The 132,598-nt window shown below is 41.2% G+C and overlaps 1 protein-coding gene across 1 annotated transcript; it reads left to right on the forward strand.

Annotated features, from left to right (window-relative positions):
- Positions 1 to 38,703: 38,703 nt before the first annotated feature.
- LOC128661478 (serine/threonine-protein kinase 31-like) lies at positions 38,704 to 121,236 on the forward strand. The gene is made up of 4 exons (XM_053715727.1): positions 38,704 to 38,805; positions 82,492 to 82,617; positions 105,621 to 105,746; positions 121,216 to 121,236. The coding sequence occupies exons 1-4, from the start codon at positions 38,728 to 38,730 to the stop codon at positions 121,234 to 121,236; spliced, it is 351 nt and encodes a 116-aa protein (XP_053571702.1). The 5' UTR covers positions 38,704 to 38,727.
- The last annotated feature ends 11,362 nt before the right edge of the window (positions 121,237 to 132,598 follow it).

Consider the following 132,598-nt stretch of genomic DNA (forward strand, 5'->3'; position numbering starts at 1 on the left):
TTGAAAGAAAAAGTCTCTGTGTGGATCTAGATTGAAATCTGTCTGTAATATTAGCATGGCTGCATGCTATGCAGTTATGGAAGTGTCACTTATAATGTCCCTTTATTAAGAGCCAACTACTACCTGACTTAGTTTCTTTTCTTAGGTAATATGGTAGCGCCCAGTCTTCTATTGTGTGTCCCTTCCTTGAGATAAAGTTTAATCCTTCCTTAACAATATCCTTAAGACTATCTTCTCCTGTTAAAACTGGTAGATGTTTGTTTAAGATTTTGCAAATTTGCCCAAATTGTGGGCTGTAGTTGGTAATGAACTTTGGTTTCGCCTGATCAAAGTTAACATTCTGTTGTCTACATTTGGGTTGCAGCATTTGTGTTCTATCTAATCTACTGACTTCCAGAAAGGCTCTGTTAACCACTTTATGGGAATACCCTCTTTCAAAGAGTTGTGTTTTCAATATGTCTGACTCACTTAAAAAATTCTCATTTGATGAACAATTTCTTTTCAGCCTTATGAACTGTCCTTTGGCCACTCCAAAACCTGTATGTTTGGGGTGGCAGGACTTTGCATGTAGGATGTTATTCGATGCAATTGGTTTCCTATAAAGTGTAGTCGTGATTGAATGACTAATAGGATCTCCTAGCAGATAGACATCTAGATAAGGCATTGTTGTTTGTTCAAAGTTGTATGTAAACTGTAAGTTGACACTGTTGTGATTAAGATAGGCCACAAAACTTTCCATTTCACCTTTGGTTCCCAACCAGACAAACAGATCATCTATGTAGCGTTTATATGATCTTATTAGATGCTTAAAGGGATTTTGTTCTCCAAAGATGTGGGTCCTTTCCCACCAGCCCACAAAAATGTTAGCATAGGCTGTGGCAAATTTTGCTCCCATGGCGGTCCCACGTCTTTGGAGAAAGAAGGAATCGCCAAACTTAAAGTAATTATGGCCAAGAAGAAATTCTAAAGCCTTCATAATAAAGTTTTTTAGTTTGGTGTCATAATTAGTGTACATATCCAAAGATAAAGAAACTGCCTCTAACCCAGAGGAATGGGGGATACAAGAATAGAGACCCACTACATCTAAAGTGAGCCAGGAGCAATCAGCATCCCAGGTCACTTTATGCAAACTTGTCAATAAATGGGTTGTATCTTTTAGATAGGATGGCATTTGGTGGACAATGGGCTGCTGGGGGGACTCAATCCAACCCGACATCTTTTCAAAGAGGGAACCTATCCCTGAAACGATAGGTCTTCTCTTCACCTCCTCCAAGGATTTGTGTACCTTGGGGAGGTGATGGAATATGGGAATGACCGGAAATTCCACAAATAGATAGTCAAACGTGTCTCTGTCAATTGCCCCCTCCTGCAGGCCATCGTCCAGCAAATCCAAGAACTGTAGTTTAAACAAATTTGTGGGATCTCTAGGGAGGGCCAGGTAAACCCCATCATCTGTTATTTGTCTCAATGCTTCTCCTATATAAGCCTCCCTTTCCAACACCACAATGCTGCCCCCCTTATCTGCCGCGTTAATGACTATGTCATCTCGTTTAGCGAGTGCATCTAATGTCTGTTTCTGGGATTTACTCAGATTTAGGGGGGCAGCATTGTGGTATTTGGAAAGGGTCTGTATATCTTCCTCTACCCAACGACGAAAGGCCTCTAAAAAGGGGCCCCTATCCTTGGTAGGGTAGAAGACTGAGCGTGGTTTAAAGCCACCATGAGTGGTTTTTAGAAAACCTCTCTGGGTATGTGATTCAAGATTTAAATTGTGAAGGGTAAGGTAATCACAGGCTTCATCAAAATCCATGATGTCCATAATAGGACTAATCTCATTCGTACCCTCACAAACATCCATACATGCTGAATTATCAGCAGAGGGCCCGTCTGGTTCCTGGCCCCAGAAAAATTTCCTCAAAGTGAGGTCTCTGACCAAACGATTAAGGTCTATGATTGTCTCAAACACATTAAAGTTTGAACTGGGTACAAAACCCAGACCCAGGCCCAAAACCGACTCTTCCTCAGCATTAAGAGTGGACTTGGAGAGATTTATAATTTTTAAATTAGGTACTTGTTGTATTGCCCTCTGCCCCTGCGGCCCCTTTGATTTTTTCCTCGGCCTCTTCCTCCTCCCCCTTCTGTTTCCATCCCCACCTGTTCTAAAGGGTGTTGGATGGATTGGGTATATGTCTTTAAACAAGATTTTGTTTGTACATTCATTATGGGAGTATCACTCTCATTATCACTAAGAAATTTTCTTTGTCTATTATCTGAATTGTCTTGTGATTCATCTCTGTGTTTAGCATTTCTAGTTAGTACTGGTTCAGATCTAGTGGGGATAGTGTCCCCTCTTCTGCGTGTTTTTGTTCTTTTGTTTAGGTTTAACAACTTGTTCTTCCTCATCCGATTGGTCACTTGAACCACTTCTAGAGGAATAACCAGACTGTTCTAAGTCAGTGCCTTCTGAATCACTGAAGGTGACTTTTTCTCTTTGCTACCATGTTTTTGTTTGTTGCTACCCCACCTTCTCTTGTTCCTAGTGTTTCTAGTGTTTGTGTGCCAGATGTACACTTTATTATTGAGGTAATCCCTCATTATCACGATTAAATTTACGGAGCTTAAAGTTGTCAAGCTCCAATCTGAATTTGTCAACACTTTCCTTTAATAACTTATCCAGATTATTATATTTGGGATGATCCACAAACTCATTTAACTTAGACTGTACGCCAGCTACATCCTCTCTAATTTTAGTCAACTGCATATCTTTATGTTTAATAATAAGACCCATCAATACTTTGGAGCACTCTGAGAGTGCTGCGTTCCATTCATTAATAAAGTCATAATCTTCTACTTGGAAGGCAGGAAACTTATTCAGGCATAAGCCTCTAGGTATGAGTTCAAGCAAAAGATATTTCTCTAGGGCTCTCTTATCCCACCAGATGCTGTATTCCTTGATAAGAGTGCGCTCCATCAATAAAAAAAATATCACTAATATTGAAAGTCTCCTGCTGTCTTATGAAAGTGTCCTCCAAAGTCAGTCTATTGGTGTCCATGTCAGATAATAATTGAAGTGAAAAAAAAACTCATCTTTTAACCCCTTGAGTGATTAGAGATGTGTTCTACAATGTCCCAAGAGTATATGTTGCAGTCCTTAGACGTCCAAGAAATTATCACAGTGCTATATATTGCCCAAAGCCGATTCCATACAGAAAAATATACACAAATTAGTATCAGAAACAAGAAATCCTCTGTCAATGGACTCAAGGCTGTGGCAAATATGTGTCAGAAGTACTCGAGCAGATAACATGTGAGAACTATTGTATTTTATAGGTAGTGCATCTTAGCGGTATTAAAACGAGCCGACACTTAATTCAGTGAACAAGCTTATTCAACAGTTTTTCTCACCAAGTGATGATTCATCCGGGTCCAGGCCAGTCTGCTGTAGCTCTTCTGTGTCTCCTCAACAACCGTGTGCACTCCTATTAGCATCCAGCTACGACCCCTTCTCCAAGGGCACCACTCATGCGGCTCTGAACGCTGCGTTGTGTGCCTCCTAGCACGCTTTAGCTCCGTCTGCTCCTCATGACGTATGCACTGTGCGCAACCACGGACCCGGTTTTGTATCCACTCTCCTGGGGCTCCAGCCGGAATCAGCACAAGTATTGAAGAAAAAGAAAAAGATCCAGCGAGCCACTTTGAAAAACAATGTGGTAAGTTTAATAAATAAAAAGCAACAACACATACAAAAATGCACTCAAAAAGCTGTGGGGTTCAAATAAAAAAGAGAAATAAAAGGATATGCCATTACTCCACAGTTTGGCCAGTCGGTCTTACGCGTTTTGGCTGGTAGATAGCCTTATTGATAGACCATAATGGGCATCCGGTTTGCACCCTTAAATAGTCTGGTCAGATCAAGGTGAAAGGGTGCACAGCTGGGGAGTAATGCATACTTAATTTAAACAGGTATGGCATGATAATGACAACAATGTTATTTCATCTAACTATCAATCCTAATCTAAGACCTTTAACTAATGTGATATATAGCAGTTATAATAGAAATTAGTTTGCTAATTCATACAGATTCTAAGATATTGAGGTTGATCAGGATCCAGAGAAATCCCTGCATTTTGTTTATATTACACTATACAGTGAAGAAATATCATTATACACTAAATAGTGAAGAATAGAATTATAACAATTTACAGGCTGTAAATATTTTATAAATATTTTGTTTAAGATCTATCGAAGTACAAGGAAAATTTTGCTATTTGATTACACTATACAGTGAATAAATAATAATACACACTAAGTTGTGAAGAATAACATGAACATTTTTTTGGCATATTCAGTAATCATTTCACTATGTGAGAGGAAGGCACGGTCTGCAATCTTTTTTAAGGTTATACCCCCTATTAATTATAACGCCAGTGATTTATGATATCACCTATTGCATTGAAACCCTTTGGACTCCTCGTTTGCAAAGTGAATATCCAGAATGCTTCTCTGTGTAATAATCTATGCAATCTGTCACCTCCTCTAGGGGTCTGTGGAATACTCTAGATGAAAATTTAGCCAAGAGACACATGTTTTGCATTGTAACTTGTAAAATTCATTTTTGAATCACAACTTGTGTTTAAATCTCAAACATTAAATATATGCCTTAGACTGTATTAAATGTCTATCTATGGATTTGGGGAAATGCAATTCAGATTTTAAAGGAGTAAATAACAATTGTAATCCATTTTAAAATAAATTTATATTTAATAATAATATTTTTTTTTTCTGTCTTCTATACATCTAAAGGACAAATTGGGATACATATGCTGAGTTAATAAATAGCAATACAGTCAATTTAAAATGTCCATTGTTAGTAACCTATTATTTTTATTTTTTTCAGGCATTTAACAAATATACATGTAGTCGTCCCATAAATTGTGTAATATGTTTTACACAATCAGAAAGAGGTGTACTGTATGTGTAATATGCTGTGTTTTTATATGAATATAAGGAAATAATCAAATACAACCTTAAATAGATTTTAAGAAAATATGATGTTAGAAAGAATACTGATGTTTCATATTAAAATAATCAGGAAAAATGACAGAATATAATCCATGTATATTAAAATATGACCAGACAGGTTTATTAATATAAAGAAATAGTGTTTTTTATAAACATTTTATAGATTAGACAATGGAACTGATGTAACAATATTTGAATGAGCTTGTTTGTCTCTGTCTGCTGCCCCCGATGGCCTAAATCCAATATTACAGCCAAAAGGCATTTGAAATTTCCCAGTAGCCAATACGAGAAAAGAGCGTACCCAAATCTATTTAATGTTTAAGAAATTAGGAGGAGTCTTGTCTCAGACAAAAGCTCCCTGCACAGCGAGAGAAGAGATCTTGGTGGATAAATTTTGGTTGGTAACTATTGCAATCCTGCTAGCTGCCTTTTTGCTTATAAGAGAGACGAGTGTGCGAACACAGTTTTCTGTAAGACAAATATGTTGGGACACTCTTTTAGGATAAGAGACTTTCAAGATTAATTCTCTTACAAATGTACATAATTCCTCTAAGACATATGACGATAGACATATTTGGATATTAACTGAATTCTCAAACTGGTGACCTAATAAAGTATAAGAAATTGTTAAGTATATAATTTGATATTTTAAAGCAAATGCATTCATTATTGCTACAGTAAAATTGCAGTTAATAGATTTAAAAGAGCCCTTAGTATTCTATGCTTGTGTTTCATAGTCTTGTGTAGTCTTAACTAGTCATTGCTAAATAATTTATTTATTAGACAGGGTTTTATACTCCAGATTAATAAATCAGTTATTATAGTGAACTCTTTCAGAACTGTACACAAACTGGTTATTGTGAGTATATCCTTGGTAGTTATTAATTAAGCATAGTAAGTGGGTAATCCATATTGAACATTGAACTAGTGTTATTGGTTAATAACAGAAGATTCTGGTATCTCATTGTGATATTTTAATGCAACTCTGACTTGGGAGATTATTGTGAATAAGTTGATTTTTATGATCTCTGTATAGCATATTATAACAGTTTAAACTTATTTAGTTTGATTCATATCTGGTTTTCTATAAACATAATTCAATGTGCCTATACATTTTAACTAATATAAAGAATTTATGAATTTACATTCATTTTATTGTTTTGTATATGCATTCTATTGTGGGTTGTTTTAAAGAATAATTATTAAATATACTGTATTATAACCCGACCATATACTGACAGTACTAGTTCAATCTTTTCATTTAGCAGAATCTCACACAAAACAACTAGTGTGGTTTCTTCAAAAACATGGTTAGAGGATCAATTTACAAAAGAGTTTCTTGATTTCTCAGACAAAGGTCAGCTTTTTAGGTTTCCAGATAGATTCAGTGTCCATGACTCTTTCTCTGACAGACAAGAGACAAATGAAGTTAGTTTTAGCTTGTCTAAACCTTCAGTCACTACCATTCCCTTCAGTGGCTATGTGCATGAAAGTTTTAGGTCTCATAACTGCAGCATCGGACGTGATCCCCTTTGCTCATTTTCATATGAGGTCTCTACAGCTTTGCATGTTACACCAATGGTGCAGGGATTATACTCAGATATCACAACTGATATACTTAAATCCCAACACTCAACTTTCTCTGACTTGGTAGTTAGACCATCACCTCATTATTCAAGGGGCCTCATTTGTTCGTCCTATCTGGACTGTGATCACAACAGATGCAAGTCTTACAGGTTGGGGAGCTGTCTGGGGGTCTCTGACAGCACAAGGAGTTTGGAATCCTCGAAAAGCAAGGTTACCAATCAATATCTAAGAACTCTGTGCTATTTTCAGAGCTCTTCAGGCTTGGCCTCTATTAAAGAGAGAACCATATATTCGGTTTCAAACAGACAATTTCACAACGTTGGCATATGTCAATCATCAAGGGGGGGGGGGGACTTGCAGTCCTCTAGCAATGAAACAGTGTCTCTAATACTTTCTTGGGCGGAATTCAACTCTTGTCTATTTACTGTGATTTATATACTAGGTGTAGACAATTGGGAAGCGGTATATCTCAGCCGTCAGATTCTACATCCGGTGAGTGGTCTCTCCATCCATATGTGTTCTATCAGATTGTGCAGATGTGGGGTTTTCCAGACATAGATCTGAAGGCCTCTCACCTAAACAAGAAACTTTCCCGATACCTCTCCAGGTCCAGGGATCCTGAGGTGAAATTGATGGCTGATCTAGCAGTTCCATGGTTTTACCAACCTGCTTACATTTTTCCACCTCTGGTTCTTTTCCCAAGAGTGATCTCAAAGATCATAATTGAACAATCTTATGTGTTTCTGATAGCACCAGCATGGCCTCACAGGTTCTGGCATGCGGACCTTGTCCGGCTGTTCAGTTTCCATCCGGATCTCAAATCTCTAAATTTGAAGGCATGAAAATTAAACGCTTAGTCATAGAGGTTTCTCTGACTGTGATTAACACTATGATACAGGCTCATAAGCCTGTTTTAAGGAAAATATATCACAAGGTTTGGAAAACCTATATTTCATGGTGTTTCACTTATGATTATTCTTAGCATTCTTTAAGAATTCATAGGATACTACAGTTTCTTCAGGATGGTTTGAATAAAGACTTGTCTGCCAATACTTTGAAATGTCAAATCTCTGCTTTTTCTGTTTTATTTCACAGAAAAATTGCTAATCTTCCTGATTTTCACTGTTTTGTACAGGCTTTGATTTGTATCAAACCTGTTATTATATTTGCATAAATATTTTTTTTTTTTCATAAATAAAAAAAAACTGACGAGGCCCAAAGGAGGCCGAAACAATCGTTTGGGGTTGTCATGTTCCTTGTTCAGAGGAGAATTGCCTGGTATTTCGGGGCTGGACCGACCATGTCGGCGGGATCAGACTGATATACTACTGGAAAGTTTTCCTCTGTGAAAAGCACAATTGGGCAGAAAGAAGCTACTAACAGGTGGCAACTGGGCCATAGAACAAGCTATTGATGCTGCTGTTCGTTCCTGGCAGACTGCTTCTCATTCTGTTTTGCATATGTAAATATGACCCCGGGGATAGTCTCCCTAAGGGTGATGGGGGAAACCAGACATGGACTCCTTGCCCAATATGCTTAGAGGGATGTCAGTATATTTATAAAAAATCTCAGCAGTATTCTCCAAACAATGTGTGAGTATATGGCAGGGAATATATTTAACAATCTTTCTTTAGACTGAACCCACAATCAATATACTTCTACTAAGACAACGAAATTAATATAAATATCTGAATTATTTATTATTAGTAAATAACTATGAACATGTTGATACATAAATATTTGTGATAATTAGAATATGAGTCGACACTATATGCGTTTAAAACTGTTCAAATAGGCTATGCAACATTCATAAAAATCTTACTTATTCACAGTAAAAGTTCACCCTGTTAGTACAATGAGATTTTAAGATCTTTAACAGCTAAATACCCAAGCAATACAATTCTAACAGCACTAATTTAAACAATAGGACAGTCTATACTTTTTTACCAAGCTCATAAAAGTTTACCTTTAAAGCTAGCCTGATTTACAATATCCTTTCATTCAAAATTAACACAAGGAGACTAAAATATCACAGCTACTAATCTCCAGCAATACAATTCTAATTAGGGTACTAAAGTACATATATTCTTACAGTGGACAAATGCTTTAAATGAATTCCTTAGCATACAAAAATAAACTTTTAACACTACACAGGCTTATGAAATACTAACTTGAAATACAAACTGCTTCTTTAAATCTGCTTAACTACAATTTGACTATGATATTATCAATAACCTTTGTTTAAAATATTAAAGTTCGAAATCATACATCACCAGTCTGAACCAAATTGTAATTCAATATTTTCCAAATATCTTAGATCTCCTCATTTGAAGGAAAAGTTATTTTGCATAGATCAGGGTTAGTATTTCAGCTCCTTGCTTGAATGACTGTGTCCCAAGTATGCTCGCCAGTTATCAGTCACCAGGGTAAGCAATCACCAAAAACTGTCCTCTCTTACATTTAACCTTCCTGTTTTATAATCATTAGAGATCTGGTTTGGTTACGCCCACACGGAAACCTTGTCTCGGATTGACCCTTTGTGATTTCATTTTTAAAACAGCCAAAAAGCCTTCTGGCTGTAGTTCTCGCATTGCAACACCGGGGGGGAGCGTGATAATACATACAGATTCATTTGAACATTTCTAACAGAAAATATTTCTTTAAAATGGGTAATAACTGTCATAATTTCCTTACATTATTAAGTTATATGTATTGTATTATATCACATTTTTTATTCTGATCAATTTGATATGAAACACAGTATGTCCTTAACATTATTATATTAAAGCAATTTAATACTGCTAATTATTTTGAAACTAGTGGCATTTAATATCTGTTATACATGCATTTACACATGTTTCCCATTTTACAATTTCTGCATATATGACTTGATGCCTGCAAAAGAAATGGAAACAATTGTTAGAAATGATTTAAGCATTTATATGTCTATTTGCAACATTATTAATGTAGTTAGTATTCAATACAACAATTATTTAATATGTGTTTCAGTTCAACATATATATACATATATGGGTTATTTGAATTATTTCAAACATACTTGAAACAAGTATTGTTCCCTTTGCAAAAAGGTATTTATTTTTATCTGTGTTACACAGGGGTTGTAAATGTTAATTCTTCAACCCACACTGCTCTCAGTAATTTTAAGTTTACTCCATAGCATTTGTCTTTGCTGGCTAAGGTCTTCACTGCCCCACCCACCTAGCATGGTTTATTTGCATTTGAAATGCACAGAGTTACTTTCTCACAAGATATGTCGCCTGAGTCAGACTCTTAGGCACATTGTGAGGGTAATAGATTGTATCTCACATTCCCAGGCAATCACACATATGGTTTCCTGCAATTGTTGTTAAATTCTAATTAAACAAAATGCTCTATTGTTCTCACTTGTATGCCCTTTTAACTTTTGCATCCTGAGTGGGGGAGAACTAAACATGATTGAAGTCAGCACTTTTGAATGAAATGAATTGTTTTCTACTGACCAGCCAAAAATCTGATTAAATATATATATTTATTAACCTTGAAATATATGATTAATATATATATATATATATCAGTTATGTGCAGTCACTAGAGGCAGGTGAGGCAGTGCTTTACCTTTCATATGGGCAAAAATATATATTTTTTTATTGGCTTTAAAAAAAAATTGTATTTTTTTTTCCCCAGCATTTTTTTTCACAGCTAGATGTTGTGCAATGGAGAGGCACAAGCAGGTCTGCCCACCATTACACAACATACTGCGCCATCTACTGGATGACAGTGGTTAAGATCATTGCATGGCCCATAAGTGCTTTATTTGAGGCAGTCCTATTTGGGCTGAACCAATCCATCGAGAGGCATTAGTAAGTGGAACATAGGGTTGGGGCTGGATGTTAAATCATATAAAACAAAACAAAAACGGAAAAAAACAACTTTCATATATTTTGTTGCTGTCCTGTGAACCTGCTAGCTTTGCTAAAGTGAAAAAGAGAGTTCTGTTCTTCCCCTCTAAGTGCAGTGGAATGTGCCACTGTCACTTCCTGAATCCTTACAGAGCAGGAAAAGAGGCACAGAGAGCAGTGTTTCACCCACATCTTATTAAAGTAAGATTTTACTGAAAGGGATTCTGTTAGTGTAAATGATAATTTAATGAATGTGGTTTAGTGTTTTTTTTTACTCTTTTACAGCAAAGGATTGTTTTTGTATTTTGTTTACTCAAACTTTACACCCGCTAACTTAGCAGCTTGCCTCTGTACTTCACACTAAATTATAGACTAATTTTCTGAACTCTCTGTAGCTCTTCTGTTTTATTACTTTAAAATGCAGTGGTCCCCCCCCCCCCCCCCTTGTGTGTGTGTGTGTCTCTCTCTCTATCCATCTCTCTCCTTATGTGTTGTTATCTCCCATGGTCTTTTTCTCTCTCTGTCTCTCTTCCTCCCCCTCTGACTCTCATCCTTTATGTAATGAAAGAATCTATAAGCATAATTTGCAGCATTAAAGTAAAAAGTATGTTTTAAACATATTTTAATGGGCATGGATTTCTAGATCTCATAATCAGAGCAAGCATTGTGTTATCTGGCAAGAGTTTCTGTTACAATCCTTTTAGACTAAAATCAGATGTTTACTAAGTTGACCAGTTTTCCAAGACACCATTTAAAGGGACATGAAACCCATATGCAAATTTAAATAACTTTCCAATTTACATCTAATATCTAATTTTCTTCATTCTTTTGATGTCCTTTGTTGAAAATCATATCTAAATATGCTCAGTAGCTGCTGATTGGTGGCTGCACATAGATACCTCATGTGATTGGCTCACCCATGTGCATTGCTATTTCTTCAACAAAGGATATCTAAAGAATGAAGGCGTATCCTAGCCACTGCCTCACCAACCTCTGACGTCACTGCACGTCACTTATATATATATATATATATATATATATACCTTACATATACCTTGACATAAATCCCCCTTCCAATTTTAAATAGATGTAGGACACATGTATTTAAATTGGCTCAAAGTCAATGGTATTTGGTGAGGATGTTGATTGTAGGCATTATAGACAGTCTCTCATGCAGAGAGTCCGTCAATTTTGAGCCTTCATGTTTATCAGTTAGGCATCTTTCAACTACAGTATGTCTTTAGTGCATTTGGGGATATGACACTTCATTCTCCCTCTATGACTTGTAGTTGGGACCTGGGATGACATGCCCGCAATTGATTGATATGGACCCATTTTTCTATGAAACTTTCATTTTTGGGGATCCGTATTTTATAGGCCACTGGCGATATTTTGTCAGTAATGACAAAAGGACCTTTCCATGAGGGAAGACATTTCTTCTCCCTAACCTGATCTCTTCCAAAGTTATAAAGATAAACGTTATCATTTATTTCGTATTCCTTTTTGGACGTTTTGGGATCATAATAGGTTTTTGTGGCAGTTGCGGCTCTTTCTAAATTCCTTTGAGCAAATGCAAAGGCATATTGCAGGTGCTTTCTAAGGTTCTCCACATATTGATGTGTATTGGCAGCGTTTATCAGGTTTTGGTCTGATGTACGGTACAGCAGATGCTGAGATAGAACCATTCTTCTACCAGTCATCAGTTCAAAAGGTGACATCTTGGTAGCACTACTTGGAGTTGCTCTTAATGCCATTAGGACTAGAGGTAGTTTTACATCCCAATCTTTACCCGTTTCACTTACAAACTTTTTGAGGATTTTAACAATGGACTGGTTGTAACGCTCTACACCACCACTTTAGGCAGCTCTATAAGCAATATGGAGCTTTCTTTTAACCCCTAGTATTTTCCACATTTTTGTCATCGGGTTCCCCGATCTGACTCGATTCTTTGGGGCAAACCAAATCTGGAAAATACGTGGTTGATGAGCAATGCTACGCAAGTTTCAGCACTATTGTTAGTTGCACTGATGCACTCTACCCATTTAGTGAACAGTCATGTCACTGTTAACCTGCATTTGTTACCTCTTGATGACCTTGTTACTGGACCAATAAAATCAATTTGTATACCTGACCATGGCATTACCATCCCCCTTTTCTGCAGTGGCGCTCTATGCGTTGGCGCAGTGGGTTGGAACTGTGGACAGATTAGACACCCTTGACAGTAGGTTTGAACATCTTTCAACATGTGTGGCCAAAAGGCGTAATCATGCAATATTTCATACGTGAGTTTGGCACCACGATGACCAGATGTGGGTACTACCCATTGCTGTATGCCAGTTTTGGAGGTTCTAATTAACAAACCATCCTGTAACTTGAATTGTGTTCTGGATTTCATTAAGATTCTAAGATCGTCTTTGCCAATAAAATCATCTTTTGAGATGGGGTTGCTTTCAGGTTCTTCTATGTGTTTATAGAAGATGCCTACAATGGGGTCTTCTTTTTGACTAGTGATCAGGTCCTCACTAGGAGAATCCTGACTCCATTGTACCAGGTTAGGCTCATTCTGTTGTTTGGCCTGGTTTCTGGTAATGGCTTCTACCTGAATTGCACCCATTAAGTGGTCAATATTAAGGAGTTCTCCAGTTATGGCTCCTTGTTTGGCTAATGAATCCACAAGATCATTGCCTTCCTTATCCGGACCTAGAACCCTGGAATAACCCTTGGTCTTTTTCCAGTGTATGGTTAAATCATTGGACACCACCAGATTATCAATCTCGCAGAACAACTTGCCATGCTTGACTGGTTTGTTATTGCTTTTCTGCATGTCATTTCTTTTCCAAGTTGGCAGGTATTCAACAAAACTGTCACGCACATAATTTGAGTCAGTTATGATCACAAATCCATGAATACCATGTTCAATAGCCATTTCAATGGTTTTTAGAATAGCAGTTAGTTCTGCAACTTGACTGGATCTTGGTCCAATGTTGAAACCTACAGATATATTTGGGAATCCATTTGCCCAAGTTATACCAATGCCAGCGACTAATCTGCGCTCATTATCAATAGTGGCATGGTAAGAACAACCATCAACATACACCCAAGGTAATGTTTGACAATTGTCCTCATTGTACATTTTATATGGGGAAAGCAATTGTTCCTCCAGAAAATTATCTTCTGATAATTCTTCCCCAGGATCTCTAGCAGTACAGTCGTGGAGCTCAGCAAGCCCCTGTGCGACTGGATTCTTTTTATTCTGCTTGTAGCAAATTTCTAATGGCCAGCCTTGTAAGGAAAGAGTCCACGCTGTTATGCGGCTATTTGACAAATTCCCATCTCTTATTCTCTCACTTTACAAATATAGCAAAGGCTGGTGGGCCATTTCTACAATAATTTTCTCACCCTGTATATAGCTGCGGAAATTTTGTAGAGCCCATACAGTAGATAAGAGGGCTTTTTCGCAATCGCTAAACTTTATTTCTACTGGGGATAGATTTTTGCTCGCATAAGCAATGGCTTTGTTTAAATTGTCATGCTTTTGGTATAAAACAGCACTCATGCTTACATCTGTGTACCCTGTTTCTAAGTAGAAAGGTTTACCACCTTCAGGGTATGCTAAGCAAGATGCTTGTGTGAGTTTTCTCTTCAGCTCTTTGATGGCTGTCTCTTGAGACTCACTCCAGTGCCATTTCACATCCCTCTTTAGAAGAAGTAGTAGTGGTTTAGCTAACTCTGCATAATTATCAATGAATTTGCGAGAATAATTTGTCATACCCAGGAATGATCTCAATTCCTTTAAGTTAGTTGGGTTTTTAGAATTTACTATAGCTTCAACCTTTTTCTTCTGAGGATTTAGCCCTTCAAAAGTAGCTTCATGTCCCAAGAAGTTTAAACGAGTGCGGCACCATTGAGCTTTTTGTAGGTATAATTTGACACCTGCCATTTTAAGTTGGCTGATGACGTGTTTAAGCTCTGCAATGTGTTTTTCAAAGTCTGTGCTTTTGATTAAAACATCATCAACATAAGATAAGATCCCCCTTTCCAGTGCATCAGACATAGCCTTATGCATGAATACAGCAAATTCATGTCCAGAATTTATGTATCCAAATGGAAGTCTCTGGAATGCTTATTGGACCTTTTGGAAAGAAAATGCCAGCTTATATTGGTCCTCTTCATGTACCTTTATGGTCCAATATCCCTGTGTACAATCAATGGCAGTGAATATCTTGGATCCTTGCATCTGTGCTAGGCATTGGTCAATATATGGCACAGGCCAGCCAGACATGTACACTCGTTTGTTTAGCTGCCATAAGTCAGCACAAAAAAACGCCATTGCCCATTGGGCTTAAGGACACCTAAAATAAGATTGTTGTAAGAGCTGTGCACCTGCCTGATGATACCTCTTTCTTCCAAGTTCCTTATGATTTCTGCAAGAGAATCATATGAGGCTAAAGGAAGTCTGTATTGTTTAACAAAGACAGGTGGTGCATTGGGATCTGTTTGTATCCTTGCAATGTGCAAGTCTGTAGTACCACAGTCGTAAGAATCCCTAGCGAAAATATCCTTGTACTCCAACAGGAGTTCTCGCAGCAGTTGGCGTTCATCATCGCTGGAACAGCCATTAGATAAGGATATTTGCTCTTCGACTATTTGTTGAAATCCTGGATGGAAATGTGCATGGAAGTGATCGGGTTGATGGTAGCGGCAATGGACATAGTTCCTTTTGCGCGCATTCATCTAAGACCATTACAACTGTGCATGCTCAGTCAGTGGAATGGGGACTATACAGACTTGTCTCCGAAGATACAAGTAAATCAGAGGACCAGAGACTCACTCCGTTGGTGGCTGTCCCTGGACAACCTGTCACAAGGGATGACATTCCGCAGACCAGAGTGGGTCATTGTCACGACCGACGCCAGTCTGATGGGCTGGGGCGCGGTCTGGGGATCCCTGAAAGCTCAGGGTCTTTGGTCTCGGGAAGAATCTCTTCTACCGATAAATATTCTGGAACTGAGACCGATATTCAATGCTCTCAAGGCTTGGCCTCAGCTAGCGAGGGCCAAGTTCATACGGTTTCAATCAGACAACATGACAACTGTTGCGTACATCAACCATCAGGGGGGAACAAGGAGTTCCCTAGCGATGGAAGAAGTGACCAAAATCATTCTATGGGCGGAGTCTCACTCCTGCCACCTGTCTGCTATCCACATCCCAGGAGTGGAAAATTGGGAAGCGGATTTTCTGAGTCGTCAGACATTGCATCCGGGGGAGTGGGAACTCCATCCGGAAATCTTTGCCCAAGTCACTCAGCTGTGGGGCATTCCAGACATGGATCTGATGGCCTCTCGTCAGAACTTCAAAGTTCCTTGCTACGGGTCCAGATCCAGGGATCCCAAGGCGGCTCTAGTGGATGCACTAGTAGCACCTTGGACCTTCAAACTAGCTTATGTGTTCCCGCCGTTTCCTCTCATCCCCAGGCTGGTAGCCAGGATCAATCAGGAGAGGGCGTCGGTGATCTTGATAGCTCCTGCGTGGCCACGCAGGACTTGGTATGCAGATCTGGTGAATATGTCATCGGCTCCACCTTGGAAGCTACCTTTGAGACGAGACCTTCTTGTTCAGGGTCCGTTCGAACATCCGAATCTGGTTTCACTCCAGCTGACTGCTTGGAGATTGAACGCTTGATTTTATCGAAGCGAGGGTTCTCAGATTCTGTTATCGATACTCTTGTTCAGGCCAGAAAGCCTGTAACTAGAAAGATTTACCACAAAATTTGGAAAAAATATATCTGTTGGTGTGAATCTAAAGGATTCCCTTGGGACAAGGTTAAGATTCCTAGGATTCTATCCTTCCTTCAAGAAGGATTGGAAAAGGGATTATCTGCAAGTTCCCTGAAGGGACAGATTTCTGCCTTGTCGGTGTTACTTCACAAAAAACTGGCTGCTGTGCCAGATGTTCAAGCCTTTGTTCAGGCTCTGGTTAGAATTAAGCCTGTTTACAAACCTTTGACTCCTCCTTGGAGTCTCAATTTAGTTCTTTCAGTTCTTCAGGGGGTTCCGTTTGAACCCTTGCATTCCGTTGATATTAAGTTATTATCTTGGAAAGTTTTGTTTTTAGTTGCAATTTCTTCTGCCAGAAGAGTTTCAGAATTATCTGCTCTGCAGTGTTCTCCTCCTTATCTGGTGTTCCATGCAGATAAGGTGGTTTTACGTACTAAACCTGGTTTTCTTCCAAAAGTTGTTTCTAACAAAAACATTAACCAGGAGATTATCGTACCTTCTCTGTGTCCGAAACCAGTTTCAAAGAAGGAACGTTTGTTGCACAATTTGGATGTTGTTCGCGCTCTAAAATTCTATTTGGATGCTACAAAGGATTTTAGACAAACATCTTCCTTGTTTGTTGTTTATTCCGGTAAAAGGAGAGGTCAAAAAGCAACTTCTACCTCTCTCTCTTTTTGGATTAAAAGCATCATCAGATTGGCTTACGAGACTGCCGGACGGCAGCCTCCCGAAAGAATCACAGCTCATTCCACTAGGGCTGTGGCTTCCACTTGGGCCTTCAAGAACGAGGCTTCTGTTGATCAGATATGTAGGGCAGCGACTTGGTCTTCACTGCACACTTTTACCAAATTTTACAAGTTTGATACTTTTGCTTCTTCTGAGGCTATTTTTGGGAGAAAGGTTTTGCAAGCCGTGGTGCCTTCCATTTAGGTGACCTGATTTGCTCCCTCCCTTCATCCGTGTCCTAAAGCTTTGGTATTGGTTCCCACAAGTAAGGATGACGCCGTGGACCGGACACACCTATGTTGGAGAAAACAGAATTTATGTTTACCTGATAAATTACTTTCTCCAACGGTGTGTCCGGTCCACGGCCCGCCCTGGTTTTTTTAATCAGGTCTGATAATTTATTTTCTTTAACTACAGTCACCACGGTACCATATGGTTTCTCCTATGCAAATATTCCTCCTTAACGTCGGTCGAATGACTGGGGTAGGCGGAGCCTAGGAGGGATCATGTGACCAGCTTTGCTGGGCTCTTTGCCATTTCCTGTTGGGGAAGAGAATATCCCACAAGTAAGGATGACGCCGTGGACCGGACACACCGTTGGAGAAAGTAATTTATCAGGTAAACATAAATTCTGTTTTTACTTAATTATTCTTCAATCAAAAGTTTGTTATTTTAAATGGCACCGGAGTGTGCTGTTTTTCTATCTCAGGCAGTATTTGGAAGAAGAAACTGCCTGCGGTTTTTTTCTATGATCTTAGCAGGCGTAACTAAGATCCACTGGCTGTTCTCGACATTCTGAGGAGTGGGGTAACTTCAGAAAATGGGAATAGCATGCGGGGTCCCCCGCAAATGAGGTATATGCAGTACAATATTTTCTGGGAATGGAATTGACTAAGAAAACACTGCTGTTACCCGTATGATGTAAGTACAGCCTTAAATGCAGTAGTAGTGACTGGTATCAGGCTGATAAATGTATGCACAGTAGAGTTATTTTCTAGGGACTAGAATTTGACTGAGAAAATACTGTTAATACTGAAATAATGCTTAAGCCTTATCTGCAGTGGAAGCGACTGGTAGCAGGCTTAGTGATAACTTTGCATGACATTAAAAAAGTTTGTTTTTAAAACGTTTACTGGCATGTTATTCGTTTTGTGAGGTACTTTGGTGATAAATCCTTTTGGGCATGATTTTTTTCCACATGGCTAACGTATATTTCTGCATAGAAACCGTTATATCAGGTCTCCCACTGTTGTAAATGAGTGGGAGGGGCCTTTTTTAGCGCCTTGTTGCGCAGTTAAAATTCTAGCACAGTCTTCCTGCTTCTTCTTCCTTGATCCAGGACGTCTCTAGAGAGCTCAGGGGTCTTCAAAATTCGTTTTTGAGGGAGGTAATCAGTCACAGCAGACCTGTGACAGTGTGTTTGACTGTGATAAAAGCGTTAAATCTTAATTTGATATCCGTTTTTGGGTACTGAGGGGTTAATCATCCTTTTGCTAATGGGTGCAATCCTCTGCTAATTAATACATTTAAAGAATTGTTGACTATAACTGAATTAGTTCTTTGTTATTCAACTGTGTTTTTAAAAGCGCTGCAGCGTTTTTTATATTGCTTGTAAACTTATTGAAAGTAATTTCCAAGCTTGCTAGCTTCATTGCTAGTCTGTTTAAACATGTCTGATACAGAGGAATCTGCTTGTTCATTATGTTTAAAAGCCGATGTGGAGCCCAATAGAAATATGTGTACCAATTGTATTGATATTACTTTGAATAAAAGTCAATCTGTACCGATAAAGAAATTATCACCAGACAACGAGGGGGAAGTTATGCTGTCTAACTCTCCTCACGTGTCTGTACCTTCGTCTCCCGCTCGGGAGGTGCGTGAGATTGAGGCGCCAAGTACATCAAGGCCCTTACAAATCACTTTACATGATATGGCTAATGTTATGAAATAAGTATTATACAATATGCCCGAGTTAAGAGGCAAGCGCGACAGCTCTGGGTTAAGGACAGAGCGCGCCGATGACACGAGAGCCATGTCTGATACTGCGTCACAATTTGCAGAACATGAGGACAGAGAGCTTCATTCTGTGGGTGACGGTTCTGATTCGGGGAGACCGGATTCAGAAATTTCAAATTTTAAATTTAAGCTTGAGAACCTCCGCGTGTTGCTAGGGGAGGTGTTAGCGGCTCTGAATGATTGTGACACGGTGGCAATCCCCGAGAAATTATGTAGGCTGGATAAATACTATGCGGTACCGGTGTGTACTGACGTTTTTCCTATACCAAAGAGTCTTACAGAGATTATTAGCAAGGAGTGGGATAGACCCGGTGTGCCTTTTTCCCCTCCTCCGATATTTAGAAAAATGTTCCCTATAGACGCCACCACACGAGACTTATGGCAGACGGTCCCTAAGGTGGAGGGAGCAGTTTCTACTTTAGCCATGCGTACCACTATCCCGGTGGAGGATAGCTGTGCTTTCTCAGATCCAATGGATAAAAAATTAGAGGGTTACCTTAAGAAAATGTTTGTTCAACAAGGTTTTATATTACAGCCTCTTGCATGCATTGCGCCTGTCACTGCTGCAGCGGGATTCTGGTTTGAGTCTCTGGAAGAGGCGATTCGCACAGCACCATTGGATGAGTCTTTGAGCAAGCTTAGAACCCTTAAGCTGGCTAATGCGTTTGTTTCAGATGCCGTAGTGCATTTAACCAAACTTACGGCTAAGAATTCCGGATTCGCCATACAGGCTCGCAGAGCGCTATGGCTTAAATCCTGGTCAGCAGATGTAACTTCTAAGTCTAAACTACTGAACATTCCTTTCAAAGGGCAGACCTTATTCGGGCCCGGCTTGAAGGAAATTATTGCTGACATTACTGGAGGTAAGGGCCACACCCTTCCTCAGGACAGGGCCAAATCAAAGGCCAAACAGTCTAATTTCCGTGTCTTTCGTAATTTCAAGGCAGGAGCAGCATCAACTTCCTCCGCTCCAAAACAGGAAGGAACTACTGCTTGTTACAGACAGGGTTGGAAAGGCAACCAGTCATGGAACAAGGGCAAGCAGGCCAGAAAGCCTACTTCCGCCCCTAAGACAGCATGAAGACAGGGCCCCCTTTCCGGAGACGGATCTAGTGGGGGGCAGACTTTCTCTCTTCGCCCAGGCTTGGGCAAGAGATGTACAGGATCCCTGGACGTTGGAGATTATATCTCAGGGATACCTTCTGGATTTCAAAACTTCTCCTCCACAAGGGAGGTTTCATCTGTCAAGGTTATCAACAAACTTAGTAAAGAAAGAGGCATTTCTACAATGTGTACAAGACCTCTTAGTGATGAGAGTGATCCACCCAGTTCCGCGAACGGAACAGGGGCAAGGGTTTTATTCAAATCTGTTTGTGGTTCCCAAAAAAAAAGGAAACTTCAGACCAATCTTAGACTTAAAAATCTTAAACAAATTCCTAAGGGTTCCATCGTTCAAGATGGAAACCATTCGGACCATCCTACCCATGATCCAAGAGGGTCAATATATGACCACAGTGGACTTAAAGGATGCCTACCTTCACATACCGATTCATAAATGTTCTCAGGGATAACTTCTTGTCACAATTAATAGAGGAGCCAACTAGGAGTAAAGCTATATTGGATTTAGTGCTATCAAACAATACAGATATAATATCAAACATAGAAGTTAAAGAACATTTGGGTAACAGTGATCATAACATGGTCACATTTGAAATTTCTTTTCATATGCAGTGTTTTAAAGGCTTAACTAAGACTTTTAATTTCAAGAAAGCAAAATTCAACGATTTAAGGAAATCATTAAATAATATAAATTGGGACAATGTATTTTCTAATAAAAATACAGAGGATAAATGGATAATATTTAAAAATTTGTTAAATAAATATACATATCAATACATACCATATGGTTATAAAAATAAAAATAAAAAAAATAAGCCGTTATGGCTAAATAAAAATGTGTTAAAAGAAATTAGGAAAAAACGTAGGGCATTTAAATTATTAAAAGAAAATAGTACAGACTCAGCATACAATATTTATAAGGAATGTAACAAAGCATGCAAAAAAGCAATCAAATTAGCCAAAATTGAAAATGTAAAATTAATTGCCAAGGATTCTAAGTCTAACCCTAAAAGGTTCTTTAAGTACATAAATAGCAAAAAATCTAAGAAGGATAATATAGGTACATTAAAATGTGTGGAGGGTAGCATGATAAATAATGACAGGGAAAAGGCTGAGGTACTAAACCAGTTTTTTTCTTCAGTATACACAAGAGAGGAACCATTGAATGATACTTTGGAACAGAATAGAACATGCCAGTCCATACCACTAACTGGGTTTTGTTTAGAGGATATCAGGAAAAAACTAAAAAATATTAAGGTAAATAAAACTCCAGGCCCAGATGGAATACACCCAAGGGTGTTAAGTGAACTTAGCACTGTTATAGACAAACCTCTACTCTTAATTTTTCAAGACTCATTATCCTCAGGCATGGTACCCCAGGATTGGCGTAAAGCTGATGTGGTGCCACTCTTCAAAAAGGGAAGCAGGGATGATCCAGGAAGCTATAGACCAGTTAGTCTGACATCAATAGTGGGGAAGATATTTGAAGGGATTATAAGGGATTATATTGATGAGCATATTCGTGTAAACAAGATTATGAGTTCTAATCAGCATGGCTTTAGGAGAAATAGATCATGTCAAACTAATCTAATTAGATTCTACGAGGAAGTAAGTAAAAATATAGATAAAGGGGAATCAGTTGATGTGATATACTTAGATTTTGCAAAGGCATTTGATACAGTGCCACATGAGAGATTAATGCACAAAATTAAGGGACTGGGGATAGCTGAAAATGTTAGCTCATGGATAAATAACTGGATAAAAGATAGGGAGCAACGAGTAGCAGTAAATGGATCATACTCAGATTGGACAAAGGTAATCAGTGGTGTCCCCCAGGGATCAGTACTGGGCCCTGTTCTTTTTAATATTTTTATAAATGACTTGGAGCAAGGATTAAATAGCGACATCTCTATTTTTGCAGATGATACTAAGTTAAGTAAGGTCATTAGGTCAGAGCAGGATGAACTCTCTTTGCAAAGGGATTTGCTTAAATTAGAACTATGGGCAAGTGAATGGAAAATGAGATTTAATACGGAAAAATGTAAGGTTCTACATTTTGGAAGTAAAAATAAGCAGGCTATGTATTTTTTAAATGGGACAAGACTTAGCCAAACACAGGAGGAAAGGGATTTGGGAGTAGTAATAGATAACAAGCTAAAGATGAGTGCACAATGCAGAGCAGCGGCTTCAAAGGCTAATAAGATACTAGCATGTATTAAAAGAGGCATTGATTCAAGGGAGGAAAGCATAATTCTGTCATTATATAAAGCCCTGGTAAGACCTCACCTTGAGTTTGGAGTGCAGTTCTGGGGACCGATTGCAAAAAAGATATTGCAGAACTAGAAAAAGTTCAGAGAAGGGCCACAAAGCTAATAAGGGGATTGGAGAAATTAACCTATGAGGAGAGGCTAGCCAAACTGGGTCTGTTCTCTTTAGAAAAAAGGCGCTTGAGAGGTGACATGATTACTTTATATAAATATATTCAAGGCCCATATACAGAGATGGCAGAAGCTCTTTTTATTCCAAGAAAATTGGTTCTGACAAGAGGTCATAATTTAAGGTTGGAGGAAAGGAGATTTAATCTCCTGCAACGGAAACGTTTTTTCACTGTAAGAGCAATAAAATTGTGGAACTCATTACCAAAGGAGGTAGTGAATGCCAATACCATAGATACATTTAAAAACAGTCTGGATACATTTCTGTATATAAACAAAATTCATGGATATGATTGCTAGTATTAAATGGGTCACATTTTAATGGGGTTATTTAAGCTTAACTGGAGCTTTTTGTAAGTATTTTAGATTTGTATAGGTTGAACTCGATGGACTTCAGTCTTTTTTCAACCTTATCTACTATGTTACTATGTTACAAAGATCATTATCGGTACCTAAGGTTTGCCTTTCTAGACAGGCAATACCAGTTTGTAGTTCTTCCCTTCGGGTTAGCTACGGCCCAGAGAATTTTTACAAAGGTTCTGGGCTCACTTCTGGCGGTACTAAGACCACGAGGCATAGCGGTGGCTCCGTACCTAGACGACATTCTGATACAAGCATCAAGTTTTCAAAATGCAAAGTCTCATACAGAGGTAGTTCTAGCATTTCTGAGGTTGCATGGGTGGAAAGTGAACGTGGAAAAGAGTTCTCTGTTACCACTCACAAGGGTCCCTTTTCTAGGGACTCTTATAGATTCTGTAGAGATGAAGATTTACCTGACGGAGTCCAGGTTATCAAAGATTCTCAATGCTTGCCGTGTCCTTCACTCCATTCCAAGCCCATCAGTAGCTCAGTGCATGGAAGTAATCGGCTTAATGGTCGCGGCAATGGACATAGTGCCATTTGCGCGCCTACATCTCAGACCGCTGCAACTATGCATGCTAAGTCAATGGAACGGGGATTACTCAGATCTGTCCCCTTTGCTAAATCTGGACCAGGAGACCAGAGATTCTCTTCTCTGGTGGTTGTCACGGGTTCATCTGTCCAAAGGAATGACTTTTTGCAGACCAGATTGGACGATTGTAACAACAGATGCCAGCCTACTAGGCTGGGGAGCAGTCTGGAACTCCCTGAAGGCTCAGGGATCGTGGACTCAGGAGGAGAAACTCCTCCCGATAAACATTCTAGAATTAAGAGCAATATTTAATGCTCTTCTAGCTTGGCCTCAGTTAGCAAAACTGAGGTTCATCAGATTTCAGTCGGACAACATCACAACTGTGGCTTACATCAATCATCAAGGGGGAACCAGGAGTTCCCTAGCGATGTTGGAAGTCTCGAAGATAATTCGCTGGGCAGAGTCTCACTCTTGTCACCTGTCAGCGATCTACATCCCAGGTGTGGAGAACTGGGAGGCGGATTTTCTAAGTCGCCAGACTTTTCATCCGGGGGAGTGGGAACTTCACCCGGAGGTATTTGCTCAACTGATTCGTCGTTGGGGCAAACCGGATCTGGATCTCATGGCATCTCGCCAGAACGCCAAGCTTCCTTGTTACGGATCCAGGTCCAGGGACCCGGGAGCGGTGCTGGTAGATGCACTAGCAGCCCCTTGGGTTTTCAACATAGCTTATGTGTTTCCACCTTTTCCGTTGCTACCTCGACTGATTGCCAGGATCAAACAGGAGAGAGCATCGGTGATTCTGATAGCGCCTGCGTGGCCACGCAGGACCTGGTATGCAGACCTAGTGGACATGTTGTCCTGTCCACCATGGTCTCTACCTCTGAGGCAGGACCTTCTAATTCAGGGTCCTTTCAACCATCCAAACCTAATTTCTCTGAGGCTGACTGCTTGGAAATTGAACGCTTGATTCTATCAAAGCGTGGGTTTTCGGATTCGGTTATTGATACATTAATACAGGCTCGGAAACCTGTTACCAGAAAAATTTACCACAAGATATGGCGTAAATATTTATATTGGTGTGAATCCAAGAGTTACTCATGGAGTAAGGTTAGGATTCCTAGGATATTGTCCTTTCTACAAGAGGGTTTAGAAAAGGGCTTATCCGCTAGTTCACTAAAGGGACATATTTCTGCTCTGTCTATTCTTTTACACAAGCGTCTGGCAGAGAATCCAGACGTCCAGGCTTTTTGTCAGGCTTTGGCTAGGATTAAGCCTGTGTTTAAAGCTGTTGCTCCTCCGTGGAGCTTAAACTTGGTTCTTAAAGTTCTTCAGGGTGTTCCGTTTGAACCCCTTCATTCCATTGATATTAAGCTTTTATCTTGGAAAGTTCTGTTTTTGATGGCTATTTCCTCGGCTCGAAGAGTCTCTGAGTTATCTGCCTTACATTGTGATTCTCCTTATCTGACAAGGTAGTCCTGCGTACTAAACCAGGGTTTTTACCTAAGGTTGTTTCTAACAGGAATATCAATCAAGAGATTGTTGTTCCATCATTATGTCCTAATCCTCCTTCAAAGAAGGAACGTCTTTTGCATAATCTAGACGTGGTCCGTGCTCTGAAGTTCTACTTACAGGCAACTAAAGATTTTCGGCAAACTTCTTCTCTGTTTGTCGTTTACTCTGGACAGAGGAGAGGTCAAAAGGCTTCGGCTACCTCTCTCTCTTTTTGGCTTCGTAGCATAGTACGTTTAGCATATGAGACTGCTGGGCAGCAGCCTCCTGAAAGAATTACAGCTCATTCCACTAGAGCTGTGGCTTCCACCTGGGCCTTTAAGAATGAGGCCTCTGTTGAACAGATTTGCAAGGCTGCAACTTGGTCTTTACTTCATACCTTTTAAAAATTTTACAAATTTGACACTTTTGCTTCTTCGGAGGCTGTTTTTGGGAGAAAGGTTCTACAGGCAGTGGTTCCTTCTGTTTAATGTTCCTGCCTTGTTCCTCCCATCATCCGTGTACTTTAGCTTTGGTATTGGTATCCCATAAGTAATGGATGACCCGTGGACTGAACACACTTAACAAGAGAAAACATAATTTATGCTTACCTGATAAATTTATTTATCGTGTAGTGTGTTCAGTCCACGGCCCGCCCTGTCTTTTTTGAGGCAGGTTCTAAATTTTAAATTATAACTCCAGTCACCACTGCACCCTATAGTTTATCCTTTCTCGTCTTGTTTCGGTCGAATGACTGGATATGACATGTGAGGGGAGGAGCTATATAGCAGCTCTGCTTGGGTGATCCTCTTGCAACTTCCTGTTGGGAAGGAGAATATATCCCATAAGTAATGGATGACCCGTGGACTGAACACACTACAAGAGAAATAAATTTATCAGGTAAGCATAAATTATGTTTTTTATGAATTTTGAAATATGAAAAATTAATAATTTTGACTAATTTTGAAATATGAAAAATTAATATTTTTATGAATTTTGAAATATGAAAAATTAATATTTTTATGAATTTTGAAATATGAAAAATTCATATTTTTATGAATTTTGAAATATAAAAAATCAATATTTTTATAAATTTTTCAAAAATTAATTTTTAATATTTCAAAAATTTATTTTTAATATTTCAAAATATTAATATCAATCTTGAACATGAAAGTTAATATTTCAATTTTCAAAAAAAAAATCTATATTCTCAAAATTTCAATTCGAAATATGAACATTTTTCTCTCTTCTAATATAATTTTTATTTACCACAAATATACTATATCAAAATGATAATTATTTATAATATCTCATGCAAGTGCCTCCAAATAATATGTCAGTATATTTATAAAAATTTTAGCAGTATTCTCCAAACAATGTGTGAGTATATGGCAGGGAATATATTTAACAATCTTTCTTTAAACTGAAACCACAATCAATATACTTCTACTAAGAGAACAAAATTTATATAAATATCTGAATTATTTATTATTAGTAAATAACTATGAACATGTTGATACATAAATATTTGTGAGAATTAGAATATGAGTCGACACTATATGCGTTTAAAACCGTTCAAATAGGCTATGCAACATTCATAAAAATCTATCTTATTCACAGTAAAAGTTCACCCTGTTAGTACAATGAGATTTTAAGATCTTTAACAGCTAAATACCCAAGCAATACAATTCTAATAGAGCTAATTTAAACAATAGGACAGTCTATACTTTTTTACCAAGCTCATAAAAGTTTACCTTTAAAGCTAGCCTGATTTACAATATCCTTTCATTCAAAATTAACACAATGAGACTAAAATATCACAGCTACTAATCTCCAGCAATACAATTCTAATTAGGGTACTAAAGTACATATATTCTTGCAGTGGACAAATGCTTTAAATGAATTATTTAGCATACAAAAATAAACTTTTAACACTACACAGGCTTATGAAATACTAACTTGAAATACAAACTGCTTCTTTAAATCTGCTTAACTACAATTTGACTATGATATTATCAATAACCTTTGTTTAAAATATTAAAGTTCGAAATCATACATCACCAGTCTGAACCAAATTGTAATTCAATATTTTCCAAATATCTTAGATCTCCTCATTTGAAGGAAAAGTTATTTTGCATAGATCAGGGTTAGTATTTCAGCTCCTTGCTTGAATGACTGTGTCCCAAGTATACTCGCCAGTTATCAGTCACCAGGGTAAGCAATCACCAAAAACTGCCCTCTCTTACATTTAACCTTCCTGTTTTATAATCATTAGAGATCTGGTTTGGTTACGCCCACACGGAAACCTTGTCTCGGATTGACCCTTTGTGATTTCATTTTTTAAACAGCCAAAAAGCCTTCTGGCTGTAGTTCTCGCATTGCAACACCGGGGGGCAGCGTGGTAATACATACAGATTCATTTGAACATTTCTAACAGAAAATATTTCTTTAAAATGCGTAATAACTGTCATAATTTCCTTACATTATTAAGTTATATGTTTATATGTATTGTGTTATATCACATTTTTTTATTCTGATCAATTTGATATGAAACACAGTATGCCCTTAACATTATTATATTAAAGCAATTTAATACTGCTAATTATTTTGAAACTAGTGGCATTTAATATCTGTTATACATGCATTTACACGTTTCCTGTTTTACAATTTCTGCATATATGACTTGATGCCTGCAAAAGAAATGGAAACAATTGTTAGAAATTATTTAAGCATTTATATGTCTATTTGCAACATTATTAATGTAGTTAGTATTCAATACAACAATTATTTATTTAATATAATGTGTTTCAGTTCAACACATATATATATATATATATATATATATATATATATATATATATATATATATATATATATATATATATATATACATATATGGGTTATTTGAATTATTTCAAACATACTTGAAACTAGTATTGTTCCCTTTGCAAAAATGTATTTATTTTTATCTGTGTTACACGGGGGTTGTAAATGTTAATTCTTCAACCCACACTGCTCTCAGTAATTTTAAGTTTACACCATAGCATTTGTCTTTGCTGGCTAAGGTCTTCACTGCCCCACCCACCTAGCATGGTTTATTTGCATTTGAAATGCACAGAGTTACTTTCTCACACAATATGTCACCTGAGTCAGACTCTTAGGCACATTGTGAGGGGTAATAGATTTTATTTCACATTCCCAGGCAATCACACATATGGTTTCCTGCAATTGTTGTTAAATTTCAATTAAACCAAATGCTCTATTGTTCTCACTTGTGTGCCCTTTTAACTTTTGCATCCTGAGTGGGGGAGAACTAAACATGATTGAAGTCAGCCCTTCTGAATGAAATGAATCATTTTCTACTGACCTGCCAAATATCTGATTAAATATATATATTTATTAACCTTGAGATATATGATTAAAATATATATATTTATTTACCTTACATATACCTTGACAGGGATATGGCTGCACCTCACTGACTAGGCCCAAAGGAGGCCGAAACGATCGTCTGGGTTGTCATGTTCCTTGTTCAGAGGAGAATTGCCTGGTATTTCGGGGCTCGACTGACCATGTCGGCGGGATCAGACTGATATACTACTGGAAAGTTTTCCTCTGTGAAAAGCACAATTGGGCAGAAAGAAGCTACTACGAAGTGGCAACTGGGCCATAGAACAAGCTATTGATGCTGCTGTTCGTTCCTGGCAGACTGCCTCTCATTCTGTTTTGCATATGTAAATATGACCCCTGGGATAGTCTCCCTAAGGGTGATGGGGGAAACCAGATGTGGACTCCTTGCCCAATGTGTTTAGAGAGATAGGGCTGCACCTCACTGACGAGGCCCAAAGGAGGCCGAATCGATCGTCTGGGGTTGTCATGTTCCTTGTTCAGAGGAGAATTGCCAGGTATTTTGGGGCTGGACTGACCATGTCGGCGGGATCAGACTCGTATACTACTGGAAAGTTTTCCTCTGTGAAAAAGCACAATTGGGCAGAAAGAAGCTACTACCAGGTGGCAACCGGGCCATAGAACAAGCTATTGATGCTGCTTGTTCGTTCCTGGCAGACTGCTTCTCATTCTGTTCTGTTATTATATTTGTCTCTCCTCCTTGGAGTCTAAATTTAGTATTAAAGAATTTGCAGGCTCCTTCTTTTGAGCCTATGCATTATTTGGACATTAAACTACTTTCTTGGTAAGTGTTATTTCTCTTGGCTATCACGTCTGCTAGAAGAGTTTCTGAATTGTATGCTCTCTTGCAAGTCTCCTTATCTGATTTTCCATCAAGACAAAGCTGTTTTGCGGACTTAGTTTAATTTTTTTACCTAAAGTTGTGAATTCTAACAACATCAATAGGCACATTATTGTTCCTTCCCTGTGTTCCTAATCCTTAGAATACTCTTGAAAGGTCTCTACATTCTTTGGATGTGGATAGAGCTTTGGAATATTTTGTTGAGGCTACTAAAGATTTCAGAAAGACTTCTAGTCTATTTTTATTTTTTTCTGGTTCCAGAAAAGGTCAGAAAGCCTCTGCCTTTTCTTTGGTATCTTGGTTGAAACTTCTGATTCACAAAGCTTATTTAGAGGCGGGGCAGTATCCGCCTTAATGGGACATTAAACGCTAAATACATGCTAGATAGAATGATGCATTCAAAGAAAAGATTAGTCCATGACTAACATGTATTTTTTAAAGTTTCATTAGTTGTTTAAAAAGTGACAAAATAAGTGTAATGTTTTAGTGTCTATAAAACACTGGGAGCTGCCATGTTGTAACTTGTGTTACCTTCTTTGCTGTGGCCAATTAGAGACAGTTATAAATAGGTCACTAGAGTGTGCAGCCAATGGTTGTGCTGGATTTTACAGTGTTCTGCACTTCCATTTCTAACAGGAACTGAAAAGCTCACAATTTCAGAATGGAATTACAGGCAAAGAGGACAAAGTAAATAATGAAAGTATATTGCAGAGTTTTATATATACAATTATCATTTTATATTACCATCTCAAAGTGTTTAATGTCCCTTTAAAGAATAACAGCTCATTCTACAAGATCAGTTGCCACATCTTGGGTTTTCAAGGATGAAGCTTCAGTTTATCAAATCTGCAAAGCAGCCACTTGGTCTTCTTTGCTTACATTTACTAAATTTTACCATTTTGATGCTTTTGCTTCTTCGGAAGCAACTTTTGTCAGAAGGGTTTTTCAGGCAGCTTTCTCAGTTTGATTCTAGTGCCTATGAATTAAGTTTTATGATTTTTTTCAGAAAACTTAATTATTTTTTTTTAGTTTTAATTTCTCAGCGGAAATAGCTGTTTTTATTTTATCCCTCCCTCTATAGTTACTCATGGACTGTCACATCTTGGGTATTATATCCCATCAGTAGCTAGCTTGTGGACTCTCTCCTATATGAAAGAAAACATAAATTATGTAAGAACTTACCTGATAAATTAATTTATTTCATGATGGTGAGAGTCCACAAGACCCACCCATTTTTTCTGGGGTTATGATTTTTTGTATTAAGCACATTATTTATCCTGTTTCTCTTTTAGCTTTTACTCCTAATATACCTTACTAACTTGGCTATACGTTAAAATGAGGTATAATTGAGTTGGGAGGTGTATTTATAGACATTTTAGGCTTGGGAAACTTTGCCCCCTTCTGGTAGGAATGTATATTCCATCAGTAACTAGCTTGTAGACTCTCGCCACCATGAAATAAATGAATTTATCAGGTAAGTTCTTACATAAATTATGTTATCCTTTACCTACTGCTAGACTAGAATTATGGGATAATGTAAAGAGAATGGGCTAAGCCAGATAGTCCTTTTAATCCTTCTATATGGTTTAAGAAAATGTATCATTTACTGGCTTTTCTCATTGAGTCTTGTGAAAGTGTTACCAAAGTGGATGGGGGCCATTTCCACTCTAGCTATACAAATTCCTTTAGAAGATAGAACTTCCTTTAAAGACCCTTTTAGACAAGTAGTTTGAATCCTTCCTTAGAAGGGCCTTTCTACATACTGGTTGTATTCTCAGACCAAATATTTATGTTGCTGATGTAGCTGCTGCTTCTACTGACTAGTTGTACAGTCTTTCACAGCTGTTTTCTGATGACCCTGTTAGTTCTAATCTATTAGGTTTGTTTCAGAGTGCAAATTATTTTATTTGTCATGCTTTGTTTGATATTATGAAAATCAATGTCAAAAGCATGTCTTTAGCTATTCTTACCAGGAGGGCCCTGTGGCTTAAATCTTGGAATGCTTATATGGTGTCTAAATCTAGATTATTCTATCTTTCTTTTCAAGGAAAGACATTTTTTTAGGTCTAACTTAGATTCTATTATTTCTACTATAAATGGTTTGATAGGAGCTTTACTTCCTCAAGACAGCAAGTCTAAAGGAAAATCTAAAGCTCCTAATCATGTTTGTTCCTTCCGTCAAATAAATAACAGAAAACCAACTCCTCTATTCAAAAGCAAGACTCCTCCGGTTCTGGCTGGAGACCTAACACTAATTGGAACAAGTCCAAACAGGGTAAGAAATCTGTTCCCTCCTCCAAAACTGCATGAAGGTGTGGCCCCTGACCCAGTTCTCCTGGTAGGGGACAAATTATTTCAGGAGGCTTGGGTTCAATCTGTCCCACATCCCTGCGTTCAGAATATTTTTTCTCAGGGATATCAAATTGGTTTCAGAACAAGGCCTCCCAGATGAAGGTTTATTTCTCCAACATAGGTGTGTCCGGTCCACGGCGTCATCCTTACTTGTGGGATATTCTCTTCCCCAACAGGAAATGGCAAAGAGCCCAGCAAAGCTGGTCACATGATCCCTCCTAGGCTCCGCCTACCCCAGTCATTCTCTTTGCCGTTGTACAGGCAACATCTCCACGGAGATGGCTTAGAGTTTTGTTTTTGGCTGCAATTTCTTCCGCTAGAAGAGTTTCAGAATTATCTGCTCTGCAGTGTTCTCCTCCTTATCTGGTGTTCCATGCAGATAAGGTGGTTTTACGTACTAAACCTGGTTTTCTTCCAAAAGTTGTTTCTAACAAAAACATTAACCAGGAGATAGTCGTGCCTTCTTTGGGTCCGAAACCAGTTTCGAAGAAGGAACGTTTGTTGCACAATTTGGATGTTGTTCGCGCTCTAAAATTCTATTTAGATGCTACAAAGGATTTTAGACAAACATCTTCCTTGTTTGTTGTTTATTCTGGTAACAGGAGAGGTCAAAAAGCAACTTCTACCTCTCTCTCTTTTTGGATTAAAAGCATCATCAGATTGGCTTACGAGACTGCCGGACGGCAGCCTCCTGAAAGAATCACAGCTCATTCCACTAGGGCTGTGGCTTCCACATGGGCCTTCAAGAACGAGGCTTCTGTTGATCAGATATGTAGGGCAGCGACTTGGTCTTCACTGCACACTTTTACCAAATTTTACAAGTTTGATACTTTGCTTCTTCTGAGGCTATTTTTTGGGAGAAAGGTTTTGCAAGCCGTGGTGCCTTCCATTTAGGTGACCTGATTTGCTCCCTCCCTTCATCCGTGTCCTAAAGCTTTGGTATTGGTTCCCACAAGTAAGGATGACGCCGTGGACCGGACACACCTATGTTGGAGAAAACAGAATTTATGTTTACCTGATAAATTACTTTCTCCAACGGTGTGTCCGGTCCACGGCCCGCACTGGTTTTTTTAATCAGGTCTGATGATTTATTTTCTTTAACTACAGTCACCACGGTATCATATGGTTTCTCCTATGCAAATATTCCTCCTTAACGTCGGTCGAATGACTGGGGTAGGCGGAGCCTAGGAGGGATCATGTGACCAGCTTTGCTGGGCTCTTTGCCATTTCCTGTTGGGGAAGAGAATATCCCACAAGTAAGGATGACGCCGTGGACCGGACACACCGTTGGAGAAAGTAATTTATCAGGTAAACATAAATTCTGTTTTTGTCCAATGTCCCAAGAAATGCCGTAGAAACGCAATCTTTTCTTCAATCCGTCTCAGATCTGGAAGATATGGGATTGATCCAGTTAATTTGCAGGAATAGTGGATGGGATTTTATTTAAATCTCTTCATTGTTCTAAAGAATTTAGGATCTGAAAACTCTAAACAAGTTCAGAATGGAAACTATAAGGACTATTCTGCCTTTTGTTCAGCAAGGTCAGTTTAATGTCAACAATCGATTTAAAGAATGCTTACCTTCTTAATCCAATTCACTCAGAACATCACCAGTTTCTGAGGTTTACCTTTATGGACAAGCATTATCGGTTTGTTGCTCGTCCATTTGGTCTAGCTACAGCTCCAAGAATATTTACCAAGTTCTGGGTGCCCTTTTTTCTGTAATCAGAGCTCCGGGTATTGCAGTATTTCCTTACCTGGATGGTATCTTAGTACTAGCTCAGTCGTTTCCTTTAGCAGAATTTCACACAAAACAACTATTGTTGTTTCTTCAAAGACATGGTTGGTTTGATTCCTCCGACAAAGGTTACTTTCCTTTCCAAATAGATTCAGTGTCCATGAGTCTTTTCCTCACAGAGCAGAGATGAATAAACATGTCTGAACCTTCAGTCTTTTTCCTTTCCTTCAGTAGCTCTGATTGCAAATTCAGATGCAATTCCATTTGCTCGATTTAACATGACGCCTCTTTATCTTTTATATGCTGTGTCAATGGAGCAGGGATTATACCCAGCTATCTCATTATTCTTGGATTCTAGCACACACCCGTCTCTGGCTTGGTGGCTTAATCATCAGTTTATTATTCAGGGGCTTCACAAATGCAAGTCTTTTAGGTTGGGGAGCTGTTTGAGGGGTTCTGACAGCACAGGGGGTTTGGGATACTCTGGAGATGAGGTTGCCAAAAAATATTCTTGTGCAATCTTCAGGGCCCTTCAAGCTTGGCTATTATTGAAAAGTGAGTCTTATCTCTGTTTCCAGACAGACAATGTTACAGCAGTAGCTTATGTCAACCATTGGGGGGTGGGACTTATAGTGGAGGTGTCTCAAATTATCTCTTTGGCAGAAGACTACTATTGCCTAATCTCTGTGATTCACATCCCAGGAGTGAACATTAGGGAAGCAAACTTATTGGTCAGTCTCTAAATCCAGAGGAGTGGTGTCTTCATCAGGATTGTTCTATTAGATTGTGGATCTTTGGGTCATACCATAAATAATTTTGATGGCCTTTCATTTGTACAACAAACTTTGCGAGTTCCAGGTATCCTCAGGCTGAGGTCGTGGATGCTCTAGTAGTTCCTTGGTTATTCCAGCCTGCCTATCTTTCATCCTCTGGTTCTTCTTTCCATCCTCTGGTTCTTCTTTCCAGAGTGATTTCCAAGATAAAACTTGAGAAGTCATTTGTAAATCCTGATTGCCCCAGCATGTCCATGCAGAACATGTTTCTATTGTCCAGTTGCCCTCCTTGGCCTCTTTCTCTGTGGTCAGACCTATTTCAAGGTCCTTTCTTCCATCCAGATCTTAAGACTCTAAGCTTGATGGCATGGAAATTGAATGCTTAGTTCTGAGACATAGAGGTTTCTCAGATTCTGTGATTGACACACTGATTCAGGCTGATAAACCTGTTTCTAGGAAGATTTACCAAATAGTTTGAAAAACGTACATGTGTTGGTGCATATACCATCATTTTTCCTGGCATTCTTTTAGAATCCCTAGGATTCTTCAGTTTCTGCAGGATGGTTTGGATAAGGGTTTATCTGCCAGCTCCCTGAAAGGGCAAATTTATTGTTCTTTCAGTTTTGTTTCACAAGAAAATTGCTAGTCTTCCTGATGTTCATTGTTTTGTTCAAGATTTGATCTGAATCAGACCTGTTATCAAGCCTTTTTCTCCACTTTGGAGTCTTAACCTAGTGTTAAGGGTTTTGCAGGCTCCTCCTTTTGAGCCTATGCATACGTTGAACATTAAACTTCTTTCATGGAAAGTGTTGTTTCTTTTGTCCATCTCTTCTGCTAGAAGAGTTTCTAAATTGTCTGCTATCTCTTGTGCTGTCTCTATTTGGCAGACCACATTTAATTTTTTGCCTAACGTTGTTTCCTCACATAACTTAAGTAGGGAACTTGTTGTCCCATCTTTGTGTCCTGATCCTAAGAATGCTTCTGAAAGATCTTTGCATTTTCTGGATTTTGTTATGGCTTTGAAGTATCATGTTGATGCTTCTAAGGATTTCAGACAAACCTCTAGTCGGTTTATTCTTTTTCCTTGGCCTAGGAAAGGTCAGAAGGCCTCTGCTATTTGTTTGGCCTCTTGGTTGAAACTTTTAATTCACAAAGCTTATTTGAAGGCAGGTCAACCTCCACCATTCAACGGCTCTTTCTACTAGGTCAATTGACACTTCTTGATCTTTCAAGAATGTAGTTTCAGTTGATTAAATTTGCAAGGCAGCCACTTGGTTTTCTTTGCATATCTGTACTAAATTTTACCATTTTTATGTTTTTACTTCTTCTGAAGCAGCCTATGGTAAAAAGTTCTTCAGGCAGTTGTCTTAGTTTAATGATTATGCTTGTATTTTTTTAGTTCTTAGGGTTGAGGATTTATTTTCTCAGTGAAAAAACTATTCATTGACTTCCACAGCTGAATTGTGGACTCTCACCACCTATATAAAAAAAAGGTTAATGTATGCTTACCTGATAAATTAATTTCTTTCATGGTGGTGGTGAGAGTCCAAATGCTCTCACACATTGTTTTTTGGAGGTTGATTTGTTTTGAGCACATCCTTTGTTTTTCTTTTTTTGACTCATCCTTTTTACTCCACTTGCGTAGCTGTACGTTAGACTAAGGTATGTTTGAGGTTGGAGGGGTTTTATAGAGCTCTTGGAGTTTGGGAAACTTTGCTGCCTCCTGGTATTGAAGTAATTCCCATTTGTAATGCATTGTGGACTCTTATCACCATAAAAAAAATTAATTTATCAGGTAAGCATAAATGATTATCAGGTAGATTACAAGTTATGCGTGCTATAGGGAATTTAACGAACCCAACAAAAGTTGTGTTATTTAACCCTCTATAGCGCAGCCATTACAAGTTTCAAAACAGCCGCCTTGTGCGTGCAATATGGTTGCGTTGAGCTCCATACCCCACACAATACAAGCAATGTTTTGACGTGCTCGGGCATGCTTTCCCCATAGACATCAATGGGGAGAGCGAGTTATAAAAAAAAAAACTAACACCTGAGATCGCAAAATTAAATTCTCGGTAACGCAGCCCCATTGATGTCTATGGGGGGGGGGGGGAAGTAATGTTTAAACCTAACATAAAACCACGTCTAAACACCCCTAATCTGCCGCACCCGACATTGCCGCAACCTACATACAGTTATTAACCCCTAATCTTCCGCTCCCGATGTATAAAATAAAAGAAACCTAATTTAAAATAAACAAACAATAGCCCTTAAAAGGGCCTTTTGTAGGGCATTGCCCTAAAGATATCGGCTCTTTTTCTGAAAAAAATATGAATACCCACTAACATTACAAAACCCCACACCTCCAAACCCACAAAATAATTAAAAAAAAACTTTCTAAAAAACCTAATCTACCCATTACCCTGAAAAGGGCATTTGTATGGGCATTGCCCTTAAAAGGGCATTTAGCTATTTTGCATTGCCCTGAAAATGGCATTTAGCTCTTACAAAAAGCCCAAACCCTAAACTAAAAAAAAAAGCACACCCAAAAAAAACTTAAAAAACTCCTATTACTAACCCCCGAAGATCCACTTATAGTTGCTGAAGTCCCGCATGAAGGATCTTCATTCCGGCGGCTCCATCTTCATCTCCATCCTGAAGACATCCGGTGCGGAGCATCCTCTTCATATGGTTGCTGCTGTATACTGAATCTTCAGTTCAAGGTACATGATTCAAAATGGTGTCCCTTGCATTCCTATTGGCTGATTTGATTTTTGAAATTCAAATCAGCTATTAGGATGAGAGCTACTTAAATCCTGTTGGTTGTTCAAATCAGCCAATAGGATGAGAGCTACTGAAATTCTATTGGCTATTCAAATCAGGGATGAAGAACCTTCAAGTGGGACTTCAGCAACTTTAAGTGGATCTTCAGGGGTTAGTGTTAGGATTTTTAAAACCAGGGTCTGGGCTTTTCATAAAAGAGCTAAATGTCCTTTTCAGGGCAATGCAAAAGAAGTAAATGCCCTTTTAATGGCAATGCACATACAAATGCCCTTTTCAGGGCAATGGGTATCTTAGTTTTTTTTTATTTTGCGTGGTTGTTTGGGTGGTTGGTTTTACTGTTGGGGGGGGGGGTCTTTTTTTTTACAAGTTAACAAGCTGTTTAACTTAGGGCAATGCCCTGGTAGTTTATTTTAGGCTACAATTTTTTTTTTTTTTTTGGGCGTGTTTTCTTATTTTATAGGGCTTTTAGATTAGGTGTAATTCTTTTTTTATTTTTGATAATTTCGTTGTTTTTTTTTTGTAATTTAGTCTTTTTTATTTCTTGTATTTACATAGTTTGTATTTTTTATAGTAGTGTTAGGTTTTTATTAATGTGTATTTGTTTTGTTTAATTGGAAGTTAGTTTAATAGTTATATTAGTTTAATTGTTAGTTTAAACTTAGTATTTTTAATGTGACAGGTAAATTTTAATTTAATTTGAGATAGGGAAATTGTAATTTTAATCTAAAATTGGGGGGCGTTAGGTTAAGGGGTTACTGGGTATGTGGGTGGACCGCAGATTAGGGGTTATTTATATTTAAATAGTGTTTGTGATGTGGGAGGGCGGCAGTTTAGGAGTTAATAACTTTATTATAGCTTTGACGATGTTGGTGAGCGGCGGAATAGGGGTTAATAAATGTTATTAGTGTTGGTCATGTCGGGAGCGGCAGATTAGGGGTTAATAACTTTAATATAATGTTTGCGATGCGGGAGGGCCTCTGTTTAGTGGTTAATAGGTAGTTTATGGGTGTTAGTGCATTTTTTAACACTTTAGTTATGAGTTTTATGTAACAGTTTTGGTGCATAAAACTCATAACTACTGCTTTCAGATGGCATTACGGACCTTGTCATTATAGGGTGTAACACAAGCTTTTTAGCCTCAACGAAAAACTTGTAATGGCTGCGCTATGGAAGTCCCATGAGAAACTTAATTTTTATGAGTGCAGGACTGAAGTTGCGTTACAGGCTAAAAGGCTTGCGGTACAGCTATACCGACAAGACTCGTAATGGCTGCGTTGCCATTTTAACGCTGAAATGGCCATTTTTTCAGCATTAAAAGACGGACGCACAACTCGTAATCTACCTGTATGTTTTTTATTATTACAACAATGAATGACCGTCTGCTGTCACACACTTTCCAGTATGCAGCCGACAGCTTCATCTAGCGTAGGAGCACACTACAGCAAAGTTAGCTGTGGTAATGCTGGGGATGTGATTCGCAATCATCCCTGTGACACACACAAAAAATGCAGCTAATAGACGGGCTATCAAGGGAGAACCGAGGCTAGCTTGGGTCCAAAATTTAGTAAACATTGGCTACGCACAAAAAGAATGACAAAATGCCTTATTTAATTTTGCACATACTGTACACTAATGTAAACAAAAATGTTCCTTCCTTTTTAATATTCCTTTTAAGCTTAGAAGCACTACATTGGAAATAGATCACATTCCTTACATATTTCAGCGATATGGAACTTATGCAAAGTACATGTTATAACATAATGTAATTAAGCTGCATTGAATTAAATCTGAACAAATATGTTAAAATCAGTGCTATCCCCTCAATTCTGTTAGTTTAACATTTCTCTGAAACATTTGTGTTATAGGCAATGTTGAGCAATTTGGTGCAGAAATGGTTTCCAGAACTTCCACTGATTCATCCTGAAGCAGAGATATTAAATTACATGGTAAGAAATGTTTTACCTTATTATCTTTAATTGTTCTTAAACTGATGTGTAATTTTATCTGTAAATTTAATTTTCTGTAAAAATATTTAATTATAAGCAGTAAAATGTCTCCTCACTGCTCCTAGAACACATTCAGTGGAACTCAATACCCTGACCCTCCTACATCCTGCAAATTCATTTGAATTCAGATTAGTAACCATGTTGTTTAGTGTGGTGCCCAAATCATAAGCTCCTTAGCCACTTTTACTATAGGTATGCCACTATTCTCACATGCATGATACTCGTTATATAAACTCGCAACCTGGAAAGTAGAAGAAATGGAGATGTCAGCTTGGCCCTGCTACAGTACTGACAAGGCAGCTGTTACAAGGAATATATTGACATCTAAATGGTGGAAAAAATATTCATCTTCACTGTTTTTTCTTAAAGAATGATGATGGCTACTTTAAAGGCCTTCAGACATCTCAGCAATTTCCTCTATCAAATGGACTCAAGATCCTTTAGTCATCCAGTTTTCCGGGCCTTGACTCATATCTTGCCTAGAGTAAACTTTTATGCCTCTATTAAATTTAGTTCTAGATGTCCCTGTGGCTTCATCCTTTGAACCATATTGTATATTTACACTGTTTAACCCTTAGTTGTTACATCCACAAAATTAATTTTAAGCTGCAATCTATATTCATGCAGACCCATAATTTCTCAAAGGAAAAGTTTTTTTTATATTGTTCCTAACCTTTTGCTGTGATTGTTCAGGATTTATTCCTCCTAGGATATTGTCCTGCCTTCTTCAATCAAGACCAATCATTTGTAATGGAAAATCATTTTCCTGTGTACTCTGGATCTAGTTAGATGTCTTTATGTCTGTCTGAAGAGATGTCTCTGGGACACTCCCACTAAGACTACTTTTTAAAACTGGATCTTTCCATGCATCATTAAGGACTATCAGCTGAAGAGGTTAGGGCTTACTCTACTAGATACTAGAGTAGTTTTTACATCTTCTTCTTAAAGAATGTCACAGCAAAAAAGAATCCACGTTGAAGTTTTGAAACTCACACTTTTGCAACAAATAACAGTTTGTTTGTTTTTTATGGAATATTCATTTTTTTATTTTATTTTTTTTATTGGATGAAAAGAAAAATTATACATATTAATGCATTTCAAATCACATTGGATACAGATTAACAAAAGCTATACCATTTTTACACAATGTGAAAGCATAACATACGGCATTTTGATTTATATTTGATAGATTTAAAAAAAAAAAAAAAACTTATACAACTTGATAAGAAAACAGAACGTTGGTCACTTTGTCTACTCAAAAACTGAAGTCTCTTTGCCCATCTCTATGTAAAGATTCCTATTCTACTTAGTATCTACACAATTTACGTGCGGACATCTCTCTCCTATTTGCTACTGTTGTTCTACTTGTTTATGTAAAATACTCAGTGTATATGCATTTGTGTTTCCCAGTAAAATTGTATATTATGGAACGTTTCCATATCTTTCCTTATAAAGTAGCCGTATTCCACTAGGTGGATCGTGTGGTCCATTAATGATTCCCAAGCTTGGTACGTAGGGATTATTTGTGACTTCCAATTAGCAGCTATCAGGGATTTCTCTTGTTAAGTGTGTTCAGTCCACGGGTCATCCATTACTTATGGGATATATTCTCCTTCCCAACAGGAAGTTGCAAGAGGATCACCCAAGCAGAGCTGCTATATAGCTCCTCCCCTCACATGTCATATCCAGTCATTCTCTTGCAACCCTCAACAATGAAGGAGGTTGCGAGAGGAGCTGGAGTTTTTACTTAACTATTCTTCAATCAAAAGTTTGTTATTTTAAATGGCACCGGAGTGTGCTGTTTTTCTATCTCAGGCAGTATTTGGAAGAAGAAACTGCCTGCGTTCTTTATCTATGATCTTAGCAGGCGTAACAAAGATCCACAGGCTGTTCTCGACATTCTGAGGAGTGGGGTAACTTCAGAAACTGGGAATAGCATGCGGGGTCCTCCGCAAATGAGGTATGTGCAGTACTTTATTTTCTGGGAATGGAATTGACTAAGAAAATACTGCAGTTACCATATAATGTAAGTACAGCCTTAAATGCAGTAGTAGCAACTGGTATCAGGCTGATAAATGTATGTGCAGTCGAGTTATATTCTAGGGACTAGAATTTGACTGAGAAAATACTGTTAACACTGAAATAATACTTAAGCCTTCTCTGCAGTGGTAGCGACTGGTAGCAGGCTTAGTGATAGCTTTGCATGACATTGACAAATGTTGTTTTTAATAAAACGTTTACTGGCATGTTATTCGTTTTTGTGAGGTACTTTGGTGATAAGTCGCTTTGGGCATGATTTTATTCCACATGGCTAACATATTTTTCTGCATGGAAATATCAGGGCTCCCACTGTTGTGATTGGAGTGGGAGGGCCCTTGTTTTAGCGCCTTGTTGCGCAGTTAAAATTATTGCACAGTCTTTCTGCTTCTTCCTCCTTGATCCAGGACGTCTCTAGAGAGCTCAGGGGTCTGCAAATTTCATTTGTGAGGGAGGTAATCAGTCACAGCAGATCTGTGACAGTGTGCTGACTGTGATTAAAAGCGTTAAATCTTAATTGATATCTGTTTTATCCGTTTTGGGTATTGAGGGGTTAATCATCCTTTTGCTAATGGGTGCAATCCTCTGCTAATAATACACTTCTTGTTAAGAATTGTTTAATTATATCTGTATTTTGAAGCGCTGCAGCGTTTTTTATATTGCTTGTAAACTTATTGAAGTGATTTCCAAGCTTGTTAGTTTCATTACTAAGTCTGTTTTAAACATGTCTGATTCAGAGGAAACTGTTTGTTCATCATGTTCAAAAGCCACTGTGGAGCCCAATAGAACGATGTGTACCAATTGTATTGATATTGCTTTGAATAAAAGTCAATCTGTACCGATAAAGAAGCTATCACCAGACAACGAGGGGGAAGTTATGCCGCCTAACTCTCCTCACGTGTCAGTACCTGCGTCTCCCGCTCGGGAGATGCGTAGGATTGAAACACCTTGTACATCTAGGCCCTTACAAATCACTTTACATGATATGGCTAATGTTATGAAAGAAGTATTATATAATATGCCCGAATTAAGGGGCAAGCGCGATAGCTCTGGGTTACGGACAGAGCGCGCTGATGACACGAGAGCCATGTCTGATACTGCGTCACAATTTGCAGAACATGAGGACGGTGAACTTAATTCTGTCGGTGGCGTTTCTGATCCGGGGAGACCGGATTCAGAAATTTCGAATTTTAAATTTAAGCTTGAGAACCTCCGTGTGTTACTAGGGGAGGTATTAGCGGCTCTGAATGATTGCAACACGGTGGCAATTCCAGAGAAATTGTGTAGGTTGGATAGATACTATGCGGTACCGGTGTGTACTGACGTCTTTCCTATACCAAAAAGACTTACAGAAATTATTAGTAAGGAGTGGGATAGACCCGGTGTGCCTTTTTCCCCTCCCCCGATATTTAGAAAAATGTTCCCTATAGACGCCACCACACGAGACTTATGGCAGACGGTCCCTAAGGTGGAGGGAGCAGTTTCTACGTTAGCCAAGCGTACCACTATCCCGGTGGAGGATAGCTGTGCTTTCTCAGATCCAATGGATAAAAAATTAGAGGGTTATCTTAAGAAAATGTTTGTTCAACAGGGTTTTATATTGCAGCCTCTTGCATGCATTGCGCCTGTCACGGCTGCAGCGGCATTCTGGTTTGTGTCTCTGGAAGAGGCGATTCGCACAGAGCCGTTAGATGAGGCCTTGAGCAAAGTTAGAACCCTTAAGCAAGCTAATGTGTTTGTTTCAGATGCCGTAATACATCTAACCAAACTTACGGCTAAAAATTCCGGATTCGCCATACAGGCGCGCAGAGCGCTCTGGCTTAAATCCTGGTCAGCAGATGTAACTTCCAAGTCTAAACTACTTAACATTCCTTTCAAAGGGCAGACCTTATTCGGGCCCGGCTTGAAGGAAATTATTGCTGACATTACGGGAGGTAAGGGCCACGCCCTTCCTCAGGACAGGGCCAAACCAAAGGCCAAACAGTCTAATTTTCGTGCCTTTCGTAACTTCAAGGCAGGAGCAGCATCGACTTCCTCCGCTCCAAAACAGGAAGGAACTACTGCTCGTTACAGTCAAGGTTGGAAAGGCAACCAGTCATGGAACAAGGGCAAGCAGGCCAGAAAGCCTACTCCCGCCCCTAAGACAGCATGAAGTCAGGGCACCCTATCCAGAGACGGATTTAGTGGGGGGCAGACTTTCTCTCTTTGCCCAGGCTTGGGCAAGAGATGTGCAGGATCCCTGGACGTTAAAGATTATATCTCAGGGATACCTTCTGGACTTCAAAACCTCTCCTCCACAAGGGAGGTTCCATCTTTCGAGGTTATTGTCAAACCTAGTAAAGAGAGAGGCATTTCTACAATGTGTACAAGACCTCTTAATCATGGGGGTGATCCACTCAGTTCCGCGATCGGAACAGGGACAAGGATTTTACTCAAATCTATTTGTGGTTCCCAAAAAAGAGGGAACCTTCAGACCAATCTTGGACTTAAAGATCTTAAACAAATTCCTAAGGGTACCATAGTTCAAGATGGAAACCATTCGAATCATCCTACCCATGATCCAAGAGGGTCAATATATGACCACGGTGGACTTGAAGGATGCTTACCTTCATATACCGATTCACAAAGATCATTATCGGTACCTGAGGTTTGCCTTTCTAGACAGGCATTACCAGTTTGTGGCTCTTCCCTTCGGGTTAGCCACGGCCCCGAGAATTTTTACGAAGGTTCTGGGCCCCCTTCTGTCGGTACTAAGACCACGAGGCATAGCGGTGGCTCCGTACCTAGACGACATTCTGATACAAGCGTCAAGTTTACGGAATGCAAAGTCTCATACAGAGATAGTTCTAGCATTTCTGAGGTCGCATGGGTGGAAAGTGAACGTGGAAAAGAGTTCTCTGTTACCACTCACAAGGGTTCCTTTTCTAGGGACTCTTATAGATTCTGTAGAGATGAATATTTACCTGACGGAGTCCAGGTTATCAAAGATTCTCAATGCTTGCCGTGTCCTTCATTCCTTTCCAAGCCCATCAGTAGCTCAGTGCATGGAGGTAATCGGCTTAATGGTCGCGGCATTGGACATAGTGCCATTTGCGCGCCTGCATCTCAGACCGCTGCAACTATGCATGCTCAGTCAATGGAACGGGGATTACTCAGATCTGTCCCCTTTGCTAAATCTGGACCAGGAGACCAGAGATGCGCTTCTCTGGTGGTTGTCACCGGTTCATCTGTCCAAAGGAATGACCTTTCGCAGGCCAGATTGGATGATTGTAACAACGGATGCCAGCCTTCTAGGCTGGGGAGCAGTCTGGAATTCCCTGAAGGCTCAGGGATCGTGGACTCAGGAGGAGAAACTCCTCCCAATAAACATTCTAGAATTAAGAGCAATATTCAATGCTCTTCTAGCTAGGCCTCAGTTAGCAAAGCTGAGGTTCATCAGATTTCAGTCGGACAATATCACGACTGTGGCTTACATCAATCATCGGGGGGAACCAGGAATTCCCTAGCGATGTTGGAAGTCTCGAAGATAATTCGCTGGGCAGAGTCTCACTCTTGCCACCTGTCAGCGATTCACATCCCAGGCGTAGAGAACTGGGAGGCGGATTTCCTAAGTCGCCAGACTTTTCATCCGGGAGAGTGGGAACTTCATCCGGAGGTATTTGCTCAACTGATTCGTCGTTGGGGCAGACCGGATCTGGATCTCATGGCATCTCGCCAGAACGCGAAGCTTCCTTGTTACGGATCCAGGTCCAGGGACCCGGGAGCGGTGCTGGTAGATGCATTGGCAGCCCCTTGGGTTTTCAACATAGCTTATGTGTTTCCACCATTTCCGTTGCTACCTCGACTGATTGCCAGGATCAAACAGGAGAGGGCATCGGTAATTCTGATAGCGCCTGCGTGGCCACGCAGGACCTGGTATGCAGACCTAGTGGACATGTCGTCCTGTCCACCATGGTCTCTTCCTCTGAGGCAGGACCTTCTAATTCAGGGTCCTTTCAACCATCCAAACCTAATTTCTCTGAGGCTGACTGCCTGGAAATTGAACGCTTGATTCTATCAAAGCGTGGGTTTTCGGATTCGGTTATTGATACATTAATACAGGCTCGGAAACCTGTGACAAGAAAAATTTACCATAAGATATGGCGTAAATATTTATATTGGTGCGAATCCAAGAGTTACTCATGGAGTAAGGTTAGGATTCCTAGGATATTAGCTTTTCTACAAGAGGGTTTAGAAAAGGGTTTATCCGCTAGTTCGCTAAAGGGACAGATTTCAGCTCTGTCTATTCTTTTACACAAACGTCTGGCAGAGCATCCAGACGTCCAGGCCTTTTGTCAGGCTTTGGCTAGAATTAAGCCTGTGTTTAAAGCTGTTGCTCCTCCGTGGAGCTTAAACTTGGTTCTTAAAGTTCTTCAGGGTGTTCCGTTTGAACCCCTTCATTCCATTGATATTAAGCTTTCTCCAACATAGGTGTGTCCGGTCCACGGCGTCATCCTTACTTGTGGGATATTCTCCTCCCCAACAGGAAATGGCAAAGAGCCCAGCAAAGCTGGTCACATGATCCCTCCTAGGCTCCGCCTTCCCCAGTCATTCTCTTTGCCGTTGTACAGGCAACATCTCCACGGAGATGGCTTAGAGTTTTTTGGTGTTTAAATGTAGTTTTTATTCTTCAATCAAGAGTTTGTTATTTTAAAATAGTGCTGGTATGTACTATTTACTCTGAAACAGAAAAGAGATGAAGATTTCTGTTTGTAAGAGGAAAATGATTTTAGCAACCGTTACTAAAATCGATGGCTGTTTCCACACAGGACTGTTGAGAGGAATTAACTTCAGTTGGGGGAAACAGTGAGCAGACTTTTGCTGCTTGAGGTATGACACATTTCTAACAAGACTTGGTAATGCTGGAAGCTGTCATTTTCCCTATGGGATCCGGTAAGCCATTTTTATTAAATGAGAATAAAGGGCTTCACAAGGGCTTTAAAGACTGGTTGACATTTTTCTGGGCTAAAACGATTGATATATAAGCATTTTTAATACTTCATAGTTTTGAGGAGTTATTTTATTCTTGGGAATTATGTAAAATAACCGGCAGGCACTGTATTGGACACCTTTTTCACTGGGGGCCTTCTCTAATCATAGGCAGAGCCTCATTTTCGCGCCTCTATTGCGCAGTTGTTTTTGGGAAGCAAGACATGCAGATGCATGTGTGAGGAGCTCAGATACATAGAAAAAGCTTACTGAAGGCGTCATTTGGTATCGTATTCCCCTTTGGGCTTGGTTGGGTCTCAGCAAAGCAGATACCAGGGACTGTATAGGGGTTAAATATAAAAACGGCTCCGGTTCCGTTATTTTAAGAGTTAAAGCTTTCAAATTTGGTGTGCAATACTTTTAAGGCTTTAAGACACTGTGGTGAAATTTTGGTGAATTTTGAACAATTCCTTCATACTTTTTCACATTTTCAGTAATAAAGTGTGTTCAGTTTAAAATTTAAAGTGACAGTAACGGTTTTATTTTAAAACGTTTTTTGTACTTTGTTATCAAGTTTATGCCTGTTTAACATGTCTGAACTATCAGATAGACTATGTTCTGTATGTGGGGAAGCCAAGGTTCCTTCTCATTTAAATAGATGTGATTTATGTGACACAAAATTTAGAGAAAATGATGCCCAAGATGATTCCTCAAGTGAGGGGAGTAAGCATGGTACTGCATCATCCCCTCCTTCGTCTACGCCAGTCTTGCCCACACAGGAGGCCCCTAGTACATCTAGTGCGCCAATACTCCTTACTATGCAACAATTAACGGCTGTAATGGATAATTCTATCAAAAACATTTTAGCCAAAATGCCCACTTATCAGCGAAATCGCGACTGCTCTGTTTTAGAAAATACTGAAGAGCATGAGGACGCTGATGATATTGGTTCTGAAGTGCCCCTACACCAGTCTGAGGGGGCCAGGGAGGTTTTGTCTGAGGGAGAAATTTCAGATTCAGGGAAAATTTCTCAACAAGCTGAACCTGATGTGATTACATTCAAATTTAAATTGGAACATCTCCGCGCTCTGCTTAAGGAGGTGTTATCTACTCTGGATGATTGTGAGAATTTGGTCATTCCAGAGAAATTATGTAAGATGGACAAGTTCCTAGAGGTCCCGGGGCCCCCCGAAGCTTTTCCTATACCCAAGCGGGTGGCGGACATTGTAAACAAAGAATGGGAAAGGCCCGGCATACCTTTTGTTCCTCCCCCTATATTTAAAAAATTGTTTCCTATGGTCGACCCCAGAAAGGACTTATGGCAGACAGTCCCCAAGGTCGAGGGGGCGGTTTCTACTCTAAACAAACGCACTACTATCCCTATAGAAGATAGTTGTGCTTTCAAAGATCCTATGGATACAAAATTAGAGGGTTTGCTTAAAAAGATGTTTGTTCAGCAAGGTTACCTTCTACAACCAATTTCATGCATGGTTCCTGTCACTACAGCAGCGTGTTTCTGGTTCGATGAACTAGAAAAGTCGCTCAATAAAGATTCTTCTTATGAGGAGATTATGGACAGAATTCATGCTCTCAAATTGGCTAACTCTTTTACTTTAGACGCCACTTTGCAATTGGCTAGATTAGCGGCGAAAAATTCAGGGTTTGCTATTGTGGCGCGCAGAGCGCTTTGGCTAAAATCTTGGTCAGCGGATGCGTCTTCCAAGAACAAATTGCTTAACATACCTTTCAAGGGGAAAACGCTGTTTGGCCCTGACTTGAAAGAGATTATTTCTGATATCACTGGGGGTAAGGGCCACGCCCTTCCTCAGGATAGGTCTTTCAAGGCTAAAAATAAACCAAATTTTCGTCCCTTTCGCAGAAACGGACCAACCCAAAGTGCTACATCCTCTAAGCAAGAGGGTAATACTTCTCAAGCCAAGCCAGCCTGGAGGCCAATGCAAGGCTGGAACAAAGGTAAGCAGGCCAAGAAACCTGCCACTGCTACCAAGACAGCATGAGATGTTGGCCCCCGATCCGGGACCGGATCTGGTGGGGGGCAGACTCTCTCTCTTAGCTCAGGCTTGGGCAAGAGATGTTCTGGATCCTTGGGCGCTAGAAATAGTCTCCCAAGGTTATCTTCTGGAATTCAAGGGGCTTCCCCCAAGGGGGAGGTTCCACAGGTCTCAATCGTCTTCAGACCACATAAAAAGACAGGCATTCTTACATTGTGTAGAAGACCTGTTAAAAATGTGAGTGATTCATCATGTTCCATTAGGAGAACAAGGGATGGGATTCTACTCCAATCTGTTCATAGTTCCCAAAAAAGAGGGAACATTCAGACCAATCTTAGATTTCAAGATCCTAAACAAGTTTCTCAAGGTTCCATCGTTCAAAATGGAAACCATTCGGACAATTCTTCCTTCCATCCAGGAAAGTCAATTCATGACCACGGTGGATTTAAAGGATGCGTATCTACATATTCCTATCCACAAGGAACATCATCGGTTCCTAAGGTTCGCCTTTCTGGACAAGCATTACCAGTTTGTGACACTTCCATTCGGATTAGCCACTGCTCCAAGAATTTTCACAAAGGTACTAGGGTCCCTTCTAGCGGTGCTACGACCAAGGGGCATTGCAGTAGTACCTTACTTGGACGACATACTGATTCAAGCGTCGTCCCTACCACAAGCAAAGGCTCATACGGACATTGTCCTGGCCTTTCTCAGATCTCACGGGTGGAAAGTGAACGTAGAAAAAAGTTCTCTATCTCCGTCAACAAGAGTTCCCTTCTTGGGAACAATAATAGACTCCTTAGAAATGAGGATTTTTCTGACAGAGGCCAGAAAATCAAAACTTCTAAGCTCTTGTCAAGTACTTCATTCTGTTCCTCTTCCTTCCATAGCGCAGTGCATGGAAGTAATAGGTTTGATGGTCGCGGCAATGGACATAGTTCCTTTTGCGCGAATTCATCTGAGACCATTACAACTGTGCATGCTCAGTCAGTGGAATGGGGATTATACAGACTTGTCTCCGACGATACAAGTAGATCAGAGGACCAGAGATTCACTCCGTTGGTGGCTGACCCTGGACAACCTGTCACAGGGGATGAGCTTCCGCAGACCAGAGTGGGTCATTGTCACGACCGACGCCAGTCTGGTGGGCTGGGGCGCGGTCTGGGAACTCCTGAAAGCTCAGGGTCTTTGGTCTCGGGAAGAATCTCTTCTCCCGATAAATATTCTGGAACTGAGAGCGATATTCAATGCTCTCAAGGCTTGGCCTCAGCTAGCAAAGGCCAAATTCATACGGTTTCAATCAGACAACATGACGACTGTTGCGTATATCAACCATCAAGGGGGAACAAGGAGTTCCCTGGCGATGGAAGAAGTGACCAAAATCATTCAATGGGCGGAGACTCACTCCTGCCACTTGTCTGCAATCCACATCCCAGGAGTGGAAAATTGGGAAGCGGATTTTCTGAGTCGTCAGACATTTCATCCGGGGGAGTGGGAACTCCATCCGGAAATCTTTGCCCAAATTACTCAATTGTGGGGCATTCCAGACATGGATCTGATGGCCTCTCGTCAGAACTTCAAGGTTCCTTGCTACGGGTCCAGATCCAGGGATCCCAAGGCGACTCTAGTAGATGCACTAGTAGCACCTTGGACCTTCAACCTAGCTTATGTATTCCCACCGTTTCCTCTCATCCCCAGGCTGGTAGCCAGGATCAATCAGGAGAGGGCATCGGTGATCTTGATAGCTCCTGCGTGGCCACGCAGGACTTGGTATGCAGACCTGGTGAATGTCATTGGCTCCACCATGGAAGCTACCTTTGAGACAGGACCTTCTTGTTCAAGGTCCGTTCGAACATCCGAATCTGGCCTCACTCCAACTGACTGCTTGGAGATTGAACGCTTGATTTTATCAAAGCGAGGGTTCTCAGATTCTGTCATTGATACTCTTGTTCAGGCCAGAAAGCCTGTAACTAGAAAAATCTACCATAAAATATGGAAAAAATATATCTGTTGGTGTGAATCTAAAGGATTCCCATGGAACAAGATAAAAATTCCTAAGATTCTATCCTTTCTTCAAGAAGATTTGGAGAAAGGATTATCTGCAAGTTCTTTGAAGGGACAGATTTCTGCTTTATCTGTTTTACTTCACAAAAAGCTGGCGGCTGTGCCAGATGTTCAAGCTTTTGTTCAGGCTCTGGTTAGAATCAAGCCTGTTTACAAACCTTTGACTCCTCCTTGGAGTCTCAATTTAGTTCTTTCAGTTCTTCAGGGGGTTCCGTTTGAACCCTTACATTCCGTAGATATTAAGTTATTATCTTGGAAAGTTTTGTTTTTGGTTGCAATTTCTTCTGCTAGAAGAGTTTCAGAGTTATCTGCTCTGCAGTGTTCTCCTCCTTATCTGGTGTTCCATGCAGATAAGGTGGTATTGCGTACTAAACCTGGTTTTCTTCCGAAAGTTGTTTCTAACAAAAACATTAACCATGAGATAGTCATGCCTTCTTTGTGTCCGAATCCAGTTTCAAAGAAGGAACGTTTGTTGCACAATTTGGATGTAGTTCGTGCTCTAAAATTCTATTTAGACGCTACAAAGGATTTCAGACAAACATCTTCCTTGTTTGTTGTTTATTCTGGTAAAAGGAGAGGTCAAAAAGCAACTTCTACCTCTCTCTCTTTTTGGCTTAAAAGCATCATCAGATTGGCTTACGAGACTGCCGGACGGCAGCCTCCTGAAAGAATCACAGCTCATTCCACTAGGGCCGTGGCTTCCACATGGGCCTTCAAGAACGAGGCTTCTGTTGATCAGATATGTAAGGCAGCGACTTGGTCTTCACTACACACTTTTACTAAATTTTACAAATTTGATACTTTTGCTTCTTCTGAGGCTATTTTTGGGAGAAAGGTTTTGCAAGCCGTGGTGCCTTCCATCTAGGTGACCTGATTTGCTCCCTCCCATCATCCGTGTCCTAAAGCTTTGGTATTGGTTCCCACAAGTAAGGATGACGCCGTGGACCGGACACACCTATGTTGGAGAAAACAGAATTTATGTTTACCTGATAAATTACTTTCTCCAACGGTGTGTCCGGTCCACGGCCCGCCCTGGTTTTTTAATCAGGTCTGATAATTTATTTTCTTTAACTACAGTCACCACGGTATCATATGATTTCTCCTATGCAAATATTCCTCCTTTACGTCGGTCGAATGACTGGGGAAGGCGGAGCCTAGGAGGGATCATGTGACCAGCTTTGCTGGGCTCTTTGCCATTTCCTGTTGGGGAGGAGAATATCCCACAAGTAAGGATGACGCAGTGGACCGGACACACCGTTGGAGAAAGTAATTTATCAGGTAAACATAAATTCTGTTTTTATCTTGGAAAGTTTTGTTTCTGATGGCTATTTCCTCGGCTCGAAGAGTCTCTGAGTTATCTGCCTTACATTGTGATTCTCCTTATCTGATCTTTCATTCAGACAAGGTAGTTCTGCGTACTAAACCTGGGTTCTTACCTAAGGTTGTTTCTAACAGGAATATCAATCAAGAGATTGTTGTTCCATCATTATGTCCTAATCCTTCTTCAAAGAAGGAACGTCTTTTGCATAATCTAGACGTGGTCAGTGCTCTGAAGTTCTACTTGCAGGCAACTAAAGATTTTAGACAAACTTCTTCTCTGTTTGTCGTTTACTCTGGACAGAGGAGAGGTCAAAAGGCTTCGGCTACCTCTCTCTCTTTTTGGCTTCGTAGCATAATACGTTTAGCCTATGAGACTGCTGGACAGCAGCCTCCTGAAAGAATTACAGCTCATTCCACCAGAGCTGTGGCTTCCACCTGGGCCTTTAAGAATGAGGCCTCTGTTGAACAGATTTGCAAGGCTGCAACTTGGTCTTCACTTCATACTTTTTACAAATTTTACAAATTTGACACTTTCGCTTCTTCGGAGGCTGGTTTTGGGAGAAAGGTTCTACAGGCAGTGGTTCCTTCTGTTTAATGTTCCTGCCTTGTCCCTCCCATCACCCGTGTACTTAGCTTTGGTATTGGTATCCCATAAGTAATGGATGACCCGTGGACTGAACACACTTAACAAGAGAAAACATAATTTATGCTTACCTGATAAATTTATTTCTCTTGTAGTGTGTTCAGTCCACGGCCCGCCCTGTCTTTTTTGAGGCAGGTTCTAAATTTTAAAATTATTACTCCAGTCACCACTGCACCTTATAGTTTCTCCTTTCTCGTCTTGTTTCGGTCGAATGACTGGATATGACATGTGAGGGGAGGAGCTATATAGCAGCTCTGCTTGGGTGATCCTCTTGCAACTTCCTGTTGGGAAGGAGAATATATCCCATAAGTAATGGATGACCCGTGGACTGAACACACTACAAGAGAAATAAATTTATCAGGTAAGCATAAATTATGTTTTTGCAGTGTTTAAAGCTAACTGTACTAATTTCCTACGTATTTTACACTTGCATTGTGGGAGTAGGTTTAGTAATGCTGTAGTAGGTTGGATTTGATACTCGTTATTTTGATTGCTGATGGATTTAATATATTTCCCTATTTTTAACCAGAAGTGTTGTAGTTTGTTGCAATACCACCAGATGTGGGTCATGGTGCCCCTACTGCCACAACCTCTCCAGCACATATACTAGGCAGTTGGGTATATCGTCTTAATCCTCACCAGGATTTTGAAATTTAGCTCTAACGCTCTAGCAGATACCGAGGATATTTTGGTATTATGGACAATGTACTTCCACTCCTTTTCAGTTAACTCCCTCCCCAGTTCCCTATGCCATCTATTCACATAGTTAGGAGCTTCATTTAGTTCTCTGAGTGATAGGGCCTTTTAGCCCACGCCAATGTATGACATAGTGGCTGATCACTAAGGCACTGTTGTTCGAACAGAGTGGGTTGTCTAGTCATCTTCTCCTTATCTGGTGAAGTGGCTAGGAAATGTTTAAGTTGATAATACTTCAGCCATTTCGAAATGGCTCCACCCATTATACCACTTAAATCAGTTCTCTGCTTGAGTTTACCGCCAGTTAAAAATTTGTATATGGGTGTCGTATAACCCATCTCCCAATCATGCTGTGTATTCAGTTTTTGCTCTAACCCCCCCGTGCAGTTCTGTTTTAGGTGATACTGGAGACATAGGGGATCTCAGAGACGATATCTTATTATTACTGACTATGATGCTGTCCCAAATCTCAAATACATGTTGATATAGTGGATACACCTTAATCTATGGTGGACAACTCTTTCTATCCACCCAGCACAACACCCCAGGGGAAGGGGTTTTCAAGATGTGAGAATCAAATGCTACCCAGGCTTTATTTTCCGCATTACGGTGCCAATCTAATATTTTTTGTAAACATTTTACTTTATAGTACACCTCTATGTTGGGAAGTCCCAAACCGCCTCCCCGAATTGGCCGGTACATTGTTGTTTTAATGATTCTAGGCTTAATTTTACCCCAAATATATTCATTTATCAGTTTTTGAAGCGTATTGTGATATGAGTTAGTCAATGCGATTGGTACCGTTTGGAGTACATAAAGAATTCTGGGCAGCACAGTAATTTTCACCGCCTGAATGCGTCCCCACCATGAAATTGAGTTATCACTCCACCTATTTAGTTTTTTATTTAGTTCTTTATATAGGGTTTGGTAATTCCACTCAAACAGAATGTTGGGTTTAGGAGATATGTATATCCCCAAATATTTAATAGCCTTTTTTTGAGGGCTAAATGGGCATTTTTTTAATAGTTCAGAATATTCCGCATTTGGCACAGAAATGTTTAAAATCTCTGATTTTTGGTCGTTTATTCGAAAATTGGAGAAAGATCCAAACTCCTTGAACTCCCTCAACACTTCCGCTATCGACTCTGTAGGGTTAGTCAATGTAAGTAACACATCATCAGCATAAAGTGATAATTTATAGTTATCTTGCCCTATCTTAATGCCAGAGATCTGCGTGTTTTGTCTAATTTTATGGGCCAATATTTCCATGCTCAACATGAATAAAAGGGGGGACAGGGGACATCCTTGACGGGTACCGTTTTGTATAAAAAATGCATCTGATAATATATTATTTGCTTTTACCTTGGCCGATGGACTTTGGTATAAACTAAAGATTCTATTTATGATAGTTTCTCCAAATCCCATTTTGCGTAAGACTGCTTGCAGGAATCTCCAATTTAAGCGGTCAAACGCTTTTTTCAGCGTCAGCGGAGACCATCACCATTCCCAGTTTATGAATTTTAGCATAGTCAATTAGTTGTAATGTTCTGATGGTGTTGTCTCTCTCTTCTCTTCTCAGGACAAAACCGGCTTGGTCTAAGTGAACAATCTGGGGTAAGATTTTATTGATGCGCCCTGCCAAAATTTTTGCGTATAGTTTAAGGTCTGTGTTGAGCAATGAAATGGGTCTGTAACTACCTGGTAAATTAACTGGTTTGTTTGGTTTAGGCAGCACGGATATATAAGCTTTTAAGCACTCCGCCGGAAAACAACTTATCTATGTGTTGGAATGCCTTTAGTAATTGTGGGGCTATTAATGTTTTATACATTTTATAGTAATCATTTGAATAACCATCTGGGCCGGGGCTTTTGTTATTAGGTAATGCCTCAATAGCGTATAGGATCTCCTTCAGTGTAAAGGAAGAATCCAGAATATCTGCCTCTTGTGTTGAAATTTTAGGAGTATCCACAGTATGTGTCATATTGTTTCTCTTGCAAGGTGTATCCAGTCCACGGATTCATCCTTACTTGTGGGATATTCTCATTCCCTACAGGAAGTGGCAAAGAGAGCACACAGCAGAGCTGTCCATATAGCTCCCCCCCTAGCTCCACCCCCCAGTCATTCTCTTTGCCGGCTCTGGCAGCAGGGCCTCTCTACGGGAGGGTAAAGTGAATGTGGTGTTAGATTTTTAGTTTTATATCTTCAATCAAAAGTTTGTTATTTTTAAATGGTACCGGTTTGTACTATTTACTCTCTGGCAGAAATGTGATGAAGAATTCTGCTGAGAGGAAAATGATTTTAGCATGTTGTAACTTAAATCCATTGCTGTTCCCACACAGGACTGAGGAGTACCAGAAAACTTCAGTTGGGGGGAACAGTTTGGAGGCTTAACTGCATTAAGGTATGTTTCAGTCATCTTTTTTCTAGTCAAGACAAGATAATGCTAGAAGACTGACAAGAATCCCCATGTGGGAAGGGTAAGCCATGTTCTGAGACTCAGTATGGAACTAAAGGCTTATTTAGAGGGCTCAATAGGCTGGTTGACACTGTTGCAGGGCAATTGATTATTTTATTTAACAAAATACTCATTATAAACACTTTTTAAACACTTTTGGTGTGTTTATTACGGGGTTTTTATTCCACATGGCATGATTTTAGTCACCTAAATTGGGATTCTGAAGGCTTCACAACTCCGTAGTGGAGTGGGAGGGGCCTAATTTTGCGCCTCAGTTGCGCAGTTAATTCTGACAGATTGTTCATGCTGCTTCACATGGAGGGTCCAGAGACTGTTTGAGGGCTTCAAGAGGCTTGCTTTTCACAAAACTAATCCCTAAGGGCAGGTAGGGCCACAGCAGGCTGCTGTGGCATGGTGCTGTAGTTTATTAACCGGTTGTAGGCTTTAGACTGCTCCGGTTTGGGCATTAAAGGGTTAATCAGGCTGAACCTTGTTGTGCAATCATATCGAAGCATTAGGCACATACTGTGAACATTTCAAGTGATTTGGTTCTTTTTTCACCGTTTTGTAAAATTGTGTGCGCTTTTTATTTCTTAAAGGCACAGTACCGTTTATTTCAAATTGTGTATAATACTAATCTGTTAAACATGTCTGACACTAAGGAAAAGCCTTGCTCTATGTGTTCAGAAGCCATGGTGGAACCCCCACTCAAAATGTGTCCCAAGTGCACTAATGTGTCTATACACTTTAAAGATCATATTGTGTCACTTAAAAATATAGCCCTAGATGATTCTTTGACTGAAGGTAATGAGGATAGTCCGCCTTCCTCTCCCCATGTGTCATCACCAGTTACGCCCGCTCAAGCGATACCTAGTACCTCTAGTGCATTGGCACCTATTACATTGCAACAACTGGCGGCAGTCATGGATAATTCCCTTGCGGCCTTTTCTATCCAAACTAAAAAGCGCGATAGCTCTGTTTTAAGAACAGATGAGGAGCAGTCGGAAGCTTTGGGAGGTTTATCTGATGTACCCTCACAACACTCTGAAGTAGGGGCGAGGGATGTGATGTCTGAGGGAGAAATTTCTGACTCAGGAAAGGTTTCTCAGCGGGCAGAATCAGATTCACTAGCGTTTAAATTGGAACACCTCCGCGTATTGCTTAGGGAGGTTTTATCAACTCTGGATGATTGTGACGCTATGGTGGTCCCAGAGAAATTGTGTAAAATCGACAAATATCTAGAAGTCCCTGTATACACTGATGGGTTTCCGATCCCTAAGAGGGTGGCGGATATTGTTGCTAGGGAGTGGGAGAGACCAGGTGTACCTTTTGTTCCCCCCCCTATCTTTAAGAAAATGTTCCCCATAACTGATCCCAGGCGGGACGCGTGGCAGACGGTCCCTAAGGTAGAGGGGGCAGTTTCGACACTAGCCAAGCGCACAACCATCCCAATTGAAGACAGTTGTGCTTTTAAAGATCTTATGGATAAAAAGTTAGGTTTACTAAAGAAAATATTTGTTCAACAAGGTTTCCTTCTCCAACCTATTGCCTGCATTATTCCTGTAACTACTGCAGCAGCTTTTTGGTTTGAGGCACTGGAGGAGTCGCTCCAGATAGAGACTTCATATGACGAAGTCATGGATAGAATTAATGCTCTAAAGCTGGCTAATTCTTTTATCACAGATGCCGCTTTGCAATTAGCTAAGTTAGCGGCGAAAAATTCTGGCTCCGCCATTATGGCGCGCAGACCGCTTTGGCTCAAGTCATGGTCGGCTGATGTGTCGTCCAAAACAAAATTACTAAATATCCCTTTTCGGACCCGAGTTGAAAGAGATTATTTCGGATATTACCGGTGGAAAGGGCCATGCTCTCCCGCAAGATAGGCCTTTTAAGGCTAAAAACAAGGCTAATTTCTCCAACATAGGTGTGTCCGGTCCACGGCGTCATCCTTACTTGTGGGATATTCTCTTCCCCAACAGGAAATGGCAAAGAGCCCAGCAAAGCTGGTCACATGATCCCTCCTAGGCTCCGCCTACCCCAGTCATTCTCTTTGCCGTTGTACAGGCAACATCTCCACGGAGATGGCTTAGAGTTTTTTAGTGTTTAACTGTAGTTTTTATTATTCAATCAAGAGTTTGTTATTTTGAAATAGTGCTGGTATGTACTATTTACTCAGAAACAGAAAAGAGATGAAGATTTCTGTTTGTATGAGGAAAATGATTTTAGCAACCGTCACTAAAATCCATGGCTGTTCCACACAGGACTGTTGAGAGCAATTAACTTCAGTTGGGGGAACAGTGAGCAGTCTCTTGCTGCTTGAGGTATGACACATTCTAACAAGACGATGTAATGCTGGAAGCTGTCATTTTCCCTATGGGATCCGGTAAGCCATGTTTATTACGATCGTAAATAAGGGCTTCACAAGGGCTTATTAAGACTGTAGACTTTTTCTGGGCTAAATCGATTCATTATTAACACATATTTAGCCTTGAGGAATCATTTATTTGGGTATTTTGATATAATAATATCGGCAGGCACTGTTTTAGACACCTTATTCTTTAGGGGCTTTCCCAAAGCATAGGCAGAGCCTCATTTTCGCGCCGGTGTTGCGCACTTGTTTTTGAGAGGCATGGCATGCAGTCGCATGTGAGAGGAGCTCTGATACTTAGAAAAGACTTTCTGAAGGCGTCATTTGGTATCGTATTCCCCTTTGGGCTTGGTTGGGTCTCAGCAAAGCAGATACCAGGGACTGTAAAGGGGTTAAAGTTCAAAACGGCTCCGGTTCCGTTATTTTAAGGGTTAAAGCTTCCAAATTTGGTGTGCAATACTTTTAAGGCTTTAAGACACTGTGGTGAAAATTTGGTGAATTTTGAACAATTCCTTCATGTTTTTTCGCAATTGCAGTAATAAAGTGTGTTCAGTTTAAAATTTAAAGTGACAGTAACGGTTTTATTTTAAAACGTTTTTTGTACTTTGTTATCAAGTTTATGCCTGTTTAACATGTCTGAACTACCAGATAGACTGTGTTCTGAATGTGGGGAAGCCAGAATTCCTATTCATTTAAATAAATGTGATTTATGTGACAATGACAATGATGCCCAAGATGATTCCTCAAGTGAGGGGAGTAAGCATGGTACTGCATCATTCCCTCCTTCGTCTACACGAGTCTTGCCCACTCAGGAGGCCCCTAGTACATCTAGCGCGCCAATACTCCTTACTATGCAACAATTAACGGCTGTAATGGATAATTCTGTCAAAAACATTTTAGCCAAAATGAACACTTATCAGCGTAAGCGCGACTGCTCTGTTTTAGATACTGAAGAGCATGACGACGCTGATAATAATGTTTCTGAAGGGCCCCTAACCCAGTCTGATGGGGCCAGGGAGGTTTTGTCTGAGGGAGAAATTACTGATTCAGGGAACATTTCTCAACATGCTGAACCTGATGTGATTACATTTAAATTTAAGTTGGAACATCTCCGCATTCTGCTTGAGGAGGTATTATCCACTCTGGATGATTGTGACAAGTTGGTCATCCCAGAGAAACTATGTAAAATGGACAAGTTCCTAGAGGTGCCGGGGCTCCCAGAAGCTTTTCCTATACCCAAGCGGGTGGCGGACATTGTTAATAAGGAATGGGAAAGGCCCGGTATTCCTTTCGTCCCTCCCCCCATATTTAAAAAATTGTTTCCTATGGTCGACCCCAGAAAGGACTTATGGCAGACAGTCCCCAAGGTCGAGGGAGCGGTTTCCACTTTAAACAAACGCACCACTATACCCATAGAGGATAGTTGTGCTTTCAAAGATCCTATGGATAAAAAATTAGAAGGTTTGCTTAAAAAGATGTTTGTTCAGCAGGGTTACCTTCTACAACCAATTTCATGCGTTGTCCCTGTCGCTACAGCCGCATGTTTCTGGTTCGATGAGCTGATAAAGGCGGTCGATAGTGATTCTCCTCCTTATGAGGAGATTATGGACAGAATCAATGCTCTCAAATTGGCTAATTCTTTTACCCTAGACGCCACTTTGCAATTGGCTAGGTTAGCGGCTAAGAATTCTGGGTTTGCTATTGTGGCGCGCAGAGCGCTTTGGTTGAAATCTTGGTCGGCTGATGCGTCTTCCAAGAACAAGCTACTTAACATTCCTTTCAAGGGGAAAACGCTGTTTGGCCCTGACTTGAAAGAGATTATCTCTGATATCACTGGGGGTAAGGGCCACGCCCTTCCTCAGGATCGGCCTTTCAAGGCAAAAAATAAACCTAATTTCTCCAACATAGGTGTGTCCGGTCCACGGCGTCATCCTTACTTGTGGGATATTCTCTTCCCCAACAGGAAATGGCAAAGAGCCCAGCAAAGCTGGTCACATGATCCCTCCTAGGCTCCGCCTACCCCAGTCATTCTCTTTGCCGTTGTACAGGCAACATCTCCACGGAGATGGCTTAGAGTTTTTTAGTGTTTAACTGTAGTTTTTCATTATTCAATCAAGAGTTTGTTATTTTCAAATAGTGCTGGTACGTACTATTTACTCAGAAACAGAAAAGAGATGAAGAATTCTGTTTGTATGAGGAAAATGATTTTAGCAACCGTAACTAAAATCCATGGCTGTTCCACACAGGACTGTTGAGAGCATTAACTTCAGTTGGGGGAACAGTTTGCAGTCCTTTGCTGCTTGAGGTATGACACATTCTAACAAGACGATGTAATGCTGGAAGCTGTCATTTTCCCTATGGGATCCGGTAAGCCATGTTTATTACGATTGTAAATAAGGGCTTCACAAGGGCTTATTTAGACTGTAGACATTTTTTGGGCTAAATCGATTGATATTAACACTTATTTAGCCTTGAGGAATCATTTATTCTGGGTATTTTGATATAATAATATCGGCAGGCACTGTTTTAGACACCTTATTCTTTAGGGGCTTTCCCAAAGCATAGGCAGAGTCTCATTTTCGCGCCGGTGTTGCGCACTTGTTTTTGAGAGGCATGGCATGCAGTCGCATGTGAGAGGAGCTCTGATACTTATAAAAGACTTCTGAAGGCATCATTTGGTATCGTATTCCCCTTGGGTTTGGTTGGGTCTCAGCAAAGCAGATACCAGGGACTGTAAAGGGGTTAAAGCTTAAAACGGCTCCGGTTCCGTTATTTTAAGGGTTAAAGCTTCCAAAATTGGTGTGCAATATTTTCAAGGCTTTAAGACACTGTGGTGAAAGTTTGGTGAATTTTGAACAATTCCTTCATGTTTTTTCGCAATTGCAGTAATAAAGTGTGTTCAGTTTAAAATTTAAAGTGACAGTAACGGTTTTATTTCAAAACGTTTTTTGTACTTTCTTATCAAGTTTATGCCTGTTTAACATGTCTGAACTACCAGATAGACTGTGTTCTGAATGTGGGGAAGCCAGAATTCCTATTCATTTAAATAAATGTGATTTATGTGATAATGACAATGATGCCCAAGATGATTCCTCAAGTGAGGGGAGTAAGCATGGTACTGCATCATTCCCTCCTTCGTCTACACGAGTCTTGCCCACTCAGGAGGCCCCTAGTACATCTAGCGCGCCAATACTCCTTACTATGCAACAATTAACGGCTGTAATGGATAATTCTGTCAAAAACATTTTAGCCAAAATGAACCCTTGTCAGCGTAAGCGTGGATGCTCTGTTTTAGTTACTGAAGAGCATGACGACGCTGATATTAATATCTCTGAAGGGCCCCTAACCCAATCTGAGGGAGCCAGGGAGGTTTTGTCTGAGGGAGAAATTACTGATTTAGGGAACATTTCTCAGCAGGCTGAATCTGATGTGATTACTTTTAAATTTAAATTGGAACATCTCCGCATTTTGCTTAAGGAGGTATTATCCACTCTGGATGATTGTGAAAATTTGGTCATCCCAGAGAAACTATGTAAAATGGACAAGTTCCTAGAGGTGCCGGGGCTCCCAGAAGCTTTTCCTATACCCAAGCGGGTGGCGGACATTGTTAATAAAGAATGGGAAAGGCCCGGTATTCCTTTCGTCCCTCCCCCCATATTTAAAAAATTGTTTCCTATGGTCGACCCCAGAAAGGACTTATGGCAGTCAGTCCCCAAGGTCGAGGGAGCGGTTTCTACTTTAAACAAACGCACCACTATTCCCATAGAGGATAGTTGTGCTTTCAAAGATCCTATGGATAAAAAATTAGAAGGTTTGCTTAAAAAGATGTTTGTTCAGCAGGGTTACCTTCTACAACCCATTTCATGCATTGTCCCTGTCACTACAGCCGCATATTTCTGGTTTGATGAACTGATTAAGGTGCTCGATAGTGACTCTCCTCCTTATGAGGAGATTATGGACAGAGTCAATGCTCTCAAATTGGCTAATTCTTTCACTCTAGACGCCTCTTTGCAATTGGCTAAGTTAGCGGCTAAGAATTCTGGGTTTGCTATTGTGGCGCGCAGAGCGCTTTGGTTGAAATCTTGGTCGGCTGATGCGTCTTCCAAGAACAAGCTACTAAACATTCCTTTCAAGGGGAAAACGCTGTTTGGTCCTGACTTGAAAGAGATTATCTCTGATATCACTGGGGGTAAGGGCCATGCCCTTCCTCAGGATCGGCCTTTCAAGGCAAAAAATAGACCTAATTTTCGTCCCTTTCGTAAAAACGGACCAGCCCAAGGTGCTACGTCCTCTAAGCAAGAGGGTAATACTTCTCAGGCCAAGCCAGCTTGGAGACCAATGCAAGGCTGGAACAAGGGAAAGCAGGCAAAGAAACCTGCCACTGCTACCAAGACAGCATGAAATATCGGCCCCCGATCCGGGACCGGATCTGGTGGGGGGCAGACTCTCTCTCTTCGCTCAGGCTTGGGCAAGAGATGTTCTGGATCCTTGGGCGCTAGAAATAGTCTCCCAGGGTTATCTTCTGGAATTCAAGGGACTTCCCCCAAGGGGAAGGTTCCACAGGTCTCAGTTGTCTTCAGACCACATAAAAAGACAGGCGTTCTTACATTGTGTAGAAGACCTGTTAATAATGGGAGTGATTCATCCTGTTCCATTGAGAGAACAAGGGATGGGGTTCTACTCCAATCTGTTCTTAGTTCCCAAAAAAGAGGGAACATTCAGACCAATCCTAGATCTCAAGATCTTAAACAAATTTCTCAAGGTCCCATCTTTCAAGATGGAAACCATTCGAACTATCCTTCCTTCCATCCAGGAAGGTCAATTCATGACCACGGTGGATTTAAAGGATGCGTATCTACATATTCCTATCCACAAGGAACATCATCGGTTCCTAAGGTTTGCATTCCTGGACAAACATTACCAGTTCGTGGCGCTTCCTTTCGGATTAGCCACTGCACCAAGGATTTTCACAAAGGTACTAGGGTCCCTTCTAGCTGTGCTAAGACCAAGGGGCATTGCAGTAGTACCTTACCTGGACGACATTCTGATTCAAGCGTCGTCCCTCCCTCGAGCAAAGGCTCACACGGACATCGTCCTGGCCTTTCTCAGATCGCACGGCTGGAAAGTGAACGTGGAAAAGAGTTCTCTATCCCCGTCAACAAGGGTTCCCTTCTTGGGAACAATTATAGACTCCTCAGAAATGAGGATTTTTCTAACAGAGGCCAGAAAGACAAAGCTTCTGGACTCTTGTCGAATACTTCATTCCGTTCCTCTTCCTTCCGTAGCTCAGTGCATGGAAGTGATCGGGTTGATGGTAGCGGCAATGGACATAGTTCCTTTTGCGCGCATTCATCTAAGACCATTACAACTGTGCATGCTCAGTCAGTGGAATGGGGACTATACAGACTTGTCTCCAAAGATACAAGTAAATCAGAGGACCAGAGACTCACTCCGTTGGTGGCTGTCCCTGGACAACCTGTCACGAGGGATGACATTCCACAGACCAGAGTGGGTCATTGTCACGACCGACGCCAGTCTGATGGGCTGGGGCGCGGTCTGGGGATCCCTGAAAGCTCAGGGTCTTTGGTCTCGGGAAGAATCTCTTCTACCGATAAATATTCTGGAACTGAGAGCGATATTCAATGCTCTCAAGGCTTGGCCTCAGCTAGCGAGGACCAAGTTCATACGGTTTCAATCAGACAACATGACGACTGTTGCGTACATCAACCATCAGGGGGGAACAAGGAGTTCCCTAGCGATGGAAGAAGTGACCAAGATTATTCTATGGGCGGAGTCTCACTCCTGCCACCTGTCTGCTATCCACATCCCGGGAGTGGAAAATTGGGAAGCGGATTTTCTGAGTCGTCAGACATTGCATCCGGGGGAGTGGGAACTCCATCCGGAAATCTTTGCCCAAGTCACTCAACTTTGGGGCATTCCAGACATGGATCTGATGGCCTCTCGTCAGAACTTCAAAGTTCCTTGCTACGGGTCCAGATCCAGGGATCCCAAGGCGGCTCTAGTGGATGCACTAGTAGCACCTTGGACCTTCAAACTAGCTTATGTGTTCCCGCCGTTTCCTCTCATCCCCAGGCTGGTAGCCAGGATCAATCAGGAGAGGGCGTCGGTGATCTTGATAGCTCCTGCGTGGCCACGCAGGACTTGGTATGCAGATCTGGTGAATATGTCATCGGCTCCACCTTGGAAGCTACCTTTGAGACGAGACCTTCTTGTTCAGGGTCCGTTCGAACATCCGAATCTGGTTTCACTCCAGCTGACTGCTTGGAGATTGAACGCTTGATTTTATCGAAGCGAGGTTTCTCAGATTCTGTTATCGATACTCTTGTTCAGGCCAGAAAGCCTGTAACTAGAAAGATTTACCACAAAATTTGGAAAAAATATATCTGTTGGTGTGAATCTAAAGGATTCCCTTGGGACAAGGTTAAGATTCCTAGGATTCTATCCTTCCTTCAAGAAGGATTGGAAAAAGGATTATCGGCAAGTTCCCTGAAGGGACAGATTTCTGCCTTGTCGGTGTTACTTCACAAAAAACTGGCAGCTGTGCCAGATGTTCAAGCCTTTGTTCAGGCTCTGGTTAGAATCAAGCCTGTTTACAAACCTTTGACTCCTCCTTGGAGTCTCAATTTAGTTCTTTCAGTTCTTCAGGGGGTTCCGTTTGAACCCTTACATTCCGTTGATATTAAGTTATTATCTTGGAAAGTTTTGTTTTTAGTTGCAATTTCTTCTGCTAGAAGAGTTTCAGAATTATCTGCTCTGCAGTGTTCTCCTCCTTATCTGGTGTTCCATGCAGATAAGGTGGTTTTACGTACTAAACCTGGTTTTCTTCCAAAAGTTGTTTCTAACAAAAACATTAACCAGGAGATTATCGTACCTTCTCTGTGTCCGAAACCAGTTTCAAAGAAGGAACGCTTGTTGCACAATTTGGATGTTGTTCGCGCTCTAAAATTCTATTTAGATGCTACAAAGGATTTTAGACAAACATCTTCCCTGTTTGTTGTTTATTCAGGTAAAAGGAGAGGTCAAAAAGCAACTTCTACCTCTCTCTCTTTTTGGATTAAAAGCATCATCAGATTGGCTTACGAGACTGCCGGACGGCAGCCTCCCGAAAGAATCACGGCTCATTCCACTAGGGCTGTGGCTTCCACATGGGCCTTCAAGAACGAGGCTTCTGTTGATCAGATATGTAGGGCAGCGACTTGGTCTTCACTGCACACTTTTACCAAATTTTACAAGTTTGATACTTTTGCTTCTTCTGAGGCTATTTTTGGGAGAAAGGTTTTGCAAGCCGTGGTGCCTTCCATTTAGGTGACCTGATTTGCTCCCTCCCTTCATCCGTGTCCTAAAGCTTTGGTATTGGTTCCCACAAGTAAGGATGACGCCGTGGACCGGACACGCCTATGTTGGAGAAAACAGAATTTATGTTTACCTGATAAATTTCTTTCTCCAACGGTGTGTCCGGTCCACGGCCCGCCCTGGTTTTTTAATCAGGTCTGATAATTTATTTTCTTTAACTACAGTCACCACGGTACCATATGGTTTCTCCTATGCTATTATTCCTCCTTAACGTCGGTCGAATGACTGGGGTAGGCGGAGCCTAGGAGGGATCATGTGACCAGCTTTGCTGGGCTCTTTGCCATTTCCTGTTGGGGAAGAGAATATCCCACAAGTAAGGATGACGCCGTGGACCGGACACACCGTTGGAGAAAGAAATTTATCAGGTAAACATAAATTCTGTTTTTCGTCCCTTTCGTAGAAACGGACCAGCCCAAAGTGCTACGTCCTCTAAGCAAGAGGGTAATACTTCTCAAGCCAAGCCAGCTTGGAGACCAATGCAATGCTGGAACAAGGGAAAGCAGGCCAAGAAACCTGCCACTGCTACCAAGACAGCATGAAATGTTGGCCCCCGATCCGGGACCGGATCTGGTGGGGGGCAGACTCTCTCTCTTCGCTCAGGCTTGGGCAAGAGATGTTCTGGATCCTTGGGCGCTAGAAATAGTCTCCCAAGGTTATCTTCTGGATTTCAAGGGGCTTCCCCCAAGGGGGAGGTTCCACAGGTCTCAGTTGTCTTCAGACCACATAAAAAGACAGGCATTCTTACATTGTGTAGAAGACCTGTTAAAAATGGGAGTGATTCATCCTGTTCCATTAAGAGAACAAGGGATGGGGTTCTACTCCAATCTGTTCATAGTTCCCAAAAAAGAGGGAACGTTCAGACCAATCTTAGATCTCAAGATCTTAAACAAGTTTCTCAAGGTTCCATCGTTCAAGATGGAAACCATTCGAACTATTCTTCCTTCCATCCAGGAAGGTCAATTCATGACCACGGTGGATTTAAAGGATGCGTATCTACATATTCCTATCCACAAGGAACATCATCGGTTCCTAAGGTTCGCATTCCTGGACAAGCATTACCAGTTCGTGGCGCTTCCTTTCGGATTAGCCACTGCTCCAAGGATTTTCACAAAGGTACTAGGGTCCCTTCTAGCTGTGCTAAGACCAAGGGGCATTGCTGTAGTACCTTATTTGGACGACATTCTGATTCAAGCGTCGTCCCTTCCTCAAGCAAAGGCTCACACGGACATAGTCCTGGCCTTTCTCAGATCTCACGGATGGAAAGTGAACGTGGAAAAGAGTTCTCTATCTCCATCAACAAGGGTTCCCTTCTTGGGAACAATAATAGACTCCTTAGAAATGAGGATATTTCTGACAGAGGCCAGAAAAACAAAGCTTCTAGACTCTTGTCGGATACTTCATTCCGTTCCTCTTCCTTCCATAGCTCAGTGCATGGAAGTGATCGGGTTGATGGTAGCAGCAATGGACATAGTTCCTTTTGCGCGCATTCATCTAAGACCATTACAACTGTGCATGCTCAGTCAGTGGAATGGGGATTATACAGACTTGTCTCCGAAGATACAAGTAAATCAGAGGACCAGAGACTCACTCCGTTGGTGGCTGTCCCTGGACAACCTGTCACAAGGGATGACATTCCGCAGACCAGAGTGGGTCATTGTCACGACCGACGCCAGTCTGATGGGCTGGGGCGCGGTCTGGGGATCCCTGAAAGCTCAGGGTCTTTGGTCTCGGGAAGAATCTCTTCTACCGATAAATATTCTGGAACTGAGAGCGATATTCAATGCTCTCAAGGCTTGGCCTCAGCTAGCGAGGGCCAAGTTCATACGGTTTCAATCAGACAACATGACAACTGTTGCGTACATCAACCATCAGGGGGGAACAAGGAGTTCCCTAGCGATGGAAGAAGTGACCAAAATCATTCTATGGGCGGAGTCTCACTCCTGCCACCTGTCCGCTATCCACATCCCAGGAGTGGAAAATTGGGAAGCGGATTTTCTGAGTCGTCAGACATTGCATCCGGGGGAGTGGGAACTCCATCCGGAAATCTTTGCCCAAGTCACTCAGCTGTGGGGCATTCCAGACATGGATCTGATGGCCTCTCGTCAGAACTTCAAAGTTCCTTGCTACGGGTCCAGATCCAGGGATCCCAAGGCGGCTCTAGTGGATGCACTAGTAGCACCTTGGACCTTCAAACTAGCTTATGTGTTCCCGCCGTTTCCTCTCATCCCCAGGCTGGTAGCCAGGATCAATCAGGAGAGGGCGTCGGTGATCTTGATAGCTCCTGCGTGGCCACGCAGGACTTGGTATGCAGATCTGGTGAATATGTCATCGGCTCCACCTTGGAAGCTACCTTTGAGACGAGACCTTCTTGTTCAGGGTCCGTTCGAACATCCGAACCTGGTTTCACTCCAGCTGACTGCTTGGAGATTGAACGCTTGATCTTATCGAAGCGAGGGTTCTCAGATTCTGTTATCGATACTCTTGTTCAGGCCAGAAAGCCTGTAACTAGAAAGATTTACCACAAAATTTGGAAAAAAATATATCTGTTGGTGTGAATCTAAAGGATTCCCTTGGGACAAGGTTAAGATTCCTAAGATTCTATCCTTCCTTCAAGAAGGATTGGAAAAAGGATTATCTGCAAGTTCCCTGAAGGGACAGATTTCTGCCTTGTCTGTGTTACTTCACAAAAAGCTGGCAGCTGTGCCAGATGTTCAAGCCTTTGTTCAGGCTCTGGTTAGAATTAAGCCTGTTTACAAACCTTTGACTCCTCCTTGGAGTCTCAATTTAGTTCTTTCAGTTCTTCAGGGGGTTCCGTTTGAACCCTTACATTCCGTTGATATTAAGTTATTATCTTGGAAAGTTTTGTTTTTAGTTGCAATTTCTTCTGCTAGAAGAGTTTCAGAATTATCTGCTCTGCAGTGTTCTCCTCCTTATCTGGTGTTCCATGCAGATAAGGTGGTTTTACGTACTAAACCTGGTTTTCTTCCAAAAGTTGTTTCTAACAAAAACATTAACCAGGAGATTATCGTACCTTCTCTGTGTCCGAAACCAGTTTCAAAGAAGGAACGTTTGTTGCACAATTTGGATGTTGTTCGCGCTCTAAAATTCTATTTAGAAGCTACAAAGGATTTTAGACAAACATCTTCCTTGTTTGTTGTTTATTCCGGTAAAAGGAGAGGTCAAAAAGCAACTTCTACCTCTCTCTCTTCTTGGATTAAAAGCATCATCAGATTGGCTTACGAGACTGCCGGACGGCAGCCTCCCGAAAGAATCACAGCTCATTCCACTAGGGCTGTGGCTTCCACATGGGCCTTCAAGAACGAGGCTTCTGTTGATCAGATATGTAGGGCAGCGACTTGGTCTTCACTGCACACTTTTACCAAATTTTACAAGTTTGATACTTTTGCTTCTTCTGAGGCTATTTTTGGGAGAAAGGTTTTGCAAACCGTGGTGCCTTCCATTTAGGTGACCTGATTTGCTCCCTCCCTTCATCCGTGTCCTAAAGCTTTGGTATTGGTTCCCACAAGTAAGGATGACGCCGTGGACCGGACACACCTATGTTGGAGAAAACAGAATTTATGTTTACCTGATAAATTACTTTCTCCAACGGTGTGTCCGGTCCACGGCCCGCCCTGGTTTTTTTAATCAGGTCTGATAATTTATTTTCTTTAACTACAGTCACCACGGTACCATATGGTTTCTCCTATGCAAATATTCCTCCTTAACGTCGGTCGAATGACTGGGGTAGGCGGAGCCTAGGAGGGATCATGTGACCAGCTTTGCTGGGCTCTTTGCCATTTCCTGTTGGGGAAGAGAATATCCCACAAGTAAGGATGACGCCGTGGACCGGACACACCGTTGGAGAAAGTAATTTATCAGGTAAACATAAATTCTGTTTTTCGTTCCTTTCGCAACTTCAGGAGCGGTCCTGCTTCAACCTCTGCAACCTCAAAGCAAGGGGGTAACGGTTCACAGCCCAAGGCAACCTGGAAGCCTTTGCAGGGCTGGAACAAGGGTAAACAGGCCAAGAAGCCTGCAGCTGCTACTAAGACAGCATGAAGGAGTAGCCCCCGATCCGGGACCGGATCGGGTAGGGGGCAGACTCTCTCTCTTTGCTCAGGCTTGGGCAAGAGATGTTCCCGATCCCTGGGCATTAGAGATCATTACTCAGGGATATCTTCTATAATTCAAGGACTCCCCTCCAAGGGGAAGGTTCCACATTTCTCGTCTGTCTACAGACCAGACAAAGAAAGAGGCGTTCTTACACTGTGTAGAAGATCTACTCAAGATGGGAGTGATATATCCAGTTCCAATTACAGAACAAGGACTGGGTTTTTACTCAAACCTGTTTGTGGTTCCCAAAAATGAAGGAACTTTCAGGCCAATCCTGGATCTAAAAATTCTAAACAAATTCCTCAGAGTTCCATCATTCAAGATGGAGACAATTCGGACAACCTTACCTATGATCCAGGAAGGTCAATATATGACTACCGTGGATCTAAAGGATGCGTACCTACATATTCCTCTCCACAAAGATCATCATCAGTTCCTAAGGTTCGCCTTTCTGGACAAGCATTACCAGTTCGTGGCCCTTCCCTTCGGGTTGTCCACCGCTCCCAGAATTTTCACAAAAGTGCTAGGGTCCCTTCTGGCGGTATTAAGACCACGGGGCATTGCAGTAGCACCATATTTGGACGACATCTTAATACAGGCGTCGTCTTTTCCCAGAGCCAAGGCTCATACGGAGATTGTTCTGGCCTTTCTAAGGTCTCAGGGGTGGAAGGTGAACATCGAAAAAAGTTCTCTGTCCCCGCTCACAAGGGTTCCCTTCCTGGGAACATTCATAGACTCTGTAGAAAAGAAAATATTTCTGACGGAGGTCAGAAAGTTAAAGCTTTTAACTACTTGCCGAGTTCTTCATTCCATTCCTCGGCCATCTGTAGCTCAGTGCATGGAGGTAATCGGATTAATGGTAGCGGCAATGGACATAGTCCCTTTTGCTCGAATACATCTCAGACCACTGCAACTGAGCATGCTCAAACAGTGGAATGGAAATTATGCAGATTTGTCTCCTCAAATACAACTGGACCAGAAAACCAGAGATTCTCTTCTCTGGTGGTTGTCTCAGGATCACCTGTCTCAGGGAATGTGGACCGGAGTGGATCATTGTAATGACCGACGCCAGTCTGTTAGGCTGGGGCGCGGTCTGGGACTCCCTGAAAGCTCAGGGCCTATGGTCTCGGGAAGAGTCTCTTCTCCCGATAAACATTTTGGAACTGAGAGCGATATTCAACACGCTTCAGGCATGGCCTCATCTAGCGGCGGCCAAATCCATCAGATTTCAGTCGGACAACATCACGACTGTAGCGTAGATCGATCATTAGGGGGGAACAAAGAGTTCCCTAGCGATGAAGGAAGTAACCAAAATAATCAGGTGGGCGGTGGATCACTCCTGCCATCTATCTGCAATTCACATCCCAGGTGTAGACAACTGGGAGGCGGATTTTCTAAGTCGTCAGACTTTTCACCCGGGGGAGTGGGAGCTCCACCCGGAGGTTTTTGCTCAGCTGACCCAGCTATGGGGCATTCCAGAATTGGATCTGATGGCGTCCCGTCAGAACACCAAACTTCCTCTCTACGGATCCAGGTCCAGGGACCCCAAGGCGGCATTGATAGATGCTCTAGTAGCGCCTTGGTCCTTCAATCTGGCTTATGTCTTTCCACCGTTTCCCCTTCTCCCTCGTCTGGTAGCCAGAATCAAACAGGAGAAGGCTTCGGTAATTCTGATAGCGCCTGCGTGGCCACGCAGGACTTGGTATGCAGACCTAGTGGACATGTCATCTGTCCCACCTTGGACACTGCCAACGAGGCAGGATCTTCTAATACAGGGTCCATTCAAGCATCCAAATCTAATTTCTCTGCAGCTGACTGCTTGGAGATTGAACGCTTAATTCTATCTAAGCGTGGTTTCTCTGAATCAGTTATAGATACTCTGATCCAGGCTAGAAAGCCTGTCACCAGGAAAATTTACCATAAGATATGGCGGAAATATCTTAGTTTGTGTGAATCCAAGGGTTACTCGTGGAGTAAGATTAGGATTCCAAAGATATTGTCTTTTCTCCAAGAAGGATTGGAGAAAGGCTTGTCAGCTAGTTCCTTAAAGGGACAGATATCTGCTCTGTCTATCCTTTTACACAAGCGTCTGGCAGAGGTACCAGACGTTCAAGCGTTTGTTCAGGCTTTAGTCAGAATCAAGCCTGTCTATAAACCTGTGGCTCCGCCATGGAGTCTAAATTTAGTTCTTTCAGTTCATCTAGGGGTTCCGTTTGAACCTTTACATTCCATAGATATTAAGTTATTATCTTGGAAAGTTTTGTTTTTGGTAGCTATATCTTCTGCTCGAAGAGTTTCAGAATTGTCTGCTTTGCAGTGTAATTCACCCTATCTGGTTTTCCATGCAGATAAGGTAGTTTTGCCTACCAAACCTGGTTTTCTTCCTAAAGTTGTTTCTAATAAGAATATTAACCAGGAAATCATTGTTCCTTCCCTGTGTCCTAATCCATCTTCAAAGAAGGAACGGCTATTACACAATCTTGATGTGGTTCGTGCTTTGAAATTCTATTTGCAAGCAACCAAGGATTTCAGACAAACATCATCCTTGTTTGTTGTCTATTCTGGTAAGAGGAGAGGTCAGAAAGCGACTGCTACCTCTCTTTCCTACTGACTGAAAAGCATCATCCGATTGGCTTATGAGACTGCTGGCCAGCAGCCTCCTGAACGAATTACAGCTCATTCCACCAGAGCTGTTGCTTCCACATGGGCTTTCAAGAATGAGGCTTCTGTTGAACAGATTTGTAAGGCAGCGACTTGGTCTTCACTGCATACTTTTGCCAAATTTTACAAATTCGATACTTTTTGCTTCTTCGGAGGCTATTTTTGGGAGAAAGGTTTTGCAAGCAGTGGTGCCTTCCGTTTAGGTTACCTGACTTGTTCCCTCCCTTCATCCATGTCCTAAAGCTTTGGTATTGGTATCCCACAAGTAAGGATGAATCCGTGGACTGGATACACCTTGCAAGAGAAAACAGAATTTATGCTTACCTGATAAATTTCTTTCTCTTGTGGTGTATCCAGTCCACGGCCCACCCTGGCAATTAAGTCAGGTTAAAAAATTTTTTGTTTAAACTACAGTCACCACTGCACCCTATGGTTTCTCCTTTTCTCCTAACCTTTGGTCGAATGACTGGGGGGTGGAGCTAGGGGGGGGAGCTATATGGACAGCTCTGCTGTGTGCTCTCTTTGCCACTTCCTGTAGGGAATGAGAATATCCCACAATTAAGGATGAATCTGTGGACTGGATACACCGCAAGAGAAAGTAATTTATCAGGTAAGCATAAATTCTGTTTTTGTAATGTTGTATAATTTAGCGTAGTAATCTTCAGAAACATTTATTTTGGGTCTGTTTCCATCTGTCCCTTATCATTATCAATTTTAAAAATATGGGCCTGATATGTCTTTTTTGCGAGGGCTTTTGCTAACCATGTGCCTGCTTTATTGCTATTATGGAAGTACATTTTTTTAAGATAGAAAGCCTTTTTAATTGTGTTTTGTTGCAAAAGCTTTCTAAAGGCTTATCTGGCATTATCTACTGACTGTGTAAGATCGTCTCTCATAGGATTAAGTTTGTGTTGCTGCTCTGTTAACTTTAAATTAGAGAGTAAGTTTTCATATTCTGTATTGTATTGTTTACGAAGAGTTGCTTTTTGTTTAATTAGCTCTCTTCTAATAGTCGCCTTATGAGCCAGCCAATTATTAATCCCGTTCGTGTCTGCCAAGGTGTTGTGTTGAAAGAATTCTTTTATATTCTCACCTATATGGTTTTTAATGATTGGATTATGTAATATAGTGGGGTCTAGGCGCCACGTAGATTGAAGTTGAGGCATCGAAGGCCACCTAAGTTCTAAGGTGATGGAGGCGTGATCCGACCACGATATCGGCAGGATTTCTGCTTCTGTGGCTAAAGCTATATTGTTATGATCCACCAACCAGTAATCTATTCTAGAATAAGAGTGGCCTGGGTGTGAATAAAAAGTATAGCTTCGTGTTCTGGGGTGGTTTAATCTCCAAACATCTATTAACAGCAAGGTATCTATTTTTTGGGTGATACGTGTTCTGTTTTTTTTTTTAGTTATTTTACTTTTACCTGTGGAACTGTCTATGTGAGGGTTCAGAGTAATATGCAGGTCGCCACCTACTATCACCACACCTTTCTGAACTTCCCCTAATTTGGTTAGAGCTTTATTGTAGAAAGGTTGTTGTCCTATATTGTGCGCATAAATGTTCATTAACGTTAGCTGACTATTATATAGTGTACCTTCTAGTATCAAAAACCTGCCTTTCTCATCAGCATATTGTTCTAAAGCTTGGAATGGAATTTCTCTACTAATTAAAATGCCTACCCCCATTCTTTTTTCTTTTAACATTTATTGAATTAAAGAATTGTTGAGTGTAAATTTTTGAGTATAAGGTTGGTTCTCTATGCTTGGGGAAATGAGTTTCTTGTAGGAACACTATTGATCCCTGTAATTTTTTAAAACAGGCCAAGGCCATGGACCTTTTATTTGGGAGTTCAATCCCTTACAGTTTTGTGATATCAATTTTATATCATGAGACATTGAATAGGTATTTATCTTGCATTTGCGCAATCTTAATCTTTACTTTAATCGAATTGGCAACATGATATTCCATCTTATACAATAGTGACCAAAAATACAAAGGAACCAAAAATAACCTTTTAACTTTTAAATGAAACAATAGCAACAATTTAACCATAAATACAATTACCAATTTCCAGCTCTCAAATGAGAGGTAAAAACAAAAGTATAGGGGAATCCAAAGGCCTAATTAGGTCTAGACACAGTTAGGGTTACATAGCGTTATAAGTGCACTTGTTTATTATATATATTTCTTTCATGTAATTAGCAAGAGTCCATGAGCTAGTGATGTATGGGATATACATTTCTACCAGGAGGGGCAAAGTTTCCCAAACCTCAAAATGCCTATAAATACACCCCTCACCACACCCACAAATCAGTTTTACAAACTTTGCCTCCTGTGGAGGTGGTGAAGTAAGTTTGTGCTAGATTCTATGTTGATATGCGCTCCGCAGCAGGTTGGAGCCCGGTTTTCCTCTCAGCGTGCAGTGAATGTCAGAGAGATGTGAAGAGAGTATTGCCTGTTTGAATTCAATGATCTCCTTCTACGGGGTCTATTTCATAGGTTCTCTGTTATCGGTCGTAGAGATTCATCTCTTACCTCCCTTTTCAGATCGACGATATACTCTTATATATACCATTACCTCTACTAATTCTCGTTTCAGTACTGGTTTGGCTTTCTACTACATGTAGATGAGTGTCCTGGGGTAAGTAAGTCTTATTTTCTGTGACACTCTAAGCTATGGTTGGGCACTTTTATATAAAGTTCTAAATATATGTGTTTTAGCTAGAAGAATTTTGTGATTTTTTTGAAAAAAAAAAAGAAAATTCATATTTCTTTTGTTCTAAGATAATCAATTATTTGTTTTATAATTGGATTCAATTCTTAACTGTTACTATGGGCTTCAAGATTGAGTTCTAAGACTAAAACTTTAAGCTTATACTAGTTTGGTTGTTCTTATTAAGGAACGAATTCCTGAGTTCTTTCCCAAGTAACATGTTTATAATTGGGGTTCGAAATCAGCTCCCTAATATTGCGATGTATGTGCCATATTCCAGCTTGGCTGGTAAGGGGCAGGTTAAGACTTCTTTGAAATTTATTTGGTTCTATTTTGTCCAAATTTCTTTGATTTTATTCCAGTAAGGCTAACACTTTCTTTAAGTGTGTTTCTGTCCTATATATTTTGGATACTGTTGTAGCATGGCTGGGCACCCATGGGGTTCAAGCGCTGCTCAGACCTGGAATCTTCTGGGGTATTTCTTCCAGTTCCTTTTTTAGGAACTGGGTTTTGAAGTTTTATTCAAACTATTCTGCCTTTTTATGGTCACTGATAGCATTATTTGTTTTCATTAGATACAATAAATGCATATTTTTCATTTTTCTGTTTTCATTCAGATTATTTCCTGAGGATGCGGAATCTCATATGATTCACTTGCTCTTCAGGACATAGTTAGAGGATCTTTTTTTCAAAAGTTCTTGATTCCTCACGTAAGGGTCACCTTTTTTAGGTTTCCAGATGGTTTATGTCACTGTCTTTGTCTCTATCGGACAAGGGACAATTTGTATTGGGTTCCGTCTGTCGGTACCTTTAGTCTCTATTTTTTCCTTCAGTTGCTATATATGCATAGAGGTTTTAACAGCATTGGATTCAATTCCCTTTGCTCATTTTCAATGGAAAGATCCTTTCCAGCTTTTTATGAGTGTTGTTTCTTCAAGAACATGGTTGGAGGATCAATTAACCAATCAGTTTGTTGATTCCTCAGACAAGTGTAACCTTTTTTAGGTTTCCAGATAGATTCAGTGTCCATGACTCTGTCTCTGTCGGACAAGAGACGTCTGAATTTGGTTTCAGCTTATCGAAACCTTCAGTCTCAATCATTCCCTTCGGTAGCCTTATGCATGGAAATTCTAGGTTCTTATGACTGCTGCATTGGACGTGTTCCCCTTTGCTCATTTTCACATTTGACCTCTTCAGCTCTGTATACTGAACCAGTGGTGCAAGGATTATACAAAGATATCTCATTTAATATTTTTAAAACCGATTGTTCGACACCCTCTGACGTGGTACAGACCACCATCGTTTAGTTCAGGGGGCTTCTTTTGTTCTTCCAACCTGGACTGTGATCTCAACAGATGCAAGTCTGACAGGTTGGGGAGCTGTATGGGGGTTTCTGACAGCACAAGGGGTTTGGGAATCTCAGGAGGTGAGATTTCCAATCAACATTTTGGAAATCCGTGCAATTTTCAGAGCTCTTCAGTCGTGGCCTCTTCTAAAGAGAGAGTCGTTCATTTGTTTACAGACGGACAATGTCACAAATGTGGCATATGTCAATCATCAAGAGGGACTCACAGTCCTCTGGCTATCAAGGAAGTATCTCAAATACTTGTATGGGCGAAATCCAGCCCCTGTCTAATTTCTGCGGTTCATATCCCAGGTATAGACATTTGGGAAGCGGATTATCTCAGGAGAGATCACTGCATTCTTTGGATGTAGTTAGAGCTTTGAAATATTATGTTGAAGCTACTAAGATTTTCCGAAAGACTTCTAGTCTTTTTGTTATCTTTTTCCAGTTCTAGGAAAGGTCAGAAGGCCTCTGCCATTTCTTTGGCATCTTGGTTGAAATCTTTAATTCATCATGCTTATGTCGAGTCGGGTAAACTCTGCCTCAAAGGATTACAGCTCATTCTACTAGGTCAGTTTCTACTTCCTGGGCGTTTAGGAATGAAGCTTCGGTTGATCAGATTTGCAAAGCAGCAACTTGATCTTCTTTGCATATTTTTACTAAATTCTACCATTTTGATGTGTTTTCTTCTTCTGAAGCAGTTTTTGGTAGAAAAATACTTCAGGCAGCTGTTTCAGTTTGATTCTTCTGCTTGTAATTTCAGTTTTTTTTCATTATAAGATTTAAACTTTGTTTTGGGTGTGGAATATTTTCAGCGGAATTAGCTGTCTTTAATTTATCCCTCCCTCTCTAGTGAATCTTGCGTGGAAGATCCACATCTTGGGTAGTCATTATCCCATACGTCACTAGCTCATGGACTCTTGCTAATTACATGAAAGAAAACATAATTTATGTAAGAACTTACCTGATAAATTCATTTCTTTCATATTAGCAAGAGTCCATGAGGCCCACCCTTTTTATGGTGGTTATGATTTTTTTTGTATAAAGCACAATTATTTCTATTCGTTATTTTTTATGCTTTCGCACTTTTTTCTTATCACCCCACTTCTTGGCTATTCGTTAAACTGATTTGTGGGTGTGGTGAGGGGTGTATTTATAGGCATTTGAGGTTTGGGAAACTTTGCCCCTCCTGGTAGGAATGTATATCCCATACGTCACTAGCTCATGGACTCTTGCTAATATGAAAGAAATGAATTTATCAGGTAAGTTCTTACATAAATTATGTTTTTCTCCTCCTGGTGGCCAGGTTCTTAATTCCCATAAGTAATGAATGAAGCCGTGGACTCTCGTCCCCACGATGGAAATGAAATTATCAGGTAAACATAATTTATGTTTTACTCTCATTCAAGCTCGTAAGCTGGTTACTCATCACATCTATCATAAGGTGTGGAGGACCTACTTTTTCTGTTCTCCAGGATGAACTGGAGAATGGCTCTTCTGCAAGTCCCCTGAAGGGACAGTTTTTGGCCCTGTCAGAGCTTCCAGATGTGCAGCCATTTGTTAAGGCTCTGCTGGGATCAGACCTGTGTTTAGATCTAAGGCGCCTCCTTGGAGTTTAAATCTTCTCCTTAAGGTTTTGCAACGTTGGAGCCTATGCATGAAGTAGATTTAAATTGTTGTCTTGGAAGTTTCCTTTTCTACTGACTATTTGCAGAGTATCTGTGATTTGCTGCCTTGCAGTGCGTCCCTCCTTATCTGGCTTTTCATGCCGATAAGGCTATTCTACAAACCAAGTTAGGTTTTCTTCCTAAGGTTGTGTCAATTTGCAACATCAATCAAAAGATTGTGGTTCCTTTCTTATGTCCTAATCCTTCTTCATCGAAGGAACGTTTACAACATATTTCTGGATGTGTTTTGTGCCTTGAAGTTCTATCTTCGGGCCAGGAAGGAATTTAGACAAACCTCTTTCTCTGTTTGTTCTCTTTTTCCAGCAAGCATAGGGGTCAGAGGGCTTCTTCGAATTCCTTATCTTTTTGTCTGAGGAGTGTCATCCGTTTAGCATAGAAACGGCAGGACATAAGCCTCCTCTGAGGATTATGGCTCACTCTACGAGAGCAGTGATTTCCTTTTGGGCCTTCAAAAATGAGGCCTCTATGGATCAGATTTGTAAGGCTCCTTACGTATGTACTTTTCCAAAATGTTACAAGTTCGGGAGAAAGGTTTTGAGGCTGTGGTGCCCTCAGATTAGGGTCTGCCTCTCTTTCTTCCCTCACGTTAGCATTTTGTGCACTCTAGAGCTTGGGTATATGTTTCCCACAAGTAAGGAATGCAGCTGTGGACTTCCCATATTAAGATGGAAAACAATTTATGCTTACCTGATAATTTAATTTCCATCTGTATGGGAAGAGTCCATAGCTCCCACCCGTGTTCTCCGATGGGCGGACCTAAATTTGAAATCTTTTCTTCTGGCACCTTTTTCACCATGCTATTTATCCTACTGTTCCTTGTTCCCTCGGCAGAATGACTGGGGTTGTGAGGGAGGTATTTAAGCCTGGGGTGTCTTTGCCTCCTCCTGGTGGCCAGGTTCAGTATTTACCACAAGTAAGGAATGCAGCTGTGGACTCTTCCCATAAAGATGGAAATTAAATTATCAGGTAAGCATAATTAGTTTTTTCCACTGTTGCCACTTCTACCTCGTGTAGTGGCCCGCATAAAACATGAGCAAGCTTTGGCTATTCTGATTGCTCCGGCCTGGCCGCGGAGGACGTGGTTTGCGTATCTGGTGGGGATGTCATCTTCTCCATGTAGGTTACCCTGTCGCAGGGATCTGCTGGTACAGGGTCTCTTCCAACATCAAAATCTAGATTCTCTGAGGCTGACTGCGTGGAGATTGATAGCTTAATCTTGGCCAAGAGACGATTCTCTGAGAGAGTGATTGATACTCTCGTTCAGGCCAATAAGCCGGTCACTTGTCGCATCTATCATAAGGTGTGGAGGACTTACTTGTCCTTGTGTGAGAAACATGGATATCCTTGGCACAAGGTTAAGGTATCTATGATTATGTCCTTTCTCCAGGATGGGTTGGAGAAGGGGCTTGCCGCCAGTTCCTTAAAGGGACAGATTTTGGCGTCATCTGTTTTGTTGCACGAGAGGCTCACAAAGCTTCCTGATAGTCTTTTGTTCAGGCTCAGTCTAGAATCAGGCCTGTCTTTAGACATTCTGCTCCACCCTGGAGCTTGAACTTGGTTCTTAAGATGTTGCAGTGGGTTCCGTTTGAACCTATGCACTCTATTGACATTAAGATTCTTTCTTGGAGAGGTTACTTCATTCAACTAGAGCTCTGGCTTCTTCTTGGGCCTTCAAGAATGAGGCCTGTATGGAGCAAATTTGTAAGGCGGCTACCTGGTCCTTCTTACATACTTTTACCAAGTTTTACAAATTTTACGTTTTTGCTTTGTTAGAAGCAGTTTTTGGGAGAAAGGTTTTGCAGGCTGTGGTGCCCTCAGCATAGGGTCCGTCTCCTTTTTACCCTCCCGTTTGTTCATTCAGTGTCCTTGAGAGCTTGGGTATTTGTTTCCCACAAGTAATTAATGAAGCCGTGGACTCTCCTCTCCTTTAAAAAAAAGTATGGATTTATAATCTCTAAGGCAGCAGGGAATAATGCTCACCAAATAAATGTTTCTTCCCCAAGAAAAAGTTAAAATGAATTACATATATACAGGTGGTAGGTGGTGCAAATAAATGCTAATTGCCTCTGTTATGATGTAGTTATGAAAATATTATGTTTACAAATATAATACAATTAAAAGGCACAAAATAAAATGTAGACCAGTAGTGTATTATAACACTCAGTTTAATAAAAAAAAAACTATTGAAATGTAAACAGTTAAAATTAACTACATACGACACCGGTGTCAACACACAATATTTCTAAAAAAACAATCCTAAAACATCGGTTAATAATAATAGATGACTTCTACTAAAAATCTAGGATCTAATAAATCTCATCACAGACCCATACAAATACAATTCATATAGCCACGTTGTGGAACTAAATATATTGTTCCAATTTATAACAATGTGACACTTCTGTCCTTAATAAAAAAAAAAATCAAATAAATATAAAAAGTCAAGTTGATACAATTGATTCAAATGTATTTAAAAATGAATGACTTGATTAACACAAGCGTACAGCTCAGAGAATGTTATCCGTGTGCTGTTGCAAATATGTGGATATCCTATGCACAAGTTTCAGCAGTCAATGCCAAATACATTGATTCAGGTGTATTGAAAAATAGATGATTTGATTGCCACAAGCGTACAGCTCTAATAATGTTATCCGTGTGCAATTTTAAATACATGAAAATCCAATGTACAAGTATCAGCAGTTAATGTCAAAATCAGGTTCAGATGTATTTAAAAAATGAGGAATGACTTTATTAACACAAGCGTATAGCTCTGATTGTATCCATGTGCAATTACAAATATGTGGAAATCCTATGCATAAGTCACAGCAATTAATGCCAAATACAAAGTCCCTGCATGACTAGGTCGTCTGTAGTTCCGTTAAATATTGAGTACTCACAGTGCACTGCGGTTGTCGGGTCTCCAGTCTTCAAGATGGTGGTCAGTACTGACCTATTCGGGTGGTCTTTAGGTGATGTCGTGGATTTACCTATAAGTCGGTATCCGGCTTTCCACCGATCTTTCCTTGGGTGCTCTTGTGTTCAGCCCCTATCGAACCGGCTAGCCACCAGACTTTTCTTAGGTAATCCTTGTTCAGTGGGTCTCAGGTCTTACCAAGACACACTTTGCTCTGCTTCTTTTCCGTGATCTTAGGTGTCGGTTGATCAGCCTTCTTTGTGTCCTAACCCGTCTTCCCCTAAGGAGAGGTTACTTCATAATTTGGATGTGGTTCAAGCCTTGAAGTTTTATTTTCAGGCTACAAAATATTTCAGACAGTCTACATCTCTTTTTGTAGTGTATTCAGGGAAGCTCAAGGGGCAGAGAGCCTCTTCAACTTCTTTGTCCTTTTGGTTGAGGAGCATGATTCGCTTGGCTTACGAGGCAGCGGGACATAAGCCTCCTCAGAGGATCACGGCTCATTCAACTAGAGATGTGGCTTCTTCTTGGGCCTTCTAGATTGAGGCCTCTATGGATCAGATTTGCAAGGCGGCCACCTGGTCCTCCTTACATACTTTTACAAAGTTTTACAAATTCTAAATTTTTGCTTTGTTAGAAGCAGTTTTTGGGAGGGAGTTTTGCAGGCTGTGGTGCCCTTAGCATAGGGTCCGCCTCCTTTTTACCCTCCGGTTTGTTCATTCAGTGTCCTCGAGAGCTTGGGTATTTGTTTCCCACAAGTAATGAATGAAGCCGTGGACTCTCCTCCCCTTTAGATGGAAAAAAATAAATAAATTATGCTTACCTGATAATTTAATTTCCATCGTGGGAGGAGAGTCAACGGCTCCCGCCCGTTTCTCCGATAGGCGGACCTAAATTTAGTTTTGTTCTTCTGGCACCATTTATACCCTGATATTTCTCTTACTGTGCCGTGTTCCCTCGGCAAAATAACTGGGGGATGAGGGGAGGTATTTACGACTTTGGCTGGGATGTCTGCCTCCTCCTGTTGGCCAGGTTCATAATTCCCACAAGTAATGAATGAAGCCGTAGATTTTCCTCCCCACAATGGAAATTAAATTATCAGGTAAGCATAATATGTTTTGTTTTTGTTGTTGTTTAAATGGACATGAAACCCATTTTTTTTTCTTTCATGATTCAGATAGAGCATGTGATTTTAAACAACTTTTTAATTTACTTTTATTATCTCATTTGCTTCATTCTTTTTTGTATCCTTTGTTGAAGAAACGGAAATGCACTACTATGAGCTAGTTAACACACATGCTGATTGGTGTGCAGCCACCAATCAGCAGCTCCTTAGCCTACCTAGGTATCCTTTTTCAACAAAGGATACTAAGAGAACAAAACAAATTATTTAATAGTAGTAAATAGAAAAGTTATTTAAAATCACATGCTCTATCTGAATCATGAAAGAAAAATGTTGGATTTTATGTGCCTTTAAAGGGACATTCTACTCCAGAATTGTTATTGTTTAAAAAGATATATAATCCCTTTATTACCCATTCCCCAGTTTTCCATAACCAACATGGTTGTATTAAAATACTTTTTACCTCTGTGATTACCTTGTATCTAAACCTCTGCAGAAATCCCCTTTATTTCAGTTCTTTTGACAGACTTTAATTTTAGCCAGTCTGTACTCACTCATAAATAACTTCATGGGATTGATTATAATGTTATCTATATGGCACACATGAAATAGAGCTGTCTATCTGTGAAAACCTGTCAAAATGCACCAATTTCTAGGGGATTAGAAAATAGCATATGAGCCTACCTAGGTTTAGCTTTCAACAAAAAATACCAAGAGAACAAAGCAAATTTGATAATAAAAGTAAATTGGAAACTTGTTTTAAATTGCATGCCCTATCTGAATCATGAAAGTTTAATTTTCACTACACTGTCCCTTTAAGTAAATAAAGGGTAATTTGGAGACTATTTTCAAAAAGAGAGACTTTGACCTGGAGATTACCAGAAGCTATATGTATAAAGTAATGAATCATCTATTGGATTTTGGTTAAAGATGCAAAAATTTACTATGAGAATCAAGTTGATGCTTTTGTCACTTGACGTGTGTTACTTTATTTAGTTTTCAGAATTGTCAAATTGAAATAGTCTTTCTAAAAACAAAAGCATCATGGATTAACAAAAATAGTCTATTCTCAGTCAACTACAGCGATATCATTCTCAAGTGCATATTACTTTCCTTTGTCCTCTTCAGAATTCTGGAGGCCTTTTATCTGTCAGTCTGGAGCGTGACCTACTAGATGCCCAGCCAATGAAGGAGCTTAGCAGCAAGCGTCCAGTTGTACATGCATCTTTTCAGAACAAAAGGGTCCTAATAAAGGTAATTTTTTAATTAGTAATCAATATTTGTGAATCAACACAATTATTGCAGGTCAGTTAATTGTTTCAGGCCTCCTTGTTTTCTTCTTAAATGGAAAGAGTCCACAGCTGCATTCATTACTTTTGGGAAATAAGAGCCTGACCACCAGGAGGTCAATATTTGTGAATCAACACAATTATTGCAGGTCAGTTAATTGTTTCAGGCCTCCTTGTTTTCTTCTTAAATGGAAAGAGTCCACAGCTGCATTCATTACTTTTGGGAAATAAGAGCCTGACCACCAGGAGGAGGCAAAGACAACCCAGCCAAAGGCTTAAATACTTCTCCCACTCCCCTCATCCCCCAGTCATTCTTTGCCTTTCATCCCAGGAGGATGGCAGAGAATTGTCAGAATTTTAAATTTTTGTTTTTTCTTCTTATGGAGGGTAGTACTCTTCGGCATGAGACAGGAGTTTTAAGTAGTTTTGTCAGTCTCTCAGTAAGGGCTTGGATGAAAGTTAGAGTCCGGAGATGCAGGGAGTTTCTTTCTGCAAAACCATCCAAACTCATATTAACAGCTCCTCAAGCAATTGGCGTTGTCGAACTTTGCTTCGTTGCCTGCCTCTTAAGTCCATGACGGAGGCAATGCTACTATCCGTCACACTTGAAGGGCTGTGTTCCTGTTCCACGGCGTAGATTCCGGTAAGATCGTTTCATAATGTGAATGTTTCCAGAGAGGCTACCACCTTGCGGGTCTAACTATACATAAGGGTCTCAGTGAATCTCTTTTAGTATCTTGGAATCAAGGGTTAATATCTCCTGAGGGGGGGGGGTTATTGAACAGGGGGGGGTTATAATCATGTTAATCTGATTCAACCTGCTTATGTGTGATGTTTACTGGGCTCATGGTTGAAACATTGAGGCCTTTGGAAGTGACGCGGCCTTTTGGTTCGGCCCGCTTGTTTGGACTGTATGGTTCACCTTCTGTTCGGCGTGGCTACATTCCGTTGTTCCATTTCCGCATTCCCAACTGCGTGGCAAAGGAAATTTCTCTTGTAAGGTATATCCAGTCCACGGATCATCCATTACTTGTGGGATATTCTCCTTCCCAACAGGAAGCTGCATGAGGACCACCCACAGCAGAGCTGTCTATATAGCTCCTCCTCTCCCTGCCACCTCCAGTCATTCTCTTGCAGCTCTCGACAAGAAAGGAAGTAGCTAGAGATGTGGTGTTTTTATTTAGTTTATCTTCAATCAAAAGTTTGTTATTTTCAAATGGTACCAGAGTTGTACTATTTTAGCCTCAGGCATAAAGTAGAAGAAGAGTCTTCCTGTGGTCTTTAATGATCTTAGCAGGTTGTAACTAAGATCCATTGCCGTTCTCACACATAACTGAAGAGAGGTAACTTCAGCTGGGGAATGGCGTGCAGGGTTTCCTGCTATGAGGTATGTGCAGTTTAAATTTTTCTAGAGAAATGTAAATGCTAGAAAATGCTGTTAATACTGGATTTATCTGAGGTAAGCCTAATTACAGTGATTTAACAACAACTAGTATCATGCTTGCTGTTAGAGGTAATACTCTTATTATTTTTCACATTTCTGACATATGAAAAGTTTGCTGGAAGTGCTTAAACGTTTTTTATATGCATATTGGTGATAAAACTTTATTGGGGCTTAGTTTTTTCCACATGGCTGGCTAATTTTTGCCTAGGGATAGTTTTTTGTGGCCTTTCACTGTGAATACATAAGTGGGAGGGGCCTAATTTCACGCCTAAATGCGCATTAGATTTTGCAGCCTGAGACATCCAGTTTCCCTGAAGGAGTCCCCTGAATGCTTAGGACCTCTCTGAAGGGTTTTTGTGCTTTCCAAAGTCGATTGTATGGGAAGGTAGGGCCACAGCAGAGCTGTGGCAGTTTGTTGTGACTGTTAAAAAACGATTATTTCGTTTTTTTTTTTAGTTTCAAAGAGCTTTATTAAAATAACTTGAGGTTTTACAGCAGATCTCAAAAATACATGGAATACTTCATAGACGTTACAATAAGGCATTTCACATTGTTAAGACCATGCAACAGCTATCACTATGTAATACTCATATTTTACTGCATTATTATGCGAGGAAGATTTAATACACTGGATGTGAAATCAGCAAGGGTATTACATGAACATTCCCACTTCCAGCAGTGCAATCGTTATCTATTATACATTAAAAATAAAAATAATCTATAAGAGAAGAAAAAGATGAGATAAGGCAATGAGCATTAATTATTAAACCTCGATTTTGCCCCCTGCTATCGAAATGGGCCTCTCTTGGACCCTGTATGTATATAGGTAATGTGGGGGATATATGTGTAAATAGAACATAACAACAAACGAAACAAATAACAAAAGATCATAAATGAATGAAAAACCAAAACTGAGCAGACAGTTGTTCTTAAAGTGAATGTTGAAACGTGACACTTCTCATCTCTACTGGTCTTATCTTGATGTAATACCACCTTACCCCAATCCTATTTATTTATTTATTTATTTTTTAGATATTTGTGAATACGTATAAGAGAGGAGGGAGGTTATGTCTTATTGCTTGTTTAAAAATGGCCACCCATTTATAACCTCAACTTTTCCCTAGTGATCAGGATCTTCCCCTTGGGCAGTAATATATTGTTAACCCTCATCCCCGCGGCCCCGGCCGCAAGCCGCAGAAAAGAGGTTTACTGAAATAAGGGAAGCACCTTATCGTGCTTGTCAGTGCATGTCTTATTACCACTACTGACTAGCTATCACTAAAAGGAGACCACCTCGATCATTGCATAAACATTACAACAGTAGGGATTAACGTATAAACTGAACGATAAGAGAGAAAAGATAACATAAAAACATTATATCACACATCAATACAGGTTAACCCCTTAACTTTATATGGTTACCGGAGTTTTCAACATTTGATAGTCCCAAAGATAAATTAAGTCATGTCAGACCCCTGCAATAGACTGGTTGTAAAGTCCAGAGTCTGGAGTAATCAATGTTACTTTTTTGGGAATGTCTAGGCAGGGGTCTTGCTAGCTTGTCTTCGCGGTTCCCCAGACAGCATAGGCCGTGTGAGGACGCACAGACTATCCGGTTCCATTCGTTCTCCTCTGTGATCTTTCCGTTCCCCAGCCGCCTGAGTAATATGTGGTAAGAGGGACCGGGGCTCAGCCCCCCCAGTTGTTGAGGAAGATCCCCCCGTCCCTCTTTATGTCCGTTCGACGCCAGTCTCTGGCCTGTGGGAGAGGACCGTGGCCGACCCCCAGTGCGATCCAGTTGAATCAGTGTTGCTGAAGACACATGGAAATCTCCTGTCCGTTGGAGCCCATCTGCATGCTCGCCTCCGCTTCCAGGTAAGTCGAAGTATTCCGTCGTCATTTCCCCAGCAGGGGATGGTTCTTCTGGCCAGAAGATTCTAAGATTATTCATAGAGGGGATCTGTTGTGGATACTTTGCATATGCTGTGTGTGTAGCTTGCACGGCGCCATCTTGATCAGCAAGTATTCGATCATCCTCAGTAACTTCTGTTAGTATATTAGCGGCACATAATTTGCTCATTAGAATATCAAATGGAGCTCTCTCTATTAGTGATTTCATGAGTCTCTCGAAGTTTGCGAGACATCGGTCAATCTGTGTCGGTGCCTCCATATCTTCCTTTGTCTCCGCTTTCTTTCAGAGCTAATTGAGTTTTTTTTTTTTTTTTATGAAGGTTTCTGCTCAGTTAAGCGGGAAGCTCTTAATGGTCTGCTTGGTGCTCGGTTAGAGTGATAGTGTCAGTCCAAACTTGGTATTCTGCCCAGTTAAGGTTGAATCGATGTTAGGAGGTGAAGAGATTCAGTAAGCCAGGAACCCCAGCAGCACTGATAACCCGGCTCTTCCCGGGGGGAAGGTGAATGCCTATTAGTGGGCCGCCGCCCTAGGCCTTTAAGTTCCAATCTGTAGTCTCAGCTTCATGCATACAGCGAGAAGGATATATTTAGGGTCACAAGTGACTGTGCTGTGATGTCTTTGAATTATATAATTATAATCTTACTGTTATATTTCAATAATCGACGGATTATCAGAACTTCTGCTCAGAGCTCTCAGAGTGTGCGTCCTGTTCAGAACGCTGCTTGGACACGCCCCATTTCGTTTTTTTTTTTATCTGTTTTTAAACTAAGGGGTTAATCATCCATTTGCAAGTGGGTGCAATGCTCTGTTAGCCTATTATACACACTGTAAAAATGTTGTTTGATTTACTGCTTTTTATCACTGGTTTTCAAATTCTGACCTTTTTTATTTTTCTTAAAGGCACAGTTACGTTTTTATTTTTTGCTTGTTTACTTTCATTAAAGTGTTTTCCAAGCTTGCTGGTCTCTTTGCTAGTCTGTTTAAACATGTCTGACATAGAGGAAACTCCTTGTTCATTATGTTTAGAAGCCATGGTGGAACCCCCTCTTAGAATGTGTACCAAATGTACTGATTTCACTTTAAGTTATAAAGACCATATTCTGTCTTTAAAAGATTTATCACCAGAGGAAACTGACAAGGGGGAAGTTATGCCGACTAACTCGCCTCACGTGTCAGAACCTTTAACTCCCGCTCAAGGGACTCCCGCTCAAGAGGCGCCAAGTACATCTAGCGCGCCCATGGCGTTTACTTTACAAGACATGGCGGCAGTCATGGATAATACCCTTTCAGCTGTATTATCCAGACTACCTGGGTTACGAGGAAAGTGAGACAGCTCTGGAGTTAGAAGGAATACAGAGCACTCTGACGCTTTAGTAGCTATGTCTGATACCCCCTCACAATATGCAGAAGCTGAGGAAGGAGAGCTTCTTTCTGTGGGTGATTTTTCTGACTCAGGGAAGATGCTTCAACCTGATTCTGTCAACAGTTAAATTTAAGCTTGAACACCTCCGCGTGTTGCTCAGGGAGGTTTTAGCTACTCTGAATGACTGTGACACCATTATAGTGCCAGAGAAAATGTGTAGATTTGATAAATACTATGCAGTGCCTGTTTACACTGATGTTTTTCCAATACCTAAAAGGTTTTCAGAGATTATTACTAAGGAATGGGATAGACCAGGTGTTCCGTTCTCTCCCCCTCCTGTCTTTAAGAAAATGTTTCCCATAGATTCTGCCACACGGGACTTATGGCAAACGGTCCCTAAGGTGGAGGGAGCAGTTTCTACTCTAGCTAAGCGTACTACTATCCCTGTCGAGGACAGTTGTGCTTTTTTAGATCCAATGGATAAAAAGTTAGAGGGTTACCTTAAGAAAATGTTTATTCAACAAGGTTTTATTCTACAGCCTCTTGCATGCATTGCCCCGGTCACTGCTGCTGCGGCCTTCTGGTTTGAGTCTCTGGAAGAGGCCTTACAGGTAGAGACCCCTTTGGATGATATACTTGACAAGCTTAGAGCGCTTAAGCTAGCCAATTCATTTGTTTCTGATGCCATTGTTCATTTAACTAAATTAACGGCTAAGAATTCTGGTTTCTTTCATGTAATTGGCAAGAGTCCATGAGCTAGTGACATATGGGATATACAATCCTACCAGGAGGGGCAAAGTTTCCCAAACCTCAAAATGCCTATAAATACACCCCTCACCACACCCACAATTCAGTTTTACAAACTTTGCCTCCTATGGAGGTGGTGAAGTAAGTTTGTGCTAAGATTTCTACGTTGATATGCGCTTCTCAGCATTGTTGAAGCCCGATTCTTCTCAGAGTACAGCGAATGTCAGAGGGACGTGAAGGGAGTATCACCTATTGAATACAATGATTTCCCTAACGGGGGTCTTTTTCATGGGTTCTCTGTTATCGGTCGTAGAGATTCATCTCCTACCTCCCTTTTCAGATCGATGATATACTCTCAAATTTACCATTACCTCTACTAAAGAACTGTTTTAGTACTGGTTTGGCTATCTGCTATATGTGAATGGGTGTCTTTTGGTAAGTATGTTTTTATTACTTAAGACACTCTCAGCTATGGTTTGGCACTTTATGCATATTATATAAAGTTTTAAATATATGTATTGTACTTATATTTGCCATGAGTCAGGTTCATGTATTTCCTTCTGCAGACTGTCAGTTTCATATTTGGGAATATAAACACTTTAAGAAATTTGTTTCTTACCTGGAGTTTAGTCTTTTTCAATTTTGACTACTTTTGCATTTGTGGGTATTAGGCCCACGGGTGCGTCAAATGTTAGACTTTATTGCGTCATTTTTGGCGCGAACTATTTTGGCGCGGGAAATTACGTTTTTGACGCAACTTCGTCATTTCTGGCGTCATGCGTGACGTCGAGACCTTTCACGCGGCGGCGTCATTAGTGACGCAAGTGTGTCATTTCCGGTCATTTTTGGCGCCAAAAAGTTTACGTTACGTTGTGCGTCATACTTGGCGCCAAATTTTTTTCATTATTTCAATACCCCATTTATGTTTGCCTCCTGCTTTCTTCTCTATCAAGAGGCCTATGCTTTTGCATTTTTTCCCCATTCCTGAAACTGTCATTTAAGGAAATAGATAATTTTGCTTTATATGTTGTTTTTTCTTTTACATTGAGCAAGATGTCCCAATCTGATCCTGTCTCTGAAGTTTCTGCTGGAACATTGCTGCCTGACATCAGTTCTACCAAAGCTAAGTGCATTTGTTGCAAAATTGTAGAAATTATTCCACCGAATATCATTTGTAATAGTTGTCATGATAAACTTTTACATGCAGATAGTGTTTCTATCAGTAATAGTACATTGGCAGTTGCAGTTCCTTCAACTTCTAATGTGCATGATATACCTGTAAATTTTAAAGAATTTGTTTCTGAATCTATTATGAAGGCTTTGTCTGCATTTCCACCTTCTAATAAACGTAAAAGGTCTTTTAAAACTTCTCATTTAGCTGATGAAATTTCAAATGACCAACAACATAATAATTCATCCTCTTCTGCTGAGGATCTATCTGAAACAGAAGATCCTTCCTCAGATATTGACACTGACAAATCTACTTATTTATTTAAAATAGAGTATATGCGTTCTTTATTAAAAGAAGTGTTAATTACTTTGGATATTGAGGTAACCAGTCCTATTGACGTTCAGTCTAATAAACGTTTAAATGCTGTTTTTAAACCTCCTGTGGTTTCCCCAGGTGTTTTTCCCATTCCTGAGGCTATTTCTGATATGATTTCTAGGGAATGGAATAAGCCAGGTACTTCCTTTGTTCCTTCTTCAAGGTTTAAGAGATTGTATCCTTTACCAGCAAAATCTATAGAGTTTTGGGAAAAGATCCCCAAAGTTGATGGGGCTATTTCTACTCTTGCTAAACGTACCACTATTCCTATGGATGATAGCACTTCCTTTAAGGATCCTTTAGATAGGAAGCTTGAATCTTATCTAAGGAAGGCCTATTTATATTCAGGTCATCTTCTCAGACCTGCTATTTCTTTGGGTGATGTTGCGGCTGCATCAACTTTCTGGTTGGAAAATTTAGCACAACATGAATTGGATTCTGACATATCTAGCATTGTTCGCTTACTGCAACATGCTAATCATTTTATTTGTGATGCCATTTTTGATATTATCAAAATTGATGTTAGATCCATGTCTTTAGCTGTATTCGCTAGAAGAGCTTTGTGGCTTAAATCTTGGAATGCTGATATGACATCTAAATCTAGATTATTATCTCTTTCTTTCCAAGGTAATAATTTATTTGGTTCTCGGTTGTATTCTATTATTTCAACTATCACCGGAGGAAAAGGAGTTTTTTTTCCTCAGGATAAAAAACCTAAGGGTAAATCTAAGGCTTCTAACAGTTTTCGTTCCTTTCGTCAGAATTAGGAACAAAAACTCAATCCTCCTCCCAAGGAATCTGCTTCCAGTTGGAAGCCTTCCTCAAATTGGAATAAATCCAAGCCATTTAGGAAACCAAAGTCTGCCCTTAAGTCTGCATGAAGGTGCGGCCCTCATTCCAGCTCAGCTGGTAGGGGACAGATTAAGGTTTTTCAAGGATTTTTGGATAAAATCTGTCCAAAATCATTGGATTCAGAGCATTGTCTCTCAAGGATATCGAATAGGATTCAAAGTAAGACTTCCTGTGAGAAGATTTTTTCTCTCACACATTCCTGTAAATCCAGTAAAAGCTCAGGCTTTTCTGAAGTGTGTTTCAGACCTGGAGTCTTCAGGGGTAATCATGCCAGTTCCTCCTCAGGAACAAGGTTTGGGGTTTTATTCAAACCTATTCATTGTACCAAAGAAAGAAAATTTGTTCAGACCAGTTCTGTATCTGATAATTTTGAATCGTTATGTAAGAGTACCAACTTTCAAGATGGTGACTATAAGGACTATTCTGCCTTTTGTTCAGCAAGGACATTATATGTCCACAATAGACTTGCAGGATGCATACCTTCATATTCCGATTCATCCAGAACACTTTCAGTTTCTGATATTCTCTTTTCTAGACAAGCATTACCAATTTGTTGCTCTTCCATTTGGCCTAGCAACAGCTCCAAGAATCTTTTCAAATGTTCTGGGTGCCCTACTATCTGTAATCAGAGAACAGGGTATTGCGGTGTTTCCTTATTTGGACGATATCTTGGTACTAGCTCAGTCTTTACATATTGCAGAATCTCACATGAATCAACTAGTGTTGTTTCTTCGGAAACATGGTTGGAGGATCAATTTACCAAAAAGTTTCTTGATTCCTCAGACAAGGGTCACCTTTTTAGGTTTCCAGATAGATTCAGTGTCCATGACTCTGTCTCTAACAGACAAGAGACGTTTAAAATTGGTTGCAGCCTGCCGGCACCTTCAGTCTCAGTCATTCCCTTCAGTGGCTATGTGCATGGAAGTTTTAGGTCTCATGACTGCAGCATCGGACGCAATCCCCTTTGCTCGTTTTCACATGAGACCTCTACAGCTTTGTATGCTGAATCAATGGTGCAGGGATTATACAAAGATATCACAATTAATATCCTTGAATCCCAATGTACGACACTCTCTGACATGGTGGATAGATCACCATCGTTTGGTTCAAGGGGCTTCTTTTGTTCGCCCAACCTGGCGAACAAAAGAAGGTTGGGGAGCCGTTTGGGGGTCTCTGACAGCACAAGGGGTTTGGAAATCTCAAGAGGCGAGATTACCAATAAATATTTTAGAACTCCGTGCAATTCTCAGGGCTCTTCAGTTCTGGCCTCTACTAAAGAGAGAACCGTTCATTTGTTTTCAGACAGACAATATCACAACTGTGGCTTATGTCAATCATCAGGGTGGGACTCACAGTCCCCAAGCTATGAAAGAAGTATCTCGGATACTTGCTTGGGCGGAATCCAGCTCCTGTCTAATCTCTGCGGTGCATATCCCAGGTGTAGACAATTGGGAGGCGGATTATCTCAGCCGCCAGACTTTACATCCAGGGGAGTGGTCTCTCCATCCAGATGTGTTTTCTCAGATTGCTCAGATGTGGGGGCTTCCAGAGATAGATCTCATGGCCTCTCATCTAAACAAGAAACTTCCCAGATACCTGTCCAGGTCCAGGGATGTTCAGGCGGAAGCAGTGGATGCACTGACACTTCCTTGGTGTTATCAACCTGCTTACATCTTCCCGCCTCTAGTTCTTCTTCCAAGAGTGATTTCCAAAATCATCATGGAACAGTCATTTGTGTTGCTGGTGGCTCCAGCATGGCCACACAGGTTTTGGTATGCGGATCTGGTTCGGATGTCCAGTTGCCCGCCTTGGCCACTTCCGTTACGGCCGGACCTACTATCTCAAGGTCCGTTTTTCCATCAGGATCTCAAATCATTAAATTTGAAGGTATGGAAATTGAACGCTTAGTTCTAAGTCATAGAGGTTTCTCTGATTCAGTGATTAATACTATGTTACAAGCTCGTAAATCTGTCTCTAGGAAGATTTATTATAGAGTTTGGAAGGCTTACATTTCATGGTGTTCTTCTCATAAATTCTCCTGGCATCCTTTTAGAATTCCTAGAATTTTGCAGTTTCTTCAGGATGGTCTGGATAAGGGTTTGTCTGCAAGTTCCTTGAAAGGACAAATCTCCGCTCTTTCTGTTTTATTTCACAGAAAAATTGCTATACTTCCTGATATACACTGTTTTGTACAGGCTTTAGTTCGTATTAAGCCTGTCATTAAGTCAATTTCTCCTCCTTGGAGTCTTAATTTGGTTCTGAGGGCTTTACAGGCTCCTCCATTTGAACATATGCATTCTTTGGACATTAAACTACTTTCCTGGAAAGTGTTGTTCCTTTTGGCTATCTCTTCTGCTAGAAGAGTTTCTGAGCTATCTGCTCTTTCTTGTGAGTTTCCTTTTCTGATTTTTCATCAGGATAAGGCAGTTTTGCGGACTTCTTTTCTATTTTTACCTAAGATTGTGAATTCTAACAACATTAGTAGAGAAATTGTTGTCCCTTCTTTATGTCCTGATCCTAAGAATTCTTTGGAGAGATCCTTACATTCTTTGGATGTGGTAAGAGCTTTGAAATATTATGTGGAAGCTACTAAAAATTTCAGGAAGACTTCTAGTCTATTTGTTTTATTTTCTGGTCCTAGGAAAGGTCAGAAAGCTTCTGCTGTTTCCTTGGCTTCTTGGTTGAAACTTTTGATTCATCAAGCTTATTTGGAGTCGGGTCAAACCCCACCTCAGAGAATTAAAGGTCATTCTACTAGATCAGTCTCTACTTCATGGGCTTTTAAGAATGAAGCTTCAGTCGATCAGATTTGCAAAGCAGCCACTTGGTCCTCTTTGCATACATTTACTAAATTCTACCATTTTGATGTATTTGCTTCTTCGGAAGCAGTTTTTGGTAGAAAAGTTCTTCAGGCAGCGGTTTCAGTTTGATTCTTCTGCTTTTTGATTTAAGTTTTTTTCTTTCAAAAGTGAAAATAAACTTATTTTTGGGTTGTGGATTATTTTCTCAGCGGAATATGGCTGTTTTTGTTTTAGTCCCTCCCTCTCTAGTGACTCTTGAGTGGAAGACTCCACATCTTGGGTATTGATATCCCATATGTCACTAGCTCATGGACTCTTGCCAATTACATGAAAGAAAACATAATTTATGTAAGAACTTACCTGATAAATTCATTTCTTTCATATTGTCCATGAGGCCCACCCTTTTTTATGGTGGTTATGATTTTTTGTATAAAGCACAATTATTTCCAAATTTATTTTGTTGATGCTTTCTACTCCTTTCTTTATCACCCCACTGCTTGGCTATTTGTTAAACTGAATTGTGGTTGTGGTGAGGGGTGTATTTATAGGCATTTTGAGGTTTGGGAAACTTTGCCCCTCCTGGTAGGATTGTATATCCCATATGTCACTAGCTCATGGACTCTTGCCAATATGAAAGAAATTAATTTATCAGGTAAGTTCTTACATAAATTATGTTTTTTTACACTGTTTTGCAGAACTGGTGTAGCTTTTTTTCTCTTAAAGGCACAGTACCGTTTTATTTCTAAGTGTTTTTTACTTTGATTACAGTGTTTTCCAAGCTTGCTTGTTACATTACTAGCCTGTTTAACATGTCTGACACCAAGGAAAATCCTTGTTTAATATGTATGGAAGCCATTGTGGAACCCCCTCTTAGAATGTGTCCCAATTGTAATGATATGTCTATAAATTATAAAGAACATATATTAGCACTTAAAAATAGAGCAATAGATGATTCTCAGTCAGAAGTAAATGAGGGTTCGCCATCTAGCTCTCCCCAAGTGTCACAACCAGTAACGCCCGCACAAGTACCGCTAGTGCGTCAAATTCTTTTACTTTACAAGACATGGCCACAGTTATGAATACAACCCTCACAGAGGTTTTATCTAAACTGCCTGGTTTACAAGGAAAGCAGGACAGCTCTGGGTTTAGAAAAAATGCTGAGCCGTCTGACGCTTTAGTAGCCGTATCTGATATGCCCTCACAATGCTCTGAAGTAGGGGTGAGGGATTTGTTATCTGAGGGAGAAATTTCTGATTCAGGAAAGACGGTTCCTCAGACACATTCTGATATGACGGCCTTTAAATTTAAGCTTGAACACCTCCGCTTATTGCTCAGGGAGGTATTAGTGACTCTAAATGATTGTGACCCTATAGTGGTTCCAGAGAAATTGTTTAAAATGGATTAATATTTAGAGGTTCCTGTTTACACTGATGTTTTTCCAGTTCCTAAGAGGATTGTGAATATTATTACTAAGGAGTGGGATAGACCAGGTATTCCGTTCTCTCCCCCTCCTGTTTTTAAGAAAAAAGACAGTCCCTAAGGTGGAGGGAGCTATTTCTACTCTGTCTAAGCATACAACTATACCTATCGAAGACAGTTGTGCTTTCAAAGATCCTATGGATAAAAAATTAGAGGGTCTCCTGAAGAAAATTTTTGTTCATCAGGGTTTTTCTCTTCAACCTATTGCGTGCATTGTTCCTGTAACTACTGCAGCTGCTTTCTGGTTTGAGGCTCTAGAAGAGGCTCTTCAGATGGAGACTCCATTAGAGAAGATTATGGACAGAATCAAGGCCCTTAAGTAGGCTAATTCTTTTATTACAGATGCCACTTTTCAACTGGCTAAATTAGCGGCATAGAATTCAGGTTTTGCCATTTTAACACGCAGGGCGTTATGGCTTAAGTCCTGCTCTGCTGATGTGTCATCCAAATCTAAACATTTGAACATCCCTTTCAAAGGAAAGACCCTATTCGGGTCTGAAATGAAAGAGATTATTTCAGACATTATTGGAGGGAAAGGTCATGCCCTTCCTTAGGATAGATCAAATAAGATGAAGATCAAACAAAATAATTTTCGTTCCTTTCGGAACTTCAAGAGTGGTTCCGTTTCGGCTTCCTCTGCTGCAAAGCAAGAGGGGAATTTTGCCCAATCCAAGTCAGTCTGGAAACCTAACCATGCTTGGAACAAGGGTAAACAGGCCAAGAAGCCTGCAGCTGCCTCTAAGACAGCATTAAGGGGTAGCCCCCGATCCGGGACCGGATCTAGTAGGGGGCAGACTCTCTTCGCTCAGGCTTGGGCAAGAGATGTTCACGATCCCTGGGCTTTAAAAATTGTGTCCCAGGGATATCTTCTGGAATTCAAAGACTCCCTTCCACGGGGGGGATTTCATATTTCTCGATTGTCTATAAACCAGACAAAGAGAGAGGCGTTCTTACTCTGTGTAGAAGATCTGCTTACCATGGGGGTGATCCGCCCAGTCCCAAAAGAGGAACAGGGACTAGGGTTCTACTCAAACCTGTTTGTGGTTCCCAAAAAAGAGTGAACTTTCAGACCAATCTTGGATCTCAAAATTCTAAACAAGTTCCTCAGGGTTCCATCATTCAAGATGGAGACCATTCGGACTATTCTGCCACTGATCCAGGAAGGTCAATATATCACTACCGTGGACTTAAAGGATGCGTATCTACACATCCCTATTCACAGGAATCATCATCAATTTCTCAGATTTGCCTTTCTAAACAGGCATTACCAGTTTGTGGCTCTTCCCTTCGGGTTAGCCACAGCTCCAAGAATTCTCACAAAGGTGCTAGGGTCCCTTCTGGCTTTTCTACGTTCTCGGGGCATAGCAGTGGCGCCTTATCTAGACGACATCTTAATTCAGGCGTCCATTTTTCAGCTAGCTAAGTCTCACATGGACATTGTGTTGGTTTTTCTGAGATCTCACGGGTGGAAGGTGAACATAAAAAAGAGTTCTCTCTTCCCTCTCACAAGAGTTTCCTTTCTGGGGACTCTGATAGATTCGGTAGAAATGAAAATATTTCTGACGGAAGTCAGAAAATCAAAACTCTTAACCACTTGCCGAACTCTTCATTCCATTCCTCGGCCATCTGTGGCTCAGTGTATGGAGGTAATCGGACTCATGGTAGCGGCAATGGACATAGTTCCTTTTGCCCGCCTACACCTCAGACCACTGCAACTATGCATGCTCAAACAGTGGAATGGGGATTATGCAGATTTATCTCAACTGCATCTGGACCAGATTTATCTCAACTGCATCTCTGGTGGTTGTCTCAGGACCACCTGTCTCAGGGAATGTACTTCCACAGGCCAGAGTGGCTCATTGTAACGACAGATGCCAGCCTGCTAGGCTGGGGTGCAGTCTGGAACTCCCTTAAAGCACAGGGCTTATGGTCTCGGGAGGAATCTCTTCTTCCGATAAACATCCTAGAACTGAGAGCGATATTCAAGGCGCTTCAGGCGTGGCCTCAGCTTGCTGCAGCCAAATTCATCAGGTTTCAGTCGGACAACATCACGACTGTAGCTTATATCAATCATCAAGGAGGAACAAGGAGTTCTCTAGCGATGATGGAGGTAACCAAAATAATCCGATGGGCGGAGGATCACTCCTTGCCATCTCTCAGCAATCCACATTCCTGGAGTAGAGAACTGGGAGGCGGATTTTCTAAGTCGTCAGACTTTTCATCCGGGGGAGTGGGAACTCCATCGGAGGTATTTGCTCAGCTGATTCAGCTATGGGGCACACCAGATTTGGATCTGATGGCGTCACGTCAGAATGCCAAACTTCCTTGTTACGAGTCCAGGTCCCGGGATCCCAAGGCGGTACTGATAGATGCTCTAGCAGTACCTTGGTCCTTCAATCTGGCCTACGTATTTCCACCGCTTCCTCTCCTTCCACGTCTGGTTGCCAGAATCAAGCAGGAGAGAGCTTTGGTGATTCTGATAGCACCTGCTTGGTATGCAGACCTAGTGGGCATGTCCTCGGTTCCACCGTGGACCCTGCCAATGAGGCGGGACCTTCTAATCCAAGGTCCGTTCTCACATCCAAATCTAGTTTCCCTGCGTCTGACTGCTTGGAGATTGAACGCCTAGTTCTATCAAAGCGTGGTTTCTCTGAGTCGGTCATTGATACCCTGATTCAGGCTAGAAAGCCTGTCACCAAATCATAAGATTTGGCGCAAATATCTTTATTGGTGTGAATCCAAAGGTTACTCGTGGAGTAAGATTAGGATTCCTAGAATATTGTCTTTTCTCCAAGAGGGTTTGGAGAAGGGATTATCAGCTAGTTCTCTAAAAGGACAAATATCTGCTTTGTCTATTCTACTACACAAATGTCTGGCAGATATCCCAGACGTTCAAACTTTTAGTCAGGCTTTGGTCAGAATTAAGCCTGTATTTAAGCCTGCTGCTCCGCCTTGAAGCCTAAACTTAGTCCTTAGAGTTCTTCAAGGGGTTCCGTTTGAACCTATGCATTCCATAGATATTAAATTTCTATCTTGGAAAGTTTTGTTCTTAGCTCAGAAACTCTTCAAGCCGAAGAGATAGCAACTATCTGCTTTACAGTGTGACTCCCCTTATCTTATTTTCCATTCAGATAAGGTGGTTTTGCGTACCAAACCTGGTTTTCTTTCTAAGGTTGTTTCTAATAAGAATATCAATCAGGAGATTGTTGTTCCTTCTCTGTGTCCTAATCCTTCATCAAAGAAGGAACGTCTGTTGCACAATCTTGATGTGGTTCGTGCTTTAAAGTTCTACTTACAAGCAACCAAAGATTTCCGTCAAACATCTTCATTGTTTGTTGTTTTTTCTGGTAAGCGGAGAGGCCAAAAGGCTACGGCTACCTCTCTTTCCTTTTGGCTGAAAAGCATCATCCGTTTGGCCTATGAGTCGAGTCTGCTGGACAGCAGCCTCCTGAAAGAATTACTGCTCATTCTACTAGAGCTGTGGCTTCCACATGGGCTTTTAAAAATGAGGCTTCTGTTGAACAGATTTGTAAGGCGGTGACTTGGTCTTCGCTTCATACTTTTTCCAAATTTTCCAAATTTGATACTTTTGCTTCTTCGGAGGCTATTTTTGGGAGAAAGGTTCTACAAGCAGTGGTGCCTTCCGTTTAAGGTCCCTGTCTTGTCCCTCCCTTCTCCCTCCCTTCATCCGTGTCCTAAAGCTTTGGTATTGGTATCCCATAAGTAAGGATGAATCCGTGGACTCGATACATCTTACAAGAGAAAACATAATTTATGCTTACCTGATAAATTTATTTCTCTTGTGATGTATCGAGTCCACGGCCTGCCCTGTTTATTACGACAGGCATATATATTTTTATTTTTTAAACTTTCAGTCACCACTGCACCCTATGGTTTCTCCTTTTTCTTCCTAGCCTTCGGTCGAATGACTGGGGGTTGGAGCTAAGGGGGGAGCTATATAGACAGCTCTGCTGTGGGTGCTCTCTCTGCCACTTCCTGTAGGGAAGGAGAATATCCGTGGACTCGATACATCACAAGAGAAATAAATTTATCAGGTAAGCATAAATTATGTTTTTTCATCAGGATAAGGCAGTTTTGCAGACTTCTTTTCAATTTTTACCTAAGTTTGTGAATTCTAACAACATTAATAGAGAAATTGTTGTCCCTTATGTCCTAATCCTAAGAATTCTTTGGAAAGATCCTTACATTCTTTAGATGTGGTAAGAGCTTTGAAATATTATGTGGAAGCTACCAAAGATTTCCAGAAGACTTCCAGTCTATTTGTTTTATTTTCTGGTCCTAGGAAAGGTCAGAAGGCTTCTGCTATTTCTTTGGCTTCTTGGTTGAAACTTTTGATTCATCAAGCTTATTTGGAGTCGGGTCAGGCCCCGCCTCAGAGAATTACAGCTCATTCTACTAGATCAGTCTCCACTTCGTGGGCTTTTAAGAATGAAGCTTCAGTTGATCAGATTTGCAAAGCGGCAACTTGGTCCTCTTTGCATACATTTACTAAATTCTACCGTTTTGATGTATTTGCTTCTTCGGAAGCAGTTTTTAGTAGAAAAGTTCTTCAGGCTGCTGTTTCAGTTTGATTCTTCTGCTTTTGATTTGTTTTTTTTCTTTCAATTATGAAAATAAACTTATTTGTTTGGGTTGTGGATTAATTTTTTCAGCGGAAAATGGCTGTTTTTATTTTATTCCCTCCCTCACTAGTGACTCTTGAATGGAGATCCACACCTTGGGTATTGCTATCCCATACGTCACTAGCTCATGTACTCTTGCCAATTACATGAAAGAAAACATAATTTATCTAAGAACTTACCTGATAAATTAATTTCTTTCATATTCGCAAGAGTCCATGAGGCCCACTCTTTTTTATGGTGGTTATGATTTTTTGTATAAAGCACAATTATTTCCAAATTTATTTTGTTGATGCTTTCTACTCCTTTCTTTATCACCCCACTGCTTGGCTATTCGTTAAACTGAATTGTGGGTGTGGTGAGGGGTGTATTTATAGGCATTTTGAGGTTTGGGAAACTTTGCCCCATCCTGGTAGGATTGTATATCCCATACGTCACTAGCTCATGGACTCTTGCCAATATGAAAGAAATTAATTTATCAGGTAAGTTCTTACATAAATTATGTTTTTTTGAGCAGTTTTGAAAAAAATGTGCGCTTTTTTATTTCTTACAGGCGCAGTACACTTTCTCCAAATTTTGTTTAAAGCAATAAATAAAGGGTTTAATGACTATTGTGGTTATTACTAGTCTGTTCAACATGTCTGACATTGAGGAATCTCATTGTTCTATGTGTTTAGAAGCCATTGTGGAACCCCCGCTTACATTGTGTACCTCTTGTACTGAAAGGGCCTTACATTGTAAAAAGCATATTTTAGGTCAAGAAAGTGTGCCTGAGGATGATTCTCAGTCTTAAGAGAATCAGGATATGCCATCTAATTCTCCCCAAGTGTCACAACCTTTAACGCCCACACAAGCGATGCCAAGTACCTCTAGTGCGTCTAATTCTTTTACTCTGCAGGAGATGGCTGCAGTTATGTCAACTACCCTTACTGAGGTATTATCTAAATTACCAGTGTTACAGGGTAAACGCAGTAGGTCAGGTATTAATGTGAATACTGAATCCTCTGATGCTTTATTGGCTATTTCCGATGTACCCTCACAGTGCTCTGAGTTGGGGGAATAGGAATTGCTGTCTGAGGGAGAACTTTCAGACTCAGGAAATATGAATTTAAGCTTGAACACCTCCTCCTGTTACTTCGGGAGGTTTTAGCGACTCTGGATGATTGTGACCCTATTGTGATACCACCAGAGAAATTGTGTAAGATGGACAAATATTTAGAGGTGCCTACTTACGCTGATGTTTTTCCGGTTCCTAAAAGAATTTCGGAAATTGTTAAAAAGGAATGAGATAGACCAGGCATACCGTTCTCTCCCCCTCCTAATTTTAAGAAAATGTTTCCCATATCAGACGCCATTCGGGACGCTTGGCAAACAGTCCTTAAGGTGGAGGGAGCTATATCTACCGTGGCTAAGCGTACAACTATGCCTATTGAGGACAGTTGTGCTTTCAAAGACCCTATGGATAAAAAGTTAGAGGGTCTTCTAAAGAAATTATTTATTCATCAGGGTTTTCTTTTACAACCTAGGGCTTGCATTGTACCAGTAACTACTGCAGCAGCTTTTTGGTTTGATGCTCTAGAAGAGTCTCTGAAGGTTGAGACTCCATTAGATGACATCTTGGATAGTGTTAAGGCTCTCAAGCTAGCTAATTCTTTTATTACAGATTTTTCAAATTGCTAAATTAACGGCGAAAAATGCAGGATTTGCCATTTTAGCGCGTAGAGCGTTATGGCTCAAGTCTTGGTCTGCTGATGTTTCATCAAAATCTAAACTTTTAGCCATTCCTTTTAAAGGTAAGACCCTATTCGGGCCTGAATTAAAGGAAATCATTTCTGACATTACTGGGGGTAAAGGCCATGCCCTACCTCAGGATAAATCTGTTAAGATGAGGGGTAAACAAAATAATTTTTGTTCCTTTCGAAACTTTAAAGGAGGACCCTCTGTTTCCTCTTCCTCCACAAAGCAGGAAGGGAATTTTGCTCAATCCAAGTCAGTCTGGAGACCCAACCAGGCTTGGAATAAAGGTAAAAAATCCCAGAAGCCCGCTGCTGCTACAAAGACAGCCTGAAGGGGCGGCCCCCGATCCGGGACCGGATCTATTAGGGTGCAGACTTTCTTTCTTTGCTCAGGCTTGGGCAAGAGATGTTCAGGACCCTTGGGCACTGGAAATAGTGACTCACGGGTATCAACTGGAATTAAAGGATTTTCTCCCAAGAGGGAGATTTCATCTTTCACGATTATCTGTAGACCAGATAAAAAGAGAGGCATTCTTATGCTGTGTAAAATACCCTTCTACCATGGGAGTAATCTGTCCTATTCCAAAACTGGAACAGGGACAGGGGTTTTATTTAAATCTTTTCGTGGTTCCCAAAAAAGAGGGAGCTTTCAGACCCATTTTAGATCTCAAGTGTCTAAACAAATTTCTCAGAGTTCCATCATTCAAGATGGAAACTATACGAACAATTTTACCAATGATCCAGGAGGGTCAATATATGACTACCGTGGACTTGAAGGATGCATATCTTCATATTCCTTTCCACAAGGATCATCATCAGTTTCTAAGATTTGCCTTCCTGGACAAACATCAGTTTGTAGCTCTTCCCTTCGGATTGGCCACAGCACCCAGAATCTTCACAAAGGTTCTAGGGTCCCTTCTGGCAATTTTCAGACCGCGAGGCATAGCAGTGGTGCCTTATCTGGACGACATTTTAATCCAGGCGTCAAATTATCATCTGACAAAAGCTCACACGGACATAGTCCTGTCTTTCCTGAGAGCTCACGGTTGGAAGGCGAACATAGAAAAGAGTTAACTAGTTCCACAGACAAGGGTTCCTTTCTTGGGAACTCTGATAGACTCGGTAGACATGAAAATATTTCTAACGGAGGTCAGAAAATCAAAGATTCTAAATACTTGCCAAGCACTTCAGTCCATTCCTCGGCCATCAGTGGCTCAGTGTATGGAGGTAATTGAGCTAATGGTAGCGGCAAAGGACATCATTCCGTTTGCTCGCTTTCATCTCAGACCACTGAAGCTGTGCATGCTCGGACAGTGGAATGGAGATTATGCAAATTTATCTCCTCAGATAAATCTGGATCAAGAGACCAGAGACTCTCTTCTTTGGTGGTTGTCGCCGGATCATCTGTCCCAGGGGACTTGTTTCCGCAGACCCTCGTGGGTGATTGTGCAGTGTGATTTGCCTTATCTTATCTTTCATTCTGATAAGGTGGTTACCAAACCTGGATTTCTTCCTAAGGTTGTTTCAAATAAGAATATTAATCATGAAATTGTTGTTCCTTCCTTGTGTCCTAATCCTTCTTCTAAGAAGGAGCGTCTGTTGCATAACTTGGACGTGGTCCGTGCCTTGAAGTTTTACTTGCAGGCGACTAAGGATTTCCGTCAATCTTCTTCATTATTCATTGTTTATTCTGGAAAGCGTAGGGGTCAGAAAGCTACGGCTACTTCTCTTTCTTTTTGGCTGAGGAGTATCATCCGCCTGGCATATGAGACTGCTGGACAGCAGCCTCCTGAAAGAATTATGGCTCATTCTACTAGGGCTGTGGCTTCCACATGGGCCTTTAGAAACGATGCTTCTGTTGAACAGATTTGTAAGGCTGCGACTTGGTCGTCCCTTCAAATTTTCCAAATGTGATACTTTTGCTTCTTCTGAGGCTGTTTTTGGGAGAAATGTTCTTCAAGCAGTGGTGCCTTCCGTTTAGGTCTCTGTCTTGTCCCTCCCTTTCATCTGTGTCCTGTAGCTTTGGTATTGTATCCCACAAGTAAGGATGAAATCCGTTGACTCTTCGTATCTTGTAGAAGAAAAGGAAATTTATGCTTACCTGATAAATTGATTTCTTCTACGATACGACGAGTCCACGGCCCTCCCTGTCATTTTAAGACAGATTATATTTTTTATTTACAACTTCAGTCACCTCTGCACCTTTTAGCTTTTCCTTTCTCTTCCTAAAATTTTCGGTCGAATGACTGGAGGTGGAGGGGAAGGGAGGAGCTATATATACAGCTCTGCTGTGGAGCTCTTTGCCACTTCCTGTTACCATTTTAATGTTTTTGCTTCTTCTGAGGCAGCCTTTGGTAGGATGTCCTTCAGGCAGCTTTTTGGGTGAATTTGTTGTTACCTGGTGTTTACTTTTGATTGCTTTTTTTTAGACTATTGGGGTTGTGGATTTAGTTTCTCAGTGGAAAAAAAAAGACGTTTTTTAGATCTCACATTTTTCTATTATTACTTGTGGACTCCACAGCTTGGGTATTTGTTCCCAGGGGTAATGGACCATAGACTCTCACCCTGTTTTTTTTTGTTTTTTTTAAGCACATCTTTTTGTCCCTTGTCCTTTTTTGTCTTGTATTCCTTTTTCCTACCCCGTTTTGCTTGGTTATACATTAGACTGAGGAGCCTGTGAGGTGGGAGGGGTTTTATAGTTTTCTTGGGGTTTGGGAATCTTTGACTCCTAGTGTTATGGAAGGGTAATTCCCAGGAGTATTGGATTGTGGACTCTCACCACAATGATAGAAATTAATTTATTAGGTAAGCATAAATTATGTTTTCTCAGTTGCCAGTACCCTCATCTGGTGAATGGTCTCTGAACCAGTAGGTTTTCTTCCAAATTGTGAGAAGTTGGGGCTTGCCAGAGGGATATTTCATGGCCTCTCGCGTGAATCACAAACTGCCACAATATTGTGCAGGTCTTAGGATCCCCAGGCATATCTCATACATGATAGGGCTTAATAAGGTAGAACCAGTAGTTTCTTAATACTATAAGTGCAATTATTATTAGCAATCACTTTGTACACTTATAGAGGGGTAATTGCACTAAGAAGACTCATTGTTTCAAAAGGGAGCAACAAAAAAGAGTGCTAACTCCTCATAAAAATAAGAATAGAAACTAGTAGTGTAGTGGATTTAAAACAGGGTGAACTGACTATTACTATTTGAAATCTCACTTTATTAAACAGAATAAAGACACACTGATTAAAACACTTAAACTCTGCTGCCATATAATAACAGGTGGGAAATATTAAATACTGAGAGATGGATCACCTGGTTTAATATTGTATCGATGAAGTGGAGTTAAAGTTGGGGTCGGATGCTGAGGTGATGTAAATACATCAAATGCCAATCCAATTTTGTATCATTCAAATATCTGGAGAAACAGTCATACAGGATCCCTGTTTGTCACTTCTCAACTAAACTCCTATAGCGGGAGTTGTATTTACAGTTATCTTGCCTTGTGCTATAAGAGCTGTACATAGCTTCAATATAATAGCCAGAGTCAACGATCACATACACAGAAATATGTCAATCACACATTAACGTATTTTACTGGCAGACAGAGTAAGTTTATTAAAATGCGAGAGAACGCTCTCAGTAGCCGGTCCCCTGACACGTGTTTCACATAGGCCAATGCTTATAGAAGTTTGTTAGTGCTATGGAAATCCTATTGCAGCCAGATAGACACAGTACCACTCAGATGCCATACGTCCATACCCAGTTCCAATCAAGGGGTCTCACACCCTTGCATGTAATAGAGGGATTAACCCACTGCCCATGCGTGTACCATATTCATAATCAGATGATTACTGTTGCCACAGTAAACACCTGAAAGCCCTCCAGAACATGTGCTTCCTCATTTGAAAATAGACTCTGCCTTCTTTGTGGCTTATCAGGGGTGATAGGAGCTCTAAGAGTATCCATTCTCCTTAGAAATCACCTCCCTTTTACCTAATTAGGACAGATGATCACTATTACCATGAAAATTGCAAGGAAATTAAGGGACCATGTAACCCCCTATTCAAACGAGGGGAATTCCTTCTTTCAAATATAGGGTTTCGTTGTCCTCTAATTCAGTGTCAAAGAAAGAGGCAGCATAACATTTTTAAAAAAATTGTTGCTTTATGTTAACGGGGATTACCTGCATGCTAAGGGTTCAAGAGAATCTTCATTTGAAAGGGGGGCTCCTAGGTCAGGCAGATTCAGCTTTAGGGGTTCTTTTAAAGCTTCTCTCCATCTCAAACAAAACTGCATGTCTTTTTTAGACCTTTTATGGCAATAGGTCATGATTTACATCCAAGGGTAAAACTAGGTGAATCTATGTCTTCTGTCCTGTTGGTTGAAAACAGACACACCCAGCAGAGAAATAAATGTATACTAACTTGTTTTTCTTTTAAAAGGGCTATTCAGTTGGTATGGATACAGAAGAAAAAGTAATTGAAAGAGCTTCACAATATCATAAAGCATGGTCTGAATCAAAGGAGGACTCTGGACTAATGCCGTTGATTTACATTTTCTTTTGCAAGGTAGGTTTATTACCTTGATCGGTTTATTATGCTGGGACTTCTGAAACTAATTTCTGTACATTTTCTTGATATATAGTGGCAAGATTGTTTGTTTACTGAAGTGTAGAAAAAAATATCTAATGTAGAGAATAATTTTGGGAAAGGATAAGTGTCAAATTATGTTAATAGAAAATACAATTGTTATAGTGAATCCTGTTTTTAAAGGGACAGACTACACCAGAATATTTATTGTTTAAAAAGATATCTCATCCCTTTATTACCCATTCCCTAGTTTGGCATAACTAACACAGTTATATAAATACACTTTTCTCCAACATAGGTGTGTCCGGTCCACGGCGTCATCCTTGTGGGATATTCTCTTCCCCAACAGGAAATGGCAAAGAGCCCAGCAAAGCTGGTCACATGATCCCTCCTAGGCTCCGCCTTCCCCAGTCATTCTCTTTGCCGTTGTACAGGCAACATCTCCACGGAGATGGCTTAGAGTTTTTTAGTGTTTAACTGTAGTTTTTATTATTCAATCAAGAGTTTGTTATTTTAAAATAGTGCTGGTATGTACTATTTACTCTGAAACAGAAAAGAGATGAAGATTTCTGTTTGTAAGAGGAAAATGATTTTAGCAACCGTTACTAAAATCGATGGCTGTTCCACACAGGACTGTTGAGAGGAATTAACTTCAGTTGGGGGAACAGTGAGCAGACTTTTGCTGCTTGAGGTATGACACATTCTAACAAGACGATGTAATGCTGGAAGCTGTCATTTTCCCTATGGGATCCGGTAAGCCATTTTTATTACAGACAGTAAATAAGGGCTTCACAAGGGCTTTTTAAGACTGTAGACATTTTCTGGGCTAAATCGATTTATATATAAACATATTTTATACTCCATAGCCTTGAGGAATTATTTTAATCTTGGGAATTTTGTAAAATAATCGGCAGGCACTGTATTGGACACCTTATGCTCTAGGGGCTTTCCCTAATCATAGGCAGAGTCTCATTTTCGCGCCTGTATTGCGCACTTGTTTTTGAGAGGCATGACATGCAGATGCATGTGTGAGGAGCTCTGATACATAGAAAAGACTTTCTGAAGGCGTCATTTGGTATCGTATTCCCCTTTGGGCTTGGTTGGGTCTCAGCAAAGCAGATACCAGGGACTGTAAAGGGGTTAAATATAAAAACGGCTCCGGTTCCGTTATTTTAAGGGTTAAAGCTTCCAAATTTGGTGTGCAATACTTTTAAGGCTTTAAGACACTGTGGTGAAATTTTGGTGAATTTTGAACAATTCCTTCATACTTTTTCGCAATTGCAGTAATAAAGTGTGTTCAGTTTAAAATTTAAAGTGACAGTAACGGTTTTATTTTAAAACGTTTTTTGTACTTTGTTATCAAGTTTATGCCTGTTTAACATGTCTGAACTGCCAGATAGACTGTGTTCTGAATGTGGGGAAGCCAAGGTTCCTTCTCATTTAAATAGATGTGATTTATGTGACACAAAATTTAGAGAAAATGATGCCCAAGATGATTCCTCAAGTGAGGGGAGTAAGCATGGTACTGCATCATCCCCTCCTTCGTCTACACCAGTCTTGCCCACACAGGAGGCCCCTAGTACATCTAGCGCGCCAATACTCCTTACTATGCAACAATTAACAGCTGTAATGGATAATTCTATCAAAAACATTTTAGCCAAAATGCCCACTTATCAGCGAAAGCGCGACTGCTCTGTTTTAGAAAATACTGAAGAGCATGAGGACGCTGATGATATTGTTTCTGAAGAGCCCCTACACCAGTCTGAGGGGGCCAGGGAGGTTTTGTCTGAGGGAGAAATTTCAGATTCAGGGAAAATTTCTCAACAAGCTGAACCTGATGTGATTACATTTAAATTTCAGTTGGAACATCTCCGCGCTCTGCTTAAGGAGGTGTTATCCACTCTGGATGATTGTGAGAATTTGGTCATCCCAGAGAAACTATGTAAAATGGACAAGTTCCTAGAGGTCCCGGGGCCCCCCGAAGCTTTTCCTATACCCAAGCGGGTGGCGGACATTGTAAATAAAGAATGGGAAAGGCCCGGTATACCTTTCGTCCCTCCCCCCATATTTAAAAAATTGTTTCCTATGGTCGACCCCAGAAAGGACTTATGGCAGACAGTCCCCAAGGTCAAGGGGGCGGTTTCTACTCTAAACAAACGCACCACTATACCCATAGAAGATAGTTGTGCTTTCAAAGATCCTATGGATAAAAAATTAGGTTTGCTTAAAAAGATGTTTGTTCAGCAAGGTTACCTTCTACAACCAATTTCATGCATTGTCCCTGTCACTACAGCCGCGTGTTTCTGGTTCGATGAGCTAGAAAAGGCGATCACCAGTAATTCTCCTTCTTATGAGGAGATTATGGACAGAATCCGTGCTCTCAAATTGGCTAATTCTTTCACCCTAGACGCCACTTTGCAATTGGCTAGGTTAGCGGCGAAAAATTCTGGGTTTGCTATTGTGGCGCGCAGAGCGCTTTGGTTAAAATCTTGGTCAGCGGATGCGTCTTCCAAGAACAAATTGCTTAACATTCCTTTCAAGGGGAAAACGCTGTTTGGCCCTGACTTGAAAGAGATTATCTCTGATATCACTGGGGGCAAGGGCCACGCCCTTCCTCAGGATAGGTCTTTCAAGGCCAAAAATAAACCTAATTTTCGTCCCTTTCGTAGAAACGGACCAGCCCCAAGTGCTACGTCCTCTAAGCAAGAGGGTAATACTTCTCAAGCCAAGCCAGCCTGGAGACCAATGCAAGGCTGGAACAAGGGAAAGCAGGCCAAGAAACCTGCCACTGCTACCAAGACAGCATGAGATGTTGGCCCCCGATCTGGGACCGGATCTGGTGGGGGGCAGACTCTCTCTCTTCGCTCAGGCTTGGGCAAGAGATGTTCTGGATCCTTGGGCGCTAGAAATAGTCTCCCAAGGTTATCTTCTGGAATTCAAGGGGCTTCCCCCAAGGGGGAGGTTCCACAGGTCTCAATTGTCTTCAGACCACATAAAAAAACAGGCATTCTTACATTGTGTAGAAGACCTGTTAAAAATGGGAGTGATTCATCCTGTTCCAATCTGTTCGTAGTTCCCAAAAAAGAGGGAACGTTCAGACCAATCTTAGATCTCAAGATCCTAAACAAGTTTCTCAAGGTTCCATCGTTCAAAATGGAAACCATTCGAACAATTCTTCCTTCCATCCAGGAAGGTCAATTCATGACCACGGTGGATTTAAAGGATGCGTATCTACATATTCCTATCCACAAGGAACATCATCGGTTCCTAAGGTTCGCATTCCTGGACAAGCATTACCAGTTCGTGGCACTTCCGTTCGGATTAGCCACTGCTCCAAGGATTTTCACAAAGGTACTAGGGTCCCTTCTAGCGGTGCTAAGACCAAGGGGCATTGCAGTAGTACCTTACTTGGACGACATTCTGATTCAAGCGTCGTCCCTTCCTCAAGCAAAGGCTCACACGGACATTGTCCTGGCCTTTCTCAGATCTCACGGATGGAAAGTGAACGTAGAAAAGAGTTCTCTATCTCCGTCAACGAGGGTTCCCTTCTTGGGAACAATAATAGACTCCTTAGAAATGAGGATTTTTCTGACAGAGGCCAGAAAAACAAAACTTCTAAACTCTTGTCAAATACTTCATTCCGTTCCTCTTCCTTCCATAGCGCAGTGCATGGAAGTGATAGGTTTGATGGTAGCGGCAATGGACATAGTTCCTTTTGCGCGCATTCATCTAAGACCATTACAACTGTGCATGCTCAGTCAGTGGAATGGGGACTATACAGACTTGTCTCCGACGATACAAGTAAATCAGAGGACCAGAGATTCACTCCGTTGGTGGCTGTCCCTGGACAACCTGTCACAGGGGATGAGCTTCCGCAGACCAGAGTGGGTCATTGTCACGACCGACGCCAGTCTGATGGGCTGGGGCGCGGTCTGGGGACCCCTGAAAGCTCAGGGTCTTTGGTCTCGGGAAGAATCTCTTCTACCGATAAATATTCTGGAACTGAGAGCGATACTCAATGCTCTCAAGGCTTGGCCTCAGCTAGCAAAGGCCAAGTTCATACGGTTTCAATCAGACAACATGACGACTGTTGCGTACATCAACCATCAGGGGGGAACAAGGAGTTCACTGGCGATGGAAGAAGTGACCAAAATCATTCAATGGGCGGAGACTCACTCCTGCCACTTGTCTGCAATCCACATCCCAGGAGTGGAAAATTGGGAAGCGGATTTTCTGAGTCGTCAGACATTACATCCGGGGGAGTGGGAACTCCATCCGGAAATCTTTGCCCAAATTACTCAACTGTGGGGCATTCCAGACATGGATCTGATGGCCTCTCGTCAGAACTTCAAGGTTCCTTGCTACGGGTCCAGATCCAGGGATCCCAAGGCGACTCTAGTAGATGCACTAGTAGCACCTTGGACCTTCAAACTAGCTTATGTATTCCCGCCGTTTCCTCTCATCCCCAGGCTGGTAGCCAGGATCAATCAGGAGAGGGCATCGGTGATCTTGATAGCTCCTGCGTGGCCATGCAGGACTTGGTATGCAGACCTGGTGAATATGTCATCGGCTCCACCATGGAAGCTACCTTTGAGACGAGACCTTCTTGTTCAAGGTCCGTTCGAACATCCGAATCTGGTCTCACTCCAACTGACTGCTTGGAGATTGAACGCTTGATCTTATCAAAGCGAGGGTTCTCAGATTCTGTTATTGATACTCTTGTTCAGGCCAGAAAGCCTGTAACTAGAAAAATTTACCACAAAATATGGAAAAAATATATCGGTTGGTGTGAATCTAAAGGATTCCCTTGGGACAAGGTAAAAATTCCTAAGATTCTATCCTTTCTTCAAGAAGGATTGGAGAAAGGATTATCTGCAAGTTCCTTGAAGGGACAGATTTCTGCCTTGTCTGTGTTACTTCACAAAAAGCTGGCAGCTGTGCCAGATGTTCAAGCCTTTGTTCAGGCTCTGGTTAGAATCAAGCCTGTTTACAAACCTTTGACTCCTCCTTGGAGTCTCAATTTAGTTCTTTCAGTTCTTCAGGGGGTTCCGTTTGAACCCTTACATTCCGTTGATATTAAGTTATTATCTTGGAAAGTTTTGTTTTTGGTTGCAATTTCTTCTGCTAGAAGAGTTTCAGAATTATCTGCTCTGCAGTGTTCTCCTCCTTATCTGGTGTTCCATGCAGATAAGGTGGTTTTACGTACTAAACCTGGTTTTCTTCCGAAAGTTGTTTCTAACAAAAACATTAACCAGGAGATAGTCGTGCCTTCTTTGTGTCCGAATCCAGTTTCAAAGAAGGAACGTTTGTTGCACAATTTGGATGTTGTCCGCGCTCTAAAATTCTATTTAGATGCTACAAAGGATTTTAGACAAACATCTTCCTTGTTTGTTGTTTATTCTGGTAAAAGGAGAGGTCAAAAAGCAACTTCTACCTCTCTCTCTTTTTGGATTAAAAGCATCATCAGATTGGCTTACGAGACTGCCGGACGGCAGCCTCCTGAAAGAATCACAGCTCATTCCACTAGGGCTGTGGCTTCCACATGGGCCTTCAAGAACGAGGCTTCTGTTGATCAGATATGTAAGGCAGCGACTTGGTCTTCACTGCACACTTTTACCAAATTTTACAAGTTTGATACTTTTGCTTCTTCTGAGGCTATTTTTGGGAGAAAGGTTTTGCAAGCCGTGGTGCCTTCCATTTAGGTGACCTGATTTGCTCCCTCCCTTCATCCGTGTCCTAAAGCTTTGGTATTGGTTCCCACAAGTAAGGATGACGCCGTGGACCGGACACACCTATGTTGGAGAAAACAGAATTTATGTTTACCTGATAAATTACTTTCTCCAACGGTGTGTCCGGTCCACGGCCCGCCCTGGTTTTTTAATCAGGTCTGATAATTTATTTTCTTTAACTACAGTCACCACGGTATCATATGGTTTCTCCTATGCAAATATTCCTCCTTTACGTCGGTCGAATGACTGGGGAAGGCGGAGCCTAGGAGGGATCATGTGACCAGCTTTGCTGGGCTCTTTGCCATTTCCTGTTGGGGAAGAGAATATCCCACAAGTAAGGATGACGCCGTGGACCGGACACACCGTTGGAGAAAGTAATTTATCAGGTAAACATAAATTCTGTTTTTACCTCTTGTGTCTAAGCCTCTGCAAACTGCCCCCTTATTTCAGTTCTGTTGACAGACATCCATTTCCATCTTAATGGGAAGAGAGTCCACTGCTTCATTCATTACTTGTGGGAATTAAGAACCTGGCCACCAGGAGGAGGCAAAGACACCCTAGCCAAAGTCTTAAATACCTCCCCCACTCCCCTCATCCCCCAGTCATTCTTTGCCTTTCGTTACAGGAGGTTAGCAGAGAAGTGTCACAAGATACGGAGTAGTCTCTTATGGATGGTAATACTCTTCAAAATGGGACTGGAGTTTCAAGTAGCCCTGTCAGCCTCTCAGTGAGAGCATTGGTGAATGTTAGAGTCCAGAGATGCAGGGAGAGTCTTTCTGTGAACCCATCCCGATTCAGTTTAACAGCTCCATTAGCAATCAGCGTTGACGAGTTTTGCTGCCTGCTTTTCTTCTCTCAAGTCCATATCAGGAGCGATGCTACTACCCTGTCACACTTGAAAGGCTGTGTCCCTGTTCCACAGTGTTGATTCTGGTAAGATTGTTTCATTTATATATATATTTGACAACGTAAGAAGACAGGGTCACAGTGTGGCTCCTTTTATCTTTATGGAATCTTGGGTAATACCTTTGGAAGGGGGCTTTTGAACAGGGGGGATTTTATTATGCCTAATATTTTTTTTGTGTGTTTTTCTTCTTAAATGGAAAGAGTCCACAGCTGCATTCATTACTTTTGGGAAATAAAAACCTGGCCACCAGGAGAAGGCAAAGACAACCCAGCCAAAGGCTTAAATACTCCTCCCACTCCCCTCATTTCCCAGTCATTCTTTGCCTTTCGTCCCAGTAGGATGGCAGAGAAGTGTCAGAATTTTATATATTTTTTTGCCTCTTATTGAGGGTAGCACTCTTCGGCATGGGACAGGAGTTTTTAGTAGTTTTGTCAGTCTCTCAGTGAGGGCTTGGATGAAAGTTAGAGTCCGGAGATGCAGGGAGTTTCTTTCTGTGAAACCAATCCGACTCATATTAACAGCTCCTCAAGCAATCAGCGTTGTTGAACTTTGCTCCACTGCCTGCTTTCTTCTCTCAAGTCCATGGCGGAAGCGATGCTACTATCCATCACACTTGAAGGGCCGTGTTCCTGTTGAATCCGGTAAGATTGTTTCCCGAGAGGCTACCACCTTGCGGGTCTAACTTATACATAAGGGTCTCAGTGAGTCTCTTTTAGTATTTTGGAATCAAGGGTTAATATCTCCTGAGGGGGATTATGGAACAGGGGGGTTTATAATCATGTTGGTTATTGTTATGTGATTCAACCTGCTTATGTGCAATGTTTACTGGGCTCGTGGTTGGAACGTGAGGCCTTTTTGGAAGTGATGCAGCCTTTTGGTTGGGCGCACTGGTTTTGGACTGTATGGTTCAACTTGTGCTCGGGCATGGCTATGTTCCGGTTTTCCATTTCCGCATTCCCGACGGCGTGGCAAAGGAAAAAATTCTAGTCCGCAGGGGTCTGGTCATAGGAGGTGGTGAGTGCCCCAGCCATTGGGGGTGTCAGGGGCCGTATTAGTTTTTACTACTTTAATCCATATTTAAAAAACCTCTATCCAGTTATGGAGGATTCTGATGCCGAGACTGTGTTAATTTCAGATTCAGTTACAGAGGATTCTGATACTGAGACTATTTTGATTTCAGATTCTGTGTCCGGTGATGAATCTGGAGTGGCTTCGTTGACGCCTGTCAACCAGTTTTTTTCCGTATGCCATTTCAGAGCGCCTGGTTCATCGGGCTCGGGGAATCATGGGACTGCTGAGCCATCTGCCTCTGGGGGTCCTGTCCTCCAAGAGGCGAGTTTCCTACCAAATCATACTTCTGCACATGCGGGTAACCTAGTTTATGGTTCCTCCATGCGGGGTGGCATGTTTCCCCCAGAGATTGCAGCACGTTTTCGCTTCCACGTAATGTTGCCGATTGTTAGTCTGCAGAGTCCAAATATTTTTTTGAGAATGTGCTTGTTCCCTATTGTCCCGGGCCTTCCGCCTTGGGGAGGGCCTCTACAGTTCCATGCGGGGGTATCTGTCCCTGAGTGTTGTGCCTTCCGTTACAGGATTGCGCGCCATTGCGTGTTGCTCAGACATGTTTTTCAATTATTGAATGACCCTATCGTTACCAGATACGGAGATTTTCAGTCTGATAATTCGAATGGTGCACCTTAGACATGTGGGGATGTAATAATCTCCTGATTGTCATTTGTTTGAGATCTTCCCCAGTTTTGTGATATAGGGTTCTGGTTGGTAGGCCTGTGTCTTTTTGGGCATTAACCTCCGGGTTGCCTTATATTTTATTTATATCCAATGGGATGTCTTGTATTTGTTTTTGTTTCCTTCGGGAATCTTCTGGGATTGATACTCTTTATTACTTCTTTGGAAGTTGTTGGACATGTTAGTCCTCTGTTACATATGTCTGTTTTCTGTTTTTTTTCCCCTATGAGGGATAATTTACGCAGCTTGCCGGTTGGGACCCTATGTGCAGGCTGGTCCTGTCGGTTTCGTTCAATCTTGCGGCTGTTCAGACATGTGGCGCTGTTGTGCTCTGCTGGTTCGGTAGAAACGCTGAGTGCTCAGGTTATCATTGCTTGTTTTCATGTTAAGCTAAGCATTGAAGAGGACCTGTGGGTCCGTGAGGTGGGAAGGATTGTTTCAGTCCTTATTTCTCTTGTAAGGTGTATCCAGTCCACGGATCATCCATTACTTGTGGGATATTATCATTCCCAACAGGAAGTTGCAAGAGGACACCCACAGCAGAGCTGTCTATATAGCTCCTCCCCTAACTGCCATATTCAGTCATTCTCTTGCAACTCTCAACAAGCATGGAGGTAGTAAGAGAGAAAGTGGTGAAATGTAGCTGTTATTTCTCCAACATAGGTGTGTCCGGTCCACGGCGTCATCCTTACTTGTGGGGATATTCTCTTCCCCAACAGGAAATGGCAAAGAGCCCAGCAAAGCTGGTCACATGATCCCTCCTAGGCTCCGCCTACCCCAGTCATTCTCTTTGCCGTTGTACAGGCAACATCTCCACGGAGATGGCTTAGAGTTTTTTAGTGTTTAACTGTAGTTTTTATTATTCAATCAAGAGTTTGTTATTTTAAAATAGTGCTGGTATGTACTATTTACTCTGAAACAGAAAAGAGATGAAGATTTCTGTTTGTAAGAGGAAAATGATTTTAGCAACCGTTACTAAAATCCATGGCTGTTCCACACAGGACTGTTGAGAGGAATTAACTTCAGTTGGGGGAACAGTGAGCAGTCTTTTGCTGCTTGAGGTATGACACATTCTAACAAGACGATGTAATGCTGGAAGCTGTCATTTTCCCTATGGGATCCGGTAAGCCATTTTTATTCAGACAGTAAATAAGGGCTTCACAAGGGCTTATTAAGACTGTAGACATTTTCTGGGCTAAATCGCTTCATATATTACACATATTTAGCCTTGAGGAATCATTTTAATCTGGGTATTTTGGTAAAATAATATCGGCAGGCACTGTTTTAGACACCTTATTCTTTAGGGGCTTTCCCTAATCATAGGCAGAGCCTCATTTTCGCACTTGTTTTTGAGAGGCATGACATGCAGTCGCATGTGTGAGGAGCTCTGATACATAGAAAAGACTTTCTGAAGGCGTCATTTGGTATCGTATTCCCCTTTGGGCTTGGTTGGGTCTCAGCAAAGCAGATACCAGGGACTGTAAAGGGGTTAAAGTTAAAAACGGCTCCGGTTCCGTTATTTTAAGGGTTAAAGCTTCCAAATTTGGTGTGCAATACTTTTAAAGCTTTAAGACACTGTGGTGAAATTTTGGTGAATTTTGAACAATTCCTTCATACTTTTTCGCAATTGCAGTAATAAAGTGTGTTCAGTTTAAAATTTAAAGTGACAGTAACGATTTTATTTTAAAACGTTTTTTGTACTTCCTTATCAAGTTTATGCCTGTTTAACATGTCTGAACTACCAGATAGACTGTGTTCTGAATGTGGGGAAGCCAGGGTTCCTTCTCATTTAAATAAATGTGATTTATGTGACACTGAAAATGATGCCCAAGATGATTCCTCAAGTGAGGGGAGTAAGCATGGTACTGCATCATTCCCTCCTTCGTCTACACGAGTCTTGCCCACTCAGGAGGCCCCTAGTACATCTAGCGCGCCAATACTCCTTACTATGCAACAATTAACGGCTGTAATGGATAATTCTATCAAAAACATTTTAGCCAAAATGCCCACTTATCAGCGTAAGCGTGACTGCTCTGTTTTAGATACTGAAGAGCATGAGGACGCTGATGATAATGGTTCTGAAATGCCCCTACTCCAGTCTGAGGGGGCCAGGGAGGTTTTGTCTGAGGGAGAAATTTCAGATTCAGGGAAAATTTCTCAACAAGCTGAACCCGATGTGATTACATTTAAATTTAAGTTGGAACATCTCCGCGCTCTGCTTAAGGAGGTATTATCCACTCTGGATGATTGTGAGAATTTGATCATCCCAGAGAAACTATGTAAAATGGACAAGTTCCTAGAGGTCCCGGGGCTCCCAGAAGCTTTTCCTATACCCAAGCGGGTGGCGGACATTGTAAATAAAGAATGGGAAAGGCCCGGTATACCTTTCGTCCCTCCCCCCATATTTAAAAAATTGTTCCCTATGGTCGACCCCAGAAAGGACTTATGGCCGTGCTCTCAAATTGGCTAATTCTTTCACCCTAGACGCCACTTTGCAATTGGCTAGGTTAGCGGCAAAGAATTCTGGGTTTGCTATTGTGGCGCGCAGAGCGCTTTGGTTGAAATCTTGGTCAGCTGATGCGTCTTCCAAGAACAAACTCCTTAACATTCCTTTCAAGGGGAAAACACTGTTTGGCCCTGACTTGAAAGAGATTATCTCTGATATCACTGGGGGTAAGGGCCACGCCCTTCCTCAGGATAGGTCTTTCAAGGCCAAAAATAAACCTAATTTTCGTCCCTTTCGTAGAAACGGACCAGCCCCAAGTGCTACGTCCTCTAAGCAAGAGGGTAATACTTCTCAAGCCAAGCCAGCCTGGAGACCAATGCAAGGCTGGAACAAGGGAAAGCAGGCCAAGAAACCTGCCACTGCTACCAAGACAGCATGAAATGTTGGCCCCCGATCCGGGACCGGATCGGGTGGGGGGCAGACTCTCTCTCTTCGCTCAGGCTTGGGCAAGAGATGTTCTGGATCCTTGGGCACTAGAAATAGTCTCCCAAGGTTATCTTCTGGAATTCAAGGGGCTTCCCCCAAGGGGGAGGTTCCACAGGTCTCAATTGTCTTCAGACCACATAAAAAGACAGGCATTCTTACATTGTGTAGAAGACCTGTTAAAAATGGGAGTGATTCATCCTGTTCCATTAGGAGAACAAGGGATGGGGTTCTACTCCAATCTGTTCATAGTTCCCAAAAAAGAGGGAACGTTCAGACCAATCTTAGATCTCAAGATCTTAAACAAGTTTCTCAAGGTTCCATCGTTCAAAATGGAAACCATTCGAACAATTCTTCCTTCCATCCAGGAAGGTCAATTCATGAACACGGTGGATTTAAAGGATGCGTATCTACATATTCCTATCCACAAGGAACATCATCGGTTCCTAAGGTTCGCATTCCTGGACAAGCATTACCAGTTCGTGGCGCTTCCTTTCGGATTAGCCACTGCTCCAAGGATTTTCACAAAGGTACTAGGGTCCCTTCTAGCGGTGCTAAGACCAAGGGGCATTGCAGTAGTACCTTACTTGGACGACATTCTGATTCAAGCGTCGTCCCTTCCTCAAGCAAAGGCTCACACGGACATAGTCCTGGCCTTTCTCAGATCTCACGGATGGAAAGTGAACGTGGAAAAGAGTTCTCTATCTCCGTCGACAAGGGTTCCCTTCTTGGGAACAATAATAGACTCCTTAGAAATGAGGATTTTTCTGACAGAGGCCAGAAAAACAAAACTTCTAAACTCTTGTCGGACACTTCATTCCGTTCCTCTTCCTTCCATAGCGCAGTGCATGGAAGTAATAGGTTTGATGGTAGCGGCAATGGACATAGTTCCTTTTGCGCGCATTCATCTAAGACCATTACAACTGTGCATGCTCAGTCAGTGGAATGGGGACTATACAGACTTGTCTCCGAAGATACAAGTAAATCAGAGGACCAGAGACTCACTCCGTTGGTGGCTGTCCCTGGACAACCTGTCACAAGGGATGACCTTCCGCAGACCAGAGTGGGTCATTGTCACGACCGACGCCAGTCTGATGGGCTGGGGCGCGGTCTGGGGATCCCTGAAAGCTCAGGGTCTTTGGTCTCGGGAAGAATCTCTTCTACCGATAAATATTCTGGAACTGAGAGCGATATTCAATGCTCTCAAGGCTTGGCCTCAGCTAGCAAAGGCCAAGTTCATACGGTTTCAATCAGACAACATGACGACTGTTGCATACATCAACCATCAGGGGGGAACAAGGAGTTCCCTGGCGATGGAAGAAGTGACCAAAATCATTCAATGGGCGGAGACTCACTCCTGCCACCTGTCTGCAATCCACATCCCAGGAGTGGAAAATTGGGAAGCCGATTTTCTGAGTCGTCAGACATTACATCCGGGGGAGTGGGAACTCCATCCGGAAATCTTTGCCCAAATTACTCAACTGTGGGGCATTCCAGACATGGATCTGATGGCCTCTCGTCAGAACTTCAAGGTTCCTTGCTACGGATCCAGATCCAGGGATCCCAAGGCGACTCTAGTGGATGCACTAGTAGCACCTTGGACCTTCAAACTAGCTTATGTATTCCCGCTGTTTCCTCTCATCCCCAGGCTGGTAGCCAGGATCCATCAGGAGAGGGCGTCGGTGATCTTGATAGCTCCTGCGTGGCCACGCAGGACTTGGTATGCAGATCTGGTGAATATGTCATCGGCTCCACCATGGAAGCTACCTTTGAGACGAGACCTTCTTGTTCAAGGTCCGTTCGAACATCCGAATCTGGTCTCACTCCAGCTGACTGCTTGGAGATTGAACGCTTGATCTTATCAAAACGAGGGTTCTCAGATTCTGTTATTGATACTCTTGTTCAGGCCAGAAAGCCTGTAACTAGAAAAATTTACCACAAAATATGGAAAAAATATATCTGTTGGTGTGAATCTAAAGGATTCCCTTGGGACAAGGTAAAGATTCCTAAGATTCTATCCTTTCTTCAAGAAGGATTGGAGAAAGGATTATCTGCAAGTTCCTTGAAGGGACAGATTTCTGCCTTGTCTGTGTTACTCCACAAAAAGCTGGCAGCTGTGCCAGATGTTCAAGCCTTTGTTCAGGCTCTGGTTAGAATTAAGCCTGTTTACAAACCTTTGACTCCCCCTTGGAGTCTCAACTTAGTTCTTTCAGTTCTTCAGGGGGTTCCGTTTGAACCCTTACATTCCGTTGATATTAAGTTATTATCTTGGAAAGTTTTGTTTTTGGTTGCAATTTCTTCTGCCAGAAGAGTTTCAGAATTATCTGCTCTGCAGTGTTCTCCTCCTTATCTGGTGTTCCATGCAGATAAGGTGGTTTTACGTACTAAACCTGGTTTTCTTCCAAAAGTTGTTTCTAACAAAAACATTAACCAGGAGATAGTCGTGCCTTCTTTGTGTCCGAAACCAGTTTCGAAGAAGGAACGTTTGTTGCACAATTTGGATGTTGTTCGCGCTCTAAAATTCTATTTAGATGCTACAAAGGATTTTAGACAAACATCTTCCTTGTTTGTTGTTTATTCTGGTAAAAGGAGAGGTCAAAAAGCAACTTCTACCTCTCTCTCTTTTTGGATTAAAAGCATCATCAGATTGGCTTACGAGACTGCCGGACGGCAGCCTCCTGAAAGAATCACAGCTCATTCCACTAGGGCTGTGGCTTCCACATGGGCCTTCAAGAACGAGGCTTCTGTTGATCAGATATGTAGGGCAGCGACTTGGTCTTCACTGCACACTTTTACCAAATTTTACAAGTTTGATACTTTTGCTTCTTCTGAGGCTGTTTTTGGGACGCCGTGGACCGGACACACCTATGTTGGAGAAAACAGAATTTATGTTTACCTGATAAATTACTTTCTCCAACGGTGTGTCCGGTCCACGGCCCGCCCTGGTTTTTTAATCAGGTCTGATAATTTATTTTCTTTAACTACAGTCACCACGGTATCATATGGTTTCTCCTATGCAAATATTCCTCCTTAACGTCGGTCGAATGACTGGGGTAGGCGGTGCCTAGGAGGGATCATGTGACCAGCTTTGCTGGGCTCTTTGCCATTTCCTGTTGGGGAAGAGAATATCCCCACAAGTAAGGATGACGCCGTGGACCGGACACACCGTTGGAGAAAGTAATTTATCAGGTAAACATAAATTCTGTTTTTGCTTCAATCAAAAGTTTATTATTTTTAAATGGTACCGGAGTTGTACTATTTTGTTCCAGGCAGAAAAATAGAAGAATCTGCCTGTGATTTCTATGATCTTAGCAGTTTGTAACTAAGATTCATTGCTGTTCTCACACATGACTGAAGAGAGAGGTAACTTCAGCGGGGAAATGGCGTGCAGGTTATCCTGCTATGAGGTATGTGCAGTTAAAATTATTTTCTAGAAGATGTGAATGCTAGAAAAATGCTGCTGATACCAAATTTATGTAAGGTAAGCCTGAATACAGTGATTTAATAGCGACTGGTATCATGCTTACTTTCTGAGGTAATCCTATTTTATATTTACAATATAAAATGTTTGCTGGCATGTTTAAACGTTTTTATATATACTTTGGTGATAAAACTTTATTAGGGCCTAGTTTTTTTCCACATGGCTGGCTTAAATTTGCCTAGAACACAGACAAGGTGGTCTCCTTGCAAAAAATTCCTCAATTTATTTTTACAAAAGGAACAGGAACAAACAAATTTGCCTAGAAACAGTTTCCTGAGGCCTTCCACTGTGTTACTATGAGTGGGAGGGGCCTAATTTAGCGCTTTTTTGCGCAGTAACCTTTACAGACTGAGACATCCAGCTTCCTCCAGGAGTCCCCTGAATGCTATAGGACATCTCTAGAGGGCTCTTAGGCTTTCCAAAATAGTTTGTTGGGGAAGGTAGGCCCACAGCAAGGCTGTGGCAGTTTGGTGTGACTGTTAAAAAACGTCTATATCGTTTTTTTGATCCGTTTTTTTTAACTAAGGGGTTAATCATCCATTTGCAAGTGGGTGCAATGCTCTGTTAGCTTATTATACACACTGTAAAAATTTCGTTTGATTTACTGCCTTTTTTCACTGTTTTTCAAATTCTGACAAAATTTGTTTCTCTTAAAGGCACAGTACCGTTTCTTATAATTGCTAGTTAACTTGATTTAAAGTGTTTTCCAAGCTTGCTAGTCTCATTGCTAGTCTGTACAAACATGTCTGACATAGAGGAAACTCCTTGTTCATTATGTTTAAAAGCCATGGTGAAACCCCCTCTTAGAATGTGTACCAAATGTACTGATTTCACTTTAAGCAATAAAGATCATATTTTGTCTTTAAAAAATTTATCACCAGAGGAATCTGACGAGGGGGAAGTTATGCCGACTAACTCTCCCCACGTGTCAGATCCTTTGACTCCCGCTCAAGGGACTCGCGCTCAAATGGCGCCAAGTACATCTAGGGCACCCATAGCGTTTACTTTACAAGACATGGCGGCAGTCATGGATAATACACTGTCAGCGGTATTAGCCAGACTACCTGAATTTAGAGGAAAGCGAGATAGCTCTGGAGTTAGACGAAATACAGAGCATACTGACACTTTAAGAGCTATGTCTGATACTGCCTCACAATATGCAGAAGCTGAAGAAGGAGAGCTTCTTTCTGCGGGTGATGTTTCTGACTCAGGGAAGATGATGCAACCTTATTCTGATAGCTCTACATTTAAATTTAAGCTTGAACACTTCCGCGTGTTGCTCAGGGAGGTTTTAGCTACTCTGAATGACTGTGATACAATTGCAGTGCCAGAGAAATTGTGTAGACTGGATAAATACTATGCAGTGCCGGTGTGCACTGATGTTTTTCCAATACCTAAAAGGTTTACAGAAATTATTACTAAGGAATGGGATAGACCAGGTGTGCCGTTCTCTCCCCCTCCTATTTTTAGAAAAATGTTTCCAATAGATGCCACCACACGGGACTTATGACAGACAGTTCCTAAGCGTACTACTATCCCTGTCGAGGACAGTTGTGCTTTCTTAGATCCAATGGATAAAAAGTTAGAGGGTTACCTTAAGAAAATGTTTATTCAACAAGGTTTTATCCTACAGCCTCTTGCATGCATTGCTCCTGTCACTGCTGCTGCGGCGTTCTGGTTTGAGTCTCTGGAAGAGGCTTTACAGGTAGTGACTCCATTGGATGACATACTTGACAAGCTTAGAGCACTTAAGCTAGCCAATTCTTTTGTTTCTGATGCCATTGTTCATTTGACTAAACTAACGGCTAAAAATTCTGGTTTTGCTATTCAAGCGCGCAGAGCGCTATGGCTTAAATCATGGTCAGCTGACGTTACTTCAAAGTCTAAGCTGCTTAACATTCCCTTCAAGGGGCAGACCCTATTCGGGCCTGGTTTGATGGAAATTATTGCTGATATCACTGGAGGAAAAGGTCATGCCCTTCCTCAGGATAGGTCCAAATCAAGGGCCAAACTGTCTAATTTTCGTGCCTTTCGAAACTTCAGGGCAAGTGCGGCATCAACTTCCTCTAATGCAAAACAAGAGGGAACTTTTGCTCAGTCCAAGACAGTCTGGAGACCTAACCAGACCTGGAACAAAGGTAAGCAGGCCAAAAAGCCTGCTGCTGCCTCTAAGGCCCCCTATCCGGTAACGGATCTAGTAGGGGGCAGACTTTCGCTCTTCGCCCAGGCGTGGGCAAGAGATGTCCAGGATCCCTGGGCGTTGGAAATTATATCCCAGGGATATCTTCTGGACTTCAAGGCTTCCCCCCCAAAAGGGAGATTTCACCTTTCACAATTATCTGCAAACCAGATAGAGAAGAGAGAGGCATTCTTACACTGTGTACAAGACCTCCTAGTTATGGGAGTGATCCATCCAGTTCCAAAGGAGGAACAGGGACAGGGATTTTACTCAAATCTGTTTGCGGTTCCCAAAAAAGAGGGAACTTTCAGACCAATTTTGGATCTAAAGATCTTAAACAAATTCCTCAGAGTTCCATCATTCAAGATGGAGACTATTCGTACCATCCTACCTATGATCCAGGAGGGTCAATACATGACTGCAGTGGATTTAAAGGATGCTTATCTTCACATTCCGATACACAAAGATCATCATCGGTTTCTCAGGTTTGCCTTCCTAGACAGGCATTACCAGTTTGTAGCTCTTCCCTTTGGGTTAGCTACAGCCCCAAGAATTTTTACGAAAGTTCTGGGATCGCTTCTGGCAGTTCTAAGGCCGCGGGGCATAGCAGTGGCCCCTTATTTAGACGACATCCTGATTCAGGCGTCAAACTTCCAAATTGCCAAGTCTCATACAGACATAGTGTTGGCATTTCTGAGGTTGCATGGGTTGAAGGTGAACGAGTAAAAGAGTTCTCTATCCCCCCTCACAAGAGTTTCCTTCCTAGGGATAGATTCTGTAGAAATGAAAATTTACCTGACGGAGTCCAGGTTATCAAAACTTCTAAATTCCTGCCGTGTTCTTTATTCCATTCCTCGCCCTTCGGTGGCTCAGTGCATGGAAGTAATCGGCTTAATGGTAGCGGCAATGGACATAGTGCCGTTTGCACGCCTACATCTCAGACCGCTGCAACTCTGCATGCTCAGTCAGTGGAATGGGGATTACACAGATTTGTCCCCTCTACTAAATCTGGATCCAGAGACCAGGGATTCTCTTCTCTTGTGACTATCTCGGGTCCATCTGTCCAAAGGTATGACCTTTCGCAGGCCAGATTGGACAATTGTAACGACAGATGCCAGCCTTCTAGGTTGGGGTGCAGTCTGGAACTCCCTGAAGGCTCAGGGATCGTGGACTCAGGAGGAGTCACTCCTTCCAATAAATATTCTGGAACTGAGAGTGATATTCAATGCTCTTCAGGCTTGGCCTCAGTTAGCAACTCTGAGGTTCATCAGATTTCAGTCGGACAACATCACGACTGTGGCTTACATCAACCATCAAGGGGAAACAAGGAGTTCCCTAGCGATGTTAGAAGTCTCAAAGATAATTCGCTGGGTAGAGATTCACTCTTGCCACCTATCAGCTATCCATATCCCAGGTGTAGAGAACTGGGAGGCGGATTTTCTAAGTCGAAAGACTTTTCATCCGGGGGAGTGGGAGCTCCATCCGAAGGTGTTTGCTTATATGTTTCCACCGTTTCCTCTGCTCCCTCGTCTGATTGCCAAGATCAAGCAGGAGAGAGCATTGGTGATCTTGATAGCGCGTGGCCACGCAGGACCTGGTATGCAGATCTAGTGGACATGTCATCCTTTCCACCTTGGACTCTGCCGTTAAGACTAGACCTTCTACTACAAGGTCCTTTCAATCATCCAAATCTAATTTCTTTCATGTAATTAACAAGAGTCCATGAGCTAGTGACGTATGGGATATACATTCCTACCAGGAGGGGCAAAGTTTCCCAAACCTTAAAATGCCTATAAATACACCCCTCACCACACCCACAAATCAGTTTTACAAACTTTGCCTCCGATGGAGGTGGTGAAGTAAGTTTGTGCTAGATTCTACGTTGATATGCGCTCCGCAGCAAGTTGGAGCCCGGTTTTCCTCTCAGCGTGCAGTGAATGTCAGAGGGATGTGAGGAGAGTATTGCCTATTGAATGCAGTGATCTCCTTCTACGGGGTCTATTTCATAAGGTTCTCTGTTATCGGTCGTAGAGATTCATCTCTTACCTCCCTTTTCAGATCGACGATATACTCTTATATTTACCATTTCCTCTACTGATTCTCGTTTCAGTACTGGTTTGGCTTTCTACAAACATGTAGATGAGTGTCCTGGGGTAAGTAAGTCTTATTTTCTGTGACACTCTAAGCTATGGTTGGGCACTTTATTTATAAAGTTCTAAATATATGTATTCAAACATTTATTTGCCTTGACTCAGAATGTTCAACTTTCCTTATTTCCAGACAGTCAGTTTCATATTTGGGATTATGCTTTAATTATCATATTTTTCTTACCTCAAAAAATTTGACTTTTTTCCCTGTGGGCTGTTAGGCTCGCGGGGGCTGAAAATGCTTCATTTTATTGCGTCATTCTTGGCGCGGACTTTTTTGGCGCAAAAATTCATTTCCGTTTCCGGCGTCATACGTGTCGCCGGAAGTTGCGTCATTTTTTTGACGTTATTTTGCGCCAAAAATGTCGGCGTTCCGGATGTGGCGTCATTTTTGGCGCCAAAAGCATTTAGGCGCCAAATAATGTGGGCGTCTTATTTGGCGCCAAAAAAAAAAAAAAATATGGGCGTCGCTTTTGTCTCCACATTATTTCAGTCTCATTTTTCATTTGCTTCTGGTTGCTAGAAGCTTGATGTTTGGCATTTTTTTCCCATTCCTGAAACTGTCTTATAAGGAATTTGATCTATTTTGCTTTATATGTTGTTTTTTCTCTTACATATTGCAAGATGTCTCACGTTGCATCTGAGCCAGAAGATACTACAGGAAAACCTCTGCCTGCTGGATCTACCAAAGCTAAGTGTATCTGCTGTAAACTTTTGGTAGCTATTCCTCCAGCTGTTGTTTGTATTAAATGTCATGACAAACTTGTTAATGCAGATAATATTTCCTTTAGTGATGTACCATTGCCTGTTGCAGTTCCCTCAACATCTAAGGTGCAGAATGTTCCTGATAACATAAGAGATTTTGTTTCTGAATCCATAAAGAAGGCTTTGTCTGTTATTTCTCCTTCTAGTAAACGTAAAAAGTCTTTTAAATCTTCTCTCTCTACAGATGAATTTTTAAATGAACACCATCATTCTGATTCTTTGGACTCTTCTGGTTCAGAGGATTCTGTCTCAGAGATTGATGCTGATAAATCTTCATATTTATTTAAGATGGAATTTATTCGCTCTTTACTTAAAGAAGTACTAATTGCTTTAGAAATAGAGGATTCTAGTCCTCTTGATACTAATTCTATTCGTTTGGATAAGGTTTTTAAAGCTCCTGCGGTTATTCCAGAAGTCTTTCCTGTTCCTAATGCTATTTCTGCAGTAATTGCTAAGGAATGGGATAGATTGGGTAATTCATTTACTCCTTCTAAACGTTTTAAGCAATTATATCCTGTTCCGCCTGACAGATTAGAATTTTGGGACAAAATCCCTAAAGTTGATGGGGCTATTTCTACCCTTGCTAAACGTACTACCATTCCTACATCAGATGGTACCTCGTTTAAGGATCCTTTAGATAGAAAAATTGAATCTTTTCTAAGAAAAGCTTATCTATGTTCAGGTAATCTTCTTAGACCTGCTATATCATTGGCTGATGTTGCTGCAGCTTCAACTTTTTGGTTGGAAACTCTAGCGCAACAAGTAACAAATCGTGATTCTCATGATATTATTATTCTTCTCCAGCATGCTAATAATTTCATCTGTGATGCCATTTTTGATATTATTAGAGTTGATGTTAGATTTATGTCTCTGGCTATCTTAGCCAGAAGAGCTTTATGGCTTAAGACTTGGAATGCTGATATGGCTTCTAAATCAACTCTACTTTCCATTTCTTTCCAGGGAAACAAATTATTTGGTTCTCAGTTGGATTCTATTATTTCAACTGTTACTGGTGGGAAAGGAACTTTTTTACCACAGGATAAAAAGTCTAAAGGTAAAAACAGGGCTAACAATCGTTTTCGTTCCTTTCGTTTCAACAAAGAACAAAAGCCTGATCCTTCGTCCTCAGGAGCAGTTTCAGTTTGGAAACCATCCCCAGTCTGGAATAAATCCAAGCCTGCTAGAAAGGCAAAGCCTGCTTCTAAGTTCACATGAAGGTACGGCCCTCATTCCAGTTCAGCTGGTAGGGGGCAGGTTACGTTTTTTCAAAGAAATTTGGATCAGTTCTGTTCACAATCTTTGGATTCAGAACATTGTTTCAGAAGGGTACAGAATTGGTTTCAAGATGAGACCTCCTGCAAAGAGATTTTTTCTTTCCCATGTCCCAGTAAATCCAGTGAAAGCTCAAGCATTTCTGAATTGTGTTTCAGATCTAGAGTTGGCTGGAGTAATTATGCCAGTTCCAGTTCCGGAACAGGGGATGGGGTTTTATTCAAATCTCTTCATTGTACCAAAGAAGGAGAATTCCTTCAGACCAGTTCTGGATCTAAAATTATTGAATCGTTATGTAAGGATACCAACGTTCAAGATGGTAACTGTAAGGACTATATTGCCTTTTGTTCAGCAAGGGAATTATATGTCCACAATAGATTTACAGGATGCATATCTGCATATTCCGATTCATCCAGATCATTATCAGTTCCTGAGATTCTCTTTTCTAGACAAGCATTACCAATTTGTGGCTCTACCGTTTGGCCTTGCTACAGCTCCAAGAATTTTCACAAAGATTCTCGGTGCCCTTCTGTCTGTAATCAGAGAACAGGGTATTGTGGTATTTCCTTATTTGGACGATATCTTGGTACTTGCTCCGTCTTTACATTTAGCAGAGTCTCATACGAATCGACTTGTGTTGTTTCTTCAAGATCATGGTTGGAGGATCAATTTACCAAAAAGTTCTTTGATTCCTCAAACAAGGGTAACCTTTCTGGGTTTCCAGATAGATTCAGTGTCCATGACTTTGTCTTTAACAGACAAGAGACGTCTAAAATTGATTACAGCCTGTCGAAACCTTCAGTCTCAATCATTCCCTTCGGTAGCCTTATGCATGGAAATTCTAGGTCTTATGACTGCTGCATCGGACGCGATCCCCTTTGCTCGTTTTCACATGCGACCTCTTCAGCTCTGTATGCTGAACCAATGGTGCAGGGATTACACGAAGATATATCAATTAATATCTTTAAAACCGATTGTTCGGCACTCTCTGACGTGGTGGACAGATCACCATCGTTTAATTCAGGGGGCTTCTTTTGTTCTTCCGACCTGGACTGTAATTTCAACAGATGCAAGTCTCACAGGTTGGGGAGCTGTGTGGGGATCTCTGACGGCACAAGGAGTTTGGGAATCTCAGGAGGTGAGATTACCGATCAATATCTTGGAACTCCGTGCAGTTTTCAGAGCTCTTCAGTTTTGGCCTCTTCTGAAGAGAGAATCGTTCATTTGTTTTCAGACAGACAATGTCACAACTGTGGCATACATCAATCATCAAGGAGGGACTCACAGTCCTCTGGCTATGAAAGAAGTATCTCGAATTTTGGTTTGGGCGGAATCCAGCTCCTGTCTAATCTCTGCGGTTCATATCCCAGGTGTAGACAATTGGGAAGCGGATTATCTCAGTCGCCAAACGTTGCATCCGGGCGAATGGTCTCTTCACCCAGAGGTATTTCTTCAGATTGTTCAAATGTGGGGGCTCCCAGAGATAGATCTGATGGCCTCTCATCTAAACAAGGAACTTCCCAGGTATCTGTCCAGATCCCGGGATCCTCAGGCGGAGGCAGTGGATGCATTATCACTTCCTTGGAAGTATCATCCTGCCTATATCTTTCCGCCTCTAGTTCTTCTTCCAAGAGTAATCTCCAAGATTCTGAGGGAATGCTCGTTTGTTCTGCTAATAGCTCCGGCATGGCCTCACAGGTTTTGGTATGCGGATCTTGTCCGGATGGCATCTTACCAACCATGGACTCTTCCGTTAAGACCAGACCTTCTGTCTCAAGGTCCTTTTTTCCATCCGGATCTGAAATCCTTAAATTTAAAGGTATGGAGATTGAACGCTTGATTCTTGGTCATAGAGGTTTCTCTGACTCCGTGATTAATACTATGTTACAGGCTCGTAAATCTGTATCTCGAGAGATATATTATAGAGTCTGGAAGACTTATATTTCTTGGTGTCTTTCTCATCATTTTTCTTGGCATTCTTTTAGAATACCGAGAATTTTACAGTTTCTTCAGGATGGTTTAGATAAGGGTTTGTCCGCGAGTTCTTTGAAAGGACAAATCTCCGCTCTTTCTGTTCTTTTTCACAGAAAGATTGCTATTCTTCCTGATATTCATTGTTTTGTACAAGCTTTGGTTCGTATAAAACCTGTCATTAAGTCAATTTCTCCTCCATGGAGTTTGAATTTGGTTTTGGGAGCTCTTCAAGCTCCTCCGTTTGAACCTATGCATTCATTGGACATTAAATTACTTTCTTGGAAAGTTTTGTTCCTTTTGGCCATCTCTTCTGCTAGAAGAGTTTCTGAATTATCTGCTCTTTCGTGTGAGTCTCCTTTTCTGATTTTTCATCAGGATAAGGCGGTGTTGCGAACTTCTTTTGAATTTTTACCTAAAGTTGTGAATTCCAACAACATTAGTAGAGAAATTGTGGTTCCTTCATTATGTCCTAATCCTAAGAATTCTAAGGAGAAATCATTGCATTCTTTGGATGTTGTTAGAGCTTTGAAATATTATGTTGAAGCTACGAAATCTTTCCGTAAGACTTCTAGTCTATTTGTTATCTTTTCCGGTTCTAGGAAAGGCCAGAAAGCTTCTGCCATTTCTTTGGCATCTTGGTTGAAATCTTTAATTCATCTTGCCTATGTTGAGTCGGGTAAAATTCCGCCTCAAAGAATTACAGCTCATTCTACTAGGTCAGTTTCTACTTCCTGGGCGTTTAGGAATGAAGCTTCGGTTGACCAGATCTGCAAAGCAGCAACTTGGTCCTCTTTGCATACTTTTACTAAATTCTACCATTTTGATGTATTTTCTTCTTCTGAAGCAGTTTTTGGTAGAAAAGTTCTTCAGGCAGCGGTTTCAGTTTGAATCTTCTGCTTATGTTTTTTGTTAAACTTTATTTTGGGTGTGGATTATTTTCAGCAGGAATTGGCTGTCTTTATTTTATCCCTCCCTCTCTAGTGACTCTTGTGTGGAAAGATCCACATCTTGGGTAGTCATTATCCCATACGTCACTAGCTCATGGACTCTTGTTAATTACATGAAAGAAAACATAATTTATGTAAGAACTTACCTGATAAATTCATTTCTTTCATATTAACAAGAGTCCATGAGGCCCACCCTTTTTTGTGGTGGTTATGATTTTTTTGTATAAAGCACAATTATTCCAATTCCTTATTTTATATGCTTCGCACTTTTTTTCTTATCACCCCACTTCTTGGCTATTCGTTAAACTGATTTGTGGGTGTGGTGAGGGGTGTATTTATAGGCATTTTAAGGTTTGGGAAACTTTGCCCCTCCTGGTAGGAATGTATATCCCATACGTCACTAGCTCATGGACTCTTGTTAATATGAAAGAAATGAATTTATCAGGTAAGTTCTTACATAAATTATGTTTTCTCTAAGACTGACTGCCTGGAGATTGAACGCTTGATGTTAGCAAAGCGTGGCTTCTCCGAGTCAGTCATTGATACCTTAATACAGGCACGAAAGCCTGTCACCAGGAAAATTTACCATAAGATATGGCGTAAATATCTTTATTGGTGTGAATCCAAGGGTTACTCAGTACTTATCCTTTCTCCAAGAAGGTTTGGAAAAAGGATTGTCAGCTAGTTCCTTAAAGGGACAGATTTCTACCCTGTCTATTCTTTTGCACAAGCGTCTGGCAGATGTTCCAGACATTCAGGCATTTTGTCAGGCTTTAGTTAGAATCAAGCCTGTGTTTAAACCTGTTGCTCCGCCATGGAGCTTAAATCTGGTTCTTAAGGTTCTTCAAGGAGTTCCGTTTGAACCTCTTCATTCCATAGATATCAAACTTTTATCTTGGAAAGTTCAGTTTTTGGTAGCTATTTCCTCGGCTCGTAGAGTCTCCGAGTTATCTGCTTTACAATGTGATTCTCCTTATCTGATCTTCCATGCGGATAAGGCAGTTCTGCGTACCAAACCTGGGTTTTTACCTAAGGTGGTATCTAATAAGAATATCAATCAAGAGATTGTTGTTCCGTCTTTGTGTCCTAATCCTTCTTCAAAGAAGGAACGTCTATTACACAATCTGGACGTGGTTCGTGCTTTAAAGTTTTACTTACAAGCTACTAAAGATTTTCGTCAAACATCTGCTTTGTTTGTTGTCTTCTCTGGACAGAGGAGAGGTCAAAAGGCTTCGGCAACCTCTCTTTCTTTTTGGCTAAGAAGCCAGCAGCCTCCAGAAAGGATTACAGCTCATTCTACTAGAGCTGTGGCTTCCACATGGGCCTTTAAAAATGAGGCTTCTGTTGAACAGATTTGCAAGGCGGCGACTTGGTCTTCGCTTCATACTTTTTCAAAATTCTACAAATTTGATACTTTTGCTTCTTTGGAGGCTTTTTTTGGGAGAAAGTTTTTACAGGCAGTGGTACCTGCCTTGTCCCTCCCTTCATCCGTGTACTTTAGCTTTGGTATTGGTATCCCACAAGTAATGGATGATCCGTGGACTGGATACACCTTCCAATAGAAAACATAATTTATGCTTACCTGATAAATTTATTTCTCTTGTGGTGTATCCAGTCCACGGCCCGCCCTGTCATTTTAAGGCAGGTATTTTTTAATTTTAAACTACAGTCACCACTGCACCCTATGGTTTTTCCTTTCTCTGCTTGTTTTCGGTCGAATGACTGGATATGGCAGTTAGGGGAGGAGCTATATAGACAGCTCTGCTGTGGGTGTCCTCTTGCAACTTCCTGTTGGGAATGAGAATATCCCACAAGTAATGGATGATCCGTGGACTGGATACACCACAAGAGAAATAAATTTATCAGGTAAGCATAAATTATGTTTTCTTCAATCATAAGTGACCGGGCAGGGGAGATTTTCCGCTGCGTCACTCTATCTGACAACTAATTTCATCAGAACTTAAGAGTTTCCTCCCCCATGTGGTGGAGGGTGGGAGGGCTTAATGCCCCTTACCGCTATTGAGCGGATTGGCCTGTATTTCTAGGCCTCTGGATGTGTCCTTTTGGGCTTGATCCAACAGCTTGTACAGGATAGCTGTCTAGCATGCGGAAGGTTTGCAGTTTGAAACCTGTTGCAGCTCTTAACACCTTGCAGGTGTATGCGTAAGCTGTTTATAGTGTATCTAGATGCAGGTCTTACTCTTAACTGAGTTATAAGAGGCCTTTTGGGACTTCTTCCATTGCCTCCGGGTGAGTGGATCTCCTTTTAGGGATCTGTGTTTCCGAGTGATGGTGTTCCCTGCGGGGATTTTTGGTTCTCCGCAATTGGGTAGGCTTCGTGCCTTCTCTTCCTTGTGTCCTCTGCTTGTGCAGAGGTGTTAGAGAGACTAGTCTTGTTAGTAGGATTTTTTGACCTTGAGGTATCCCTTGGTCGTCCTGAGGCTCTGAGAAGTATCTTCATACGACTTTTAGCCTTGCTCCTTGGAGCTTTGGACTTTAGCTAGTTGTGGTCCCTTTCTTTGGTCGGGGTTTTCGAGTTATCTCGCTATCTGGTTTTTCTAAATATGCATCCATACCCTTGTGTCTGGTTTTTGTTTGGCCAGTTGGGGTGTTTAGTTCTAGGGTAAGGTTTGCCTGAACTATTGGGTACCCGGACCTGTTTTTCTCCCTGAGACTTCCGGTTGCTGAAGCTTCGCTTGGCCTTTTTACCGACCCAGTCTGGGTGGTTTTGGAATCTTGGATCTCAGGGCTTGTC

This window comes from Bombina bombina, chromosome 5, assembly GCF_027579735.1.
Source record: "Bombina bombina isolate aBomBom1 chromosome 5, aBomBom1.pri, whole genome shotgun sequence".
Taxonomy (NCBI): Eukaryota; Metazoa; Chordata; class Amphibia; order Anura; family Bombinatoridae; genus Bombina; species Bombina bombina.

Coding starts and splice junctions, on each gene's coding strand:
- LOC128661478 (XM_053715727.1), top strand. CDS start 38,728: ATGTTGAGCAATTTGGTGCAGAAATGGTTTCCAGAACTTCCACTGATT. Junction 38,806..82,491: donor CAGAGATATTAAATTACATG/GTAAGAAATGTT, acceptor TGTCCTCTTCAG/AATTCTGGAGGCCTTTTATC. Junction 82,618..105,620: donor ACAAAAGGGTCCTAATAAAG/GTAATTTTTTAA, acceptor TTCTTTTAAAAG/GGCTATTCAGTTGGTATGGA.